Genomic DNA, 128,741 nt, shown 5'->3' on the forward strand with positions numbered 1-128,741 from the left:
GAGATAGACTACCCTAAGGTAGAGCTGGAGATGTAGTCTTAAGGAATAACCCTAAGACTCGGAGATTGACAAGAGATCAGACTCAAGTCCAGAGGAGCAGGAATGAGCAGGAACTAAGATGATATTTGAACTGAGGAGGTACCAGAGTTTTACAGGAGTTTATATACTGTAGGTATCATGTAAGTAATCAGTCAGCAAAGTAAAAGCTATGCCCAAAGCATATGGAAAGTCTATCAGTAAGAGTATAACAGATCAAAGAAATGAAGTTGGAAATGAAGTACAGACAGATGGATCAGTAAGCAAAGCAGAAAGGTATACAACCGGTAGCTGGAGAACAGTTATTCTAAAAGGAGATAGGAGTGAGTCCGGAGATGAAAGCAGAGCGCCGGATGGAGAATAGGATGGAGACCCAGGACTTTCATAGGGGAGCATCCGGAATTCCAGGTCCAGAGGTATGGGATATGACAGAGCAGAGAAGCATATTCCACTCAAATCACACCTCAAGAGCAAGTCACAGCACCTTGAGCTGCTCAGGAAGCTTTTGGCTCGTCACTCAGCACATTTATGAGGTGAATTGGTGACTCATGACAATGATCTTGACAACACAAATGATGACACTTAGGTGTAATATTAATATGCTCCCTTGCAAATATTGCACATAACCTATATTTACTTGATCACATAATTCAGTACTGCACATAGGATACTTTAGTGTAATCTACACTAGTTTTTACCACAATACAATGTACAATAACTGCTTTGCCATTGAGTATCGCACTCAGTTTCAAGAAAATGGACCATTTAGGGGTTTTTAAGTGTCACGCTTTGCTGGCGGGCATTGCCCACCACCACTACTACAAGCCAGGACTCCAGCCACTGTGCCAGGACCTCTGACACCCATTCTAGATCTCCCTGCCACACCGGATGCTTGCCCTTTCTTTCTGTGATCCCTCATCTCAACCACACCTTGCATGTATCATCAGTAAATTCACACATTCCTTAGCATGACTTTTTTGGAAAATTAAAACTTATTTTTTGACTTATCTATATTTATTCACTTGGCTTTTACTTTGATAAATCGAATAAGGAGGCATGTGGTATGCAAGTGGCAAAAAGCAGCACAAGTAAGATCAGATACTCAAAGCCCAAACAAGCACAGCAAGCAACATATTGTTACTGATCTACTAACTGCTAAAACTCTAAATGCATCTACACTAACATCTTGAATGCAATCTGGTACATTCTTTGGCTCATTGGTTGTTCATTGATTGACGCTGGAACCTTGACAGACGATCATACAATACATGGCGGCCTCCAACTTGAAACCAAGATCAATGGGCTTGGAGGTGCATTGCGCGTGGGAGCAACAAACCAGGCTTAATGCACAAATGAAGGCTAGATTTGGAGGTTCTTTAAGAAATGCCCAAATCACATAGGCTCATTGATGTTTGAGCCACACTGGAAAGGTGTCCAATACAGTGAACTCTAGGTTCACAGCACCCAAAGAATGCGGAAAGTGTTGCCTCCTTGCCTGCTTGCTAGAAAGGTTTTGGTAAACATTGATGTTCAAACTGCTTGCCGAGAAGGGCTTGGTGAATATTGATGCCTTGCAGCAAAACTATTGGTCAAAATTGATATTCAGGCTACTGGGGCCAGCGAAAAAGTACTGGTAGACCAATATTTGGGAGCAGCAGGTGCGAAAGGATCATGGTAAACTAGTAGGTATGTCAGCTTGGTAAGGGTCAATGTAGATATTTATTCAGAGTCAGCTTAGACTACAATTTTTGAAGGATGGTGATGAAACATACCTTGTTGTGAACTACCATTGCCCTCAAATTTTTTAGCCTCCCAAATCCTCCATTGATACCATGCCTGCCAGCGCAGTTCAAAAATGCATGACAACTCAAGCTAAGAATGCAACTCATCATCCAGGACATATTGTGACCAGTGTGGGGAACGTCCCCACTGTAGGCCCGTATCCTGTATAATTCCCATGCCTTCCCACCATTTTCCCATGCATTCCGCTACCATTCTGCTACCCATCCAGCATCTTCCCCAAGCCATCCACTACATGGAACCAAGCGGAACCCAGCGGAACAATCGTGTACCACACTGCATCATATCCTTTTAGCCTTTGGAACGTCCTCCATCCTGTCCCTGTCCTTCCATCCTCACTGGTGAGTACTAGCTACATTCCCTGTGTTACTAACATGTTCCTATCTCATTTCATAAGTGTTACGATACTTATGCAGATCCTTCTGCTACTCGGAACCGGTTCCTTATCTCACAGCCTCCCCGGTTGTAGCATAGCACTTTCCAGGAACCTCTTCCTATATAGATAGCAATAGATGGGATCTTAGTTTTTTACCTTCTGATAGACTCGACTCCACTTCCACTTACAGAGTACTTCCCAGTACTCCACTCACTGTTTAAAATATCTTCCTGAATCTATTCCTGATCTCATCACAATGTTCCCGCCTCCGTGAGTTCTGCTTGAAATGCCTGACATTGGATCCGACGACTTGGAGCAAGTACCAGACACAAGCCTGGTCCGACTTTGCCCAATCATTCTCCTGCAGGCTCGTAGTTTCCTTTTCCTCTATTAGTTCTGTTTGTTCCCCGTTTGTTCTGTTTGTTCCCTGTTTGTTCTGTTTGTTCCCCATTTGTTCTGTTAGTTCTGTTAGTTCTGCGTAGTTCTGCGTAGTTCCGCTCGTTGCGTGTTAGTTCTGCTCATTGCGTGCTGTGTTCCGCTCATTGTGTACCTTCTGCATCTTTGCATTCCCAGTCCTAGTAAGGACCAGAACCCTTCAGGTCGCTAGACAGAGTCTAGTCTTTGCTTTCCTCACACTTACTTGAGGACCTGCTACCCAGTAGCAATCCCCTCGGGATGAGTATAAGTCTCGCACCCTTGTTAGACATCTGAATCACCCCAGAGTCTATTTTCCTCACCCACAATGTGTCGGATCAGTGATTGAGCGGTAAGAGGAGTTACCGGTGATCCAGGAAGTAAGTACTATGTGCAAATGGGGAAAGTATATACCTAAATGGGGCAAGGGGATTTACAGTAGAATGGATAGTGCAGAAGGCAACCGACGAGGCGGTCGAGCAGAGCCATAGGAGCAGATGCAGAAGCTGGCTGGGTCATGCAGAGGGCGGATGGAGCGGAGATGGTAGGATAATGGGGGTGATGCAGAATTGGGCAGAGCAGATATTAATACTGACAGAGTGGTCAGATCAGGTATATGACATGTACCAAAGCTCAAAAGGCCACTGACAACCAACATGAAGAAGAGGAGAAGGAGGCAAGTAAAGCAACTATACAGGAAGTCCATAAGCGCATTGCAGCATTTCAAAAACAGATGCAGACAGACCAAGCTGCTGTGTGTGCTGATGCACCTAAGCCTAGCTGTCCTCGTCCTCATCCTGTGAAAAAGGCTGCAAAAGCCCTAGAGACCACCGACTTGACTATGGCTGCCAATAAGGCTGTTGGCACCATAGGCAATGGTGGCAGGGCTCTGTGACACCTCAGGCTGGTCCCACGAATCCCTTAGAGGTGACTGTGGAGATCCTCCCCCATTCTTTGTATAGGATCAAGCACCTTCCTGGAGGACCTCGGGCAGTGGCTAGGTGGAGTTCCATTTTCATCCCTACTCTCATTTCCACTATTGAATATCAGGATGAAGTCTGGGGTCGTATTGAGTCGGAAGCAATGTTCCACATTACTATACAGGACACCTGGGATGTGGCCTATGAAGATATCCCTCATACCGTCACGAATGATGGACCTGTTATGGCTAATTTTTGACACTATTCATATCTGACAATTCTTTTTCTTAGGCTCTCCAATGGTTATCAGAGTGGCACAATGGCATTGGCTCCACTGGCTGTCACAGTATTCATGAACTTCCTGTCATTACAAGATGATGTCAAGACCGACGCAGATTGCAAAGAATTTGCAAAGAGCTTACTCATCAAGCTAGTGTTCCTGCATGGGAACATCACAGAGGATGGGGAATTCAAGAAACCATTTCAATCTGAGCTTATCATTCAGGTTCTTGTCCAACACATGTGCCACATGTGCCACTTGGGGTGCTATTGTCAGCCATCGCACATTAACGCATGTGAAAGGTGCTCTCAGTCTTTCCAAGGTGAACAGCAAAGGCAAGGCTGTCAAGATCCCTCACTCTCATAGCAATTCCTCAGGCAAGATCAGCAGCTCTCAAAAGGCCTTTTCAGACACCAACTTCAGTGTCATGACCAGGTGCTACATGATGTCCAATCGCTCCTTGGTCTGTTACCAAGTGGCACCCCGACTAGGACCCAGAAACTTTGGAATCCAGTACTGCACCCATCAGCACACCAGGCGTCACTGACACCTTTCAGGCCCCTTGTAACCTTACAAAAAACCCTCCGGACAAGTCCCAACAGCCCCTACTGTCGACTCCAATGACTCTAGCCTCTGCTGAAGACGTGTCCAACACATACGGGAACCAGTGCATCAAACGCTCAGGCCCCTACTCCAACCAACAAAATTAGAATGTCCCACCATAACACAGTCTCTCTGATGCTGCCAAAAGACGAAATATTGTAACAGGACTACGAAGTCAGAGATAAAGAAAGCAGCATCGCTTTTCTAGAGAAGTCCCCATTCCGCCAATCAAGCGAACCTATGTCAAATGAAAGCTTAGTACTCACAATCCTCCATATCACCCAATACACAGGTATCCCCCGCACCGCCATAGAAGGACTTAGGGCAGTAGCTCTGATATTGGAAGACAGCATCAAAACCAGACCAGAAGAGGCACTGTCTGTCCAGCAATTAATGGACTCCCTCTCGACCTCCCTCTCAGCCCAACTAGTGGCAGACCTCTCGAACACGCTATCATCCCATGTCATAGCAGCTATCTCACCCCAAGTCGTGAATATCTTAACAGCCTCAGAGACACTCAAATCAAATGTTGATGCAATTGCGAAATTTAAGGCAGTCATAGAAGAAAATTCGAAGGAAGACAACTCATCTGCATCTGCAGCTGCCACATGTGCTGAGCTTGCAGCTGATGCCGTATTAAGCAGTATCACCGATGTTAAAAATGCTATAGATTCACTAACCCCTCCCCCCAGTGCAGTTCAACCGGCAACTTCGAAGTCATACAGCGCGGTCACCCAACAAAGCGCACAGACCCTGGCCCCAATCTCGGCAGCACTTATTCGTGTGTCCACAAGAGACCAGCAAATTCTATTCGACCCAGCTCTGGGCCAAGCCCTATTCGTGCCTGACATAACTTCAGTAGACATAGCGACCAGAATGAAACTAGCATTCACAGCAACTGAATTGGACGACATGCCAATTATTCAAATCAAGGCAATCACACACCTTTGCAATGGAGGTCTAATAGTGGAACTTACCTCCACAGAAGCCGCTACATGGATTAGAGTACCAGAAAACTGACTCAAGGTAACCTCTGCTCTCGGAATACCTGCCACCATCAAAGGGAGGCATTTCTCTATTATTGTCCCATTCTTACCTATCACTTCTAGCGTCAAAGACTCAGCTTGGTTATGTATGGTTGAGGAAGAGAATAGTATGACCACAGGCACTATTGAATCGGCTAACTGGATCAAGCCTCAACTCCGCAGATCGCCACAGCAATGAGTCACACATGTGATTTTCCACTTTGCGGACCCCCACTCAGCCAACAACACTCTCTGGGACGGCATCTACATTGGTCAAGAGAAGTTGCATCCTCAAAAGACAAACGGGAGCCAGTACAATGCATACACTGCCAACTTTGGGGACATATCGCACGAGACTGCCAAGCCCCACACAACGTCTGTGGCACATGCGGGAAAAGTCACCACACAAATGACTGCAATGCATATCGCACCTTCTACTGTGTAAGCTGTGACTCTCAAGAGCATGCCAGTTGGGACAGGAAATGCCCCGAATTTGAATCTAAATGCGTGGGCATAGACTCTAAGCACCCTGAAAACTCTGATGCCATTCTTCCCCACTGACGACTCATGGACCCAGGTAATGCTCCCCCCACAACCAGCCCCTTATCGCAAGCCAGCACCACCACCACCAATGGACTACCCCCGTCCCAACCTCCACCAGACGAACATCCCGTTTGAACCTTGGCACCCAATAGGAGGATATCATGCTCGGGGAGCACCATTCCGTCCTGGTCACCGAGGATTCCGAAGCACCTACTTTGACAGACTCAAACTCAATCCCCATTGCACCACCGCCAGCACTTGGGACCCCAATGCAGAACCCCAAGCATCCATAAATGCCCCGCCACCTTCGACCCCTACTCCTTCACTCGCAGCATCCCCCTGGTCCCCCCTCCCTCTAATGTCTGAACACCAGAATAATACACCGACTTGAATACGTGTATGGCAACAAAACCTCAACACCTCACTTACAGTGCAGCACTCCCTCATTAATAGCCCAATAGCCTGTGATTGGGACATAGTAGCTTTACTGAGAGCCCCATATTAATTTGCTGAAGAACACCGTCTCATCCCCATACTTCCATGCTGTATACCCCACGATGCGATTCTCTGCACCCAACCTCACCTCACACACCATCACCCTAATCTCCAAATCCTTCAACACCAACTCCTGGCAACAAATCGCATTCCCCTGTCCAGACATCGTGGTGATCCAATTCAGAGGTCCCTTCGGGCATTGCACTCTATTTAACATCTATAATGACTACCTATTAACTTCAACTCAAGATGCCCTAGCCGCATTCCTAGAACATGAAATAGTAAACCTGCGTCCATCAGCCAATGATCATATGATTTGGCTGGGTGACTTTAATAGACACTACCCCCTCTGGGATGAGGACCGCAACATGCAGCTCTTCACTAATCGCTACCTTGATGCAGCCCAACCACTTCTAGACCTACTAGCAGACTACAGTATGGTAATGGCCTTACCAAAAGGACTCCCCACTCTGCAATCAACGAGCTCGAAGAACTGGACACGCCCTGATAATGTATTCTGTACCAATCATACCAGCAATTCTTTCATCAGTTGTTACACCAATCCGGCTCTGCGCAGTCCCACCACTGACCATGTTCCCATACTTAGTGTCCTAGATCTAGAAATCCCTTGTGCCACTATTGAAGAAAAGCACAACTTCCGGGAGACGGACTGGGACAAGTTCAACGAACACCTGGCCACCAAATTGGACAAACTACCCCCGGCTCAACCGCTCGTTACCGACAAAGAATTCCAAAGGGCAGCCCACGCTCTCACTGACCTCAATCCAGAATACCATAGCACGACATGTCCCAAAATCGAAGCCAAACCCCCATTCCAAGCGTTGGTGGACCAACGACCTGACCATCTTATGTTGGGAAGTCACTGAAACTAAGTCACCTATCCTACAAGTCAAGATTTGATGCTGACCATCCTAGCCACAAGGAACAGTGCGTCAAGAGGAACCAATACTCAGAAACCATCAAGCAAGTCAAGAAAGAACACTGGATCAACTGGCTCAAAGAGATCGAAGGCAACAAAATCTGGATGGCCAACAAGTACCTCACAGCAGTGGCGGGCGATGGAGGCCTCTTGAGGATCCCTACACTGCTGACTGCCCGGACAACACTACAGCTGATACCAATGAAGAAAAAAGTGCAGCACTGGCGCAGGCTTTCTTCCCACCACCTCCAGCTACTTCTTCTGTTCCGCATGACGCAATATATCCAGACCCGGTCCCTTCACCCTCTCCCATCACCGAGCCCCAGTTATCCAGAAGCATTGCAAAACTAAGCCCCTATAAGGCACCCGGCCCAGATGGGATTTGTAACATCGTTTTCATTCATAGTGCTGCCTTACTCAACCCCTTTCTACTCCATCTCTTCAGGGCCACCTTCACACTCAAGACCTACTATCCTCCGTGGCGCGACTTTACAACAGTTGTTTTATGGAAACCTGGCAAGCCTGACTATACTGTCACCAAGGCATACCGCCCCATCGCCCTCCTAAACACGACATGCAAGCTCTTAACGGCGGTGGTCACTGATCAAATGACCTTCCTGTTAGAACACCATAACCTGCTCCCCAGCACTCATTTCGGAGGCCACCCCGGAAGGTCTACGACTGACTTGCTACATCTACTCAAAGTGACTATCAAGGATGCGTGGCAACAAGGGAAAGTAGTCTCAGCTCTGTTTTTAGACATCAAGGGTGCCTTCCCGAACGCAGTAACTGACCAGCTTTGCACAACATGAGATCACGGCATCTACCCGAGTCTTTAGTAGGTTTCACTGAGCGTTTATTGATAGGAAGATGCACTCAGCTCAAATTTGACGGCCACCTCTCAGAATGGATGCCAATACAGAACGGTATCGGGCAAGGGGACCCGTTGTCCATGATCCTCTATATCATTTATGACTCTGACCTGGTAGACATTGCAGTGGGCCACAGCAAGGAAGAACGGACACTGGCCTTCGTCGATGACATGGCATTCATTGCAATAGGGTCATCATTTCGGGAAACACATGCCATCCTTAAATGCATGTTGGAAAGGCTGGGAGGAGGATATGAATGGGCTAGGGACCATAACTCGAAGTTTGAGACCTCCAAATTCGCATTAGTAGACTTCTCCATGAACGCTGCCAAAGAACGCCCTCCTCTTGTGACTCACAGCACCACGATCACTCCCACCACCACTCACAGATTCCTGGGGGTCATACTAGACCAGGTGCTCCAGTGGCAAGAGCACATCACGTATGCGATCATGAAAGGAACTGCCTATGTCTTTCAGCTGCACCACCTTTCGTCTACCTCGACTGGGGTACCACTCTCACTCATGCATCAACTGTATTTAGCCGTAGCTCTCCTGAAAATGCCTTATGCCATGGATTTGTGGTTTCGCCCTCTGTTTGTCGGAACTCAAGATAAACCTCAATGTGGATCAATTGGTGTGGTCACCCGCCTGCATAGAGTTCAGCGCATAGCAGCCCTAAGCATTACAGGAGCCATGCGTACCATGGCCACCAATATGCTGGAGGCTCATGTGAAACTACTCCCCCTAGAACACTACGCACAGAACCTCTGCTACCAGGCTGCCATTCGCTTGGTCGCACATCCCCCATCTCATCCCCTACACGGACCAGTATGCAGGGCAGCCAAATGTTTCATCAAACATCATTGATCTTCGCTCCATCACCTATACCACGCCACCGAGCTCAACATCAACTCAATAGAGACTATCACGCATAGTAGACACGCACCCAGCTCATCAATCCCATATTGAACCGCCATTGCCACTTCATGAGAGCAAGCTGTTCAGGACCACGACGAGATCAAGATCTATTGTGATGGTTCCAGAATTAATGACAACATTGGGGAGGCCACAGTGCTCTATAGAAACGGACATCCCCAGCCGAAGACCTTGAGATACCACCTAGGGAAGGCTGACAAACACACAGTATACGAAGCTGAAGCTGTTGGTCTTACGTTAGCGGCACAGCTACCTTAAGAAGTGGACGTCAAGTACCCAGTATCAATATTTGTGGATAACCAGGCTACAATCAAATCCAGTGATGTATTCTCTACAAAACCGGGTCACTATCTGATAGATCATTTCTGCAGCCTAATAACAAATGTGAAGAAATCCAGTCACGACTGCAGATTTAAGGTCATAGTTCGATGGATATCAGGGCACGATGGAGTTCAGGGTAATGAAAAGGCGGACAAGGAGGCTAAGAGAGCAGCATCAACCAGAGATGAATCCAGCCCTAGACACCACCTTCCCCCATACCTCCGCAAAGGTGTCCTTCCCTGCAGCATGTCCGCGCTGAAACAAAAGCAGAAAAAGGAATCGTCAGAATGCTGGACGAGATTTTGGCAAAAGTCCCCACGTTATGAACGCACCATCAATATAGACCCTAATGTACTCAAGGGCGCATTCATTTCCTTAGCCCAACCGCTCCCCAAACGTCATATCAGCATGCTCTTATGGTTCCGCACCAGACACATCTCGCTCAATCAGCACCTGTATCACATCAGGAAGAGCCTCACACCCGACTGTCCACACTGCGAAGGAACAGAGGAAAACGTGCTTCACTACCTGCTCTCTTGCCCGCACTATGTTTGAGCCCGACACATTCTCACAACGACTCTTGGCCGCCATGCCTCCTCGATCCCCTATCTACTCTCAAATCCCAAAGCAATCACTCCACTCATCTGTTTTGTGAACAGCACGGGCCGGCTACGAGCTACATTCGGTGATGTCCCCCCTCACTCTTGTAATGATAAATGATGAATAGTACATGTACAGCCGGATTCCATGTAGAGTTGATCCAGTCGACCAAAGGCACAGGCCACCACCCCCTGTTATCATGCTCGTCAATGAAGGGAAGCAGGACCCAAGTAGAGGTTCAGATGGTAGTTCAGAATGACTTAGAGGTTGTAGAAGGGATTTTTTCGCGACGCCCACTCACCCACTCAGTCTATTTATACATGCTCACAAAACACCCCTCCTATTCTTTTTCAGCACCACACTCCATTATTCCCATTGTACACAGTCACACGGCGACTCGAGTACTTGTATCATCCCCAACACACACCAGGGACCTTCACAACACGAAATGCACAGTAATGGTCCCACAGATTGGAAGTCTTGTGCATCTAAAACGGCCAGCAGGAATGGCGGACTGGTGGAGGTCACCCCTCCACCAGGGCATTTGCGAAGTTGGAGACACGGTGGGGGACACAGGTGTCCCCCTTTTCCCCTAGTTAGTAATGTCTTACATAGGGTACTACACCCCAGATAGACAGAAATTGGATTAAAAAAAAAAACATGATGTCTATCAACCACCTCCAAGAGGAACAGGCAAAGGAGATTGCCCTTAAGAGGCATGGTGCGCCCTCTGCTCTAGATGAAAACTCTGAGGATGAGCACACACTCATCTTCTAGTACTACTAGTCAGTACTGTCTTTCTTGTTGCCCACATGCATCTCACTGAACTTGTGTCTTCAAGTAGACTGCTACTACTCTTCACTTCATTGAAAATTGGCTGCTGCTACTATTGCGTCTGAAATTCCTTTTTAATGTCTTTTTTCCATACTTAATCTACTTGTCACTTGAAATACAATCATGTTTTGCAGTCATTTTTCCCTCAAAAAGTGTGATTAAGTCAGAAACATGTAGAAAATAAATGAAATAAGTGTTATCACTTGCTGCTATTTGCTAGTACTTGCACTACTTGCAAAGGCAAAGTCATTGAAAAAAGGCCAAAATAAGGGTGGAAAAGGTCAAGTCGAGGCATCTGCTTTTTCGACTTATAATTGCTTGTGGCAAGTTGGTGTCACCAGTTCTTGTGAGTGACTTGTCTGCTCCTTTTTTGGAAGTTAACCAGCAGGCAAGTTACCAAAAAGGAAGTTCAAGAAATATGTGAATTTACTGATGCATTCTATTGCATACCACAAATATTTTATGGGTCGATTCATGCAACACCATGGTACTGTATCCCAGGACACCCTTCCCTGCCGAATATCGTGAAGCAGCTATTGAACTCCTACTAATCGAACTACTACTATTGAAGATCGTGCTACGATGACATGACGTGAGGGCAAAGACATACATTTCATTCCACATACTCTGCCGAATACCTCGTTCTAAATTGGTGCGTACTTGGCAAGTTACTCGACATACAGAACCCACTATGACATAAAGCATGTACACGGTTTTCATCGCAGATAAGCCTGTGGTCCGACCACATAGCCTATGGCAACTCATAATTAAGAACGACTGTCTTCCTTCTACTGGTCTGGCTAAGGGAGACTAGATCGAGAGTGGGCGGCTCGCCGTCTTACTGTCATTAACATTACTTAATGCCTGCCATCCCGCCGCCTTTGTCGTTGCCCACCACCTTCGTTTACCCTCACCTTTCTCACCATGATGCGTCACAAAGCAGTGAGGGAATGCGAAGAGTCACATTGATCAAGACTATGCCACTGCGCGGTTGAGATTCCTTCAGGTGGAGGGTCATAGCCATGCACGAATAGATTGTGGAACATGAACCCTGACGTACAGCTCGACAGACAGGCTATCTGTGCATCCGTGCCTGTAATGGATCTGGAGGTGGGAGTGGGTAGATAGGTGGAAGAAGAAACCCATTCGTTGCCATGTCGAATTCAGCTGATTCCCGGTTGTCTTTTGTACCTTCTCATTTATAAATGACAACAGTTAAGTAAGTACTGCTCTTCTCCATTGCTGACGGCCGGATTATCAGTCTTCCCTGTCGTAGTTCGGAAAAATATTGATGTCCTCTCCCCAGCTCTAAGGATATATCCTTCATCAGGAAAATGCCGGCTCACTACATAGTATTATATAGTCAGGGTAGTCCGTGTAGCTCTGTTGCCACCTGCCCTGTATGTAGCAAGTGAGGCAACTATGTTGTACTATGTAGCGCTACCAGGTACTACTGTAGTTCGTAGGAGTACTACTACAGGCAACTATTGCAAAAGGTATATGCATGAAAATAATTAATTAATCAAGGGGATTCGAACTCTCGAACTGACCATTAACTTTCTCACCCAACATTGATGCAACGGCGCACATACCATTAGGCTATCAGGCTGTTAAAATATATCATATATAATAGTATTTAACAAGCTACCGCGGACTTGGGAGAAATTTCGTTGAATTACTCTGCTCACAACACAACAGCTACTATGTAGTAATGTTGTTATTCTAAAGCTTGCTACATTGTTTCATGTATTATATGTTTGTCTTAGTGAAGATTACTGCTGGTGAAGCTGTATGCAGTGGTATGAAGACCTTGAAAGCCGGTAGCTCCTGTAGCTACCTGTAGCACGGTGAACTACAGCTTACTACAGCACTCTTGCATGCTACAGGAACAAATATTTGCTACATATTTGCTACCATCACTCCAGGTCACTCCTGGAGCCTCCTGTAGCTCTACATAGCCCTAGTGACAGCTACATAGCGCTACTGTACCTTTATAGTGCTATATAGCTGTCACTGGAACTCCCACGATTTTGGTTTTTTACTGATGTTTGATTTCATAGGACGCTTCTTGACGTCTATGTGTGGATCCATGGCAGGTGGGGTTCAATAGTGACTCCACAGAGGGTCTACGTTGCCAGACACGTCCGGTGACCTCTCCGTCGCCAGAACTATATGCCACGAAAGCGCCAGGTCTCAGATCCTACCTTTGCCTTCTGTACGTATGTACATTCAACTTCAACAGCGATTAACATGTGGACGGTATTCTCGACATTGCCTACAATGTGCATCTCCATCCCTACTTACTAGGTACTAGGTTGTGTTAAAGCTCACATATTTACAGTCCACATGCTCTGGATTGTTTATCCGCCGACCCTACAGTGATTCTGCCTATACTCTCTGCCTGAAGTCGGCTAGGCGCAACCATCCTGATAGAACTGCCGAGTACTTCGCAAAAATACTATTCTCTAGGACATAAAAGCAAGCCATCTTCCTACTGCCAGCATCAGAGCTATTATTCGAGATCCCCTTGACGCGTTTCACTCTACCTAGCACAAGTCATGCGTTTCTCATTCCTCCTCGCTGTTGCTACTGCTTTGACAACATCCATGTCTGTTAGTGCAGCGTCATGCATGGACAGAGGCCAGACTTGCCGCGGGCCCCAGGTGATGGAAGGTGAAAAATGCTGCGAAGGTACCACTTGTACGGCTGTGAGTCGATCGTTTTGATCCGGGATTCAACCCCACGACTCACCCTTTGTGCCTTGTACCAACAGCGTCAGGATGCCCAGGGAGTTTACTACTCCTGCGAGTAACTCTCTCCCGATAAGCTTGACAGATTGAGCATGTCGCAACAGTGAGTCGTGTTTCTGCTTTCGCCTTAGTACAGTTGTTGATCGCACGATATGCAGATCGTTGCGGAGTTCATCAATACGCTTACTTCTGTACAACTTCCCTGCTACTTCGACCACACTCTTGAATAACATTAAAAAATGTCCCACATGAATTCTACCAGAGCCAATTTGTCCGAGTCACTTCAGAATGATTGATATTGTGCCCGTCTGACCCGGATGCTTGCCCCCTTTCTTAAAGCCCCTAGCAAGAGAGGCTATCTCAGCCTCTGACAAATCATAGAGATGACCACTTTCTAGCATATATTTCGCGAACGAAGGGCCGATGTCCACATCGCTCTGATGCGGAAAAACTGAGACGTTATATATGAAGATTGGCAACCTAATGCATACCATTTGCTCTTTCACGCTTCTCTCAAACCCCGTCTTAAATCCCAGCCATACCTAAGGTATTTGAGCCAAGGGATCGAGTCCACCAGGCAGGCACCAGGGCGGAGGATTGCACCAATTCTCCTGTTGAGTTGACTATCCTCGATAACTTCGAGATCAGTCGCAGACGTGGACGTGTTCTTCCCGTATGCAACTCGTCGCAGCATAAGTCCAAGACACCTGTAAGCAATGTACTATCATAACCGAAAACGCTGACGTTCTCACATGGTTCTGGAAGTTGTATGGGCCATCCAGGATGTCAAGGACAGTGTTCTTCGCGTGAGACATCTGCAGGGTCTGATAAGCCTCAGCGGCTCTAGGCTGGATGTGTGTATGAAGTGCTCTGTATTACGTTGAACAGTATGACAAGATAGGAGAAATGTCGCGGATTACTAACCTACGCATGCGACGAAACTTGTCCCCAAAAGGTGGAAATCTGATGCTCAATCCGCCGCTAAAAATCTCTCCGTGACCGTTCACGGTTCATGCTTCGTTTGTTGTTGTCGCAGACGAAGGAGTCCGTGCGGACGTTGTGGCTGCAGTGCGAATTGGATCGGGCTATGTCGGGTTCTTTCTCTCGAGACCTATTAGCATCACGAAGGCAGTTTGCCTGAACCGGGTGAGTTGCTTCCCTTTCTCGAGTGATATGTGTTCGCTTATCTATTTTATCCCCAAGGTGACGGCTTGCCGCTTGGCGCCTTGGCACCCAAACGGTCCTGTAATGATCATGTTAATGGTTTAAGTGTCTTGCACACTCATACTTCTCGGAGCTATTACGCAAAGGTGTCAAATGCATTGTTTGCGTTACCTGGTTCGGATATAGCCTGCTTTCATTGTTTTCTGGCGATGTGGTGCAGATAGTAACACTTTGTCACTCGCACGCAGTGGTGCCAGACAGTCAACTATTGACCATGCGACAGAGTGATCTATCATTTTTTGATAGGTGGTTGTGCAATCGTGAATGAGGGTTGTCGTGCTGTAGCGATTTTTGTTGTTTCGGGACTTCTACATAACAACGATTCGAATCCTGATTATCTCTTCCAGGCAGTTTACAGTGTTGGCTTCTTCAAACATCTTCCTCGTCAACGGGTAAGGAGAAGTCATAATTGGCGCTCTCTGTTCGAGCTTGAACAGGCCTATCCTTCTGAGGTGCAAGTACGAGTTGATCCTTTGACTCGGACACTCAACCACGCAATGTATTGGCTTCGGTGTGCACGAGCCACGAATTACCATGCACGGGCACACAGAGCACTTCATCTGTCTTTTTTCTCTCTCCTCTGTGTACAGGGCAGTGTGCACCGGAAATAAGCCACCTCGGTTGCTCAGCGGTCGTATCGTCAATCCGTGACCCTCAACGTAATTGGATCTCCGGTGATACTCACGACTTAGGCTTGACGTTCTTGAAACTTTGAGCAGCCAAACAAAGGCAGGCGCAATGTGCAGAATTTTGCATTCTATTGATGAGAGTTATGAAGACAATGCTTCTGCACTATCCTTGCGAAATCGATTGCACGATTTTACTTGCCGCCTTCGAGATGATATCTTCAGAACTGAGCCAGCCCAGGAGGGTTGGTCAGGAAACAATGTATATACTGCACATGTATTCTGGTTAAGTTTGATAAATAGAAAAGAGGGATCAAACAAGCCAGTGATATGTATTGCTCAACAGCGATAAACAGAACACGGCAGCGAGCTTTTCCACCGCACGCGTACGGGGCGCTACGGTTATGAGATTGCCAAGACAACTGAAAAGTTGTGAAAGTACTTCAAATAAAGGAACCGTGGGAATTTGGTGGGAGTCGACTCCGCAACGTCTACTCGTTCTAGAGTGATTGCACCTTTTTACCTTTCACTCTCTTTTATCCTCTCGCGAACGATTACAACTTATATTTAGACCCGCATGTATTCTCTCGTAGCCTTTTCGAATTGACTTGCAGTGTTGATCCAACGTGCACTCAAACTCTTTGCTTTGACTCTACCTCTCACGAGGTTCGCGCTGTACACACTACGTAGCAGCTCTACATGTTCAACAAACCTTTCAGAAGTTTACACAAAGACTTCAGGTGCTCGATCACTACTGTTCTCTCAGTTATTCTCTGACTTCATGGCTAATTTTGTTCATAGCCCTTGCTCATCCGCTCTGTTCTGTCATTAATGCCCGCCATCCAGCCGCCTTTTCCGTTCCCCCTCATCTTCTTATGATAGTCCATCACAAAGCAGTGAGAGGGTACGACGAGTCGCATTGATAAGACTATGTCACTGTGCGGTTGAGATTCCTTTGGTGGAGGGTCGTAGTCATGCACGAATAAGTTGTGTGTCGGAACCCTGGTGTACAGTCCGACAGACCACTTGCGTACCACCTTATTTCATAAAGACAACCGTCAAGTAAGTACTGCTCTCCTTCGTTGCCTACGACCGGATTCATCAGTACTCACGGTCGTGTCTCGTGCAAATATTGATACCCTCTTCCCCAACTTTAAGGGTATATCGGATGACATCAGAGGACGAGTCTTCTGCTTCTTGGCGTCTATGTGTAGGTCCGAGGTAGATGGGGTTCCATAATACTGGTTCCACGGAGGGCCTACGTTGCCCGACACGTGCGCTAGATCTCAGATCCTACCTTTGCCTTCTGCACACATGCATACTAAAATTCAATGCTTCAACCACGATTAACATGGGGACAGTATTCTCGACGTTGCCTACAAGGTGCATCTCCGTCTCTACTAGGTACTGGGTTGTGATAAAGCTCACACGCTTGCAGTTCACATGTTCTGGATTGTTTATCCGCCGACCCTACAGTGGTTCTGCCTATACTTTCTCCCTGAGGTCCAACCATAGAACCGTTTTGTCGAGTACTTCGCAAAAAAAAATTCTAGGGACATACAAGCAAGCCATCTTCCTACTGCCATTATCAGAGCTATTATTCGAGATCCCCATTGACGAATCCCGTATTACCTAGCACAAGCCATGCATTTCTCATTCATCCTCGTTCTTGTTGCTGCTTTGACAACATCTATATCTGTTGGTGCAGTCATACATAGATACAAACGGGGCTTGCCGCGGCGATGAGGCGCCTGTGGGGCATGGTATGCTGCAAAGGTCTCACTTGTAAGGCCGATGTAAATATGAGTCGTTCGCTTTGCATCCGGGGTTCAACCCCATGACTCACCCTTTGCGCCTTGTACCAACAGCCTCTCGATCTAAACGTGTCGCGATAGCGAGTCGTGTTTATGCTTTCGCGTCGGTACAGTTGTTGATGACACAATATGCAGTTCATTGCGGAGATCAATACGCCTACTTCTGTACAAATGCCCCTGTTACCCCGACCAGACTCTTGAATAACATTAGAAAACCTCCCGCATGAATTCTGTGGTATTGATAAAAGACACGACGTGCGTACGTTTTTGCATGAATACCGGTGTATTCAGCCCGACATCAAAGTACGTGTACGTACATGTCCTCGAAGATCGTTCAGAAGGAAGAAGGGGCTAATGTCGAAGACACTCGAACTTCGCCATTAGTCTTGTGCCGGATACTGCTCTGCTCCGGATCCTGAATCGCTTCATGGACATGAATAAATACATCTGGAACGGATATACACTGGCAATCTCCATTACTACTTACTAGGTTGTGTTCAAGTCCATACGTTTGTAGTCCACATGTTCTGGATTGTTTATCCGCCGACCCTGTGGTTCTGCCTATTCTCTCCCTGAAGTTCACTAGGCGCAACCATTCCGATAGAACTCCCGAGGAGTCAGGACTTCGCAAAAAAACTATTTCCTAGGACATAAAAGTACTTACTACAAGGTTGTGTTCGAGTCCATAAGTTTGCATGTTCTACGGGATTGTTTGTCCACCAACCCTTAGTGATTCTGCCTATACTCTCTCCCTCAAGTTCACCAGGCGCAACCGTTCTGATAGAACTGCCGTGTACTTCGCAAATAGACTGTTTCTAAGACATAAAAGCAAGTCGTCTTCATCGAGATCCCCATTGACGCATCCCAATTACCTAACACAAGTCATGCATTTCTCATTCCTCCTCGCTGTTGTTACTGCTTTGACAGCATCTATATCTGTCTATGCAAATGAATGCGTGTCTCATTATGAGCTTTGCCGCGGCCCCGTAGCCGTAACATGCTGCAAAGATGTGAGTACAAGTGCATCCGGCATTCACTGATCCCATGACTCACCCTTTGCGCCTTGTACTAACAGCCTGTGGATTCCTAACGTGACGAGCGCAAGTTCTGCATGTAATCCCCTCCCGATGACCTTGGCAGACTGAGCATGTCGCGACAGTCAGTCGTGTTTCTATTTTCGCATTGGTACAGTGGTTGATCGCACGATATGCAGTTCGTTGCGGAGTTAATAAATACGCTTACTTCTGTACAAATTTCCCTGCCGCCTCGACCAGACTCTTGAGTAACATTAGAAACCTCCCACATAAATTCTCTGGCATTGATACAAGACACTCGTGTTACTCGACTTGTGTACGTTTTTGCATGAATGCATTGGTGTATTCAGCCCGACATAGAAGTACATGTTGAACTCTGACGAATCGGGAGGAACGGAAGACGAACCGAAGAGGAAGTTGGCGATGTCAGAGTGAGACATAACGAGCGCAACCAAGCAGCTGTACGACGAGGTGACGCAATGACGTCGGCCGAGGCTCGTCATTATTGGACTACTTTATTTCTATGACATCCGTTATTTAGCGTATCCATACTAACTACGTATAAAGCTACGAGTCTGGCATTCGAGCATCTCAGTTTCTAACAGATACTGAGATGTAAGCCCTTATATTTTCCCTTATTATACAAAGCGCTAACGAGACGTAGAATACATTCTCTTCTCAGGTACTATAGCTGTGCTACGAGTTTCTAACAGATACTGAGATAATACATTCTCTTATCAGCTCTTACCCCGTTCCCGCTCGCCTGTGATCACCACAGTACATTGTGCGTACATGTCGTTGAATATCGTTCATAAGGAATAAGGGGCTAGTTACGGTTGAGGACACTCGAACTCCGCCATTCTGCTCCTCATGAGCCGCTTGATGAGCGCGAATATATTGATTTGGATATATGCATGCAACCTCATTACTGGTTTTTGGTGAGGCATTAGAGGAAGTCCTCCTCCTACCCTCGGCACTAATTTATTATCATTTTGTTCTCACTGGCATCCATTGTTCTCATAGACTCCGGTCTTGCGGCCCTCCGCGCTGTTTTGTTTCGTGATGGTAGGCCCAGAGGCTGGTGCGACTCAAGTTAATTGGACGAAGAGCTAGAGGCAGTCACAGGTCATCCTCACATGGATGCTCAAAAGCGATATGGTGTCAACACGAAATCTAGGATACAACTACTTATAGGCAGTATCGTGTACCATTGTACGTGTCTTGTTCGAACTTTTGCGGCACGATGTCGCACTGGACTCCATTTCTTACGAGTGGTTTATAGTGCAAGAATGGTACACTGCGTGTTACATGTAGCTATGTGGTACAACACATTTCATGATCCGTAGAAACAACACGAATAACAGCGGGAATGCGGTCAAATGTCAGGAAAGTGTGTTGAAAAATAGTGGGAAGGCAGTTGAGTGATACGCCTGCCGCCACGTGGGCTCAATACATCATACCATCAACAACATGCTGAAGCGTATTTCAGACTCAGATGTTCATCAGATACCGAGTGAATATTCGAATCAGTACCGGCCACAGTACTGCAAGCATGACAAATTCAGAACCTCATCGATTTTGTAGCTTCCGAGTCTCCGACTCGTAGAACTACCAAAAATATAAGCACAGCGTCATACAAAGAGAGAAGAGACTTACGTCTCGTTTGTACTAGCGCATCCAAGTAGACATGCTACTCGAATATAGAGCCCATGAGTCTGTCTTGACTGACGCGATCCATTATTAGTGTTCAAAGTAGTCGAAATCACGCATGTGCACCCCATAAATGCACGAGTGTATCAGCCGTGTATACTGACAAATGAAAATTACACCAGGAAGGACAGAAGTTCAAAGACTTACCTCGAAGGAATTGAGCAGCCCGCCGCCGCAGGGTCACTGAGGTATGGTGATAGTAACGGGACATGGTGGTAAGGGAACAAGAGGCACAACGAACATGAAGTATATGTGAATTTAAGGCTTTATGAGTGCACCCTGCGCGTACTGCGCGAAGTAAGATGCAGTTGCAGTAAAGCATTGCCGAAACGCAGGAGGAGTTGTGCAATTGAGATGTCAGTGCGAAAGAAGTGCCTGAAAATTGCTTGCAAAATACTTGTATCTGCATGGCGTTTGCATTCCTATCGACCATGTCTGCACGACGTTTTAACACGCTCTAGAAATGTTGTCACTGGGGTGGGTGCAACTTGGTCGCTGACTCGTTGGTGTTGGTGAGGCAAATGGTAGTGACGGGCGTGCCGTGGGTGACGTGTTGACACGCTGGTAGTGGTGGTGAGCCGGACGGTAAGAATAACGTAATTGCTGGCTGTCACTGGCGAGATTGACGGCTAGCAACCTCCGAAACATGTCCGATCTGCGGCAGCGTCGCGGACTGTCCAACTTGATTCCCCGACTAACTCTTGTTGATCTGGAATTTGGACTCAACCCGCCGAAGGCGGGGTTTGAAAACATATCTAGCTAGAGTTAGGGTGTTAGAGGCTTAGAGCTCGTTAGGAAGTTAGGTTGGCTTAGAGTCAGGACTTGGGATATATTCTGCCTCATTTCTTTTTACATAAGTGGTACTCAAAACAACTTTTGAAACTCTTGAAACTTCGCTTAAACACCGGCTAAACGCTTTCAACTCGCAGGCTAAACGGCTTCAAAAACTTCGGCCGATGCACAGCGATTGAAAGTCAGGCCGGCATCGCTCGGCGGAGTTTTAATAACTATGCCTCCTTCTCGTCAACGTGTCCGTCATTCTGCATGCCTCAAAACCAACCCTCTAGTGCGCTGCTCGACGGCGATGGGTGATGAAACTTCAAACTCTCGAGGATCGCTCAAAGCGCCTCCAGAGCAATCTGCACCCCGCCTAACTATTCAGTGGCAGAGCGACCACGCTCTCACTGATCTACTTGTTACTTATCTTACTACGCACCCCGCTGACTGCAGGATTCTATTCTACTCTGATGGGAAGAAAGCGATGTCTACTGCTGATGATGGTCCCTCAGGCTCGGACAAAGGACAGATTTACGGTACCCTGGCCAAACTAATCTTCACAAATCACCCCAAGTACGGTTACGCATACTCCGTCAATGCAAAAAAATTCCGTGATGCAGTCTGCAACTGCATTGGAATGTGAGTGCTTTCATTTTTTTTGTTCCGTTGATAAAAAATATTAAAATTCATCCAGTCTCAGGGGTAAATACAAGAAAATCAAGGGCATCTTTTGACAGCACAGGCGCTGGTGTGATACCAGCTGAGGGCATGCAAATGAGAAACTTATTGGGTGAGTCTTTGGTCCTGAGTTTCCGGTCCTCGGCTGATCAGTTGTTGTAGATGCGGCGCTGGCAGAGCTCCCATGGTACACGGAATTAGATGCCATTTGGCATGCTAATCTGTCCATGGCCACGAAAACCTACTCGTCAAAACCCGGCGTCGATCACGCTGGCGCCTTATATTCCCTGATTCAATCACGTGGTGGGGGCGGTCCCCCCATGCAGTTTGACGCGCCCCCAGATGCACAGCATGTATATCCTGGCGCCAACACTCAGCCACCTCCTCATGCATATCCCGAGCACAACACCTATCCTTCCAGCACTCTGCCCCCACATTACGGCCAACAATACTATCTGAGGTATCCGCTAGCAACACCATATGCTGGGGGTTCACATGGTGATCCCTTGATCAATCCGGCGCTGCAACAACCCGCACCTGCTCCCGCTCCCCCCTTACCCGCCCACCCCCCCCTACAATATGTCCCCTCAAATCCATCTTCCTGGCCTTCTGACGTCAGACGCTGACATCGACATTGCTGATGTGGACTCTCTCAACACCAGGTGACCCATTTGATGCCCCCCTCGGAGACGCCTTACATCACCTCGAAGGTGATGAGAGGGCCGATAGCTCTTCCAAAGTCGCAGGGAAGAAACGCCAGCTCCCTTCATCGCCGTCTCCCCCTCCCGATGCTCCCGAACCATTCAATGTGCCAGAAAAATCCCCAGCGTCTGCCTACAACAGCCGCTCGGCGTTTCGCATGCAGAAGCCACCAAGCCGTGGGAGGTGACGCAACCTACCATCGGAGGTCTCGGTCAGCACGTCAGTGCATTCATCCACAACACGCAACACTACCTCCTTGTCGGACTACCTTATGTCCTCGACCCCCCAGACTTCGCTTCCAAACAGCGGCGGCTCGAAGAAGAAGAAGGCGAAGCCGGATGTGATGCAGCAGGTAGACGAGGTTAAGGATGAGCTCGCGTCTATGCACTCTGATGCGATGTCGCGCCACGATCACAAACACCATCGCTTCCTCGCGAAGCTCGAGGTGAAGAGTGAGCACAATCGCGACATCAAGAAGTATGAATGGCTTCGTGCTACCCACGAGCATGAGACCTCCCAGGCCACTGTCAGCCATCAGCGTCTGCAGGAGTCTAAAGATGCCGAGATTTGTCTACGTGAGGCAGGACATTCGAGTCCACGAAGCACATTCATTGGTGCTCGACAAGGAAGCGGAGAATCTTCGACTCAAAATTCAGTTCCATCAAATGATGCAGGTGAACAAGGGCCCGAGATCAGATGGAGGAGTTGAGTGAGTTGTTGTGTTGCTTATTTTGTTCTCGTCGTCGTCGCATCGTCTCGTCATCCCCGTCCATTGCTGCTGTCATCATGTTTCAGTTTATTGTTGTCACCATGTTGTTTTCATTGGACATATGTTTGTTGTTTTGTCAGTACTTCTTTGATTGATGTTACATAGCTATATACATTTGTTGTACAAGTGTTTTAGTAGTAGTACATGTTCAAGAAAGTATTGTGTCAGTGATCATCCTTCCCTGTGTTGTGCATCTGAGTGAGGACTGTTAAAAAGCTCATCCATCAACTTTGCACGGGCAGCTTGACCTAGAGTGCCATCATATGTCCTGTCACCAACTACTTCTTCACCATCTGGACCCTCAAACTCTTGATCAACAAAATCTTCCCCCTCCGTACAAGCCCACTTGAGAGAACTCTCGTATGTTCCATCCTTCTTGCGATGCTCGATTTCAAAGCGAATGATCATGTTGTGCAGGATGATGCAACACTTGATCCACTGCACAGCAAACTCAAGGTCTTTCTCAGCCTGAATCCTGAACCGTAGCTCTCGAAGGGACTGGAACTGTCCCTTCAAAACAGCAAATGTGTGTTCAACACGAACACGAATCTAAATAAATGTAGATCAATGGAAAACCACTAAAAAAAAAAATACCTTAGAGAGGTGATAATTGAATGTCTTCTGGTTCTTCGTCAGCGGTCCATTGCGAGGCTTCCTGAAAGGGGCAATACACCATGGTTCCAATGGATAAGCACTGTCCGCCCAAACCCAATGACCATCTGGCAGAAGATCGGCATGCTCTTCATAGAGGCGAGTGGATCGAAAAGCAAATGCATCATGGACACTCCCAGGGTGACCGAGAGAATAATCAACAATCAGGAGATTGTGGGGCAAGATGACTGCCTAGAATTAAATTAATTTTTGCACATGAGGATGAAAAAAAATGTTACCTGACAGCCAAGGGAATACTTGGACTTCCTATCATAGAATGTCTCACCATAATAACCAGGTTTTGTGAACAGATTCATAGTCGAGCCATCGATGGCTAGAAAGCCACCTTTCCACTCTGGACAGGTATGTGACTCGGCAAATTTGCGAAGCCAGGTCAGCATCCTCAGAATTACCTGCTGGGAAGCAGATAAACTGATCATGGGCATTCAAGTACCGCAATCATCACACGATTAGTGCAATTAACCACGGACCCGACACTCACGCCTGCCCATTGAGCAACATCCTCAAGAGTAATGGCATTGCCATAGTGGCCTGCCCGATTCAGAAAGATGGCTGAGCTGGATGGAGACAGGGAGCTGAGGATTGTTGGACTGGTTTTGGAAGATAGGGTGATCAGAGATATAATCAAGGATGTCGTCAAAGATCTCGGGGTTGACACGAAGTTTCTGCCGAAACAAGTGAGGGCGGTGTTCTTCATGATGGACCAGCATGTGAAGCTGAGGTGCTCGTGGAGGAGGCTCGTCAGGCTTCTGGAGTATGCGGGCCCTCTTAACCTCATCACGAAGAGCATCAATGGTGTCTCGAAGCCTGTCGTAAGGCAAAGTGACATCATCAGAAGATACAGAACTAAAACTGGAAGAATCCAAAATCCCTGTCATAGGGGAAAGGGGGGATAGGGGGGAAGGAGGGCTAAAAGACAGACTGATTGTAACATCGTCTGAATCAGTAGTAGAAAGTGAGTCCTCGGAGCCGGAATCACTCTCAAAGTCCGACCAGTCATCTAGGATACCCTGATATTGCAACCTGGCCAAAGAAAGTGCAGCCTGATCCACGATATTCAGGAGCTCTTTACGTGTGGATTGACGAGGCATAGTTGTGGTGGGAGCTACAGTGGGTGTGGGATCAAAACTCCTATCTATTTGGTGCATATGTGACGCAGTTTTTTGGCGGAGTTTAAATTTTCGGAAAGTTCCGAAGTTTCGTTTCGCACTGAACACGCCGGTGTCATCGCTGACCTCACCCTCGAACCTCGATGCTCATCCACAGCGTCGAGCAGGACACCATCAAATTCCCAGGTGTCATCCACCCAAGGTAAGTATTCCTTGCACCTCTTGCAAGTTGCACTAACATTCACCCTTATCTTACAGAAAATCTATTCTAGTTCAGATCCCACGCGCACCCCACCTGACCAGCGCCCCATCTCCACTGGAAAGCATCGAAGATGGCCGTACTCTCGGCGCTTGATCTTGTGTCTCCGTGGAGGCATGCAGATCTTCCTCCCGACACTTTTCCTCCCCCCCCCCAGCTGCTCAGCATCCCCCCCTCTTCCCCTCGGCACTTATTTTGGTCCCTCCCACGCTCCCTACCTACAGCTGATTTCATTCCCACCTGGAGGCCTTGTTTTTTTACAATTTTTATTAATGCTTTCATTTGAAATACAAGTATGTTGGACCGCTACTCTACCACTTTCCCCTATGTACATAGCACGCTTTGAAAATCACAAGTGTTGTTTTAAAGTCCGACTACATGCCGATGTGTGCCGAGCATATTTCTCTCGGACTTGCGCGCGTTCATTCAAACTTTTAGCGGGGAGTTGAAGGGAGTTGAACGCAGTTTAGCGAGCTTTCAAGAATTTCAAAATTTGTTTTGAGTACCACTATAGGTTAGGTGTTTAGATCTTGGTTAGTGTGTGGTTGGTTTGAAACCCCGCTTTCAGCGGGGTCGGTTGAACCTCCTGTTTATCTCGCTCATTTCATGTCATTTACGCAACATGCATGCCGCGTGTTACTGCCCAGGAACTTGCTCGGCGGATCATCGTAAGCCCGGTTTACTGTTCGATCTGAACTTCATCATCGCGGCGACAATTTATTCTGCTTGGTCATTATTAGTGGAAGAAAGGCACTCGTTACTGATCACCCAATGGCGTTGGTCTCCCCTGGTCAGACCATATAGAAGGAAGACGGTCATTCCTTCTATTATGCGATGGCGTACGCTCTCAGATTTCATATTCCATCTTTGCTTTCCATGCACATATGCACATTTAACTGTGAGTAACATGTGGACGGTATTCTCGACATTGCCCACAATCGTTGCAAGGTGCATCTTCATTGCTATTTACTGCAAGGTAGTGTTCAAGTCCATACGTTTGCAGTCCACATGTTCTGGATAGTTTATCCGCTGACCATGTGGTTCTGCCTATACTCTCTCCCTGATGTCCATTCTGATATGTAGAACTGCCGAGGACTTCAACTATTTTCTAGGGCATAAAAGCAAGCCGTCTTCCTACTGCCAGTATCAGAGCTATTATCCGAGATCCCTCTTGACGCATCCCATATTACCGAGCAAAAATCATGCGTTTCTCATCCCTCCTCGCTGTTGTTGCTGCCTTGACAGTACATACATCTGTTAGTGCACAGTCATGCATAGATGACCAAGGGGTTTGCAGCGTGTTGAGAGGTGATCCGTCAGAGCACCGAGCCGGTTCCAGATAAATATATCTAACTGTTCCAGTTCTATGTACCTTAGCTGCCAGTGTCACTGGACGTCATCCACCCTAGTTACTGACCATTTTCTCTTTTCTATTTAAGGATGGCTAGACGCTATACTCGCACCTCAGTCTTTCTACCATTGACTGAGGTGCGCATACCATTCATATTATACTATACATGATACTTACTAGCGGTCCTACAGACTCACGCTACCTTAGGTTAGTTTACACGAATAGAGTCTTTCTACCATTGACTGAGACTCACGCTACCTTAGTTCTCGCTCTTTAACAGGTTATGAGCCCTGACTAAAGGGTAGCGACATCTTCTCCTCGAAATCTCTCATTCTCTCGCCGATAACCACTCGGCTCTGACACTACCATGTCGTCTCCTGACTCCCTTCCCAAAACTGAACGATATCCGCATGAGAAGCTCACCCTCGACGGATCCAACTACTCTCAATGGGCCACTGGCTTTAAGATGTGGTCCGGCGGCATTGGACTATGGCCATATATCAACGGCGACGAGATGGAACCATCACCTCCAGCCACACTCACGGACGTGGATCAAAACATTATTCGCGCAGAGAAACACGACGAGCGAGTACGAGTCTACAAGCAACGCCGACTCCTCGCTCTCAGCGCTCTGTCCACGGCAATTGATGCGCAGGACTTCATCCACCTCCGCGATATAGATGATCCACACGTGGCGTGGATTGCTCTAGAGAAGAAGTACCTTCCCCAAAAAGCTATTCGATTCAATCAATACCTGGACCGCCTATTCACCATTCCCAAGGCGCATGACAGTGCCTCCATCGCCCAAACCATGCAAACCCTTACCGTGCTGAAATCAGACCTTGCAGCTCTCTCTGTCACCACAGTCGCACCCTCCACCACCAGTGTCGTTACAACTGCGGCAAAGGACGAGTACAAGATCCCAGACGCAATCTTCGTGCATGTTCTATTGCGCACCCTACCTGACTATTACGACCCCCTTCGTCAAACCCTCGTCAACAGTGACACTTCGCTAGATTTCAGCGATGTTGTGAATCGCCTGAAGACTCAGGAATTGCACCGCGCTGGGACCAGTGGCAGTGACCACATGGCCATGCTCTCTGGACACCGAGGAGGAAACTCCTCCAACCCCAAGACCAGCGATCGTGTCCCACCGAAAGGATTTGATGAGACGAAAGGGGATGGCTGGATAGTAGGATGGCGACCTAAATGCGGCCACTGTCAAAAGGCCAGTCATGTCTGGGTACAGTGCCGTGCACGGCTCTCCAAGGACGACAAGACTCCAAAGTCAGCACCTAGTCCTTCCTCCCCTGCCGCTACCACCGCTGACACGGTGTCCTCCCTGCCAGACCCAACTGACGAGTCTATCACACCACTTCCATTCGTCCTTACGCTAAAGGATCACTCAGCCAATATCTCATCAGCCCTTACTTTACCGGCTGGATCCTTCCATGTAGACTCTGCCTCAACGGCTCATATGGAGCCCGAAATATCACGCTTTTCTCACTATGTGAAACTGCATGAACCTATCCGTGTGACGTTAGCTGATGAGCATGTGGTGTTAGCTCCAGGATGGGGTAAAGTGAAGCTTGTTCTCCGGTTTGGTGATTCGTTGACGGAACACGAGCTCGAGTTCCTACATGTCCCCGATCTACGTTGCACACTCATTTCGGTCTCCACCCTCGCCTCTGCTCGTATATCCTTCACGACAACCTCCAAAGGGGGAACACTGCGCTCTAACGATGGCAATGGGCTGTACATCGCCCACGTGCACCAGAAAGGCGGATTATATCTGCTAGATGCGACATACCACATGGCTTATTCCACCCCTGCACGCGCGATGCTCACAAAGGCTACGCCTCCATCTCTCAATACGTGGCATCGTCGTCTTGGGCATGCTGGTTTTTCGACCATTATGAAGGCCATGGGACATGTCAGTGGAATGAACATCGACAAGACCACGCTGCATCATCACGTCGACGGCGCCGACACGATACACTGTGTGTCCTGTGTTATGGGAAAACATAAACGACTTCCCTTTCCTGCCGTTGCACGCCGCGCTAAAGCGACAGCTGACCTCGTTCACTCCGACGTCTGGGGACCAGTCAACATCACTTCCTCTACCGGTGACCACTATTTTGTGGTATTCACTGATGACTACACGAGGTACTCAGTGGTCTATCTAATGCGTGCCAAATCCGAAGTCTTTGATCGTTTCCGGCACTTTATGCCCTGGATAGAGACGCAATCTGGGGGGCGTGTCAGGCGGCTTCGCAGTGACAACGGAGGCGAGTACATGTCGAGGGAATTTCTGACCTATCTTGGGGAACATGGTATTGAGCACGAAACCACCATGCCCTGGACTCCCCAGCAAAATGGTGTCGCGGAACGCGGGCACCAAACCATTGTCACTCGTGCACTCAGTTCACACCACCTGAGTGGCTTCCCGCGTTCGTTCTGGGGCTGGGCAATTCTGAACTCAGCCCACATCAAGAACATGCTCCCTTCCTCATCTCTCGCTGGTCGCACACCATTTGAGGTGTTCTATGGTCGCAAGCCGGACGTCGGCTACCTTCGCCCATTCGGTTGCCTTGCCTATGCGCACATACCAGAGGACACCCGCCGCAAGTACGACTTCGTCTCTCGTCGCTGCTTCCTACTTGGCCATGTACGGAATGCAGGCTACACTCTCTGGGATCCCTCTACCAAACGCGTCGTGCGTTCCCGTCATGTCCACTTCGACGAACACGTGTTCTATGGGGATCCTGCTTCCTCACCCCTCGCTCCTCTCCTTCGTGACTCGACGGATCTCCCTGCTGTCACTTCATCGGTGGGAGGTGTCTCTCAATCAGTGGGAGCACAGGCTGGTGAGCCACCTCTATCGACCCCTGCTGACTGCGTACCACAGGTGTCAGTGGGAGAGCATGACGACCCACCTGACCAGAACGATCTGCCAGTAACACCTGACCCAACTGAACAGGTAACACCGCCTATCCCACAGCAACCTCCAGTACCTCCTCCCCCTGCACCTCCATTGGATATTCCGCCTCGTCGCAGCACTCGTTCACGCCAACCGGTACAAGCAGGCCATATCGCACCCTCTGGCACCAGCGCAACGGCCATACCAACACGACGAGTTCCTGTTGCCGAACGCTGGACATATGTACCAGAGTCCTCAGCCAGTCAGCACGACAACGACAGTACCGAATCCGCAATGCACACAGCTACCGAACCTCCCAGACCTACCGAACCTCCCAAATGCTCAAACATAGTCATACCCGAAACCATCAACAAAGCTCGGTCATTACCAGAGTGGCCTCAATGGTCAGATGCCTGCAAATCCGAGCTACAGTCAATGCAGGACCTCAAAACACACAAACTCATGCCACTCCCAGAAGGACGCAAAGCGATTGGTTCGAGATGGGTGTTCACGGTAAAGACTGATGAAGAAGGCAACATCACCCGTCACAAGGCACGCTTCGTCGCGCAGGGATACACGCAAGTTGAGGGGATCGACTATACAGAAACGTTCGCGGCCGTCACCAAGTACGACACAGTTCGTATTCTCCTCGCCCTCGCGGCGAAATTCGACCTTGAACTGGACCAGATGGACGTACGTACCGCCTTCCTCAACGCTGACCTCAAGGAGGACATCTACCTCAAGCAACCGGCTGGTTTCGAAGACCCTGAACATCCGGACTGGGTGTGGAAGCTGGAGAAAGCGATTTATGGGTTGAAGCAGGCGGGGTATGAGTGGAACCAGACACTGGATGAGTACCTGCGGAAAGAGGGGTTCAGATTCGTAAGGAGCGAAGCTGATCACAGTCTGTATGTCCTCCACGAGGGAGACAAAGTCATATGGCTAGTCGTCTATGTCGACGACATGCTCGCAGCGTCGAACTCTCGCGATTACCTGGACAAGTTCAAGACACAGCTAAAACAACGCTTCGACTTATCGGATCTCGGTCCCACTCGCCACTTCCTTGGCATGCACATTATGCGCGACCGTGAGAAGAGGCTCCTCACCATTAGCCAGAAGGCTTACCTTGAGAAGATTCTCGAGAACGCCGGCATGACACTGTGCAATCCTGTCAGTACACCTATGACACCTGGAGTAACCTTGCAGAAGGCTACACGTCCCCCAACGAGTGAAGAAGCGGACGCCATTGTGTCGATCCCATATCGCCGAACTATCGGTGAACTCAACTATGCTATGCGAACCACTCGCCCCGACATCGCTTACCCAGTTTCATGCCTCTCCCGATACATGGAGAACCCCAGTATCGACCATCATCGTCAACTCAAACATCTTCTCCGGTACATTCGTGGAACTACGGATTTAGTACTCATCTTCGGCTCGTCGAACGAGGGACTCGTTGGACACTCGGATTCGGACTATGCTGCAGATCGAGACGATAGCAAGTCCACCAGCGCTTATGTCTATCAACTGTTCGGAGGGCCCATTAGTTGGAAGTCTCAGAAGCAATCTGTGGTCGCTACCTCGACCACGGAGGCCGAATATATAGGTCTATCGAACGCTTCACGCGAAGCATTATATCTAATCCAGCTTCTACACGACTTCCGCCTTGACCCCGAACTCTACGATCCCGCACTCCTATATGGAGACAACCAGTCCAGTATTGCGCTCTCGAAGAATCCAAGATTCCACGAAAGAGCCAAACATATTCGCGTCCACTACCATCTCATCCGCAACCTCGTCGACACGAACAAGATCGAACTCCAGTACAAATCCACCTCGGAGATGATTGCTGATAGTCTAACGAAGGCATTACCTCGCCCAGCTGGGATCCAGCATCGGGAAAACATGGGACTACGTCGTCAAGACCTGCCAGGCGCTCTGACGAGTGGGAGTGTTGAGAGGTGATCCGTCAGAGCACCGAGCCGGTTCCAGATAAATATATCTAACTGTTCCAGTTCTATGTACCTTAGCTGCCAGTGTCACTGGACGTCATCCACCCTAGTTACTGACCATTTTCTCTTTTCTATTTAAGGATGGCTAGACGCTATACTCGCACCTCAGTCTTTCTACCATTGACTGAGGTGCGCATACCATTCATATTATACTATACATGATACTTACTAGCGGTCCTACAGACTCACGCTACCTTAGGTTAGTTTACACGAATAGAGTCTTTCTACCATTGACTGAGACTCACGCTACCTTAGTTCTCGCTCTTTAACACAGCGGGCCCGGGGCGGTCGACGGCCTAGCATGCTGCAAAGGTCTCACTTGTAAGAAAGGTGTGAGTATGAGTCGTTCGCTTTGCTCCTGGATTCAAACCCATGACTCACCCTTTGTACTAATAGATGTACGGCGCCGACATCAAGTACTGTCATTAGCCCTCTCCCGACGAGCTTAGCAGACTGATCATGTCGCAAGAGTGAGTCGTGTTTCTACTTTCGCGTTGGTACAGTTGTTGATCACACGATTTGTAGTTCATTGCGGAGATCAATACGCTTACTTTTGTACAAATTTATCTGCCGTTTCGACCAGACTCTTGAATAACAGTAGAACACATCCCGCATGAATTCTGCGGCATTGATAAAAGACCCTCATATTACTCGGCTTGCGTACGTGTTTGCGTGAATGCACAAGAAAACTGGTGTATTCAGCCCGACATCGAACTACGCGTACGTACATGTCCTTGAACTAGATCGTTCAGAAGGAAGAAGGGGCTAGTGTTGAGGACACCCGAACTTTGTCATGAATATTCTGCCGGACACCAACCGGACACTGCTTCTGGAATCTGAACCACTTGTCGAACGCTAATAAATAGATCTGGAACGTTTCAAACACGATATACATGACATTTGTAGCCTCATTTTTCTCCTACCTTCAATACAAAAATTTGATGTTAAGGTCGTACTACGGTAAAGGTCGTGCAAGAAATGCAGACCAGCTCTGCGTGTACCGTGCGGGTACACAACGTAGTTGCTGGCAGTCACCAGGTCGACGCGTGTTTAGTTTCTACGAGTCTACGCCGTCATGTTCACAGAGCCAATTTGACTCGGAGACCGGACGCTTGCAACCCCCTTCCTTTCGTTGTCGTCTAGTGTATCGAATAGAAAGGTCTAGGAAAACGAATGTGCCCACCTACTACTTACGTCTTTTGCCGTAACGATTTACCTTCAGGTTTCCACGCTTTTGACATATTTGACATTTTACTATGTACTACCGTGACTACTACAGTATACTACTTCATTTGAAGTTGCTATTATGCCTCTCCCCTTTGACTCTTTCATTCTTTCTCAAACTATTACCATGACACTCGAGCCACTCGGACTTGTATTTAGATGCGCGTGTATGCTCTCGTACCCTCATCGAATTGACTGGTATTTTTTATCCAACGTGCACTCAGTATCGCTCTATTCGACTCTACTCAACTCTACCTCTCGCAATCTATTCCATCCCTATTCGCACTTGTTCGGTTCTTGTTACACTCAGTAGCAGCTCTACAATGTTCAACAAGCCTTTCGAAAGTTTGAAGGCGTCAGGTGCTCGATGACCACTGTTTACTGACGTGACATCCTGGCTAACCATGATTCATTGACTCACAAGCGCCCCTCCGTAGCTCTGACAGGCGCAAGCTTAAACAACGCGTCATTCGAGCCTTTTCTCTCGATCCAGATGTCGGCGAGGACCTTGTCCCGGACGGCTTGCTGTCTGTGAAATTCCGCACACATATTCATGAGCGAGGTGTAAGCGAATCGCATCACAGCCTTTCTCATATTCATGAGGCCCGTGGAATCTTTCACAACTTAGGTGGCTTATTTAGGACCTAACGGAGATCCTTTGTGGTTCACGCTTGGGAGAGACAGCGAAGACTTGATTCCGACTGGTGAGTCGTGCCTCCTACGATTCTGTCAGCCGTGGTTCACATGCGATAGTATATGCATTGTGGAAGAAGCCAGATCTCCTCCCGTGTTTGTCTACACCATCCGCAGTGATCCCTGATCTAGTTGGTACGGATCTCGTGATTCCTAGAGGTGCGTTGCCACTTGTCAATTACAATAAATCCCCCTCGCTCAGCAGACTCTTCTTCAAGCCGTACGTCACGCACAATCTCTTCAAGCTGCACAACTTGTCAGCATTACGGGACATATTCGCGATTCGACGCGTATTGGGCCGCCACATGCTGTTGGGCGCGTGGCGGTGAGTAGTGGAGCCTTGTCCGCGGCTGGCGCGAAGGGAAAGGCAGTGTTTATCCTACATGCCTGGAATGACCATCTATTTGGTATGGGACACAAGTGTAATCCACCGGATCCCGCAAAGAATGATGCATCGAAAGAACCATCGGTTGCTGCGCTGGGTTCTACGCAGTTATACAAACCTACTCCAACAATAAAACTCACGAAAGAAGGTGCGTTAAACCCCAGCAAACGTGCATTCGATCCCTAACTTCCGGCAGACGTTTCAACTATTCTGCATGCTGCCCTTCTTCAGGCAATCAAAAATATGTCCAGCAGCACCCAGACCTCCGTGTTCCCCATGTCCGCTAGCACACTTTACTCGACTTACATTCTACCCTCGCGGCCTGCCTCATCACCGTCACAGCCAACCATATCTACACCCATCGATATCAAGCATTCCTCCCACAAGTCTCTTGCGTATTTCCTCAAATCAGCAGAGAAACAAGGCCTCTTGAAGCTTAAAGAAATCAAATCTGAGCTGATGGTATTTTCCGTGACTACATCACACACAGATGTTATCGCACACAGACCATACATATCGCTCAAGGATGAGTTTCTCAGGAACAAGCAGCGTGAAGAAGAGAAACAGGCACAGGTCCAGAACCTTGAAATAACGAAGCTTCATAAACCTCACCTGCAATCATTGAAATTCTTTTCTGATGCTGGATTCGAGTAGGATTTGCGCCATTCCTGGTTTAATATCAAACGCTAACTACCTCCCTGCAGTACATCAACCCTATTCACCCACACGGATATCAAGGCCGTACTCGACAAGTACGTCCGCGATCGTAGATTGGTGAACGTGCGCGACCCATCGTATATCAACGTTGGCGCGGATGAGCTTCTGCGGACGACCATCTGGACGGGTGGTCCAGCGAAAATGGAGTTTCTCAAACGCGATAAAGTGATCGAGTACCTATCACACAAGATGCAGAATTGGTACAAGATACGTGCCGAAGGCAGGGATCCAGTGTTTAAGTGCGGCTGATCTCATTATGCGCGTTGGTTGTTGGTTGTTAACCTCTAGATGCAGGGAGGGGCAGCTCGAACCAATCCTGGTGGAAGTTAAAATCGTACGAGGTCGTAGGGCTTGCACGCTCATCACAGGCTTTGAGCCGTTTTTGTTTGAGGCGGTTGACCTTGCAAAGGAGTTGAGGACGAGATGCGCGTCTTCCACTTCAGGTGAGTAGAATTATTACGTGATGTTGCACTTAATGTGTGGCCGACACGGACTGGGAAGTTTCATCTGCACCAGGGAAGTCGCCGGGGATGAAAGTATTCGTGCAAGGCAAGCAGATCAAAGCGGTCACAGCCTTCCTTGCATCGCGAGGCGTGCCCCAACGGTGGGTGCGGACAGTGGGCGGAGGAAAGAAATAGACGGAGTAGGCGTGCTGGGCGAGTCTGAATGGAGGGCTTACACATGGCACGATCAACGGTGAGATAAATGTAAACTTGCTTACCCACTATCGCGTCACAATGATTAACGGACGTTGTTGAATGTGCTGATGTTGTGTTTGGTGTTGGATTGATCTGCATAAAAAGTGACATTCGCAATGAGGGGGACAGCACTGCAGGGCCGCTCTGGATTCTTTCACATTGTCCACTGTTCCATCTCACCGAATGGTCTAACAATGAGTGTAAAATCAAGTCATATGAGAGCAAACTTTACAGGGAGCAGACTCTCAGGCTTTGACACACCGAAGGGAAGTATTATTATCAATGAGGAGATCAAGTGCTGAGGAAGCCCTTGAAAATGAGGAACTACTAGTACTACCTATGTAGTACATAGACTATCGACAGATAAGGTCGGTGACTGGGGGGCGGGGTCTCGTGAGTCGTTACGTTCGTTACGTATACCCTAGTTGGCTGAGTTGTAATACCTTTCTTTCGTTTTCCACCAACTACCCAACCCCGAGCACCAACCACGCAATACACCAGCACCTGTCGTGCCTACGCGTAAACGTAGTCCACGGAACTTGCATTTGCTTATCACGACTTGCTCAGAACATGTACTTTCTCATCGTCACCGCACAATCAGGATGCTCCGAGTCCTGTGCATACTGTTGGTGTTGAAATAAAACTCCCAACGCTTGACGGATTTGGTAAATATAAGGACCTTGCTCGTGGAGTCTTTTCTCCATTTTTTGAGTATGATAACGAGTACCTGTCGGGGCAGTGTGCGGTGCAGGAGAGAAATGCATGGGACCAATGACTTACAATCCACTTCCCGCAGTGCTGAGGCAGTAGCATGGTGAGCCTATACCGAAGTATGGGACCGCCGGGGAAGCTACTTCAGCTAGCTCCCGATTCCGTATAGTCTAGAATGACTGTTATCCATCATATAGATCAATAGTAATCTCTACGTACTTGCTGTGGGCAATCATTCGAGGCTAATATTTATGAGCATTCGGTTCATAAAGAGACGCTCAAATCATACCTGGAAGTGTTAAAGGTAAATGATTCGAAATCTTGAGGAGTATTGGCATATACTTGAGGACCCCTCCCTTCTAAATAGGGTGACAACATTCCTCGCTTCTTTGAACCCATAGCGAAACTACCTAACCAGCCGCGCTGACTCCTCGATTCGTCCTTCCACATTTCTCCCATCCACAGTCATCAAACTGCTGTTTAATCAACCAGCCTAGCCTTTACAAAGGCTTTGAACATCACATCCTCAACCGTAGGAAGAGGCGTCGGACCGTTTTGATGTGCCAGCCCATTGTACTCCCACCCTGGGTAACAGAACTTGATCACGATCTTGGGCTTGGGTGGGATGAATTTTTTTTAGATGCCGGGGCTTGGTCACATCCTCGTTCGTCGTCTCCAGCTGTTTGAGATGAGCGACAAGTTCTTCCTTTGACCAGGATTCGTAGTTTGGGGTCATGACGCGGAGATGGTGTTGGACGGTTGGAAACGGTACGTGAATTCGAACCCTCCAAAGCGCATGGGTCTGCAGCAAGCTCTGCTGCGAGTTTTGACGCGATGCGAGTGGTGTTTGTGTCCAAAAGGATTCTACTACAACCGTCATGTTCGAGACAGCCAACTTGATGCCTGTCGGCCCCGTCCGGCCCTTCTTTCGGTTTCTGAATCCAACATTTCACCTTTCCACTGTCACATTTCACAATTTCACTACTAATCACAACACGCCCTAACTTAGCCCTGACTCTATATATTTAATAGTATGCCTCGTTGCACGCACCACACCTTCTTCCCATTATCTTTTCTTTCATCTCCTCGCGAACCATTACTACATACGACACTCGAACTTGTTTGAATGCGCATGTGCTGGTTCCTGCCTCATCGAATCGACTGACAATTTTGATCCAACGTTTCCCTTCCGACGTGCATTCAATATCTTCACTTTGACGCTCTATTCGACGTTACTCGACTCTACCTCTCGCGATCTGCTCTATCCCCGTTCGATTCGCGTTACACTCAATAGCAGCTTTACAATGTTCTTCGGATGTTTAAAGACTTCAGGTGCTCGATGACCGCTGTTTACCGACATTCTGGCTAACCATGGTCCGTTGGCTCACAAGCGCCCCTCTGTAGCTCCGACAGGTGCAAGCTCAAACAACGCGTCATTCAAACCTTTTCGCTTGATCAAGATGTTGGCGAGGACCTTGTCCCGGAGGGCTTGCTGTCCGTCAAATTCCGCACACATATTCATGAGCGAGGTGTAAGCAAAATCTCATTACAGCCTTGCTCGTATTGATCAGATGTCTCACAACTTAGGTGGCTTATTTGGGCCCTAGCGGAGACCCTTTGTGGTTCACGCTTGAGAGAGATAGCGAGGACTTAATTCCGACTGGTGAGTCGTACCTCCTATCAGTCTGACATACATAGCTCAGATGTGATAGTATATACCCTGTGGAAGAAGCCAGATCTCCTCCCGTCTCTGTCCACACCATCTTCAAAAATTCCTGATCTAGTTGGTGCGGATCTCATGATTCCTGAAGGTGCGTCGCCACTTGTCAATTACAATAGGTCCTCTTTGCTCAGCAGACTCTTCTTCAAGTCGTACGTCACGCACAATGTCTTCAAGCTGCGCAACTTGTCAGCATTACGAGACATATTCGCGATTTGACGCGTATTGGGCCGCCACTTGCTGTTGGGCGCTTGGCGGTGGGTAGTAGAGCCCTGTCTGCGGTTGGCGCGAAGGGAAAGGCAGTGTTTGTTCTGCATGCCTGGAATGACCATTTATTTGATATGGGACACAAAGGTAATCCGCCGGGTCTTGCGGGTAGTGATGTATCGAAAGAGCCATCGGTTGCTGCGCTGGGTTCTACGCAGTTAGACAAACCTACTCCAACAATAGAACTCACGAAAGAAGGTGCGTTAAACCACAGCAAATGTGCATTCGATCCCTAACTCCCGGCAGACGTTTCAACTATTCTGCATGCTGCCCTTCTTCAGGCAATCAAAAATATGTCCAGCAGCACCCAGACCTCCGTGTTCCCCATGACCGCTAGCACACTTTACTCGACTTACATTCTACCCTCGCAGCCTGCCTCATCACCGTCACAGCCAGACATATCTACACCCATCGATATCAAGCATTCCTCCCACAAGTCTCTTGCGCATTTTCTCAAATCAGCAGAGAAACAAGGCCTCTTGAAGCTTAAAGAGATCAAATATGAGTTGATGGTATTTTCCGTGACCACAGCACACGCAGATGTTGTCGCACACAGACCATATATATCTCTCAAGGATGAGTTTCTCAGGAAAAAGCAGCGGGAAGAAAAGGAACAGACACGTGTCCGGAACCGTAAAGTAACGAAGCTTCATAAACCCCATCTACAATCGCTGAAATTATTTGCTGATGCTGGATTCGAGTAGGGATCAGCGCAATTCCTTGTTTATGATCAAATACTGACGACATCCCTGCAGTACATCAACCCTATACACCCACATGGATATCAAGACCGTACTCGACAAGTACGTCACCGATCGTAAATTAGTGGACGTGCACGACCCATCATATGTCGACGTTGGCGCGGATAAGCTTCTTCGGACGACTATCTGGACTGGCGGTCCAGCGAAAATGGTGTTTTTCAAACGCGAGAAAGTGATCGAGTACCTATCTCACAAGATGCAGAATTGGTACAAGATACGGGTCGAAGGCAGGGATACGGTGCCCAAGTACGTCTAGTTTCGTTATGCACGTTGGTTCTTTGTTATTAACCTCTAGATGCAGGGAGGGGCGGCTCAAACCAATCCTGGTGGAAGCTAAAATCATACGAGGTCGTAGGGCGAGAACGACCATCACAGGCTTCGAGCCGTTTTTGTTGGGGGCGGTTGATCTTGCAAAGGAGTTGAGGACGAGATGCGCGTCTTCTACTTCAGGTGAGTAGAAATTTGCGATATGTAGTGTGTGGCTGATACGGACCGGTCAGTTTCACCTGTACCAGGGAAGTCGTCGGGGATGAAGGTATCCGTGCAAGGCAGGCAGATTAAGGCGGTCACAGCATTCCTTGCATCACGAGGCGTGCCGAAGCGATGGGTGCGGATCGTGGGCAGGGGAAAGAATGGGCGGAGTACAGGCGCCGGGTGAGGTGAGTCTGAATGGTTAAGGCGTATATATGTTACGATCAACGGTGGGATGGGCGCCGCAAACACCTTGCTTGCCGATTATCACGTTTCATACTGATTCATGGATGTTGTTGAATGTACTACTTCATGTTTTTTGGTGTCGGATCTATCTGTATAAAATGTAACATTTCTACGACCCGTATGACGCTCCGAACCCCACTGAAATAAAGTCGTGCGATACGTGTCGAGTATGCATGATCCGAGACGTATCTCTTGTCACTTGTGCGCGACATCAAGTCCATGAGCGTACTTCATGCCCGTCCAGCCGGGGGTCCGCTGTAACACCTTTTCCAGCTTGCCCCTTTCTTTGATTTCACCTGCAAACCCTCATCTCGGCTACAACTTGCCTTTATTCTATTGCAACCACACATTATGGCTGGAATGTGTCATCCCCGATTACATTCAGGCTTTACACTACTTCCTTCCCTGCTGAATATCATGACGATCAAGCATCTATTGAACTCTCTGACTTACCTCCTCATCCACTATTGAGGATCGTGTATACGACGTTGCCACTTCAAGCACCTAGGATTGATGCGGGAGAAAGAAAGACATTTCGTCAACTCTTCACACAACTCCGGTGGGTTAATACATCTTTCTACATTGGTGCGTGGTTTGCAAATTGCTTGGAAATCGACGTGCAAAACTGACCATGACATACAGCATGCAAGGATGTACTTCAAGCTGCGTACATACCCACATACACTTCGATGATCCGCCATCCCTACGCCTCTGATCCATGCCTGGCTTCTTGGGGCGAACCCCTGCAGCGCGAGGCCAGAGTCCTCAATCTCTTCATTGCACTCATGGTCCATGAAGAGGTTATGCTCGGTGAATCGTCGCTTCACGTCGAGCGAGAGAATTTGTTCAAAGACCTTTTCGACCTCCAACAACCACGCAGCCGGCTAGAGGACCTCGTCTGAGACCGTGCCGTCATTGAGAATTGTGCATAAATACTCTCCCGGATGGGCCGTCGATGACAAAAGTAAAATAGTGTCTGTGAACACTTGTAATTCTTCATCTTGGAGATTATCATCTAGGGCGTTGACTGTAAAATGGTTGAGCTGTATGCCAGTGACAGTCTAACTGGATATGTGAGCCCATGGATTTTACCGAGAAGAGTTTCTTTCAGCGAGCTGTGTATCTCGTTCACGCCGACGCGGGTCAAACTCGTGCCACCGACTTTCTATGGGCAGCAGTACGTTGTGGATGTGGAAAAAACTCACCAGGAAGTCACCGCAAAAGCAGTTGCAGCGTGGCTAAGGGCTTAGCACCGAAAAGGACAGATCCGTGTCTATACAAGACGCCAACAGGCTCCTTTCACTTGTAGATACTTGAATGAGTCACGCTAATGTTGTATCATCGCACTTGTTGGATACTTGAATTGTATTCATTTCATGAAGCGCTGATGAATACGAAATATAGTACCGGTCATGCTACTGAGGCGAGCGGTTTGGCGGTCAGACCCAGTTGCATGAATGTTAGAAGCAATGGTGCACTGGCTTCGACGATGGCAGCGTTTAGCTTGACATGCAGTCGAGAACGGCGATGTCATGTGTTCGGGAGGTAAATACTGTCCGACTTCCCAGAATGCGTCACCTGGACCATTAAAAAGAGCGGTCGAACGATCCCGACTGGGTGTAGATTACCTGCAAAAAATGCGATAATATGGCGATTGGGTCTCATACTAGACACCTATGTGAATGAACACGATCTGCTGCTCCAGTGGAATCTTGTTGCGTCGCATTTTCTTCATAGCCTTGTGCAATGCTACCGCAGCCCGTGTGCAGTCCAATCTCCCTGAAGCATCAAAAAGGTTGCCGTAAAAAGCAGACACGATCTGCCGTGCAACCTTGTCATCGACAGACCACATAGAACCAATCACACTGCGAAATCCGGAGAATTGCATTGCAGCAGCGAGATGGATTGACTCATCGTGGCTCGCCCTATCGCCTACAGTAGTGTGGCAGGCCGATAAGAATGCAAACTCCGGATTCTGCCAGTGAGATCGGATGATGTCCTTGATCATTAAAGGCCCGTCGCGCATCGAAAAGGAAGACTCAAATGGTCGTCGTCGATTTGGCATTCCGTGACAGGCCAGGTGAAGCCATTCATTCCGGTTCAATACATCCAATGATCCCTGTACCGTTGCATGGTCATCCACAAGCGATGTGAAGGACGCGACGGGCGTGACGTGTTGAGCGACGATGTCTAGCTCGGGATAGACACACTGGAGTTCCTTCCCTCTATCCGGTTTTGCTTGACCAATGGCAACAAAATGTTGCGGGAACGCATCTCGAGGAACCTGCTGTCTCGCACGAATGAGAGTCGCCAAAGTTGGGGTATAAGAGGAGATGTAAATGTGAGACAAATTGTCTCTCTTCTTCTCGTAGGGTCCTGCTGCATGTAGAGGAAGCAGCGTGAACTCAGCGGTGGGACACCACCAGATACGCGAGCCAGGGGGGACATTTGACTCCTGGAGAGCTTGGACCACAGGGTCAACAATATCATTCCAAAGCTTGCGGAGGATGCTGACAAGCGCATCTTGAAGATCAGAAGATCCAAATTGCTCTGCGATGGATTGAAACTCAGAGGACAACTCGAAGACTTCGATCCGCGTGATATCAAATGGAATGTGTACGGGATCTCGGGAGCTGAATATAATCAAGGCATCACAGCTGTACCGACTAGCATTGACGATGATGATTGGACCTTCTTCAGCTGCCTTCTGGAGGCCAGAAAACAATGGAGGCAGGAGAAACCGAGAAAAGTCAGGGAGCATGCGGATGCGTGAGACAACATCATCCCATTGCATACTCAGTTGCCGTATTTCCGGGGTCTGGTCTTTAGTAGACTGATCGAATGCGTTACGAATGCGGAAGCTCAGTCGCTTGAACTCTTCCGCCAAGGTTGCGCCGGTGTCACTTGCCCCGGAAAGTTCATCGAGTGGAGTGCGGAAGCGTGCCAACTGGGTCCAGAATACTGCACGACCTTGCTCTACTAGTTCTACAGCAGTCATCAACGCACCATGACGAACACTGCAAGAGAAAGCATCCGTGGCAAAGGAAGAAGTGGCCTCCCTGACGACATCGAAATGGCGTGAAGAAGATGACAAAAGAGCAACATGCTGATCCAGGAACTTCAATCCGGTTTGATAGGCAATCAACGCAGAGTCATGGTTCAGCTCCTCGGCGGACATTGCCCATGACTTGGCAGCATTAAGATCGATACGAGAGGCTGCATGTGATGGGTGGGAAAGTTGCAAATACAGGTGAAATGCCTCATCAAGGTCAGACTGGACGTGCTGGTGTTCGAATCTGGTTTGAAGGCTGGTGGCAAGATTGTTGAGAGACAGTGATCGATAAGAATGACCAGGGGGACGGAGCTCCAGTGCAGCTCGATTCAGCTCAATGACCTCATCAAGGTCAGACCGAACGCCCCGATGCTCGAATCTGGATTGAAGGCTGATGGCAAGGTTGTTGAGAGACACCGATCGATCGGAATGGCCGGGGGGACAGAGCTCCAATGCAGCCCGCTTAAGTTCAATAGCCTCATCAAGGTTAGACTGGACACCCAGATGTTCGAATCTGGATTGAAGGCTGGTGGCAAGATTGTTGAGAGACAGATATCGATCAGAATGACCGGTGGGACAGAGCTCCAGTGCAGCCCGATACAGCTTAATGGCCTCATCAAGGTCAGACCGAACGCCCCGGTGCTTGAATCTGGATTGAAGGCTGATGGCAAGGTTATTGAGAGATAGTGCTCGATCAGAATGACCAGGGGGGCAGAGCTCCAGTGCAGCCCGATCGAGCTCAATGGCCTCATCGAGGTCAGACAGGACGCCCCAATGCTCGAATCTGGATTGAAGGCTGGTGGCAAGGTTGTTGAGAAATAGTGATCGATCAAAATGACCAGGGGGACGGAGCTCCAGTGCAGTTCGATTCAGCTCAATGACCTCATCAAGGTCAGACCGAACGCCCCGATGCTCGAATCTGGATTGAAGACTGACGGCAAGGTTGTTGAGAGACAGTGATCGATCAGAATGACCGGGGGGACAAAGCTGGATGGCAGCCAGATGTAGCTCAATGGCCTCATCGAGGTCAGACTGAACGCCCCGCTGCTCGAATCTAGTTTGAAGGCTCATGGCAAGGTTGCTCAGAGACGTGGAGCGATCAGGATGACCGAGGGGACGGAGCTCCAGCGCAGCCCGAAAAAGCTCGCTGGCTTCATCAAGGTCAGACTGGACGCCCCGCTGTTTGAATCTGGTTTGAAGGCTGCCCGCAAGGTTGTTTAGAGACGTGGATCGAGCAGAATGACCGGGGGGACGGAGATCCAGTGCAGCCCGATGAAGTTCGATGGCCTCATCAAGGTCAGAATGGACACCCCGATGCTCGAATCTGGTGCTAAGGCTGCGAGCAAGGCTGTTGAGAGACGTGGATCGAGTAGAATGACCGGGGGGACGGAGCTTCAGTACACCCCGATGAAGCTCAATGGTGTCATCGAGGTCAGACAGGACGCCCCGATGGTCGAATCTGTCGTGAAGGCCGGTGGCAAGAAGGTCGGTGGCAAGGTTGTTGAGAAATAGTGATCGATAAGAATGATCGGGGGAACAGAGCTGCAGTGCAGCCCGATACAGCTCAATGGCCTCATCGAGGTCAGACAGGACGCCCAGCTGTTGGGATCTGTTGTGAAGGCTGGTGGCAAGGTTGTAGAGACACAATGATCGACGAGAATGGCCAGGAGGACAGTGATGCAGGGCCTCTCTGGATTCCTCCACATCGTCCACTATGTTATTAGCGCAACATAACAACTGCCCCATCTCACTGTAAAGGGTTTCGCAATCAGTGCAAAATCAAGTGATATCAGAATGAGAACGCACGCAGAGAACAGCAACTCAAGCTTTGGGTGCACACCGAACCCCTACAAGGGAAATAATGAGGTGAGTGCTGAGGCCTAGGACCGAATAGTGCCTCCCTTCTATTTGCGAATTGGTCCGTCTATAGAGACTATCACACAGATCCAGTCCTCGTGACTTTTTGTAGCATGGCGACTCGGCGGCCGCGTGCTTACTAGAGGTTTCGTTCAACTAAAAATAAAGGAAGGAGCACAAAACGACCGTAGTCACGTGCTAGCGTCAAGCATCGTTTTGTGCGTGATGCACGCTTATTTGCAGTGATCGAATCTAACAGTGGGTCATACACGCGAAATGACACAAGCACACGTATGTTTCGTCTGTGTCATTTCGCGTGCGACGCATTTAGTGAACCCTATGCTCAGGCCTGGACTTAGTAAGATCTGAAATAACAGACGGGGGAGGACGTAAACGCGCGTGCTTCGAGGGAAACTCGCAAATGAAGGTTGAAAGGTTAGACAGGTATGCACGACCGTGAGGGATGACGAAAGCCACGTGGGACAGAGTGCCGTTTATACTCATGGCATCCTTGCCCGAGATGCGAGCACGACCTTCTAGTAAGACAAGCAACTCGACTATCTTCCGAAGGTACTTCTGCCGCTTCTCAGTAGGCAGGTCCACGGTGTGGTCGATGAGGTCCCATAAGAATCCGAGGTAAGTGAAAACCTCAGAGAAGTCGTGCCACTTCGTAGGGTGCCACGGGACGCCCAGTAGCCTAGAATGGGAATAAATGTCCTCGAGACCGTGGGCGTAGTGAAATGGGGTAGTAGAGCCGTCGGGTAACAACTCGCCTCCGCCGAGCGCGAAGCGAAAGATGGTGTGGTCAGTCCACCCACTTCTTGAATAAGCCTAAGTCCAGATTGTGAAGGATGTCGACCGTGGCGTCAGCAACATGGCCTTGAACCCCCCTGGCCTGTCGTCAAGCTGAACGGAAAAATGTGATCTATAAAAAAGCGACCGTCTACAGAGACAACGAGGAATTGCTTGTGCGGGGGCCACACGGGCACGGTTCTATATGCAGCCTCAATATCCAATGTTGCAGCTTGTGTCCCTAGTGGTGCTGTGGCCACTTGCATGCGAACGATAAGCTTCGACGCTCTCGACGAGCACTTCAAGCAAAAAGACTTGCCTGCACCCTCGTGCAGCCTAGCGCCCTCGTGCGCACACCCTCATGTGTAGACTAACCCCTTAAGGGATGCACCAATGTGCAAGCACCCTAGCGCGTAACACCTGCCCTAGCAGGTGATAAAAGACACACCCTCGTGTGTATGTGGGAGTGCGAGGGAAAGGTGGAGGTGTATGTGATCAAGAAATGAAAAACTCATAATATCTGCCACTTGGGCTGCGGTTCCCCATTCGGTTGGGAAGTCGTCAGAGTCCAAGCTGTCGTTCACTGTGTACCTGTCTGCATTATGATATGATAGGTCCCGAACGATCCTGAACTTCCCAGGTTCGCCAGACTTCTCAACCAAGCCCAGTGGGGAAGATACAAAGTGCCCTCCAAGAATGCGATGGACCTCGTCCATTGAAAAAGGGCCAGACATGCGCCCGAGGTTGACTTCGTCAGTGCAGTAAGCGTGTAGGATTTCGGGGTGCTCCAACGCAGATTTGTGATTATCAGGTGTATAGGTGTGCGTGAGAGGTGCCATGTCGCCAATGGGAAAACCGTGCTCCAAATTAAAAACAAGATTAGGGTACCAATCCGTGAGATTAAACCTCTCCAAGAAGGAACCGTATACGCTGGTGTTGTACAGAGTGATGATGCGACCACATATGTCCTCAACAGGACTTCGAAGTGGCGGAGTGGGACTTGCTACTGCACAGGGAGCAGATGTGCAGGACGTCTGAATTGTGTCTTGGGGAAGGACATCCGCTGAGGTTGAAGGAGATACAAACGGCTGCCATAGTGGATTTGAGGACGACCTTCCCGTCGAGCCACATGCAGATTGGTGAGTCGCCCTTGACAGTGTGTGTGTGCGTGCAATTACTGGACTTGTGTCCTTTCCGACCACAGACGATGCAAAGGAGTTGGTCGGTAGGTCGCTCTCCTTTGCCCCTGCGAAAGGACTTCCCGTCTGTATTAGCACTCGAAGACACAGTAGATTCTGGCTTTCTCAGAGGGTACGGTGCGAAGCGGTTGTTTCCACCATCCTGGTGGTGGTGTAGAGAGGAACGAGCGAGCTTCATGTCAATCCGGATCTCATTCCAGCGAACCGCATATGCGACCGAGTCTGGGAAAGTCTGTGTGTTGAAGAACTTCCTGTGTATTTCGATGTCAAAGTTCAAAATGGCGTCGTACTGATCGTTGAAGTCATCCCATTCGACGCAAAAGTTCCGGTGTTGAGTGAAAATGGTAACGACGTCGTCATCAGCCACCTTGGCTAGTAGCTTCAGGAAGTTAGCGGAGGCTTCGTAAAAGCTTCCCACCAGGAGGCTCGTCTCGACGGGGAATCTGGACGATGTGTCCATAACGCAAAGCTTCGGATCGTCCAATACTAAACCCTTCTTCATCTTCACGCAGGAGGGATCGGCGTGGATCCTGCGAAGCGCGGCTGTGGTGAGCAGGGTAAGTGGCACGTGGATTTTGGCCTTCGCCAAATTGATCAGAGGACGGGGAATCTCGAACGCGGAAGATGTAGTGGTTGTACGTATGGTATTTGCTAAGGTAAAAACGGGGACGTCAGGGGTGGTACCCATAGAAGACAAAGGTTCTGCAACGGTAGGTACAACGGACGAAGCTCCAGAAAGGGAGAGAAGAATCTTCTTGGAAATCGGTGTGAGACCATTAAGTATATCAGCAGCCCTGAGTAATCTATCGTTCCCGCAAGGTGTAGTAGTAGGGGAACATTCTCTACGTGGAGTGGAAGGAGGAGAAGCGTCTTCATCAAGAAGTTCCTCATCATCGATAATGCACTCGATCCAGTCGGGATCTGCCCGACGTCTGGCACGCAACGCGTTTCTTTCCTTGCAGAGAAGATTTTCCGCGACGCGCACCTCGCGTCCGACGAACCTCAAGCTGTTACGGGCCATGACGCTAGCGAAACTATCCATCTCACCATCCGACAGGCATCTGTCACTATCGCAGTTAAATGTGTTCGTGTCCTTTCCTGCAGCCCCCGCTAGGGCAGGATTCGTTGTTTCGGTCATCGTAAGGTATAAGAATAAGTATAACATCGAATAAGTGGATGTATGCGTACGAATCCTCAAATAAGAATGAAGAGCGAGTGAGCGTAGGAAAGGAAAGAAGATAAGACGCGCATACACGCGCGCGTCTCTATTTAGGACGCTCTCTCGCTTAGTAAGCACTTGTTTGAGCCATCTACTCGCAAGCTCGCATGCTGGCTCAAACGACACCGTTACGTATGATACCGTGTACCTCATCCGACCGCTTTGCATAAGTTTGCACACCCTTGTGCTTCACTACTGATTGCGCAAGGGACCTCGTCCAACGCTTTCTGAGCGTCAACCCAGGCCGACGATCAACAATATTATCGGGTGCTACCAGCAGGGCGGATCTAGAGTTAAGCTCGTTTGGTCCAAGTACTCCGTCAAGCGGATGACCGCCGTGCCATGCTCAAATTACCGCTCGACGATTTAGAAGATAGCTACATAGGGCCCGGCGTCGTATTCCTCGCACTAGGCTCGTACAGTAACAAACGCTTCTTCCAAACGACCATCACGTCCTAGTGTAGGACCATGGTTGGCGGAGTGTAACACCTTTTCCAGCCTCCTTTCTTTCATTTTCCACCAACTACCTGAACCCGACCCCGAGCACCAACTACACAATGCACCAGCACCCATCGTACCTACGCGCAAACCGGTCTTCGAATATTTTAGATACTCTGCCATGAATGCATTTTCGTCGGGTTTGGTTACGGGATCATCGACAGTTCCGGATTTCGATTTGCTGATTACGACTTGTTCAAAATCGGCACTGCGCAACCTCGGCCACAGGATGCTTCTATTCTCTAAAGAGTGTCGTTCTACTGGTATGTTGCACTGATTGTCGAGTTCGTGGACAACACCAGTATATATATATAACAACCGGTTGGTAACACTACGCAGTCTGTTCGTAGGTGATTCAGATATTCCGACGCGTATGTGGCAGTTCAAGAAAATTATAGTTGCTTTCGCAGGCCAGTATGTTGCCAGGAAATTCAAGAATGTGCGCGGACATATTTGTCGAGCCTTGTAAGTATCTCGTTCTGCTCCTCACTTGACTTACGAGCACTAGCAGTAGATTAGCCGAGGTATCTGCGACTGTGGCAACGTTTACTCACAAAGACTGCGCGAAAACAGGCAGATCGGCTGGGCTGTTGATCATGCCTAGTTCGATCAGTGCCATTTGACGTGAGGTCAACCTATGTCAGAAATAAGTTCCAACACCTCAACCACTTGTTTTAGAACCCACTTTGATTGCGGAGATAGAGGTGGTTTATGATGTTTCCGTTGCGGCGGCCATTGTGGTTCAGGTGTTTTGGATTGCTGAGGAGTGTCTCGCTCTGACTTGAGTTTACTGGCGGCTGCTCTTTTCCTCCTCGCCTCCTACCATTATATTTGCTCAATAAGCATGTTGGAGAATACAAGGAAAGTTAACCTTGAGTGCATTTCGGGAGCGTTCTTCTTCTATACGACTTGGTAATAGCACATCGTCATTGCGATGGCTGTACTTAACGCCTATTGCGCTGAGTGTCTTGTGGATGTCATTGTCGTCTGCAACCTCCGGGGGTTCTTTAAAACCGCGAGAGTTAGCCTTATCTCAAACTAGCGACGGCTGAAACCAACCATCATCAAAAAGAAGAGCGCCCAGCCCTCGCAAGTCGGCCTGACCCATGATTAGATTGCATGGAAGAAGTAGACAGAATACTTACTTCTTCCTTTCCACTCTTAGTATCAGCCTCATATACCCAGCCTTCGGCCTTAGACTTTGCTGCCTTCCTCGACTTTGAGTTCAGATGAGCAAGAGCCCAGTCTAGTTCCATGATCGTTGCTTTCTCGATCTGCGGCAGGTTTGCATCAACGTGTTCTGCTCAAAACATATCAACGTACAGCCATCTTTGTCGCCAGGGTATCCTCATGTAACTTGAAAATATTCTTGATACCAAACAATTCTCCTTGCCTAGAAGTGTCCCCTTGAACGCCGGAAAAATATCTAGGGAGAAAAGTTCACATTAAATCGCTTGAATCTTGGTCCTTCTGAAATACCTCGTCTGCACGCTTGCCTGATACGCAATGGCCATCTGTTGTTGCTTGTATAACTGTCTCGCGTAAATCAACTCTTCGATTGAGCCGGCTCCGAGCAGGCGGTAAACAAAAACGTCGCGTGTCTGCCCGAAGCGATATGCTCTGTCCATAGCTTGCAGATCGTGGGCGGGATCTACGGCAGACATGAGTCGATGTCAAACAGAAATAACGGAAACCCATACTCCAGTTAGGATCTACATAAACATAACATTCATCTTTGAGTCTGCACGAGTAAAGCAGGATGTTTGAACTCACCGAAAATGACCACCTTGTTTGCACCAGTCAAGTTAAGACCAGTTCCTCCGGCAAGAGTAGATATGAGAAATATAAAGATGTCAGAGTCACTGTGAAATCTATCTATCATAGGCATCCCTGAAACGCGTCTTAGCAACAACGACAAAAAGAGGGATTGTCTCTTACTGTCACTCTGCTTCGTGGATCCATCCAGTTTGAGATAGCCATAACCTGCTGACTTATTAGGACACGACATGCGGAATAAGTCTCGTACATACTGTTGGTGTTTAGATGAAACTCCAACATATCTAGCAGCTTGACAGATTTAGTGAATATAAGGACCTTGCTCGTGGAGTCTTTTCTCCATTCTCTTAGTAGGGTATCAAGTACCTGTCGGGGCAGTGTGCAGTGCAGAAGAGAAAGTTGATTGAAGCGATGACTTACAACCCACTTCCCGCAGTACTGAGGCAGTAGCATGGCTGTTCCATATTTCGGTATAGGTTCGTCTGGGAAGGCTACTTCAGCGAGCTCCCGATTCCGTAGAGTCTAGAAGACTGTTATGCATCATATAGATCAATAGTAACCAGCACGTACTTGCTCCGGGCTATCATTCGGGGCTAATATGTATTAGCATTTGTTTGATAACGGGAGCCTCAAACCATACCTGGAAGGATTAAAGCCAAATGATTCGAGATCTTAATGAGTATTGACATGTACTTGAGGACACCTCCCTTCTCGATGAGGTGACAACATTCCTTGCGTCTGTACAAAAAGCGATTCTCAGCATGCTCAGGAGATGAAAAGGAGAACCAACTTTGCACCAGATCCGCAATCACAATTTTCGTCTTTTCTGACGAGATTCTGCACGGGATTCATGTTCAGGATGCGTTTGTACACGGCAACCTGCATAGGCGTAAGCGGACAAAAGACCACTTCGTCAGTTTTTGTGGGTAACTAATCATTATATCAGCACATAAGATCGTGTACCAGGTTGATGGGTCGTACTTGGTGCTTAATGATATCCTTTGTCCTGGCGGAATGCGTTAGGAAGCATCTACAGAAAGCACGCTAACCATACCTCCTTTTGAAGAACTGGGGTAGTACTTTGTCTCTGACTGTAATAGCAACCGTCTACTGGACATCAGTATTGGCCGCGGGATATAACATCCGCCCTCACCAAAGCCTTTGTTCTCTCCTCTTCCGTCGCGCTCGTAGATTGACCTATCGTCAATGGCTTCACAACGTAACCTTTCCATTGTTTGCTTGTTCCCAGCCGGCCAGGGTTGGTCCAGTCAAGTATCGTCCATGCTTCCATGTAGCTGTTTTGAATGGTTGTGCCTAAATTCCCCGTTGCGTCAGATAGTCCTCCAACAGAGTAGAGCAGTCTTACCTGTCAGACCAAAGCGGCGAAGACATGCAAATTGATTATATGCCAAGGTGATCTTCGACTTTGGATTCTTTACTCTATGCGCCTCGTCGACGAAGACAGCAGACCAAGGGAGGTCGTCCAATTGCGCAATGTCTCGTCGGGCAAGGTCAAACGTAGTGAGCACTGTTTAGCAAGATGTAAACTGGACAGAAGAGATGCGCTCATGGACGTACCAACATCGAGCCTCCCCATTTTGAAGTCAGTCAAGACCTCATCTCGCTCTTTCTTCGAACCTGTGTAGGACCCGACTTCAAAATAACCCCACTGAGGCGAGACAGCAGTGAGACCGTCGTGGCGTTATGTTGATAGTTAGCACTCACCGTCTGAAACTCACGCTCCCAGTTTGGCACAACGGATGTAGGGGCGATGATGAGGCATGTAGGCCATGTCTTGTTCGCTGGTGGCAAGCGGCGACGTTTTCTCCACTCCGGTCCATCCTGAAGATTCGACACATTATTTCGACGCCTATCGACATCGCGTTCGTCCCCGTGTTTCTTCATGATTGCGGAGAGAAATGATATCACTTGGATCGTTTTACCCTATGCGCGTGGAGGATCAGTTGAGAACAACAGAAGAACGTGTTTGGACTAACAAGACCCATATCATCACCCAGCAAACCGCCACGTCCTTGCTTATACAGATCCCAGAAAAAACTGACACCTTCCCTCTGATATTCTCGCAGATAGGTATTGATCGACGCGGGCACCGTAACACCCTCGTCTTTGTCCAGTATCAGAGGTCCGAGAGGACTCTGACCGGGAGCAAGCGGGAAACCGGGTCTTGGATGAAAACTCTGTATCTCTGTCAGTAACTGAAGATCGGGGTACTGAATTATACTTTACTAGATTAGGGTACGTCTCTGTTTCGTCTTCGTCCTCGGGCTCCGTCTCAGAGTCGGATTCTGGCAGCTTTCCAGCATTGGGACGTAAAACTTTTGAAGCCACAGGTACTTCCACGTCCGACTCGGGTTCGGTTTCAGATTCGTCTGTAATGAGCGTCATTATGGCTGTTTTGTGTCATCAAAAGTTGAAGCGTACCATCTGGATAAGGCGCCTTTATCCGCTTAGAAGCTGGCATAATCTGGTCTGATGCAGGTGACTTCCGCTTCATCGAAACTGGAGCAACTTCGGGCTCCGACTCAGGTTCTGAAACAAAGCGTGCATGTTTGCAGTCGTAATAAATGCGTCTAAGATAGACTTACCAGTGACAGAATCATCATCAACCGGAGTTTGCGAGTGACGTGGCTGTGTAATAGGAGTACCCTCCTTCGATTTAATAAATGCAGTTATGGTCCTGAGCAATATTGGTTGCTCAGGTTCAGACTCATGCTCTTCTGCTGAGTCGCCTACTTCTGGATATTCTTCATTTACTTCGTCATCATCAGACGCAGACTGCAGTCCAAGGTCATCATCTGTTCACAGTAAGCTTCAGCACTACCCATCACGCAAGTCGCTCGACAAACCAAAGTATTGTTTCAATGGATTATGCTGTCGAGACGCTTCTGGGTCCATTGGCCGACACCTCCCTAAAATCATCCTCATGTTGTACAACACGTATTTATCAGTGCAAAAAAAGCTCACGGATTCTGGGCGACGACTCGAAATCGCCGAGGACGTCGCTTCGTCTCTTGCGTGACTTTCGGGGGGAAGATGAAGACGCATCTACAGTAGGAGTTGCTTTGCGCTTCCCACGTTTCTTAGTCTCATAGACGAAGGTTCCAGGGTTAAATTCCGGATCCGAATCAGGCTCTGTACGGGGGGGAAAAATCAGTATGAGATCGTCAGTCCTACTTTCATGTGGATTACGCGGACCTAGGGGTACGGGGACTGATTCGAGCTTGCCTGCTTATGGTCACCTCACGAACTAGTCCCAAGAAACACAGACTTACTCTGCCCATACGCAGGGGTTTTCACTTTCTGAATTCGCGGGGGCATCTTCAGCAGACCCAATCAAAAGTCGTTGGACGTGGTGTTGGTGAGAGAAAAGGAGAACACCGATTTTGGGCGCGTCGTTCTATTATGCATCACATGATTATTTGTGACACAATCACGTGCATTCAGTCACAACTCACAGTGGGTGTGGCACTTGCAATCCTCCATTGTGGATCAGATTCACAAGTTCAGAAGTTCGAACACTCCAAGATTGATCGTACAAAAACACAATCTTTTCTGGGGTAGCGAGGGACAACATGCAGAACATAAATGTGTAACAAAACACACGACATGAACAGCAACACGAATGAAAGAGAAGGCAAACAATAGGAGGGACGTGGGGGTGCGTTACAAGTGTCGCATGTCTCGCATAGGAAGTTAATATACTCAACGACATCAAAACTGCTTATGACGATTATGTTAGAAGAAAGCGGGAGTGCCTTCGTATGTACAAAGAGACAGGGGGACGTGGAATTAATCTTCCTCTTCATCAGCTGGTTCTTCCCCGTCGCTTTTCTCCTTTGCTGCAGATTTGGTCTGCGAAGATATGATCAATGTGTGTCATGACAGAGGGAACAAACGTATACATACTGTAGCCATTGATGCCTTCTCCTCCTCTGCCCTTGTCTTATCCTTGGCGGCCAACTCGATATAAGGCTGTTAAGTTATGTCAGGACCGACAACAGTTTGGTCAGATTGGCTTGAACGAACCTGCTTGTCCTCCTCATCAAGCTCTTTCCACTTGGCACCTAGTAGTTTGCCGACCTCGCCTATAATGGGGATCAGAAATCAAGAAGAGTTGGAAAAAAAAACACCGCAGGCCTACCGAAACCAGCATCTGGGTTCTCAGTCTTGATTCTCTCCCTCCAATCTTGACTGAAGAACATGTACGCGGAGAGCGCACGTTTAGGACCGCCCTTGGCCTTGGTAGCCTTGGCTTTAGTGGCCTTTCCTCCCTCCGATTTGCTTGCAGCCTTGCGCTGTTGACTGAATCAGCATCATGGCTGATAAAGACAACCAAATAACGTAATGAAAGTTGAACAACACAAAAATAATGGAAGATGTATGATGCATAGGGAGAGGAGTGGAATTGAGGTTAAAGTAAATGCATAGGAGACGAACCTTGGTTTTCGTAGCTTCTTTGGGCATCTAGAGCGTGGAAAACGCATGAGTGATCGATTCAACACGTCGTTGACATGAGAGATATTGAGGAAATCGAGTGCGACACAGGGAGACGCGGTGCGCGTCAACGCGTCGGTGGCCAAACAAATACGGCCGGCGCCCGTCTTTAGTTCTGCACCAGCTCAACGACGGAAAAACGACGTAGAGAGCGATGGTGAATACCGTAGGGCATCCATGAAGAGGATGGAAGATAATATAAAATATAAAAAAAGATGTGACTGACCTTTGGTGTATACTACGGTGAGTTTTGCAGGGTTTGATTTTGGCGGGTGAGGACCACAGTACAGTTATACAGGCAAAGGTTTGGCTGAGGAGGCCTTTGGCGGGTGGGAGCCTTGTATAAGGCCAGCCACCTAACAACCGTGGGAATAGGGCACGGACTCTTGCTGACATAACCACATCATTCAACAAACCCACGATATAACGGTCCTGCATTATTATCTTACACACCAAATGGTCTCTTTAGCGACGCCCATCCATTGGCCAGTATTGACCATTAAAGTAGTTTAATGACGTTGAGTCTTGACACACATAAATAGTACGCAGGCCCGTGATCCAGTAGCATGAACGATGTGAATATGATATGCACGACAACAACACAACAACACTGAAGACAATAACTTAGCGTCCATCAGGTCTTCCCAAGCTCGTTACTCACCTTCGGAAACAAATAAATAGCTAATAAGAAAACTTGTCACGCTCATAATTTTGCTCGCTGTAGATTCGATCCTCAGGCTCCACATCGAAGTCAATGTCAGGTAGACAGAGCTGTCCCAGGCCAAGGTCAGGCAATCGCGCCATTTTGAGTAAGAGACCGAGTTCCTTGTCGCCCTGTCCATCCCCAGGACCATTGAGAAGGTCCCATGTAAAGTCATCTATTTCATCTGCTGTTCGGCCCCAAGTCGTTTTAATTGCACCTGGGTACTCGAACGATGCAAGGATGAAGCAGACGGGAGAACCTACACCAGTCAGGCCCGTTTCGGTCATATTTTAAACGCGAGGACATACAAAGACCCGATATCTCCTGTTCCCGGGCAAGTAGAGGTGAACGAGATTCGCCGGTGTGTTTTTTGCCATCCTCAGTTAAGTCCGGTAGAATATCACCAAGACGATAAAGACGTCGGCATGATGGACATATGCGACTAGTAGCACGGCTCTTATTATACCATAGGATCTGCGGGAATTACTTTGTGAGCTCGCTAGCCACACCACAGTGCACTCACTCACTCACTATAGCAGTTTCCTTCGGCAGCGCGGTGCAGAGCATCTGGAGGACTTCCTCCTGTGAAAACTCTGCACATAAAGGGTCATCTAGTGAGGGAGGCTGGGCAAAGAATGAAGATAGGAACCCCCGGATGTCGCGAACTCGCGGACCGTTTCCGGGATCATGGATGATAGGGAGTACTTCCACATGGAAGTCCTGGACATGCGGAGTAGGTATTTTAGGTGGGGGCTCATAGACGGGACAGGAAATGTCGCTTGGAGGTGGCTCGAGTTCGTGATCAGGGGGAGGAGGTTCCGGAGGAGCCGTAGCTTGTACAGCTAATGTGCTCTTAGGCTTGTTCTTCTTCACAAGTTTCTTGCGCTTTTTCGAGTTGCATGGACCTGGCATTATAGACAAGCTCAAAATACCTGATAGCCTGATGGAGAGGATCAGTGATTGAGTGCCACAAAGACCACGAAGTTTAAGTGGTAAAATAAGTCTTGAAAGAAACCGCCCGTCACGGTGTTCATTGATCATTAGCGCTCGATCACGGTGTCACGCGTTACATGACGCGTTCGTGACACTGCGGCCGGTCTCTCCAACCGCTTTAAACTTTTCACCCTGAGATAATGCCTAGCTGGGTTGTGTACCTCTTTGAAACATCACTATATAGAGGACTTGGTTACCGGCAATAAAAACATGGCTTTTGGCAAATGACACCGGCAAGCCTTGTGCGGGTACGCCTCCATGGAAGGGAAGGGAACACAGAAAGCAGGCAAAACAAGAGTTCCAAGCCAAAGGATGCAGCATGGAGACTGCAAGATGCGTAGAGTAAAGTATTTAGTTTTATATTTATCTCACCATCGATCGTAACATATACACGCCTTCGTGTTGAAGAATAACTCCCAACCTAACCATCAGACTCACCCTGTGCCTGTACTCCATCTATTTCTTTCCCCCACCCTCTGTCACCACCCATCGCTTCGGCACGCCTCGCGAGGCAAAAAATTCTGTGACCGCTTTGATCTGCTTGCCTTGCACGAGTACTTCCATGCCTGATGACTTTCCTGATGCAGGTGAAGCTGAAAAGCCCGTGTCAGTCACACTACACATCACGCAGTGATTCTCCTCACCTGAAGTTGAAGAAGCGCATATCGTCTTCAGCTCCTCCGCAAGATTAACTGCCTCCAAGAAAAATGGCTCGAAGCCAGTGATGAGTGTGCAGGCTTTACGACCTTGTCTGATCTTAACCACCACCGATATTGGTTTGAGCTGGCCCTTCCTGCATCTGGTGATTAACATCCAACGCACATGAGAAGAGACCAGTCGCACTTGAGCACAGGATCCCTGCCGACCGCACGTATCTTGTACCAATTCTGCATCTTATCTGCTAGGCGCTCGATCACCTTCTCGCGTTTGAAGAACTCCATATCGGCTGGATTGTCAGACTTCCAGATGGTGGTCTGCAGAAGCTCGTCTGCGCCAACGTTGATATACGATTGGTCGTGTGCGTTCACCAATTGGCGATCGGTGACGAATCTGTCGATGACAGTCTTTATATCTGCGTAGGTGTATAGGGTTGATGTACTACAGGGCGGGTTAGCGTTTGATCATGAACCAGGAATGGCGTAGATCCCTACTCAAATCCAGCATCATCAAAGAATTTCAACGATTGTTGATGGGGTTTCCAAAGTTCCGTCACTTCAAGCTCTCTGACTCGTGTGCGCTCTTCTTCTTCTCGTTGTCCACGCTTCTCGTTCCTGAGAGACACTTCCTTGAGAGATAGATATGGTCTGTGTGCGACAACATCTGCATGTGCTGAGGCCACGGAAAATACCATCAGCTCAGATTTGATCTCTTTAAGTTTCAAGAGGCCTTGTTTCTCTGCTGATTTGAGAAAATACGCAAGGGACTTGTGGGAGGAATGCTTAATATCGATGGGTGTAGATATAGTTGGTTGTGATGGTGATTGCGCAGGTCGCGAGGGTAGAATGTAAGTCGAGTAAAACGTGCTAGCGGACATAGGGAGCGAAGAGGTCTGGGTACTGCTTGATAGGCTCGTTTTTATTGCCTGAAGAAGGGCATCATGCAGAATACTTGAAATGTCTGCCAGGACTAAGGGATTGAAGGCACATTTACTGTGGTTTGACGCACCTTCTTTCCCCAATTCTGTGGCTGGAGCAGGATCATACAACTGCGTTTGTTCCAAGTGAGAGCCTAGCGCATCAACTGATGGTTCTTTCGATGGATCATTCTCTGCATCATCATCGTCTTCTATGGCCAGTTGTTCGGTTGCCACTGACTGGCTCATCTCCCATGGGTCCGGTGGACTACCCTTGTGTCCCATATCAAATAGATGATCTTTCCAAGCATGCAGGACAAACACCGCCTTTCCCTTCGCGCCAACCTCAGATAAGATTTCACTATCAACTGCCATGCGCCCAACAGCAAGTGGCGGGCCAATGCGCGTCGAATCGCGAGCATGCTCTGTAATGCTCACAAGATGTGAAGCTTTAAGTGATGGTGCGTATCGTACAACTTGAAGGGTCTACTGAGCGAGGAGAACGTGTGGTAATTGACAAGTGGCAACACACCTCCAGGAATCATGAGATCAGCACCACCCACGAGAACAGGAATCACTGCAGATGGTGTGGACAAAAACGGCAGAAGATCAGGCTTCTTCCACAGGGTATATACTATGGCATCTGAGCTATGGATGACAGACTCATAGGAGGCACAACTCACCAGTCGGAATCAGGTCCTCGCTGCCTCTCCCAAGCGTGAACCACAATGGGTCTCCGCCAGGTCCCAGATATGCCACCTAAGTTTCGTGTCATTGTGAAGCATTCCGTATGTCTTATCAATATGTGATCAGGAGAAAGGCGGTAATGAGATCCGCTTACACCGGGATCATCGATATGTGTGTTGAACTTCGCGGACATCAAACCTTCCGGTACAAGGTCCTCACCGACATCTGGATCAAGAGAAAAAGTTTGAATAACGCGTTGTTTGAGCTTGCGCCTGTCAGAGCTGCGCAGGGGCGCTTGTGAGCCAATGGTTAGTCAGGATGTCAGTGAACAGCAGACATCACGCACCCGAAGTTTTTAAATTTCCTAAAGGTTTTTTGAACATGGTGTTCTTGATTCAACTCGATCGTGGACCTAGTGGTTAAACTGGCGACTTGGGCCGTCGACCTCCAAGAGTCAGATGGCCCTTTCCATTCAATGAAAGGGCTTATAGGTCACGTGTTTTGACTTCTACCTGCAGGCACTTTGTTACTGTATTTTCCAAGCCATCTCCAACAACCGTGACAATCCAAAATGCCTCGTGCGACGTCAGAGCGTTTCTCGCGCACTCATAAGGCATCAATAAAATCAGCCGCTGCATCATCTTCATCCAAAAACCACAGCGCAAATGAAGGGACGTCAGCCGGCGTCCGCAACCCAATATTCAATACAGAAAGATTTGGACAACATATCTTGAAGAATCCGCAGATTGCTCAAACGTACGCTTGCATCTCTCGCAGCATATCACTCAGGCTTATTCTACATCAGTATCGTGGATAAGGTTCGGCTTAGGCCATATGTGCTGAATGAAACTCAGATGATAACCGTGACATATAGGCGAACCTTCGCCCCACGGATAAAGTCCTCGAAGTTGGTCCTGGTACAGGTAACCTTACTGTCAGGATTCTTGAAAAAGCCAAAAATGTCACCGCTGTTGAGATGGACCCACGGATGGCAGCTGAGCTGACGAAGCGAGTCCAGGGGAAGTGCGTGTACCTTTGGGTGTCTTAATATCATCTGCTGACAGGCCACTTGTTGAAAGACCAGAACAACGAAAACTCGACATAATTATCGGAGACTTTGTAAAAGCCGATCTCCCATATTTCGACGTATGCATATCCAACACGCCCTATCAAATATCATCACCCCTCGTCTTCCGCCTTCTATCTCACCGACCCATCTTTCGCGTCGCAATCCTCATGTTCCAAAAAGAATTTGCCATGCGGCTTGTTGCTCGACCCGGAACAGAGCTCTGGTCACGGCTATCCGCGAATGTACAGCTCTATTCGAAGGTGGATCTGGTGATGCATGTCGGAAAAAATAACTTCCGGCCGGCACCGCAGGTCGAATCGTCAGTGGTTCGACTGGTACCTCTTGATCCACCTCCCCCTATCAAGTTCGAAGAATTTGATGGGCTGGGTAGAATCATCTTTGCGAGACGAAATAAAATGGTGCACGCCACGTTCATGGCAAAAGGTGTCATTGAGATGCTGGAACAAAACTGGAGAACGTGGTGCTCGACACAAAATAAGGTAAGGCCTACTTTTGTGCAGTGAAAATGGGGGCTTGAAATTTCCACAAATCAGATGATCGACGATGACACCAACATGAAAACTAAAGTAGAAGAAGTTCTCAGCTCATCAGGCTACTCAGAACAACGGGCAGCCAAGATGAACCTTGACGATCTTCTAAAGTAAGTGGACTTTCTTTTGTGTCCTATGTGTTTTCTCATGGTCTTGACAGACTATTATCCGCATTCCATGACGAGGGCATACACTTTGCTTGATGATTTACAGCGGATGTATTCTATTCAGGTTGATCAACGAATGCCCCGTTGTTACGCCCACATGTGCATCGATTTATTGTGATGTAAAATGCGCACTTCTAGGAAGCAACGTGCACGGTCGGTCATGAAACATACGTTCCACGTCGCACAATGACTAAGAGCAAATAAACCTCATTGATTACGCTGTTAGAACCGTAAATAAAATACAATCTGTAGGGTGCAATGATAGTATCCCTGGAATAAATGGGCACGAATGGACTATACGTTGCGGTACTCGAATGCAGGGCTTCCAGGTTCAGAGGACTCTATAATAGTGCGCGTGAAACCAGGGCCTTCTCTTTGCAACGCCTCCTCGACAGAGAAGACTTCCACGTCTTCCAAGCCCAAAGACTTCTTTAAATACGGCATCAACTCCCTCAAGATCTCGGACTCGGAGAACAACAAGGTTCTCCGGAATGCAGCATTGGCACCAATCTCGGTCATTCGTTTCTGGATTTGAGATAAGATGAGCAAGTGCAGACTGTAGTGGCATTAAAATGCCATTACCTTAAATGCCTGGATGAACGGCATAGCGTGCTTGTCCTTGATCAACGCTTTCTCCGTTAGGATATCTCGCACTTTTGCGTCGTCTACCTTATCGTCCGATGTCGAGTACGAGTCCTTGACAGCCTGCACGCACGTCTCCTGCCACTCGGGGAACTTGGTCGCCACATAAATCCGGACGGCCTTGGGTTTCTTGGGGTCAAACACTGCAGCTTCCCCGCCCTTGCCTTTCTTGCCTTTCTGCATCCTTTTCAACAACGCGATCTCCGCGTCACGGATCGTCTTCAGCGTTCCACGCATGTAAACCCCTGTCTCGATGATCGCCCTGTCCGCGGTGCGCCCTGGGTCTGGCCACGAAGCCAACTGGATGGAACGAGGCTCCTTCAACAGCTCCGTCCAGACATGCTCCGCGAAGTGAGGAGCGAAAGGCGTGATCATCAGGGTGGCAACACGGATCCAGTATTTCACCAAGTCTGCATGCATCCCGATGTCGGCGGTCACTTCTCGGTACCAGTCACGGGCGCTCTGCAACTCGTAGAAACCAAACTTCAGAGCGTCCTTGAAAGCGGTCCTAACGCATACAACTGAGACATGATAAAGAGTTATGGTCGAGGAGAACTCACGCCTCATAATGACTTTTGGTGATGTTTATCAGGTCGACAATCTCCTCCTCGAATACACGGTCATGGTAGGAGTTCTTGGGGCCAGTACGCAGGTTGGACTCATCCTTGAACATTTCCTAAAGGTGTGGTTAGTACGGCGTCTCGCGGAGAGCAAAATTCGCATACCTCACACCAGGTCATCAACGTATGCAAGCGCAGGATATTTGCGTTGGCAGTCTTCTCGTCAAAGTTGGCATCCTCTACGCCATCACCAGCATCCGCCAACGACAATCGCATCGCATCAGCGCCGAACTTCTGCACACCCTCCTTCAGCGTCAGTGAGTTGCCCGTGCTCTTCGACATCTTCTTGCCATTTAGCATCAAATGCCCGTTCGTGCGGATGCCCAGGGGCCACTTGTCTTCAGGGAAGATTGCCGCGTGGTTGTATAGCAAAAACGTCAAGTTGTTCTGGACCAAGTCTTTGCCGGAGGAACGCATGTCGAAAGGGTAGAAGTAGTTAAATTCGTGCTTCAGTGCGTCAGCTTTTTCCTTCGGGAACGGCTCCGGATTTGGCCATGGTCCGTTGCAAAAGATGTATTCCCAGGCTTCATCCGTCATCTGATCGACGGTGACGCCCAAAGGACCAGGTGTCCGACCGAAGATGTCGCCGCCTAGATAAATATGATAAGTGAGATGTTGACAACCGATCGCGACACCTACCGTGCAATAAATGTGCAACAGTATAGTATGCCATGTAGATAGTCGAGTCACTCAAACTTTCAACCATAAATTGCGGATCCCAAGGAAGCTTGGATCCCAGGCCGTAGGTCCGAGCACACGCCCACTGGTTCAGCCATGCCAAGGTCGCTTCAAACAAGTTCCGAGTCTCGACCGTCCATGTCTCCATCTTCGCCAGCAACCTGAACCCAACCTTGGGTTAGCCCAAGAAAAGGAACACAAAGGAACTACGAACATTTCGGCTTGGGATCTCCACTCAGGTTCTCCATAGTCCATGTACCACTGGTCCATCAGAGCAACGACGCACTCATCCGCGCTGCGCGAGATGACCAAGTTCTCTGGCTCGGCATATGCGAAAGCCAATCCTTGTTCGATCATGCTTGCGCGCACTTTGGGCTTCGCCTCTTGAACGGACAGACCCTTGAACTCGCCCACTAACATCGATCCACTGTAGAAGCCCTCCTTGTACGCGATCTCCTTCGCCTCCGCCAGCTGCTTGACATCCTTCTGTGACTGAATCTTCAGTTTCTCGACCAAGCGGGGCGCAGTCAGCTCGCCATAGGTCGGAGTCGTTAATACGGGGATCGGATCAATGGATACCCATTCGCGATCGATCTTGTAGAATTCGGGCTTCTTGCGCAGATCGGTGAGGGTTGCAAAGTCATCCGGGGAATCTGAAGGCACAGATGTGACGACACCGGTACCCTAAGAGGATGTCAAAACGGTCTACTACGAAGCTATAAAGACTGACCTTCGTGGCCAAAACATTGTCCATGGGTAGTACGTACACCTCGGGAACCAGTCCGAATGGCGCTTTAATCTTTGTGCCGACCAGGGCCGCCCCGTCTATCTCCAGCAGCTGTTGAGTCTGGCCGCGTTCAGGTGACAGACCTTGGAAAGCCATGTTACGTGCTGCACGATACGTGCACACAAATGCATCCGTGTCGTTGATCGCAAAGACACCATATTTTATGGAGGTCCCGACGAAGCAATTGGTTTGGCCATACCTGTGGACGAACTAATAAATTATGTGGAGATGAAAATAAGAAAACTAACATGGTCTCGGGACGTAACGTAGCAGCCACCAAAAATACTTTCCGCCCACCGACTTGGCCTTCGATGGCCTTCGCAGCTGGACTCCATTGTACGACCTCCATCTTTACGCCAGTGTACTCTTGGGGATTGACACCTTCACCATCGGACCGATCATGGTCCATACATGGTTGTCCGTCTTTGGGGCTGTAGATGGTGTAGCGTTCCCCGAATTTCACTTTTCCCAGTGCATGCAACTTGTTCATTTGCCATCGAACGAAGGAATCGTAGTAAGGGTTCAAGTCGGTCGTCACAAACGAACGTCTCCAATCAATGCGATTTCCCATGGCGTTGTTGTCCTCCTGTAGCATACAATTGAGAAAGGTAACAAATGAAATGGAGATCAGTCTGCACACCATGCAAATTGGTGGAAAGTGTTCCAGCCAGTGATGGGGATCGGCGAACTTCTTGACTTCTGTGCGCGGGACGCCGATTGACAACATGATCTGGAACTGGTACGTCAGTCCCGTGGATTTGGCAGCAATTTTGCCCTTGGTGGCTTTCCCGACCGCCGCTGTAGGTGCAGCTGGGCCGTTTGGTGCCACTTTTGTAGGTTTGTCCTCTTGTGCCTCTTCATCAAATCGTTCGAAATCTTGGCCGAACATCTCCATCTCGCGAATGATTTTGTCAGCGGCCGCCTGTACACAAAAGAAATCAGATCGGAAACACTCAGATGTTTAGGAGTACTCGCCTTGATCGGCATGCCAGTCGCATGCAAACCATGAGGGAACAAAACACGCTTGCCCAACAGTCTCTGATATCCAGCAGCAAATTCGATTTTGGAGATGGTGAACGCGTGTCCCAGATGCAAAGAGCCGTTCATGTACGGGTAAGGGAAGTTGCCAAACCACTTGGGGTATCTCTCCCGCACTTCAGCAGGTGACAAGCCCTTCAGCTCATCGGGTGATGGAGCATTAACTTCGAACAGGCATTCCTCCTGCCATTTCTTTTGATATTTCTTCTCCAGCTCTATTAGCTGATCTCGTTTGCCCGTCTGTGATCATCCGCCTTGTTAGCCGGGGTAGTCGAACAGAACGAATGATCAACAACACACCTGGGCCAACTCTATGGTATTCGCCATGTTTGAGTTGTACGATATTCCTCGCGAATATACAGATATGATACAACGCCTGAGTGGGCGAGGGTACGCGAGAAGTCGTAGAATTGTTGCAACAGATAAGTGTGATCAGTCCTGCAGGTTATAATTACTTTTTAGGCTCTGGAATCAATTCGATCGAGTCAAGTCACTTGAATAGTCCCGGGCGGGAAATGCCGACTGCGTTGCAAGTTGTTTGCTTGGCAGCCTTACATCGTTGTTTCTGCAGCGAGTCCGAGTATCTTCGTCTTCATCGATGTCATCTCCTGAGTCCTCAAACATATTGTTGTTGATTCTCGCGTTAACAAACAACATACAGGGAACGTTATCAAGGGCCAATTGTACGGGAAACAGATGCCGACTCTGAGAGGACAAATGAGCTTGAGCGCTTCAGCTGCACAGCCTATGCTGCAAGCAGTGAAGTAAACGCGAGCATCACGCATGTAAAACGTACCTACCACGTAAAAAAACTCGAACGGATAAAACTCTGGATTGGCGGAAACGCTCATCGCTCTTGTGTCTGCGTGTTGGGTCGGGCTGACGAACACCTCCTCGTAAGTGATATCATGGATTTTGATTGTGGATAAATTTAGTTGAAACTGCACTTTGCTCGCTAGTTGAATTTCTGGGGTACATATGTCTTCCCCGATCACAAGGACGCAGGGCGCATCATCGATAACACCCCGCCAAATATTTGGGGGTCACACTGACTTGGTCTTGGGCATCTTACACCTCCCAGGTGGACAGCGAATCATCACTTGTTCGAACGACTGCTCGCTCCGAGTATGGAACTTGGAGAGCGGGGAACAGATAGGGAACGACTGGCGGGACGGAGAAACTGTAATGACCACGATAGCGTTGTCTCCGGACGGGAAGAAAGTGGCTAGTGGGAGTGGAGACGGTGCTGTGAGGTTGTGGGACACAGACACCGGCAAGGTCATCGCTAAATGGACGAGGCACACAGAAAAGGTGTTGCATGTTTGCTGGAGCCGGGATGGCGAGTGAGTGGTGTCTGGATCTTCCGATGGGACGGCAAGACAGTGGAACGTGGAGAATGGAGAATGGAGAATGGAGAATGGAGAGACCATCCTCGAACCGATCAAGACCGGGTACGAACATGTGTGTGCAGTTGTCTACTCGCCAGACACGACCCTGATTGCAACTGCTGGAGACCCCTCAGTCAAAATTTGGGATGCGAAGACAGGCGAGCTGGTGACGAGTCTCAAAGGACACAGAGATATAGTGCTCTGCTTTGCTTGGACTGCGGACGGAAAAACACTTATTTCAGGATCATTTGATCGATCCATTAGGACATGGAATACTACCACCTGGCAGCAGGGCGCAGTGCTGCATGAGCACACTGACTATGTTGATGCCATTGCACTATCTCTGAATGACCGTATCCTCGTAAGCGCAACGCATGACTCGGCAGTGCGATTGTGGAACCTCGACAATTTCCAGCCCGTCAGTTCGACCCTCCAGCACCCACGCCCGCTGAGGTGTGTATCGTTTTCGGCTGCGGAAAGCTACTAGTCACTGGCTGTGACGACTACAACTTATACACATGGGATGTTTTTGCGATTGTAAAAGAAGCCGGCCTCGACAACCTGCTGTCATATCCAAAGGTGAGCCGAAGGTTTCTCATTTTAGTTCTCTTTGACTAAACGCACTCTCCAAGCCGTTACTTGATGTACGTAACATGTTCATACAGCGAACTCATTTGATTGAAAACATATGGATTGTAGGCTGATGCTACACGACGTCTAGTTCAGCGACGCCAGGATGCCCATAGGCTACCCCGAGGTTTCTTCGATGACCCACGAAATCGTGCTCATGTATGTTGTTCGTATCTCGCTGACTTGTCTCTGACTTCCGAATTCTCAGTCTTCCGCAAGGCGCCATATGTCCCCATCCTTTGCAGGTCGGCACCGTGCTGCCGGGGATTCGTCTTCAGAACCGGATGGAAGCACGCTATGCAACGCTAAGACAGCCTGGACGATGGACTCGTTTCTGGCTCTTTGTTTGTTGTGCATCTCCCGAATATATCGATGATCGTCATTATTGCGATTTTCATAAACAATGACACTCTTCGAATGTGTAAAAATATATATTTTCGGAATTGGTCACCTGTTGCGTGTGGCATACAGCAGCGTACAGCCTCAGCCAGCATCTCGTGAGTCACACATTACTCTTCTCCACGATGGGCAATAGACGGATCAGCGACGACCTCAAAGATGCTGCATTGCGAATGGCGAACAAAGGATATGCAACCAAAGAAATCCTCTCCATCACACAGATCTCAAAGTCAACCATCTACCGCACACAACGTCGTAAACGAGCCACTGGCAGTGTAGCCAAAATTCAGGCAATTGGCAGGGGCAGGCCTCGTACTTTCACCCAGCATGATATCCAGTTCCTCATTCGGCTTGCTCGCCATAACCCCACCCTATTCCTCGATGAATACCAGCTGAGACTTCAGGATGGCCGGTTTCTACAGACATCACTATCCACCATTCACCGATCTTTTGAGCGTGCTGGCATCAATCTCAAGCACATTGAGAAGATTGCAGCTGAACGTGACTCTCTATGTCGTGCAGACTTCGTTCGTCGTGTCTCGCAATACTCGCCAGCTTCATTACTCTGTTTGGATGAAGTTTCAAAAGATGACCGTACATACTCGCGTCGCTGGGGACGTGCTCCACGAGGTGCACGTGCTGAGCAGCATCAACCATTTGTTCGGAAACGTCGGTTTTCAATGGTAGCAGGATTGGCTCTCAATGAGGGCATCATTGCTGCAAAAGTTGTTGAAGGATCATTCAATCGCAAGACTTTCATCGATTTTTTGCAAAATGATGTGGTTCGTTTTCAAACTGTCAGTGTCGTTGTGATGTATCAGTAACCTGTTATTATTAGCTTCCTATCACGACTCCATTTCCAGGGCCACAGAGTGTGTTGGTTATGGACAATGCTCGTATTCACCATGCGGAGGAAATCGAAGAGCTTGTTCATGCTTATGGTCAGTATAATAAAGCTTGTGATACGGAGTTGTCTCACTATTTTGTCAGGGTGCCGCATTGAATACTTACCACCATATTCCCCGGATCTCAATCCTATTGAGCAAGCATTCTCCGCAATCAAGTCACATCTCCGTCGCCAAGGGTTAGGGTTCTATGGGCCTAAGGCTCCTTACTATGAGCTGTACACTGCATGTTCTGTCATAACACCCGAGATGACTTGGGGCTTCTTTCGTCACTCGGGTTATCTTGCTTGACCATAGCATTGTTACAATACAGTAGCATAATATTATGAATGGGTGTCTGTGAATACTGCAGCCGAAAAATACACTTTGAAAGCTCGGAGCCATACAAACTAAGCATCAAGCATCCACCGTTCCTCGGCATCGCGAATATCTGCAAGCTCACCAAGAGACAGTCCAGCACCAAGCAAGTCAGCATTCTGAAGGAACCGAAGACAGTGTGGGCCTGTCACGTCAATGTTGTCCAACTTCTCACGTAGCCATAGCGATAGGTTGAAGCGTTCACAAAAATCAATCAAACTCAACTTCGGACGAAGAGCAGCAGGCTGTGGGATGTTGGCAGCGTGATCGGGTCCACGTTTGCCATGCAGGAGGCCCACAATATCCTTGAAGTCATTGTTGATGACAATACTTGGTGCGGAGGATTGGGTTTGGGTAACTGTATTGAGACGTCGACGTGAGAGAGTAGCAATATCAGTCGGGTCTGCGTATGTAACATCGAAAATCTTCGTGTTTGGCGGATTGTCTAAGTCGACACCTGGCTGCTTGTTCGGACCAACCTATTGTGTAATAACCCTGTTAGTGACACATGCAGATTACATACTTCAGAACATCACGCAGACCATCGCAGCAGCCCACGTGTTGAGATGTAATGGTGTCAGGTTGACGTGTTTGGCGTCTGGTGGAGCTGGCCAGCAGATACGGAAACCACATGCTCGGTCTTCGCAGGTATACTGACGAGTCAGATTTGCAATTGCCTCGTTTTGCTCTATCTCCTCGTCAGTTGGACCTGTTGCAGCCTTCGCAACATGAGTGACAAGAAGACAATCGAAACACATATATCTCACCCTCTTACCCGCAGGTTCGGCTTCAGCTTCTTCATCTTCTTCAGCTTCTTCGCCATCATCATACTACCATGTATTTAGCTTACTGCAAATCACATACAAACACCCAAAATACATACCTTGGTCTCGATGATAGTCAATTTGAAGGCTGGTGACCGGTGTTCTTTGACTTCCTCCATGATTGTGTCGAAATCACTGAGGTTTGCGAGAACAATATTCTTATAGTTCGTGCGAAGGATTGTGTACGTGATCGTGAAGTTGGTAGCCGAGAGAAGACCTGATCGATTCCCAATACCGTACATCATTTTCTCGGAGACGTCATAGTGTTCGAATGTTGTATCGAGAAGGTCGCGGAGGGTTGAATCTTCGTGGATGAAGAAGGCACGGTTTATGGGTGGTGATTTAGCATTCTTGCGGCGTTTTTCTCCAGTTGCTGGAGGTGGTAGAAGTGGGGTAAATGTCACGGAGACTGCGATACCCTTGCCATTGTTATATGCGCTCTCCAAAGGTTCTATAATGACAACATAAGGTCCCTGGTGTTCACTGTTCAGTACTGCGATAAAAACATACCATTTTCATTGAAACCATTGCCATGGACTCTAGCGTCGTCGCGAGTATCATCGTCGGACCCGAGTTGACTCATAGTCGCGCATATACTCAGTTGAATGTTGTTGTGTAACGCGCGTCGGGTACTACTTAGAGTACTACTCAGCCACACTCGTTTGAAACTTTTTTCTTTTTAGGTGAGTTTCATTATATTTGTAAATTGCAATAATTTGCGAGTTGTCCGTTCCTCAAATGAGGACTCGTCACATGAGGACTCGTCACATGCCTTTACCAGTCTGTGTGCCTTGAAGGTATGCTCATGTACTCTGTGCTACTCGCTCTTAGTCCTTTTTGTTACTTGTACGACACGACACCACATAGTACTCGCTCTCACCTGCATTTGGCACACATTTATCACATAACATTTCAGTGATGTATATCATATTTGTGGCATTTTCGTTTGCACTGCTCTATCAGTTTTTACATACCGCTGGCCCTCTTCACTGTCTTGCGGGTCATGTTATCCACCGGAGAGCCTGTACTGGTACTACTCATTCTGCTACATCACAGATTATGACATCTTCCCTGTTATGCTCTTCAACCAGTACTTTGAATCATATGAATTGTTATTTAAGTGACACATTGTAATTACAATACAAAGTTGACCACAAGTTCTGTTTTCCCAGCACCATACATAGTCAAGAGACTATGGAGTAGTCACCGAGAAAAGAGAAAATGAGATCCAAAAGAGATCCCCCGACGACACAAGCCAGTAGTGCAGTAGCAAGGTCATCATGTCCCTCAAGTTGCAAGCAGAGCTCGAAGGAACAAGGGCGACAAAAATTTGATAACCAAAGAATGAGGGCGGTGCCCTCATAATAGTGGTTAAACTATTAAGAACAGATACTACACTTGATCTAAGCCAAAAGGCCAGAGTGGTAAGGATTCAAGTTGTTGAGAGAGCCCTTTTATATGTACAAGAACCCGCGCACGGACCACCATTTTGATTCGGACCACGAAACCAAATGAGACCTGGGCGCTTCAGTTGCACAGCCCATGCTGTAAGCTCTGCAATGTGCATGGCGCAACCATGTAGAAAACCCAAACTTCCAGCACTGAGCAGACTCGACTCTGAATTGACTGAAACGTCCATTGTTCCTTGTGTCCGTGCAGTGCACATCATATTCTCTGCTAAGAAACATCTTGTAAGTAATTACTTGGACTTTGATAGATTAAAGCTGAGATTGTACTGTGCTTGACAGTTGAACTTTGGAATGTTTTCATCCATCGCGAGGATACAGGGAACATCAGCGATCGCGCCCCGCCACCAATTTGGGGGTCGCACAGCTTCAGTCTGGGGCATCATACACCTCCCAGGTGGACAGCGGATCATCACTTGTTCAAACGACGGCTCACTCTGAGTATGGAACTTGAAGAGCGGGGAACAGATAGGGAACGACTGGCGGGACGGAGAAAATACAGTTTGCACCATGGATTTGTCACCCGACGGGAAGAACGTGGTTAGCGGGAGTGGGGACGGCGCAGTGAGGTTGTGGGATATCGACACAGGTGAGGTCGTTGCCAAATGGACCGGGCACGCAAAGATCTAGACAGTGTGGTCTGTCTGCTGGAGTCGAGATGGTCGGCGAGTTGTAAGCGGATCCTACGATGGGACCGTAAGACAATGGGATGTGGAGAGCGAAACGACCATCCTCGGACCAATCGAGACCGGGCATGAGCACGTGTACACAATCATCTACTCGCCAGACGCAGCCCTTATTGCGACTGCCAGACATGACACTCAGTCCTCAGTCAAGATATGGGATGCCGAGACGGGCGACCTGGTCTCGATTCTCAAAGGACACGGGTGCAGCATTTTGTCTAGCTTGGACCTCGGACCAAAAGACGCTAATGTTCGGGTCACTCGATCACTCAATCATGACATGGAATACTGAGACTTGGGAGAAGATTACAGTGCTGAATGAGCACACTGCAACTATATATGCCATTGCAGTATCTCCGACCAGTCGTATCCTCGCAAGCGCATCGCTTGATAATACAGCGCGATTGTGGAGCCTCGATAACGGCCAGTCGATCAGCTTGCCCCTCCAGCACGCACATCCTGTAACCTGCGTATCGTTTTCGGCAGATGGGCAACTATAAGCCACGGCCCGCAGTGATAACAACACATACATAAGGGATATTTCATCAATTGTTAGAGACTCTGGCCTTGACGACTTTCCGTGGAAACCAAATGTCAGTTCATTTCTAGTATTTCATTTCTCTCTAGCAACTGAACCGTGCCGTGCTCTTCTAGGTTGGTGACAAGGTGTTACTCGATGTACGTGGCCCGTGAATAAAAACTATTTTATTGCGTTTGAGTAGATGTATTCTAGAATGCTACGCGACGTCCCGCACAGGTACCCCGAGGTTTTTTCGACAACTCACGAGATCGTCCTGACATACTAGACTCGTGACCAGTCCGTCTATGAGGCAAACCGTCGATAGTAGACGGACTGGTCACGAGTCTACTGACGTACGTAGTTAGTGTCATTTTGACCTTTTTCTGACCTCAACCTCAGTTATCTGCACGATTCCGCCTCCCCTCATCCTCTTCTGCACACCATCACATTGCTGATCTATTTCCAGCACTGCATGGACGCACACCTCCTCACCGCTTTTTCTCATTCCTCCGCCGCGTCAACTCTGATGCACACGATACGCCATCCAGAACCGGCCCTCTCGACTGGAATCGATTGTTTTTCTCTGGGACATGACACAGACAAAATGGTGAAGGCATCGAGTTGCGCGATCATCGCCTAACAGTAGCCGAGGTCCCGTATGCACGAGGCAAACGCGTGTGTTTTCCCCGTTTTCGGACGTTAAACTCCACCTCATATCATATAGAGGAATGCTTCAGCGAGAGAAAAAACGGAAGAAGAACTCGAACAATGCTGCTGCAAGCAGCTCACGGCCTCCCAAGAGCAATATCCCGCAGCAACCTAGCGGAACGGCTGAGGCACAGACATCTTTGGAGCCGCAGGTTGTAGTCTCCACGTCATCTACATCCTCGGTACTTCCGCAGCTCCAAAATCGACAACCTCGCGCCCTGATGCAACGATAAGACATCCTGGACAGTGGACTCGTTTTTGGCTTTTGATCTGTTGTACGTCGCCTGAATACACCGAGGATCATCATTGATCTGGAATTTATTGTCCTTCAAACGACTCATACTTTCGCCACTTGGGTGTACATCTCGTCATTGATGCGCTCTGCACTGTAATTCCTATAGGCTTTTTGCACTATTCTCCCTGTCGCGGCGCCCTCCTTAAACCGACAATTTCTTGTGACGCGAACTTTTTCATCTACATTTACTGATATGCTGCGCTATAATTTGCACAAAGCAGATTTGTAGTTCCAGGTTGCAGCTGAAGCCCGTCATTCCGTCCTCATCGAGTTACAACCTCTAGGGTCTGCGGCGAAGCAGTCATTCTGCTATTTTATCAGCTGAATTGTCCATCAGTAAGTATCCTGGTTTGCGTTCGAGAGCCCGTGCAATTCGGAAGGCAAGTACTAATGGGCCACTCGAGCAACAACTTCGATGCTGGAATATGCTCTCCATTATGGCTAAAAAGTGCCAAACGCTAGGTACGGGTAGAGAGATGATGGCATAGTGAGATGGAGAACATACTTATAAGTCAGTGGAACTGGATAGTGTAAGTAATCATCTTGGCGTTTATCCTTGAAGTTCACCTTCGATCGGACACGCCCACGCCATCACATTGGCAGTACTTAGCTATGGCAGTGGCAGGTAAGTAAGTACATGTGACTATCTTCGGAAACGATTAACGTGCAACACCGGAATGGAACAACCATCCATGATTGGAATGCACCGTGACATACGATGGATCCCTTCCAATCCCTCTTTGCGCTCCTTCCGTCAGCTATGTTTTGGCCTAAGTTCTAACCAGTGCATTTCTGACAACACTCTCGGTGGCGACACGGCTTGTCCTTGTATGGCAGGAGTAAATGCTGGGGTTTAGCTTGCGAAATCAGGGAAGGGCCTTCCTACAGCCGAGTGGCCGAGTGGTTATTCCGAGTCATTGCCAGCAGAACCGTCTTCCAATAATTCTTCGGCAACACCATGGGCTGTCGAGACTTGGATTAATGTAATGGAATGAGCGATTTGAAGTATTCTTGGCAACTGGATTTCAAGCAGTTGTGGTTACTTATTCTCTGCCAGCAAGATTGCCCTCCAATAATTCTCCGACACTACGGGCCGTCGAGACGTGGCACTAATCGTATAGAATAAACAATTTGAAGTATGCTTGCCAACTGGATTTCAAGCGGGTTTCCATCCAGGCGTCTGTCAGTGTCATTGTATTGCTCACCCTTACAACGATGCTTAAAAAGCCAGTCATGACTTGAATAAAATTACGACGAGTTCCTTCCTTGCGCTTTTGCCACCTGAGTTATGTTACAGCTGCCTGATCTGTTCAATTCTGGCAACACGCAGCTCGTCCTCGGTGCTGCCGCTTGTCTTGGTTTAATAGTATTTGCTCAGGCGTACCTTCCTCAGTCAAAGAGTCGCCTTCCTCTCCCACCTTCCCCTCCTACCTGGAGGCTTCGGGGGCACCTCCTGCCGCACCACAGGTACATTTTCGCTTTCGACACATTCTTTTTTTAATGCTGATTGTGTCTTATTGTCGATCAGGTCATTTCTCACTATAACAGGATGGATTAACGAGTACGGGCCTCTGATCACTGTTCGCTCAGGATTTGGGAAAATGATCATTATCGGCCGTTACAAAGTCGGTCTCTCCACGCCAAGTTATCGTATCCAGGCTCAACATTATGTTGTAGGCTGCCGTGGATATTATGGAGGGCCAAGGCGGAGTGCTAGCTGATCGTCCTCGCATGATTGCTGCAGAAATATTTGGCGGCGGGCTAGGCATCACCCTTACACCCTTCGGGGACAAGTTCCGTCGGATGCGTAGGTAAGTAGTCCGCAATCCTTTACTATCCTATCTTACTTTTCAGCGTGATGCAGAGCACTTCATACGCATCTCCAACCTAAAGCAGCGGCAGCTTATGAGCCCCTGCAGATGTCACACGCAAAGAAAACCGTCCTTGACATCCTTGATGATCCAGAAAACTTCAAGAACCATGCGACAACGTGAGGGCTTTCGACTGTGACAATACATCACTGACAAGTATTTTGAAGTTATGCTGCGACAACAATTACGAAAGTTGCATATGGGAGTACCACGCCCTTCTCTGCGACCGATCCCCGAGTCATTGAGATGCACGAACTCATGAAATTGGTTGTCAAATTAGTGCGCCCTGACGCTTACTACCTTGTGGAGTTTATCCCGTGGCTCAAACACCTTCCTTGGTATGGCCGAGAATTGAAACAGGGGTTTGAGAGGAGCAAGCGACTCCACATGGGTCAGCTGAACCGCGTAAAAGAGCAAATGGTATGCATTGCCTTGTCAATCTTCACATTATGTCTGAGTCGTTCCGCAGCAGAGCAATGTAGAAATCGGCCCTTCATTCATGAAATATATGCTAGAAAATAGGGACGTTCATGGCTTGACAGATCCCGAGACTGCATTTCTTGCTGGGGCCTTTTTTGGAGCTGGATCCGATACGGTGAGGTTTTCCTCGTTGTGTCACAAGGTATGTGGCTGAAATTAGGTTCCAGACTGCTTCAGCAATGTGCATAGTGCTCTTGGCAGCGGCATGTTTCCCCGAGGAACAAGCTAAAGTCCAGGCAGAGCTCGATGTGGTCATAGGAAGGCACCGAGGTAACTCAATTCTCTATTGCAGTTCTGTAAATCCAATGATCTCCGCACTCAAGCGCCAACCTTCGCTGATCAAAAGTCACTTACTCGTCTGCGTGCCTTCATATCTGAGGCCTTGAGGTGGAGACCTATTACTCCCAATGGTGCGTATCGTCGTTGAGGTTTTGTGCCTAGAGTTTACTACATCCACACTGCAGGATTGGCCCACCGAACAACTAAAGACGTGATCTGGGCAAGTATTCTCTGAACAATTTATTGTGCAAATAATGATCTGGCCCACCAGGAAAACTATTGTATTCCAGCTGGGACTACAGTATTCGGCAACCATTGGTGAGCATCGTCCTACAAATTTCAAGATACGAAGGATCCGGACCTGACAGTCACTGCCTTAGGGCCATCTGTCGAGATCCAGAAGTCTTTCCCGAGCCTGACGCGTTCAAGCTTGAACGCTGGATTGACGACCAAGGTCGCCTGAGAGATGATTTGAATAATTTCGTCTATGGGTTTGGTCGGCGGTAAGCACCGACTGTCAGCAATCCGTTCTTTGAATGACATTCGTTCCAGTGCGTGCCCCGGTCAATATGTCGCGAACAGGTAAAAACTACTCTTTACGCACAGGGTCCACCGGGCTCACTTCGACTGCTGCAGATCTGTGTTCATAAACACCCTGCTTATTCTTTGGGCCTTCCGGATCACTCTGGATCCTACGAAGCCATTGGATGACATGGGGTTCATGAATGGGGAGAAAACAAACCGGCCATGTACTATTCAGACTGAGATGAGGATTCCAGAAACGGAGCTCAGGCGCATGATGCAGAATTATCCTGAGGCCGCGTGATTGAATGTGGATGAACTGACACCAGAGAAAGAACAAATTGCCAATTTTCCGAAGCATCCCTCTAGTACGCGCAGTAACTCACCTTGTAACCTGTTCGATCGTGAATTGTATATTATAGCTCTGTCGCATTCCGTCAGCATTCTTAATGAGGCCTAGACACTTTAGCTGCACAACCTATGTGCTGTAAATAAGCGGTGATATCAAGACGAGGATAATACGTACCTGGAAGACAACTCAAACTTCCGCTGGACTCAACTTTGCCTTGAGACTGAAGTGTTTATTGTCTCCTTGTATCCGCGGGTCGCCGGTTCTCGTAAGTGACAAATTTGAACTGTGATGGATGCTAATCTTAGACTACGTCGTGCTGAGAACATCCAGGAATTGGACACTGCGGGCAAAACTGGGGAAATCTCTGGGTCCCATCTTGGTCCGATGTCAGCCACTTGGCTCATTTTGGTCGGAATTTGATTACATCACTTGGGCTCCTCGTCTACTAAGCAATATGAGGGCCGAGCCATACATGCAATCCACCACTGCGATTTGCATTCTACTTATGATGGTCGCAGCGCTACAACCCAAATTTACGTGTACATCACCCCAACGGTGGGGAGTGTATATATTAGAATGCTGACGGAATGCGACAAGACCGTGCAGTAAGACCTGATCATGTCGACAGATATAGTTACAGTGCACGATGCACAATCGAACAAGTTACAAGGTGAATTACAGCGCATACTAGGTAGTCCTAGGGCGATGCTTCAGAACATTGGTTCTTCATTCCAGACTGGTTCTTCGCTCCCTCTCTAGTGGCGATCCATCCACAGTCAATACGCGGCCTCAGGATAATTCTGCATCATGCGCCTGAGCTCCGTTTCCGAAATCCTAGTTTCAATCTTAATGGGGCACGGCCGATCTGATCTCTCCCCAGTCATGAATTCCATGTCATCCAACGGCTTTGTAGGATCCACAGTGAGTCGGAAGGCCCAAAAAATAAGCAGGGCGTTTATGAACACCGCTCTGTGCCAATCGAAGTGAGCTCAGAGAACCGTGTGCTTGAAAAGTAGTTTTTACCTGTTCGCGACATGTTCACCGGGGCATATACTGGGAGGAATGTCATTCAAAGGACGGATAGCTGACACTTGGTGCTTACCGCCGACCAAACCCATAGACGAAATTATTCAAATCATCTCTCAGGCGACCTTGGTCGTCAATCCAGCGTTCAAGCTTGAACGCGTCAGGCTCGGGAAAGACTTCTGGATCTCGACAGATGGCCCTAAGGCAGTGACTGTCAGGTCCTTCGTATTTTGACAAGTTGAAGGATGCTCACCAATTGTTGCCGTATACTGTGGTCCCAGCTGGAATACAATAGTTTTCCTGATGGGCTAGATCATTATTTGCACAATAAATCGTTCAGAGATTACTTGCCCAGATCACGTCTTTAGTTGTTCGGTGAGCTATTCCTACAATGTGAATGTAGTAAATTCTAGGGAAACTAAAACGACGATACCTACCATTGGGAGTAATGGGTCTCCATCTCAAAGCTTCATAGATGAAGGCGCGCAGGTGAACCAGTGACTGTTGATCAGCGAAGGTTGGCGCTTGAGTGCGGAGATCATTGAATTTACAGAACTACGATAGAGAATCGAGTTACCTCGGTGCCTTCCTATGACCGCATCGAAGCTCAGCCTGAACTTTAGCTTGTTCCTCAGGGAAACATGCCGCTGCTAGGAGCACTATGCATATTGCCACACCAATCTAATACCTAATTTCAGTCACATATGTTGGGATACAACAAGAAAACCTCACCGTATCGGATCCAGCTCCAAAAAAGGCCCCAGCAAGAAATGCAGTCTCGGGATCTGTCAAGCGATGGACGTCCTTATTTTCTAGCATATATTTCATGAATGATGGGCCGATGTCCTCATTTCTCTGCTGTGGAAGGACTTGAATATTACGGAAAGGTTGGCAAGGCAATGCATACCATTTGCTCTCTTACGCGGTTCAGCTGACCAACATGGAGTTTTTTGCTCTTCTCAAACCCTTGCTTCAATTCTCGGCCATACCAAGGAATGTGTTTGAGCCACGGGATCGACTCCACCAAGTAGTAAGCATCAGGGCGCAGGATCTTACTAACCAACTTCATGATTTCGTGCATCTCGATGACTTGTGGATCAGTCGCAGAGAAGGGCGTGGTACTCCCATATGCAACTTTCGTGATTGTTGTCGCAGCATAACTTTAAAATACATGTAAGTAATGTATTATCATAAGCGAAGGCACTCACGTTACCACATGGTTCTGGACATTGTATGGATCATCAAGAATGTTGAGGACAGTGTTCTTCACGTGTGACATCTGCAAGCCCTCATAAGTCGCAGCTGCTTTAGGCTGGAGATGCGTATGAAGTGCTCTGCGTCACGTTAAAAATAAGATAGGATAGGAGAAGTATCTACTCACCTACGCATCCGACGGAACCTGTCCCCAAAGGGTGCAGAGGCGATGCCCAGTCCGCCGCTGAAAATTTCTCCAGCGGCAACCTTGCGAGGACGGTCAGCTAGCGATCCGCCCTGGCTCTCCATAATATCCACGACGGCCTGCAACAAAAAGTTGAGCACGGATATGACATCCATGGAGGGGCTGACTTTGTAACGGCCAATAATAACTATTTTCTGAAATCCCGACCGAAGGGTGATTAGAGGACCGTGCTCGTCAATCCATCCAGCTATTGTGAGAAATGAACTTGTCAGCGATAAAACACAATCAGCATTGAAGACAATCAATCAAAGGCGACAATTTACTTGCGACGCGGTAGGAAGTGCCCCAGAAGCCTCCAAGTGGGAGGGGAAGGTGGGCGAGGAAGGCGATCCTTTGACTGAGAAAGATAAACCCAAGACAATACTCCTACTACTAGCCCAAGGCAAGCGGCAGCACTGAGAGTGAGCTGCGTGTTGTCAAAGATGTACAGGTCAGGCAGCTGTAACATGACTAATCGGAGGAGCGCAAGAAAAGAACTCGTCGCAAGTGTATTCAGTTATGACTGGCTTTTTAAGCCCCGTTATAAGGGTAAGCAAGGTGACCGTGGACGCTGACAGATACCTGTATGGACCTGCTTTAAATCCAGTTGGCAGACATACTTCAAATTCTTCATAGCCACGTCTCAACGACCCCCGTAGTGTCGGAGAATTTGAGGGCAATTCAGCTGGCAAACAATCACCACAGCTGCTTGAAATATATACTTCAAATTGCTCATTCTCATCAGTGAACTGACGAGCCGCAGATAAAGTCTTATATGACGATATATCCTCATATATAGAACTTCTTTCCTTTATAAAGTCATGTAAAACGCCGTAATCCACGTAGAGTACCATGGGTAGACTCACGAGTTCTCTGATGATATTCCCTCGGTGACACGCCTCGACAGCTCGTAGTGTTGGAATGGACAGCGCTGCTGGGCCAGCTGGCAGAGAACTAGTGCTGCCGTGGTCCGGTCCCGAACCATGGTTCGAACCTGACCAATGGTCAGGTTCGTCCTTGGTTCGGTCCATGGTTCCACGTTTTGGACGGACCGGACCAGAATGAGGTCCGCGGTCCACCATCACCCGAACGGTTCGGGCATAGGTTCAGACCTTCCCGAACCGTTCCGAACCCCGAACCGAAGTGTCCTCGCGATATCGGCGAGGCACACGCTGATGGTCACTTCGACTTCGACTTCAACTTCTGCCCTCATGGTCACTTTAACTTCTGAGATCCTCAAGATTTGCACCGACTTTGAATTCTGTCCGGAGGCTCGCATCCCGCACCCCCGGCTCTCAAATAAGGCTCAAGGTACGAATCAACTGTCAAATCAAGCACATTTTTATTTATTTTAACATTGATATATTTTCAGGATCCTCCGATGCATATCACTTTGGAGATCGGTTGTTTACTTTGTTTGCAGTTAAAAGGAGCAAGCCCCACCAGGTGAGTGATATTTCCACTCAACATCATGTCTGAATCTGACGCATGCGCCCTCAATGCTGATGGATCTCTTAAGGACGCCAAGGATATCGTCTTTTATCATGATCCTGATGATACTGTCCCGCTCTCTACTCCTTCCTCTGCGCCTACTCTCACAGGTTGCAAACCAGTGCCAGTTACAGCTGGTTCTCGACGATCCATTCGCAAGTCCAAGCCATCTGCTCGCCTGCGGGATACCGAGAATGTTTATTCCTCAATGAGCCGAAAACGTGCTTTATCCAGCGCTAACGAAATTCAACCGGCCCGCAAGAAAGTTCTATCGTCTTTATTATCTGATGATAGCCTTGACGACAGCGATACTGATCCTTTGGAGCCTGGCGCTGACCAGCCCGAAGCCGAAGATGAATCCGAACCTGACGATGACACCGAACCGGATGACAGCGCTGAACCCGAGGCTGTCCAAGCTACTTTGGCAAAGAGCGAACGTACCGCTGACATTCACACCACCTTCACTCGCCATGAAACGCACTGGGTCTGCAACCCTTGCAAGTACGTAGTTATCACTGCATGCATTGTTTTCTGCTAACAGTGTTTGGTAGGGATGCTGGTGAACCCAAGAGCAGGCACATCTTTCGAGGAGGTATCTCTACGCTGTACACTCACATTAGTCGGTACGTTCATGTTCTCTCAGTGAGATCTCTTGACTTTTACTAACATATTCTATCAGGAAAAAAAACCACTTTCAGTTCTACAAGGCTTGCTGCCAAGCTGCAGGAATTGTAATGCACCCTCGCACTATTCCAGCTGACGAGGATCGGGCCCTGTGAGCTTTAACTAACATTTCGTATATTGTGAAACTGAATAATTGACAGGTCAAGGCAATCTACCCTCGATGCTATACTCGTCACCAAAGTGCCTACGTTCACCAAGGCAGGGCTCCTGGAGTATATAATGGAGTTTATTGTGACTGAAGATGAGGCGCTGCAGCTGGTTGACAAACCAGCTTTCCGAAACTTACTTCGCTATGTTCGCACTGGCCTTACTGAACGTGACATCCCTCACCGCACGAAGCTCACTGAAACCATCAAGGCACGTATGGAAGCTGTAGTCAATGTTATACGCGAACATCTTGCAAAGGTTGATAGTAAAGTCTCCATGATGTTCGACTCCTGGACTTCAATCATCGGCGACCCGTTTTTCTCCGTCACTGGCCATTATATTTGGAATCCAGATGACAAACCCCAACAATGGGAGTTACATTGCGAGCAGCTTAGTTTCGAACACATCGAGGGCAATCACAGTGGGCAAAACATTGCTCGTTTGCTTATCGACTCAATTGACACATACAACCTCCGAGAAAAGGTAAAGTCTGGCCTACTATCCTACTGCCTACAGCGAAGCTAATGGTTCATATAGCTCGGGTGGATGACCTCCAATAACACGAGCAACAACGATACTGCAATGAAGGAAGTCGCTCGTCAAATTGATCCAGAGGGTGTCCAGTGGATACCAGCCACACACCGCATCAGATGCCAGGAGCATATACTAAACCTTGCAGCAAGACACTTCGTAGATGCGGTTGCACCTACTCCTCAAGCTGCGCTTATGAAGAAGATCCGTCAGGCGCTCGATACAGGGAACAATGATGATCTCGACATTTTGAATAAGGAGCTCGCAGCCATGGAAGTTAATGGTGATTGTGAGAAAGATGACGTGTTCAACACTGGTGATTCGCTCGGTAAAGCCCTCGCACTCATTGAGCAGGTACGTACTACATTATTATTCTATGCTCTTGCTGATTGGTATTATTAGATTTGAAAATCGCCTCAAGCTCGTGCCTTCTTCAAGAAGGCCTGCAAAGAAGAGAACGTCCCCGAGCTTGAGTTATTGCAGTGGATTAGGACTCGTTGGGCTTCGCTATATAAATGTATCGATCGCATGATACTCTTACGTCGGGTAAGCCTTTTTTTTTTTATCGGTGTTCATCAGTCTGATATATATTTATAATTGAATAGGCTGTGAACCACTTCACAAACCTCGCTGACGAAAGTAAAGAAGTGCTGAATCTTCGCAACAAGTCTTATGATGATTTCAAGCTCGATCGGAACGATTGGAAACACCTCACACTCATTCATCAAGTCCTGAAGGAACCAGCGACTGCCCAACAATCCTTCTCATCTGCGAAACACCCAACTGCATCACAAACGATCCCTACGTTGGAATGCCTTGCTGACCGGTGGCAAGAGATGACAAACGACGCGCAGTACGCACCAATCGCAGACGCAATCAAGCATGGACTCAAGAACGTTGATAAGTACTACAAGAAAACGAGTGACTCTGACGTATATTTCATTTGTCTCGGTGAGCATTAATATTATTTTCACGCGCACCCTCATATAAATTACATTTACAGTCCTCGACCCCAACTACAAGCTTGCCTATGTCGAAGATCGATGGGACACTCGAGACGTTGCGGATGGTAGGGCTCATCTTGAGGCTGTGGTAAGTAATATTATTTCTGTCTGCTCACTATCCTTCCTGAATTTACGTTTACAGTTTGACGAGTATTATAAACCGCCAGCTCGGGCACCTGCCAAAGAACCCACTCTGCCAACAAGACCCTTGCATGAAAATCGGTACGGTGATGCATGGATGCGCGAGGCCATCAAAACACGTCAAGCCGCGGACCAACGTGCTCATAATCCTCGTCAAGAACTCACAATGTATCTGTCTTCGCTGCTAGAGGAAGTTGACAACATTGTTGCCTGGTGGGGAGTAAGTAATCTCATTGACCTGTTCATTCAATGTGTAGCTATGAGTACAAGTACTATCTACGTTTTTGTTGTGCACTGTAAAATATCGATGTTTTTTTTTGGCTCGCTGTTAAAAAAATTAGGTTCGGTTCACGTTCGAACCTGAAAATAACCGGACCTGACCATTCCGAACCGTTTGCAAAGGTCCAGTTCGGGGTTCGTTGAGTCTGGTAGAACCGGACCTAGGTCCAGTTCTTGGTTTTCGCTCATCCCTCTGTGAACCTGACCAAACCGGACCACGGCAGCACTACAGAGAACAGACACTTTCTCGCTTGGCTGGAAGAAGGCCCTTCACTGATTCGGGAATTGCATTCCAGACGTATTTAGTGTAAGTGCTGCATGCCAATCCACTTGCCGTTGATTTAGCAAGGATAATTCAAATGTCTCATTCCATCCCATTGATGTCACGTCCCGACTAGGAAAAATACTACTGCAAAACTGGCGTAATGGCAGAATGACCACTAGCTTTAGCTCACGGTTATTGAAATCGATAGGAAATATGAACGCGGTGACGTGGCTTACAGACAAGAATCTACCTCGGTCTGACTCAGACTCGGAGTTGAGCAGCTACTAGCACTAGAAGTATGCTCTCGTCATCACAACGTCATCACTGGTCACCGGTCACCCACGTAGCCTTGAACTCACCAGAAGTGTCGTTACTCCACCATACGTCTTCTAAAGAAATATTTCGTGTTCGTGAGGATCGATATAGCACATGGCGTGACGGCCCAAAATATCCAATCACTCGATCATTAGGACGTGTGATACTATGCCCATTGCCTTGTCTCCAAATGACTGCATCCTCGCAAGCGCATTGGTCCATGGCAATACAGCGCGATTGTGACTGGATTGTGGAACGTGGAACCTCGAGAACGGCCAGTCTATCAGTTCGATGCTGATAACTGTGGATCATTTTCGGCAGATGGAAAGCTACTAGCTGCTGCCTGCTATAACAACAATGCCTAGTACACATAGGACGTTACTGCCATTGTTAGAAACGTTGGACTCGACGACCCCAAAGGTGAGTTTCTCATTTCATGGATGTCTAGTACTTAGTAGGAACTGAGTGCGCCCTCTCAGAACAATGAGAAGTTGTCGCTCGGTGGGTGTGGCATGGTTTATCAAATAATATTGGCATTGCATACAAACATATCTGTTCTAGGACGATGTTGCACGACTTCCGGTTCAGCGCCGTCGGGGTGCCCATCTAGTACCCCCAGGTTTTTTCGACGACCGTTTTAATGTAGTACGCCGTCGTACCAGTTTATCTCCAGTCCCGCATGGACGCGCCCTTCTTGACCGCTTTTCCTCGATATTATACCACACTTGCCGTTGGCGATACTGCCCCAGCTATGACATCGACGACCTGATGTAACAATAGGACACGCTGGCCTCTGCACTCGCCTTTGGCTCTTTATCTGTTGTACGTCTCCCGAATATATCCGATGGTCATCGTCAATCTACGATTTCCTGTCCTTCACTTCGCGAGGATTTCTTGCTTTTACTAGATTACCTTGGATTCACATATCATCATTAATACGTTCTGCCCACTTACTTGCTCTGCTGCATGACTGACGTTTTCGAACCGCTCTTTTTGTACGATAGCACGCACTTCTTCGTCTTGTGGGCAAGTACGCTCAGGGTAACCGAACCATGGGAAGTGTACACGTTTTGGGGGACGATGGGTTTCTGTTCACATATTAGATGCGATTGTGGTGCTGAGAGGAGAACTCAAATATTCTGATGTGACGTATGATAGTATTGTTGTGCACAAGATATTGAACTTCTCGGGTGAATCAATATGGGTCGCATACATTATCCCATACGTCGAATATGGCGTCCGTTTTGAGCTGTCAGGTCTGGGTATATACTGGGATAAAATGATGACACATTACATCAGCAAAAGACCCATAATTTTCGCTTACGACTTCAGTAGCGCACTCATGCGATTGGTGGAGATGCTGAACACATAACCAAAAATGTATGCTTACGAACGCAAACCCGAACTAAACCAAAAGCACTTATGAGCAAAGTCGCATTTGCTGATGGGCCTATATCCACAATGGACCTCTCGTAAACCCATGAAAGCCTCCGCTGGTTCACACGTTGGCTAACCTCCTTCAACTGACGAGATGCGTCGTCCTTCAACGTCGCAAGAACCTCGTGGAGTTAGGGTTCCGCACGGGTAACACCGCGGGTCGGAAACTCAACACCGTACCCGGTGGAGTTGGAAGCCTGCACATGCGGACGTGATGGGGGTATCGTTATATGTCGAGGTCGCCGAGAAAGAACAAGTGACACATGGCAGTTGAGGAAGAGGAAGGAGATGATGGGTGTACAGGGCAGAGAAGAGTGCTAACAATATTGTGATGATAATCCACCATTGGTTGAGCGAGCTTGGGTTCGTGCGCGGTGAGGTGAGTAACACACTGGAAAAGCGTTTGTTCGGGACACAAGCCATGATGAAGACTGAGACATACGTGAAAACCTCTCTAGCTTTGCACCCTCTATTTGAGACGGGGAAACATATGCCAACAGCACCTTTGTTACCCATGTAAGCTAGACCTGACCCGGCACATTAGAAAATCGACGCGCAACGTGACTATCTCACGCGTTCACGAGAAGCGCCGACGTCCACAGCCCTCGCGACAAGTGTGTAGGACTCCCTACCCAGTTGCTTCTCAATCTGACTGCAAACATGCGCGTCTCTATCATCGATCACAGCTCCCACCTTGCTGGACGTATTATCATGTCAGAGTAATGGTGCACGAACATGACGTACGGCCAAGGTGAAGGGGCAGAAGTTCCTAGAAGCAAATTGCAACCATATCTGTTGCGTGTGGCTCCTTGGAGAGGTTTAAAGAAGCCTAAAGTCAGCACCTTGTACAGACCCTTGCCCTTAGGTTTGTGTTATAACCGACTTGACATTGGCCAATGGCTAGACATCGCAGAAGTCCGGGGTCCTTGATGGACTTGGTATAGCACTTGACTCTGACTCCCACGGTTATGTCCATACTGGATGTTTGCTCAGTACTTACTCTACTCTCGAATCCTGATGCTTGATCGAACAACTGCTCTGAGTCATGTCTTAGCAAGCTCAAACGTATCGCCGGCAGTCTCACATAATTTTCCTGATTGAACTTACAAACCTATTAGCCTCTCCCTAGCCAGATCGATTGAAGGAAGACACCTATGGCCTAATGCTAAAACAGTAGAGCAGGCTATCCTGCAATTTCCGCCGGTTCTGCCGAAGAAATTGCTATCCAAAAATGCTTCCGCGTACATTGTTCCAGAAGACGTGGCACCAGTGGAATAAAATGAAAAATTTGAAGTAAGTGGGATTGTAAAATGAATGGCAACCTGGTTCGCGTGCAAGTCTCGGACCGTTGGCATCATTGGGTGTGGTTTACCGTCAGGTGTTCGCCAATTTGGGCTTTTCTTGTCACTCTATTGGTCGAGCAGTCGAGCAGTGTCTTATCGTCCACACCCCGGGTAAAGATGACAATCTTGTCAGGGTACCAACTACGATTGGCATGTACTTACATAAAGAGCCATCCATCACTTGAATGCTCCGCAACTTATGATGAATTTCCTCCTTGAACCCTTCCTACCGCGTCTTCTACCAGCTACGCTGCAGCTGCACAACCTGTGCATTTCTGACAACCCGCAGCTTGTCCTTGGTGCTGCAGCTTGTCTTGGTGTAATAGTAGGTGCAATTGCGTGGGCTTACCTTCCGAAAAAGAAGAGTGGGCTGCCTCTCCCACCGTCCCCTCCCACTTGGAGACTTTTGGGGCACATGCTGCCGCATCGCAAGTCAGGTTTCACAGTTGACTCATCGCTTTTGGTGCTGATTGTGTCCTATCGTTGATAAGCACATTTCTCACTGTAGCGGGATGGATACACAAGTACGGTCCTGTGATCACTATTCGGTTGGGATATGTGAATATTGTTATTATCGGACGTTATAAAGTCAGTCCCTCCACGCAGAGTTGTCATATACAGGGTCAACAGAAGTTTTCTTGCAGGCCGCGATAGATATCATGGAGAACCAGGGAAAATCACTAGCTGATCGTCCCCGCATGGTTGCTGCTGGAGAAATTTTTAGCGGCGGTCTCAGCATCGCCTTTGCACCCTTTGGGGAAAGGTTTCGTTGCATGCGTAGGTTAGTAATCCACGATACTGTTCCCTATCTTATCTTACCGTTCAATGTGATGCAGAGCACTTCATACGCACCTCCAGCCTAAAGCAGCTGAGGCTTATCAGCCCCTGCAGATGTCACACGCGAAGAATACTGTCCTTGACATCCTTGATGATCCGCACAACTTCGAGAACCACGTGAAAACGTAAGTGTTTTCGCATATAATAATGCATTGCTCACAGATGTTTTGAAGTTATGCCGCGGCGATAATCATGAAAATTGCATACGGGAAGAATACGCCCACGTCTGCGACTGATCCCGAAGTCATTGAGACTAATGAACTCTTCAGGATGGTTGGTGCAATTGCTCGCCCTGGTGCTTACCTGGTGGACTCGATCCCTTGGCTCAAATACCTTCCTTGGTATGGCCGAGACTTAAGACGGGGGTTTGAGAGGAACATGAAACTCAACGCTGGTCACATGAACCGCGTGAAAGAACAAATGGTAGGTGTTGCATTACCAATCTTCGTATAAAATGTCTGAGTTGTTCCGCAGCAGAGCAATGTAGACATCGGCCCTTCGTTCGCAAAATATATGCTAGAAAGTGGTCATCTCTATGGTTTGTCAGAGGCTGAGACGGCCTTTCTTGCTGGTGCCTTGTTTAGAGCTGGATCCAATACGGTGAGGTGTTGTTCTGTTGTCTCCCAAGATATATGGCTCAAATAAGGTAAAAGACTTCTGTCGCACTATGTACGGTGTTCATGGCTGCTGCATGTTTCCCCGAGGAGCAAGCAAAAGTTCAGGCCGAGCTCGATGCGGTCATCGGAAGCCACCGAGGTAGCTCGATTCCCTAAGGCAATTCTATGGATTCAATTTTTTCTTCACTAAAGCGCCGACCTTCGCCGACCAAAGTTCCCTTCCTCGCCTGCAAGCCTTCATTTCTGAAGCCTTGAGATGGAGACCCATGGCTCCCGGTGGTGGGTATTTTCGTTGTGGTTTTTTATCTGAAGTTTACAACGTTCACAATGCAGGTTTGGCTCACCAAACGAACAAAGAAGTGATTTGGGCAAGTAATATCACCGAAAAACATATCGTACACATGATGATTTGGCATCAGGAGAACTATTGTATTCCAGCTGGGACTATTGTATTCGGCAACCATTGGTAAGCATCGTGCTTCAAGTCACGATGTACAGGATGGTTATTTCCTTAGGTCCATCTCTCGAGATCCAGAAGTCTACCCTGAGCCTTATGCGTTCAAGCCTCAACGTTGGATTGACGACCAAGGTCGCCTGAGAGACGATTTAAAATTCTTTGTCTACGGGTTTGGTCGGCGGTAAGCCCTCTCTTTCAGCTATTGGTTCTTTAAATGACATTATTTCCAGTGTATGCCCCGGTCAACATGTAGCGGACAGGTAAAATAATCCTTCCACGCGCGTCGTCTTCCAAGCGTCTTCCGAGCTCACTTCGACCAATACAGATCGGTATTCATCAACTCGCTCCTTATTCTCTGGTCGTTCCGGCTCGCCTTGGATCCTACGCAGCCGTTGGATGACATGGGGTACATAAACGATGACATACCAGAGCGGCCGTGCGCAATTGAGTTTGAGGCGAGGATTCCCGAAACGGAGCTCAGGCGCATGATGCAGGACCATCCTGAGGTTGCATTGCATGAAAAGTCTTGATGCTTATGGAATCACCTCTTGTCACGATTTTGAATTATGGTGTATTATAGTCAACTATGCATTGTTGCTCATCTCTTCCATGCAGCTGGTCCACTGATCCAATACCGGACTGACATTCGTTTCTGCATCCGACTCTGCGATGATAGTTAACCTTCGAAGACTAGCTTACTCCCTCTTCAAATCTACTGGCAAAACCCATCTGAGCAACGGTCGGCCTGGTATTCTTCATCGCTGCCAGCTATGGACTCACGATGTCGCTGATGGTGTGGCTTGACTACATTACATCTCCAATTAAGTACTGCAGAAAGAAAGTGGCAGACTGTCAGGATGGCGCAGTACCAAACGGATAGAGGGCGTGCGGTCAGTTTTTTTCAATCGAATATTGTGACACGGAATTCGATGGGAAGGAAGAAACTCACAAACAACTTGGGCTTGGGCGCTTCCACTGGACAGCTTATGTTGTATGTAAGCTGTGAAGTGAACAGACAACCGTGTGAAACATACCTGGAAGATAACTCGAACTTCCAGCGGACTCGATACCGAAACACCAGTCCTCCCCAGTGGTGTGTGCGCGTCGGGTGTTACTGAGAAATGTCTCCTCGTAAGTGACGCCTGTGAGTTTTAATAGATGGACGCTGAGATGGAAGTATGCTGGGTAGTTGAAATTATGTCTCCACCAATCGCTAGGATACAGGCGACATCAAAGATCACCCTTGACCAGAATTTTGAAGGACACACTGATACTGTCTGGGGCGTTATACACCTGCATGACGGACAGCGGATGATCACTTGTTCAGGGGACGGCTCGCTGCGGGTATGGAGCTTGAAGAGCGGGAAACAGGTAGGAAAAGACTGGCGGGACGGAGAAAGTGGTTAGCGGGAGTCGAGACAGTGCAGTGAGGTTATAGAACATCGACACAGGCAAGGTCACTGCTAGATGGACGGGGCACACAAGCATCGTAAATTCTGTCTGCTGGAGTCAAGATGGTCGGCAAGTGGTGAGCGGATCCATGGACATGGGACGTAGAGAGCGGAGAGCGGAGAGACCATCCTCGCACCAATCGAAATTGGGCACGAATACATGAACGCCGCGGCAGTTGTGCACTCACCAGACATAACCATGTTTGCGATTGCTGGAGTGGACGAGCCCATCAGAATCTGGGATAAGAAGACAGGCGAACTGGTCACTACTCTCAAAGGGCACACAAGTAGAGTACCTCGATGTACTTGTCTAGTTCAAGTTGGACTGCGGACGGGAAAAACGCTTATCTCCTCGTCAACATTGACGTGCTTTGGAAAAGCGAGTCTATTATATAGCAACCGACACCGTCTGGCCCTATATAAACGCTTATAGCGACGCCTAGGCGTCGTCCGAGGAAAAATGCAACTTAAGCACACTCTACTTGCGTAGAGTAGTGTGGGACTCCGTATACTACCTGGTTACCTCGGTCTGCGGGGGCCTGGGTAGCTTTATACCCACTAAAACCTCAAGGGTGGTCACCCAGTCTTTGTGGAGAAGTGTGTCTATAGTTATTACGTCAGCCCACGTGTTTTGGACTTGCGCGATTGCTTTCTGGTTTCGTTTGTGTTTTGTTGCTATTACTCTGTCTATCTGCAGTCGTTTATCTATTGCGTGTATCCATCTTTTTATGATGTTGTTTTCTGTGGTGGTGGCTTCCCTTATGACTCTCTCACATCTTAAGGTCCAGATCAGATATGCTGACTCTGATATGAGAATTCGGAGTAGTCTTGCTGCTCCCTTTTTGGCTGCGGCATGTGCTTTGTTTTTTGGGTCGATGTCTGTTGGATCATGGGGGAATGTGAGTGCCCCGCAGCCCAGAATGAGGCCTATTGTGATGTTTGGCCACTGTTCATATTTATCAGGCCATACATTTTTCGCTAGCTCCCAGATGGTAGTTCTTGTGGGGTTATTGCATTGAGTGAGGATGTGGTCCATCGACTCTGAGTCCTCGTCACATATCCTGCATCGTGCTCGCTGTTCGAAGGTTGGTATCTGCAGCCAGAAATCCCCTACTTTGTATGCATTTTGAAGTGTTTTATATAGGAACATTTGTACCTTTTTGGAGATGTCTTTGTTTCTGCAACTCGTCCATATAGTTTTATCTGATTCGATTGTTTTAGAGACGGTTTCAATGGCGTAGCGCGTGATATCCAGCAGGCTAAGGGTCGTCTTCTTGTAGTCCAGGTGGGTCTTCGCTAAGATCCCTCTGTATGCTAATTGTTGTGTCATAGACATTAGTTTTGCGCCTTGGAGGTCGAATTCCAGAGGTACAGACATGTTGATAGTGTCTGGGTCGTTTTTTTGTGTTCTGGCATTGGCCAGTTGGTCTGCTCCCTCGTTACTGTGGTTCCCGTTGTGTCCTTTGATCCATTGAAAGGTGGTCGAGGCTGATCTTCGCCTTAGGTGATATGCCATAGCTTGAAATAGTTTGCTATTTGTGATCCCGATCCATCCTTGGTCTTCCCATTCTTTCAGGTGTGTAGTCAGACCGTTGATGACGTATTGTGAGTCCGTTATTATTGTTAGTGGAGTTAGGGGGTCTACTGATTGTAATGCCACTAGTATGGCTGCTAATTTGCCCGCCTGGTTTGATTGGTCTGGGCCTGGGATTCTTATTGCTCGGTTTAGGGGATGGTCTTCTCCCACCCAGATTCCGCCACCACACTTTGCGTTTTCTTTTCCGTTGTTGGTGCAGGAGCCGTCTGTGTATATCGTGAGTTTTCTGTCATTTGTCGGTCTACCCCTTGTTGGAGTCTGAAGTCTATGCGCTGGCATTTGGGTTAGCTGCTCTGGGTCTACAAAGATTCTGAAGCACTCTGATAGGTCACTTTGGCGGTTATAGATGGGTCAAACAGTATCTCTCCTTGCTGTTGTTGTTTTGCACGCGAGTTTTTCTCGAGTTGTCTATGCGTCAGAGTTAGATCGTCCTTTTTCAGGGGGGTAATTGTGTTGAACTTTGGTAAGAGTCTTTTGAGTATATCTCTCACTGTTTTGGTGCATTTATGCGGGTTTGTACATCCAGTTAATCTGTCTGTGTTGCACTCTTGACATGTGCAGTCTTTTTTTGCATAGTGGGTCCTTCTTTTGGACAGCCTCGAGATGAGTGACTTCATGTCCTTTACTGATTCAATTTTGTGGGTTTGGTGAAGGCATGCATCTTTCATTTTGTGGTATGTTTTTGGGGGGGCTCCAAGGTGTAGCCACGCCGGTAGTTGGCTTTTAAGGTTTTTGGATAACTTCAGGGGTGCGAAGCTTATTTTGTGTTTTTGCGCCATTTTTAACATGTTGGTTATCTGTTTTGGCAGTCGGTTTGCTCTGGGGCCCTGTGTCGGCGGGTTCCATGAGGTTAGGAAGCTCCTCATGTCCGAGTTATTTTTGATTCCGTCGGGTTTTAGGGTGTTGATGATTGCATCGGTCACGAACGCCCAGGCTGGGCGGGAATTTGAGGTGTTCATGTATGTGCTCATCCATATTATCTCAATTGCGTCGTTTCTTGCATTAATGTCTAGGAGGATAATACCTCCTTCAGGTACCGGGCGTTGGAGTCTTTCTAAGCTTATTGGTGAGGTTCGCTTGCTGTCCCATATGAAGTTTTTCATTAGTGTTGTTAGTGCCTTCTCTATGGATTTTGGCATTCCTTGTGCCTTGGTCAGGAACTGTGTCATGCCCCCAACTATCATTTGTGTTACTAGGCGTTTTCCATCTAGGGAGGGGTGGCACATGTTCCACCTTTTTAGGTTTTTCTCGATTTTTTTTGAGTACTGGTTCCCAGGAGACTACATGTTCTATTTTGTTTCCTATCCAGGCACCCAAGGTTCTAACTGGGTTCCCGTCGCTTGCTACTCTTACTTTCTCATGCCATGGTGTGTCTGTGTCATTTAGTCTGCAGGTTTGGACTACCTTTGCTCTATGGTCCTTAGATCCAATCGGTAGGATTTCTGTTTTCTCCATGTTGAATTTCGTGCCGGATGCTAGGCACCATTTTTGTAATATTTCTTTGAGGTCAGCATATCGGTCCTCTTGCAAGAGGTATATGGTGGTATCGTTGGTGTACATGTTTACTATGATCCTTTCTGGTAGCCCAGGGATGTGGTATCCTTGGATGTTGGGTGAGTTGCGTAGTGTACACACCAGTGGTTCTATTGCTAAGTCGAATAGGAGGCATGATAGGGGGTCACCCTGTCGTACTCCTCTCATGACTCGAAACAGAGAGCTCAGGAAGCCGTTTACTGCTACTTTTGTGTATGCTGATTCATATAGGTTTTTAATGGTGTTTATGAATCACGGTGGTATCTTGAAGGTTTCTAGTGTGTCAAAAAGGTAATCGTGTCTTATTCTGTCATACACCTTTTCTTGGTCAAGGGTGATGATTGCTCCGTTTTCTTCCATTAGATCGGCATACGTGGTCATGGTCTGTGCTAATCTTATTGGGTTGAAGATAGACCTTTGGGGGATGAACCCGCTTTGGTTTGGGTGGATTAAGGTGCGTATCTCTTTCGCTATTTGCATTGCAAGGGCTTTCATGAGGATCTTATAGTCTGTATTTAACAGGGTGATTGGGCGGTAGTTCTCAATTAGCAATCGTTCTTTCTTTTTGTATAGGGGGCACATCCATCCCAACGTGAAGGACAAGTTGGGTGACATGCCATGGAGTTGTATGTCATTTATAACTTGTGTCATAGTTTTAATAATATTGAAGCTAGGTTTCTCATTTTTGCTAGCGGTTTTATGTTTGTCGTGTAGGAGTTTCCATACTTCGTAGGGGATGCCGTCTATCCCTGTGGCGCTTCCTGATTTCGATGAGGTCAGGGCATCAAGCACATGTTCTTCTAGTAGGAGGTCGTGCATAGGGCTGGTAGGTGCATTTAGTTTCTGTGAGTCTGGTATTGCACTCATTGTGTCTTTTAGCTTTTGGTCTATTGCTTCCTTCTTGTTCTTCTGTGTCCGACATTTGAGTGGCTTCGTGATAGTTCCGGGCGATTTCGGCCATCTCCTCCGATTTTGTCGTGTAAGTGTTGGTGTTTGGTATGCGTAGTTTGTGTATGATGTCTCTCGGGGCTTTTTTGCTGTTTATTTTGGACCAGTATTTGCTTATTGTTTCCCCTTTACACGCCCATTGTGCTTGGGATCTGAGGCTGGTGTTTTTGTGTTGTTTCTTTTGCAGGTGCTCTATTTCTTTTTCGAGTAAAATTCTGTTTAGACGTGTGTTCTCTGAGGTGTCGATGTCTCCGGAGTTTGTTGTTTTCCGTAGGTCATTGTGTAGTTTCCTGATGCGTTGGTTTATTTTTGCCAGGTGAGTCTTTGTCGTGTCTTTCATAAGTTTATTCATTCTTTTCTTGAGGGATTCCCATATCATTTGGGCGTTTATCTCGTCATCTCTCTGTTGTAGGTTTTCTAGTTGCATCTGTGTCTCTATGCCCATTTTGATGATGTTTTCTATTAGTGACTTGTCCGACAGTAGTCCTGCCAGCCAAGACCATCTTCTGTTACCGATGTGCGGGAGGCCTGGTGGTGCGTATCATACTGATACCATATGGTGGTCTGTTGGAATTGGGCTTATATGTGCGTTCCAGTCCAGCAGGCTTTCATTATGTCGTTCTGCCGCGTATATCCAGTCTAGACGGGAGAGGGAGTGGTGGTTACTGCTGAATGTGAACATCCTTTGGAATGGGTATGTGTTTCACCATACGTCTTGTACTTGTAATGCTGATTTAAAGTCTCTTAAAGCCTCAATTGCTTGTTCATTATCGAGTCGGGCTGGCGCACGGTCAATGGGGTTTTCTGTGAGGTTGAAGTCACCGAGCATGAAGTCTAGGACATCCTAGGTTGTGTTTTTGCCATTCTGCTTTGATTTTCTCCCAGAAGGCTGGGTGTTCGTTAGCGTTGTTAGGTGCATATATGTTTAGTATTTTAATTGTCTCATTATTGTGCCATTTTATTGAGAGAGCGGCGGTGCGCCCTGGTATCAGTGTGGTCATCTTAGCGTCCATTGTATTGGCAGCTTTCTTTGTTTATTATAAAGGCAATTCCTGCCGAGTTACCAGGGTGGGATGGGTCGCTGGTGTTGAAGATTACCAGACGTCTGGAGAACAAATTGTCTAATTGTTTTAGGTGTTCTGGTGTAAGGTGCGTTTCTTGTACGCGTAGCACACCAATTCGGTTTTCTCTCATTGTTTTATTTATAATGGGCCATTTAAATAATGGACCAGGTCCCGCTGTTGGGGAGGCTCATCCCTTTATGTTTAGGGTTGCTATGGTGATGTTAGCCCTTGTTTTTTTATCTGGGTTTATAACAGCTTGGTGTGCTAGAGCCTGATGGGGCTGGAGGGGACAAACTACGCCACCGAACTCTCCTGGTGTGTCATTAGGGGGCACTCCGGTGATGGAAGAGGGCCCCCCTCTGCATCTGGGGAGGCATGAACCAAAACCATGAATGTGACCGGGGGAAGAAGGGGAGGGGTTGTTGTTGTTTTCAGTAGTCGATGTACTTTACCTGTCATTCGACTAGTAGACAGGTCAGGGGTGTCATTTTCCGGCTTCTCGGATGGACTATGTCAGTGGTTTCGGTATGGTCTGAGCCCAAGCTCATAACCATTCGTACTAGCAGGGACTTGAGCCTCTCAGCACGGCTCGTCTTGTTACGCTGAAGTATAACGCAGGCAAACAATAATCAATAAGACCAAAGGTCTGTCGATACGTTCAAGACAACAGTCTTAAGAACGCCCAAAGTGAAGTCAAGGCTAAGTACTGAAGAGGTAACTTAGAATCAAGTCAGATGTTCAGAGGAAAACCAGCGTAGGTTAAGCTGAAGAATCAGCGTCACCTAGCCAGGGTTTATATAGGATACTGGGTACAGGGTGTGACGTAATAATAGGTATGTATCAGTAAGCACATGCGTAAGCAATGAGGCGTCTGAGTAATACCGAACTAAATATAGCATGATAAGAGACATGCTTGAAAAGCGTGGATCAAGGGAAAAAGAAGTAAAGTAAACACAGCCGTAACATCACCCCCTTCTTACGTGGAAAGTCCCAGACTTTCATTCAAGAGCATGACGCCGATCGTCCTCAGTGCCACCGAGCCCATCTAGGGCTTCAAAGAAACCTCTTTCCTCCATAAGAATCAACGTCAATTGTTGAAGCTTTTCTTTGATGTCTCGGATGCTATAATCAAGGGAGAAGAGCTCGTCCTCTCTGTACTCGGCATTGTGCCTTTCTAAGGTGTTTTCGAGACGATCTCCGAGGCGGTAGAGGTCGTAAAGGGCATTGAGAGCGGGGTCGGTATCAATGGCGTCTTTGATAGGGTTTTTGAAGAGTTTGGACGACAACATGATTCTACGACGAAGTCGACGATCTTCAAGATCGGACAGGTAGGGGTCAGTCGCTACTCTCCAAGGAGCTGCTCGTCTACGAGCTGCAACACGCTCATGAGTGCGGATGGTAGTGGGACTAGCTGGAGTATCGATGAACGTCAGGAATGACAGGTTCGTTAAATATTTGGTAAGGGGACGATTGTCCCGACGGAGGTAAAGGAGACGTAGGACGAGGAGGTTCTGGAGAGTTCCTCTGACTGATAGTCATGTAGTGAGGACGAGGAGAGAAGACGGGGAATCTGAGATTTGGGATAGGAACATTTGGGGCGCTGTTGTGTGTGATGACGAGATTTATATCCTCGTCATTGGAGGAGATGTAGTTACGTCCACCGGTAGAGGGCATGGTCTGAATGGTTTGGTGATGATAGTTCGAGTTGAGAGGGGAATGAGTCGATGTGCCTGCCTATATCTGTTCAAGATTTCAGTGGAGTTGGCTAAATCAGACTCCGACAACCATTCATTATCGGCCGATGGGTAACCTTTCCATTTGACAAGGAAGCAGTCGTCGTGAGAGAGTTCCTTTATGTCCGAGGATGGCTTCTACCTCGTGTTCTTCTTCTCCATCAATTAGGTCAGGAGGTGGCGACGGGAAATTAGGACCGTGTTCTTCATTTTCGCGATAAGGGGTAAGAAGCGCTGCGTGGAATACCAGATGAACACGCCATTGGTTCGGAAGTTTTAGGCGGTATGTGACTGGTCCGAGGACTTCTGAGATAGTGAAAGGTCCTTCTCTCTTGGGTGCTAATTTCTTATTGGGGTAATTGAGATGAAGGTTCTTTGCTTCTAGCCAAACCTTGTCGCCTTTCTTAAAGGGTGTGAATGATCGGGTGATTCTTTGCCTCATGGTCTGTCTAGCGAGTTCATGTGATGATAGGGCTTCTTCTCAAGCCTTCTGGAGTTCTGATATTCTTGCTTCGACGGCTGGGAGATCCGATTTCTCGGTAGCCAATGGTAATGCTTGTGGGTGATATCCCATCATGAGATAGAAGGGAGAAGCATTTCGTGCGGAATGATGTCGGGAGTTGTGTACGAATTCTGCCATGGGAAGTTTCTCTGACCACGAGGTCTGATCATTCGCACAGAAGATATGAAGATACACTTCTAGTTCCTGGTTTACTCGTTCAGTTTCTCCATCTGTTTGTGGGTGGAATGCGGTAGAGAGCGCGATCTTATATCCCAGGAGTCGTCCTAGTTCTTGTGCGAACTTAGCTGCGAATTGGGGTCCTCTATCAGAGATGATCTTGTCATAGAGTCCGAAGCGTGTGTAAACACGATTGAAAAATACGTCGGCGACTCCTTCTGCATCGATCGTCTTGTTGCAAGGCGTGAGTACCACCCCCTTCGTAAGCCCATGGTCTACCACGACCATGATAGAATCGAAGCCATTTGATGGGGGAAGGTCCACAATGAGGTCAACGGAGCATTGGGCAAAGGGGCGGGAAGAAGTAGGGGCGGGAATGGGACACAGCGGTGGTTTTGTAGGGTGGGTGTTGACCTTATTCTGTTGACAAACAGCACAACCTTCGACATATTTGCGAACGAAGGTGGGAAGGCCTGGCCACCAGTAGTCACGAGAGAGGATTTCTTGAGTTTTAAAACGACCAGGATGGCCGGCAGTCGGGGAATCATGATGTAGAGAGATCAATTCCTTCCGTAAAGGACCTGGGGGAACATAGTTTTGACCCTTGAAGGTAAGAATTGCATCGGAAAATGTCCAATCAGAGAGTGCTGATTTCATAGGGAGGGGTAGGGTGGGGTTGGAAAGGGCGTCTATGGTCTGTTGGACTACAGGGTCCACTGCAGATGAGATTCGAAGTTTCTCCTGCATGGAAACATCGATAAGGGAAATGAATAGCCCATTGGGGAGGACAGTGACATCGGAATTGTCCTTCGCGTCAATGGGAATATGATCAGGTCTACGGGAGAGGGAGTCAGGAATGGAAAGATCTTTGCCGGGTACATGTTGGAGTTGAAGGTCAAATTGAGAAAGGAATAAAAGCCAACGAGCTTGTCGACGATTAAGTTGTTGGGCTTGGCAGAAATAAGTCAAGTTCTTATGGTCTGTCATAATGAGGACAGGGAAAGGGGAACCTTCGAGGTAATGACGCCAGGCTTCTAACGCTCGTATGATGGCTAATAATTCTCGATCGAAGATTTGATAGTTCCGTTCTGCCAGGGAAAAGGTTTGTGAGAGATAGGAACAAGGATGCCAGTCACCGTTGGAGTCTTTTTGAAGGAGTACTCCACCGGTAGCATAGAGAGATGCGTCAACAGCAATTGCGAAAGGTGCGTCTTTGTCAGGGATGGATAGTACGGGGGTGGAGAGGAATCGATTCTTCAAGTCATTAAACGCTTTATCGCATTCTGGCGACCAATCAAAGATGACGTCTTTCTTTGTAAGGTCAATGAGTGGTCGTGCGATGGTGGAATAATTGGCAATGAATCGACGGTAGAAGTTGGTGAATCCTAAGAACGATCGAACATGTTTAACGGTCGTTGGTTGTTCCCATTTGACGACTCCATCTAATTTGATTTTGTCCATACAGATTTGTCCGGGGCGGATGAGGAGGCCAAGATATTCAACTTCGGTGGTGTCAAAGACACATTTTTCAGGTTTGAGAGAGAGTTGGTGATCACGAAGTCGTTGTAGTACTCGCGTTGTTCGTTTGTGATGGGATTCGAGGTCTTTAGAGAAGATTAAGATGTCGTCCATATAAATGACCATCCAACCTTCGTCTATCATGTCGGAGAAGATGTCGTTCATCATTGCTTGGAACTGTCGCAGGGGCATTGCATAGACCGAAGAACATAACCGTTGGCTCGAAGAGTCCTCTTGACGTTTTGAATGCGGCTTTCCATCTATCTGGTCCATGGATTCGAACGTTATTGTATCCTGCGCGTACATCCATCTTCAGTGAAGATTGTTGCGCCTTTTAGTTTGTCGATGAGGTCGGGAATACGGGGCAGGGGATAGGCATCTTTCACGGTTGCATCATTGAGTCTTCTATAGTCTTGACACGGTCTAAGAGATCCGTCTTTCTTTCCTACGAAGAAGAAAGGAGATGCTTGTGGAGATTGAGATGGCACGATAGTTCCTTTTGCCAGATGTTCGTCTATGAATTCGTTCATTGCCTTTTCTTCTGGTGCTGATAATGGATAGATTTTGCAGGAACGCGGTTCGAAATCAGGTTTCAGTTTTATCTTGTGGTCAAAGGGTCGAGACGGTGGTAAGGTATCCATGGCTGCCTTGTCGAAGACGTCTTTGTACATATGAAAGACCTCGGGCACGAGTTCTTCGAACGTCTTTGGCTTTTCTTTTGCATATGCTTCTTGTGCCAATTGTTGAGTGACATTAGCAGCCTTTCGTACAGGGATAGGGGAGAACATGAATCGAGCAGAGTTGGGGACTTTAGAGATTCTGTTCGTTCGGGACACAAAAGAGAAGGTAGTGGGGATATGTTCTTGCGTTAATGGTGAGTCGAAATCGATTTTTTCATACATTCCCATGAATGCTTCTCCTTTAACGTAAGCGATAAGAACTTCGTCATCTTGTAGTTCTTCTATTATTTCTTGTTGCTCTTCTTCTTCCTCTTCTTCAGGGTAGAAGTTCCGGTTGATCCTCGGGAATATCTTCCGAGGGTATGTATGCTTCTTCGTCTTCGATTTCTTCTATTCTTGGTTGCATAGAAGCATGTTTGTTTCTGTCAGAGATAAGGGTTTGAATCATGATTGGGTCTTCTTCTAGCGAGATTTCGCTTTTAGCCCAGTCTATTGTTGGATTTTCATTCTTGAGCCATGGAAGTCCGAGGATGATGTCTTCTCCTCCGAGAGAGGTGATAAGGAAGGTGGCGAACATAGTTCGGCCTCCTGCTGAGAAGAATAGATTGCAGGCTTTATTAATAGTTCCTGCCTTGTTCTTCGTTCCATCCACGTTCCGGACTTCGATTTGTGAAGAGAGATTATGAGTTGAGAAATTGTTCTTTTGTACGTATTTCCAGTCAATGAATGTTCCAGCGGCGCCCGAAGTCAATTAGGGCGGCTGCTTCGGCGGTTTTATCGGACTTGCAGGATTCGATCGAAATAGGAATGCGCATGGAATTCGAAATCGCCTACAGAAGATACAATGAGTCCGATAGATGTACTAGGGGTTTCCGACGCCGGTCCGGTCTCCCCATTTAGAAATCCTTCTTAGAAGAAGAAGGTACTTTCGACGCCTTCCAAGCTTTCCAAGCAAGGAATTCCTGATACTCTGCGTCTTGATCGTCTTGTTCGATCTTGGTCTCACGGACTGGTCGTCCGGCCGGCTTCTGCCAACCGGGGGCGGATTCTCTGTGGTTAGGGCAATCTTTCATAAGCCCTTTCTTTCCACATTTGAAGCAGAGTCCTAATTTGCGACGTCTGTCTTGTTCAGATCTAGAGAGTCGCGCGTTGCGGACTGTAGTCGTTTCTTCTTCTTCGTCAATGTCGATCTTGTCTATGTCCATTGCGTACGGGTCATTTTTCTTCGAGAAGCCTCCTGCAGAACTCATAAGAAGCCTTCTGGATTCGTATTCTCTAGCGGCGTCAATCCAGTCTTTGATGGTGCTCGGCATTTTCTCTCTCATGAGAATTGCTTCTTGGACTTCTTTTCTAAGTCCTTGTCTGAAACATGTTGTTTCAACGTCAGAGTCCGTGCATCGGGCTTCTGCCGAGATTCGCTTGAAGTAAGTGATGTATGCCGAGATAGTGGAGGTTTGCTTTGCTTTCATCATCACGTTGACAGCGGTAAGCGTGTCGTTCTTAGGGAAGAATACCGATTTGAACTCAGTAATGAATTCATCCCATTTCCCCATTGGGGTAGCAGTGTCGTGTTTCCTATTAATCCATCCGGTGGCCCATTGTTGGGCGTGTCCCTTGGTCATAAAAGACTTTGCGAATGCAATACATTTCTCGTGGTTGTCGTATACGTCTTTATTGATGGTAATGTAGGTGGAGACAGTCGTCCACCAGGCTTTCGCCTGTTTCTGCGATCCGTCAAAGTTCGCCGGTCTGTTCAAGTTAAGTTCTCCCATTTTCTTTCTAGGTATGGGTTCTGATGGAGTCTGAGGTGGTGGTGGTGGTGGTGGGTTCGATGGACCTGGTTGATCTGGTCCGTATCTGTCTATGTATTCGTTGTTATCCTGTTGGATAGGTGAACCTGGTTCAGAGAAGTGTTCGTCTTCGTGTTCAGACTCCGAGGAGTACTGTCGTTGTTCGCGATAAGCCACGATGTGTCTCAGGCGACTACTAGGGTAGCGCTGTCTTGTGATAGAGCTTAACCTTTTGTTACGCCGAAGTATAACGCAGGCAAACAATAATCAATAAGACCAAAGGTCTGTCGATACGTTCAAGACAACAGTCTTAAGAACGCCCAAAGTGAAGTCAAGGCTAAGTACCGAAGAGGTAACTTAGAATCAAGTCAGATGTTCAGAGGAAAACCAGCGTAGGTTAAGCTGAAGAATCAGTGTCACCTAGCCAGGGTTTATATAGGATACTGGGTACAGGGTGTGACGTAATAATAGGTATGTATCAGTAAGCACATGCGTAAAGCAATGAGGCGTCTGAGTAATACCGAACTAAATATAGCATGATAAGAGACATGCTTGAAAAGCGTGAATCAAGGGAAAAAGAAGTAAAGTAAACACAGCTGTAACACGTCTGGGCCTAAATAGGCCTCTGTGGTCTGGTATGCACCATGCGGTTGTGAGACATCATCACTTTCCTGTCCCGCTTGCACAGTCAGTAAATGTGGGCAGATGACTTAGAGGTGGTAGTTCGTGTCTCCCATGAGCTACCGATTCCTTATCGTCGTACACATTGTATTCAGGTCTTGGGCCTGAGCCGGTTTGATGAGGGAGTGTGTTGTTTGTTGGGGGTCTCATTAATTTTTGCATGCACAAGGATTGTATTTGCACGGGTGGCGAGGCTAGTAGTACGGATGAAGCGACGGGTGGATATATTTTATGTATTAATTTTTGGGAGTGGGGGGGTGTACTATGTGTGGAAGATTGTGTGTAGGGCATGATATTATCTGCTTACTGGTAAGTTGGGCGTTTCCCTTTTGATCTCTGGTTTCTTGCTGTTTGGATTGTGGACTTCGTCCCAATTCTGGGGCCATTCCACGATGGTACTTTGGGGAATGGGCATAAACCCCTTGGGTGGGCGATGGAGTGGCATATGGGGCACGCAGATAGGGCTACTGCTGACCTGCAGCCGTCGAGGCTGGTTGGGTAGTCAAGGATGCGTAGGAGGGCCTGGAGGTCTGTCCAGGATTTGGCGGTACGTATAGGGCTGACCGTGAAGACGTTGAAACGGGGAATGGATAGCCCACCCGTTACTTTGAAGTCAAGATGCTCTATCCTAATGGACCGGATGAATTTCCAGGTAGCTTGGTATACTTTTTCTTCGTCATCGATCTCGCTCATGGAGATAATATCATTAATCTCAGCTCTAGTCTCGTCAGAGGCCCATATATCTGCGACCGCTTTGTGGACAAGTTGGGTTGAGGAGGTTGTGAAGCCGGTTAGGCAGAAGAGTAGTTCAGGGGGGTTCATAGCAGCTGAAGCTGTGAGCTTCGAATGTGATGTCACTGGCTGACCATATGCGCTTCTCGAGGAGGAGGTCCTTCATCTCTTCTGATATGTTGTGGACTAGGAATCCAATGGGTAGTTCCTTGCTCTCTTTCCCGCCTTGGGGTTGTGGCGGGGAGACGCGTACTGGTTGAGCGTCTTGGTGTACGAAGTTCATGACGATGCCCACTTTTGTGCAGATGCGTTCAGCTAGAATCACCGCTTTTTCGACTACGTCTTTACCAGTGTGGTCAAAGACTTGTACTACAAGTTTGGGGTGGGGGACTTGGAACCAAGCGAGCAGTACTTGATTGTCTAGATGGTCGAAGATCTGGGCTGAGTGCGACATGTGGGTGTGTGGGAAGCTGCCTATTGGCATTGGCATGAACTGAGGGAGTGTGGTGCACTGGTGGGGGCCATCATGCCGGACCGTTGAGCGGTTCTTTTCGGCGAAGGCCAAGTGGTCTAGAATGGCTCTTTCCTCCTCGTTTGGGGTGTATGTAGGGGAGGGGGATGGTGGGGCGCTCATTTGGTGGTCGTCAGGCAGGCTTTTTGGGGCATGTATCGACTGTGCAAGGTCACTATGGGGGGACGTGATAGTGTGCGAGGCAGGTTCAGGGGGTGGGGGTGGTACTGGGAGTACGTCAGGGGAGAGGTTAATGCCTCTTGTGGTTCTACCGGCCGGGGTTGGGGTAACCGTATTGGAAGGGGATGTGACCATGGGCGGTGAGGTAGCTGTAGGTGGGGTCTTATCGTTTCCTAGCAGCAGGGAGTCCATTTGGTCGTCTTCCGGTAGGATGTTAGGGGGGAAGAATTTTGGCCCAGCACAGGGGGGTATTTGGGGGGAGTCAGGGAAGTGAGGGGTAAGGGCAAGTGGCTTGGGTGGTGGATTTGATAGAGGTTTGTTCCTTTTCTCTCATGTTCCGAGTGGGCAATGTTTTTGGGTGTAGAGTGCAGGTTTATATCTGTGTAGTTTAGTCGGCGCATGTGAAGCTATGTGGTGCTTGTCGTTATACTCGTCGGGGTGTGTCAGATTCTTATTAGTGGTGGTTTCTCAGGAGTGACTCGTTTATTTAATGGTTAGCATATATGTGTTCATTATCTTACATCGTGTTTCTGGTGGGGCTCGTTTCAGTTTAGTTTGGTGGTATTCGCTGGTGTTATGTCTGTCTTGATGTAATTGGGTTTGTGGTTGTGCTGCGGATTGTTATACTTTGGTGCTCGTTTTTGTATGGTTTCGTCAGGATGATTCGTGTGTGGAGTCGGCTGTGTCGTACTTATGTGTACCATATGTTGTGATGAGGGAGATTGTTTTATATTGTATTATATTGTGTTGAGGCCAGTTGTTCACTGTGAGCAGTGCGTCGCTCTACCTTGCCTGCGAAAATGCGTGGGAAAAACTGTCCATGGTGGTGGTACGAGTTCAAGGGCCCCCCGTTGACGTTGACGTGCTTTGCCTACTCATGATGTTGCTTGCTCTTGTATTCAAACCATTACGTGGTGACTGTTGCGATGACGAGAGTAATGCTACTTACTAATTATAGGGTGCCTAATCTTTGCGAGTCGCTCGTTGTGCAGACTAATCGAGGAACTGATGAAGCACGATGTATAGATGTAACTATTACAATGCGGGGTTCTGACTATGAGTGACGGAGACGATGGTCTGAGTGATTTGGGCGAAGGTGCGAAGCACCTCCCAGTCCCGAGCTGCATCCTGTGCAAGAAAAGGTGAGCTGCAAATCCCATAATGGTAGGAGTCCTGACAACTGCATCAAGCGAACCGCGGATACCCAGGACAGTAGGAGAAGGGACGAGTACTCACGTGGTGCGTCAACGTTGGCAGTGGCATTGTGTACCGTAGAAATTCGTCTTGTAGGATTGGGGTGGCTTGAAGGTATGGTGCGAGTATCTGAGCGTGGTTGTGAAGGTAGAGCTGAAAAGTGTCGCTGGCCCAGCGACCCATTGTTTTCACAACATTGAATGGGATGTTTCGGAGGAGGTATTCCAGGGTAGCACCTATCCTGATGGCGTGGCCCTGTAGCAGCTCTAAGCTGGCGTCCTTGGCTGCTTCGGCGAGGCGAGATATGAATCTCGTTTTTGTCAGGGGGTGGTAAGAGTTTCCGAATTTGTATGCAAAGAGGGCTTTATCATGTGGGGGGTTATTGATGTGAAAGTGGTTGGCCAGTGCTGTGCTTGGGTCTGTAAGGCCGTGTTGCTTGGCCCAGAAGATGTCTTCAGCTGCCAATTTGTGATGACTTTGTGTGCGGGAGATGGAAAACGGTGGTTACAAGGCCATTTCGATCTGTTTCTGCGACGGATATCAGAGTGCTTCACATGGATTGCTGGGTCAAAGGATGATAGGTTGGGAACTGTGAATTCCCCCGCCCTAGCGATGGAATAAAAGGCTGTTGTGAGGCAACTGCCTACTGCTGGCGTCAAGAGGGTCCTTGGAATCCAGCTTTTGCAGAAGGTGGGTGATGAAATCTATCGTGTAAGGTTGATGCTTCTTCAGTTTTGATGTTTGAGGGGTGAGGTTCTTGGCGGCCTTCAGCATTGTGATTATCTGGTTGCCGGTCACTGAATCAGGCCACTCTTTTCCAGTGTAGGATGTGCCATGCGCAAATGCCGTGGACGTAGTTACCTATGGTGCTGCCCAAATAAGATCCTGCTAGGTCGGAAATGAAGGCCGAAATGAGGTCGGAAGATGCGGGGGCTCGTGATGCTTCATTGATGGATTTGCAAGTCGCAGTACACGTGAAATGCGAGGATGCCACTGCCGTAGATTTCTTGGGTACTGCTTGCCCATGCGTGGATCATGACGTCTTGTATGCGCTGTGTGTCAGCATGTGGGAGGGGTGATGATGCTGAGCGTGAATTTGCTGGGCACCAGAGGCAAAGCCGCTCTTTTGCTGTGCAATGAGGGCAGCAGTGTAGATTCTTGTGGCGTGAGTTTAGCGGGATAGATTGTGGCTAGATGCGCCAGATTGAGGAAGGGAGGCCTGAAACTCGAAATTTTGGACTTACTAAGTTTGCGTCGCTTTGAAGAGTTCTTCTCCCTGATGTCGGAGCTTGTCATTGATGTGGGTGCGATGGCGGTGCTCGTTATCAGGCATTTGATGGCGTTTTGATGACTGCACTGCAAGACCTGTGTTCAGAAGGGAGCGCAGGACTGTTAAAGTCGGTGATGAACTTCCGAAGGGGATGAGGGATGGGGATTGGGGGGAGAAGTTGGGATAGAGGTGGATAGATGCCTCTGGAGGGGCCATCTGCAGGGTTGTGTGCGCTGGGTACATAGTGGGTGAGGAAAGAGCATCGTGAAGATGCTGCGATCTCGTGGATTCGCTTGAATACTGTGTTGGTAGCCTTGTTGCAGCTCCATCCCTTCCACCAACCTTCAATGACGCCTCAATTATCGCCAAAAATTTTGATGCAATTGCCTTCTGGGCAGTGAGCAGTGAGTGCGAGGATGAGGAGCTCCATTCCAACTGCTTCCGCCCATCCGATGTCCCGGTCATCGGCTTTCCAGCCCGGGAGGAGACACCAGGCCCACCATCTGCCTTTGATCCATATCGCGATGCCAGTGCCTGAGCTAGCGTCAGAGTAAGCCGCGGGTTCAATGACTTCAATGGGTCTGGGGATGGGGCGGGAGACGTCGGATTGTGCGAGGTTGGCTTTCCACCATCAGAGGTCTTCGGCTGTGTGTTTGGGAGGGGTATGTGGCATGTGCGGATGGTCACAGAAGATGGAAAACATGGATTTGAAAGATACGAGGTAAGCTCACCCTGCTGGGAGAACCAAGGAGGCATGGAGTAGCTTTCCGTATAGTTGCTGGACTTCTTGTAGGGTGTGGGTGGGTTGGGTCTCCCATTCCCAGATGGCCACCAGGTATTTTTCCTTCTTCTTCTGTGGGATCGAGACGGTGCGGGTCGCCAGATCCCAGAGAAATCCGATGAAGGGTGCACATGACGAGAAGACAATGTCTTTTGCCAGCTCCCATGGAATTCTGAGGAGTTTGGACAGCCAGCCGATGTCGTCAAAGCAGTAGGTGAACAAGGCATCTTCAGGGGAATGTGGTGAGGTAGATGATAGATCTTGGATGGGGAAAGCTTGGTCTTCGTCGTACTCTTCGACTCGGCCATTTGGCATGGTGGATCCCCGATACCATTTTCAACCCCCGTCCACCAGGAGCCCTCCGTTCTGTGCGATGATGGCAGCGCGAGATTTTCGGAGGCTATTATAACTGTCCAGATGTTCGCGACGAATGTGTATGAAGAAGTGGTCATCTGACCCATTTGGACACGGGACCCATTCCCTGGGACCTAAAGATATCTGCACCTGCATCTGCCACTTCACCATAGGTGCCTGCAGATGGGGAGAAACCAAAGCAAAAACTTGAGTCGATTGCAAAGCTGTCGGTTCCCGTTCTGACCACGAGTCCCGGCCATTGAGATGGGTGGAGTGGGATTGTGCGATATGCTTCGGCGACGTCACGTACAGCAGCTTGCGAACCTGGTGGAAGGGACCAGACGAGGAGGCAGATGGTTGCTGCTGTGCCCCATGTACAGGGATATAGGTTTGAATCAACTGAGGAATTAATAGAAGATACTGTAGGGGAAGGATGGAGGGGAAATGAAAGGTTCTGTACCAGCCGAAATTTCCCTGGTTTCCCTGGTTTTGGGACCATGGAAAGGGGGGCTGTCTGGAAATGACCAATGAGTGTCTCAGTTTCGGATCTTGATAGCGGTCCGATATATCGTCCCATGAGATATTCGTGATTAAGTATGGTAGTGAAAGCGCTATGGTGTTCGAGGAGGGAAGTGCTATTAGGTGGGGTGTAGGTGTGAGATATATCGGGGATGCTACCCATGAAGCCAATACGTAAACCGTTTGGTATATGTGCATATTTATGGATAAGGTTTGTGGAATTAAGGAAGTGCAACCAGACTTCGGGGTGATAGGGAGTGATAGCATTAGACATTCTCGCTTTGAGGACATTCTTGAGCTCCGTGGCTCTTCGCTCCGCATCCTGAACATTCGTGTACTGTGAGAACGAGAGGTGCTTGAGCACCCCTTCGGTCTTTGCCAGTTGTAGCAGAGTTTGCATCCGTCTGGATTGACGAGATGCCCCTCTGCGTTTCGGTGGCACCGAGTTTTGGTCTGTTTGTCCCAAAGGAACTCGGATTCGCACTTGTGGATGTTGTGATGGAATCGGCCAAGACAGAGGGCGCAGGCTGATGGCCCGGATTGACCTGCGCCCATTGGAAAAGACTGCTGGCTTTTCTGGGGCTTCTTTCCGGGCTGGTTGGCGCTTGGAATGCGGTAAGGATGATAGCAGTCATTGCTTGACGGAGAGGGTGCTTCGGCCCCTGATTGTTTGCTGCGGTTTGCCCCCGCCTCGCGGCCTCAGGAACACGAGGACACGTTGGGCATTGCGTTCTGTAGCTGGTTTGGTGAAGCGAGGCAAGAGCGGGGGGGGGGGAAGGGTGGGAGCATGATGTGGTTGGGTAGTGGGTAGCAAGAGCAGGAAGCAGCAAGAGATAGCGGGAGCCGAAGATAGCGGGAGCGGGAGATAGTGGGAGTGAAAGATAGCAGGAGCAGGAGATAGCAGGAGTGAGAGATAGCGGGAGCGGGAGATAGTGAGTGCCAGATGTGGTGTGCAGGGTGTAGCGCAAGTGAAGCGAGCAAGGTGTGGTACGAGCGCGGCGAGCAGGGCAGGAGTTAAGCAAGCGGGAGCAGGACGTCAGGGTCAGCAGGTCATGTGAAAGGGAAGGAAGAGTTGTGTTAGTTACGAGTTTGGATGTTGGGAGTGATGGGCATACCATTTTAATGCCTTTGTCTCACTCCGCCTCCCAGACATCATCTGATAGGGTGTTGTAAAGAACGTTGTTGAAAATACTGATATTGAATCCCTGGTTTTGGGTGAGGCGGTCGTGCCATTCGCAACATATGAATCCTGCATAACGAAGCAGGGTCTTCTCCCCGCGTGAGCGCGTTCGATGTTCGTGGTTGGTAATGAGCATGAAAAACATGGCTAGAGCCTGCTGGTGCTTCTCCGGCCAGTTGCACTTCTCGAGATGGATGAGGAAGCTGGTTTTCGCCAGGTCGAATTGCCACCAGGAGAGGTCGTGGTCTTGCGGAGCTTTTTGCGAAGCATTGAATGATGCAACTGGTTTGAGGGCAACCATGCCCTCGACTTTTGCAAAGCCATAGGCATCTTCAGAAGAGGACCTGGAGTTGTCAGAGGCATCGCAACAGCCGTCCGGACTAAAATACCATAATTCTACATACTCCATGTTTTTTATTTTCTGTAGGGCGAACTGGGAAGGACGTGGGATGAGAACGTCTGCAACGGTTGTGTTGGTGTCGAAGTCATTAATCTTGGGTTTCTTCTTCTCGGCTTCACGCCGTTCTTCTTGCTCTTTGGCTTCCTTCTCGGCTCGATTGAGCTCTTCCCGATCCCACTGTGCACGGGCATCTGCTTCACTTTGTTGTTGCCAGAGGTCAATGCACTCCTGGCGCTCGATCCTCCAACCTTCTGCCATCTGCACGAGAGCATCCTCTCTGGTTGTTCCTCCTATAGTGAGTGTGTTAAGCCACCCTGCATATGCAGCGGACTCGAAATTGGGTTGCGCCTCAAGCGCTGGGTCGGCGAGAATGCGGTCCATGTGGAGCCGGGAGAAAACGGAAGTTCGTTCAATGTTGTTCCGGGAGAGAGAATAGAAAAGGAAATGCAATGCGAAGGATACGTAGCTGTGGAGAAAGAAAAGAAAAGAAAAGAGACGAAGTCGTTGAGGACGACTGAGCTGAGAGGAGGGACCGTTGCAGTACGAAGGCAAAGGGTTCGTACTGCACCCGTTGCTTCGCGCAAAGACTAAACTCTAGTTCTTCGCTCGTGCCTCGTTACGTAATAGAGTCACAAGTTTGGCCGAGGTGGATTCTTGCTTAGGAACCACGTGCAGAGCCGCTCACAGCGCTCACCCATCAACATACGCGCAACATCGGCGACAATACGAGGCAGATTGCAGTGCAGTGCATGCGGTGTATCTGTGGATCAGCTCGTGTCACGAAGATATTCGCATGTAGGTGTTCATGTTTTTCCTATTGATTTCATTGACTTACAATAATACAAACCCTAGTCGGGCCTAGTACAGACTACAATCAACCGGCATTTTGCCATTCTGCCACACGGCGCTGCAGTAGTAATTGCCCTCCAAAAGTGCTTCTGCTTATACGATGGGTCGCAGAGTCCCAGGAAACGTGGTACCGAACGAGAAGCATGCGTGCCAAAAAAATTGCAAGTCGGTCCCTGTCTACTGACGGTCTAGTTAGTAGGGTTTGGATCATGGGTCGTGAAGTCGAGACGTGACACCAATGAGATATAATGAGAGATTTGAATTATGCTTGCCAAATGAATTGCAAGCGGGTTCCCCGTGCAGGTACTATCCGTTGCTGTCGTTGCCCAATCATTGCCTTACTAATCCTCCTACTAGCTGAGCGTAATGTGGGGTATGTCCGTCGGAGGTAGTACACTCTCCAATGGTTTCTCTTAATGGTCAAGTGCCACCAGGTATGAGCGAAACGTCAACAGGCCAGCAGTGACCTATCCACATGACAAGTACTGGCAGGTACAGGTAGCCATCTTCGGGGTACGCAAATGCTCGAATCTCCCTTCCTAAATCAGGGAAGGGCCTTCTTCCAGCATAGCGGCGGAGTAGTTATTCTCTGCCAGCAGAACCGTCCTCCAATAGTTCTTCAAGACTTCGACACTACGGGCTGTCGAGACGTGTCACTAATGGAATAGAATGAGCAATTTGAAGTACGCTTGGCAGCTAGATTTCAGGCAGGTGTGATGATTTTCTGCCAGCAGAACTGCTCTCCGATAATTCTCTGACACTACGGGCCGTCGGGCCGTGGCTAATGAATTGGAATGAGGCAATTGCCAAAGTGCTACGCTTGCCAACTAGATTTCAAGCGGGTCCATACAGGCGTCTGTCAGCGTCGTTGCCTTGCTAAACCTCACAACAGGCTTAAAGAGGCAGCTATAACTTGAATGCCGTTACACGAGTTCTTTTCTTGCGCTCCTCCCATCAATCATGCTAAAACTGCTTGACCTGTGCATTTTTGACAACGCGCAGCTCGTTCTCGGTGCTGCCGCTTGCCTTGGGGTAGTAGGAGTATTTTTTCGGGTGTTCCCTCCTCAGTCAAAGAGTCGCCTTCCTCTTCCACCTTCCCCTCCCACTTGGAGGCTTTTGGGACACGTCTTACCGCCTCGCAAGTAAATTTTCGCGTTTCTGATTGTCATTCAATGCTGATCGTGTCTTATCATTGACAAGTTCCTTTCTCACAATAGCGGGATGGATTAACGAATACGGCCCTCTAATCACCGTTCGGTCGGGATTTGAGAAAATCGTTATCATCGGCCGTTACAAAGTCAGTCCATGCACGAGATGTCATAGCGAGCCTCAACATTCTGTTGCAGGCCGCAATGGATATTATGGAGAGCCAGGGCGGAACGCTAGCTGATCGCCCTCGCAAGATCGCTGCTGGAGAAATCTTTAGCGGCGGACTGGGCATCGCCTCTACACCCTTTGGAGACAGGTTTCGTCGGATGCGTAGGTCAGTAGATGCTTCTCCTATCTTATCTTACTTTTTAACGTGATGCAGAGCACTTCATACGCATCTCCAACCTAAAGCGGCTGAGGCTTATCAACCCCTACAGATGTCACACGTGAAGAACACTGTCCTCGACATTCTTGATGATCCATACAATTTCCAGAACCATGTGATAACGTGAGTGCCTACGCTTATGATACTACATTGCTTACATGTATTTTGAAGTTATGCTGCGACAACAATTATGAAAGTTGCCTATGGGAATAACACGCCCTTCTCTGCGACCGATCCCCGAGTCATTGAGATGCACGAAATCATGAAATTGGTTGGTAAAATCCTGCGCCCTGATGCGTACTACCTGGTGGAGTCGATCCCGTGGCTCAAACACATTCCTTGGTATGGCCGAGAATTGAAACAGGGGTTCGAGAGGACCAAGCAACTCCACGTCGGTCAGCTGAACCGCGTGAAAGAGCAAATGGTATGCATTGCCTTGCCAATCTTCACATAATATCTGAGTCGTTCCGCAGCAGAGCAATGTAGAAATCGGCCCTTCATTCATGAAATATATGCTAGAAAATAGGGACGTTCATGGCTTGACAGATCCCGAGACTGCTTTTCTTGCTGGGGCCTTTTTTGGAGCTGGATCCGATACGGTGAGGTTTTTCTCGTCGTGTCCCAAGATATGTGACTGAAATTAGGTGTCAGATTGCTGCGGGCATATGCATAGTGCTCCTGGCGGCGGTATGTTTCCCCGAGGAACAAACTCAAGTCCAAGCCGAGCTCGATGCGGTCATAGGAAGGCACCGAGGTAACTCGATTCTCTATTGCAGTTCTGTAAATCCAATGATCTCCGCACTCAAGCACCAACCTTCGCTGATCAACAGTCACTGATCCGCCTGCCCGCCTTCATCTCTGAGGCTTTGAGATGGAGACCTGTTACTCCCAATGGTGGGTATCGTCATCATGGTGTTGCACTGACAATTTACTACATTCACACTGTAGGAATGGCTCACCGAACAACTAAAGACGTGATTTGGGTAAGTAATCTCTGAACAGTTTATCGTGCAAATAATGATCTGGCTCGTCAGGAAAACTATTGTATTCCAGCTGGGACTACAGTATTCGGCAACCATTGGTGAGCATCGTGCTTCGACTTGTCAAGATACGACGGACCTAACAGTCACTGCCTTAGGGCTATCTGTAGAGATCCAGAAGTCTTTCCCGAGCCTGACGCGTTCATACCTGAACGCTGGATTAACGACCAAGGCCGCCTGAGAGATGATTTGACTAATTTTGTCTTTGGGTTTGGTCGACGGTAAGCATCGTTTTTGAGCAATTCATTCTTTTAATGCCATTCCTTCTAGTGTATGTCCCGGACAACATGTCGCAACCAGGTAAAGCTAGTTTCCACGCATGTGGCTTTCCGGGCTCAGTTCGATTGGCACAGATCGGTGTTCATAAACGCCCTGCTTATTCTTTGGGCCTTCCGGCTCACTCTGGATCCTGCCAAGCCGTTGAACGACATGGGATTCATGACTGGGGAGAGGTCAAATCGGCCGTGCACCATCAAGACTGAGACGAGGATTCCGGAAATGGAGCTCAAACGCATGATGCAGAATTATCCTGAGGCTGCGTGATTGACGGTGGATGAATCGCCAATGTTCCGAAGCATCACCCTAGGATTAGTACGCGCTGTAATTCACCTTGTAACTCATTCGATTGTGGGTTGTGTACTGTATAACTATAGCCATCGTCATCGTTTCACTGCAGTTTTGTCACATTCCGTCAGCATTCTAGTTCTAGGAAATATGCTCCCCATCGTTGAGGTAATTTTCACGTAAATCTGAATCATCGCAAATGCAGATCGCAGTGGTGGATTGTATGCATGCCTTGGACCTCGTATTATCTGTAAATATTGAATTCGGTGGTATCGTCCTTCGGGGCAGGTACGTATGTGAGCTAAGCAGTAGTATCTCTCCATAGCCGAAAAAATACCTATTCCACCGATGTCCATGGTCCAGGCGTTGCAGGCTCGTTGTTGCGACAGCAATGTCAGTGGAATGACAGTTCAACGTTTCAACGTTGAACGAAGTAGAAGTAGAGCTGATCACGAGCAAATTGACGGTCCAGCTTACCCAAACGGCAAGTCGCGCGGTAACTTACTAAGTTCCGTTCCTGTCGCGTAAGCAACAGCTTCCGGAAGCATCCCACTGTGGTATGCACGATTACGTGTGGCAGCAATTGTCTACTGATTCGTTCACGAGCCTGCTCTATGATTTGTTGCACGAAGATACGTTCTCACGAATCTCAGTGTACCCATCGGATATCCACCTGTGCCTATCTTTTACTTATCAGCGGGTGGTAGTTTACTTATCAGGCAGTTCTGTCAGGGTTTCTGTTCGTATGGCACGGGCTTACTCTATAGTAGGCGCTTTCGTAGATAACGCGATGCAGTGCCAGTGGGACCGGCTTTCTTCGCGCCCTATCCCTTCTTCATTTCATCCCACTAGGTGCGTGCAATATGGAATCTCAGCAGCACGCCATTGCAAAGGCAGACGAGGCATTGCTCGCCGAGCTCGGGTACAAGCAGGAGTTCAAGCGTGCATTCACACCTCTAGAGGTATCTGCGTTGGTACTAGCTATAGTTATCGGAGAACTGATGGCGAAGACGACTACAGGTATTTGGTATAGCTTTCAGTATCATCGGCTTACTCCCTTCCATTGCGTACGTTGTCCTCTCTTCCTTACTGCCCTTCTTTACCCCTAAGGGTGCTATTTGTCTCACCCGTTCTGCATAGTTCTGTTCTGTTTTACGCCGTGCCTAATGGAGGATCAGCCTCAATGGTGTGGGGTGTACGTGCTTCCTTTACTAACTTCATGCGCGAATGATGCCGATCGGAAGGCTGACACATCCGCTTGCCGGTATCCCATACCTATTTGCCTATAGTGGGCAGTCGCGAGTCTGTTTATTCTCTGCGTAGGAATGTCGATGGCAGAATTGGCTTCTGCAGCGCCAACATCCGGTGGCGTGAGTCTCTTTGGTCTTCGTGACGTGGTATCCCCGAATGACGTGGATGAACTAAAGTTATACTTCTGGACACACTCCTTGTCATCTCCGCGGTGTAGGAATTTACTTGCCTGGATTGTTGGGTGTAAGTCTTTCACGTTGATTTTGACTAGCAGAGATATAATGTCCGGATAACAGACTCAAACACCATTGGGACCATAGCGTCGGTCGGTGAGACGCTCATTACGTTGTGATGCTTTAATTTGCTTAGCATGAGCGTCTGGATAGCATCTATCGATTGGGGATGTGCAGTGCAAATCATGGCTGCAGTATCCATTGGCTCGGGTCAGACCTTTACCGCCACAAGTGCGCAAACATTGTGCGTCATTCAAGACATCGATCCACTCAACGCAACCTACTCATGATGTTGAACACCTAGCGGAGTCTATGTTGCAATAGTCCTATCTCACGCAGTGATATGCTGCTTGGGAACTGCTGTGCTGGCCAGACTGCAAACAGTTTATGTCGTACTCAATGTGGGGTTCGTGCTGCAGTTATATAGGCACTCAAAAATACGGGCAGCTGAAATACTCCGGCCAGTTTATGTCTCGCCGTTATTATTGGCCTTCCTGCTGCCACCCCGAAGGAGAAAATGAACAATGCAAGCTATGCGCTTGGTAATTTCACAAACTGTTAGTGGATGCATTCCGCTGATGAACACCACTGATCTCAGAATGATATATACAGTGAACGGCTGGGTAGATGGTTACGCATTTATTCTGAGCTTCCTTGCACCATCCTGGACAATTGGTATGTTCTTACAGATATTTGTACATTCCATTAGTGTTGATATCATGCTCAGGCTCCTTTGACTCGAGTGTGCATATCAGCGAGGAATCGTCGAATGCTGCTACTGCTGTTCCATGGGCCATTGTAAGCCTCTATTTTCGCATTTGTAGTGCAAATGCTAAACGCATTCCAGGTCAGCGCCATTGGGATTGCAGGAATCCTCGGCTGGGGTGCGTATTTGTTCATGTAAACATCTCAAAAGCTACTAACCACCTTGCAGCAATCAACGTATCTCTTGCATTCTGCATGGGCACCGACGTGAACTCCCTTCTCAACAGCCCGATTGGACAGCCCATGGCTCAAATATTTTTCAACAGCTTCGGCCAGAAAGGGACGCTTGCATTATGGTCCATCGTCGTCCTTGTTCAGTAAGTGGACAGTTGTGTCATTGGAACTATGATTGACTGGGCGCAGATATATGATGGGCTCGAGCATGGTCCTTGCTTCATCCCGCCAAACATTCGCATTTTCTCGTGATGGCGCACTGCCGTTCTCATCCTGGCTGTATCGCATGAACAGTTTCACCAAGACACCCGTCAACACCGTTTGGTTTGTCGCCGCCATCTCGATTATCCTCGGCTTGTTGTCCTTCGCGGGCCCGCAAGCTATCAATGCTATCTTCTCTCTTTCCGTGACAGCGCTGTACATCGCATATGCGATCCCAGTCGTGGCGCGGTTTGCGTTCAAGAACAATTTCAAGCCTGGTCCATTCAATTTGGGCATATTTGTGAGTGGGAGGCTCGGTGCTTACCAGATATACGTTGACCATTGATCCGTAAATTGAAGAGCTTTCCGGTCGCTGTCATTGCGGTGTCCTACATGTTCATTATGGACATTGTATTTTTCTTCCCGACGATGCCACAAACCGGCGTTGCGAACATGAACTACACCGTGGTTGTTCTAGGTGGTATACTCATCTTGTCTATCCTGTGGTACTATTGCCCTGTGTATGGCGGCGTGCATTGGTTCACGGGCCCAGTGTCGAATATCGAGAAGCCGAGTGAGGAGGGTGCGTCGAGTATTCGGGGGTCGGTGGAGAAGAATGTTGGTGTAGACATCGGGGAGTTATCTGTTGGGCCTTGATAATAGAAAGGTGCCGATATTAGGTCCATGGTAGATTTAATTTGCTCACCCCGTGTGCTGTTATATATCAACCGTCCAGGTAATACAATTTTCCACATGCATTTCTTTTCGTAGGTTCCAATTTTGGGAACTTCTCCAGGTGTGCATTATCGTTCTTATTTCCTGATGCGCCTGGACCGAGGAAAAGTAAAGTTCGTTTGCTAGCCCGAAGGATTGAATGGTGAAAATGTGAGAGCCGAGGTGCTGCACGTATGCCATTACTTACCCCTTAATCTTATGGACATTGCCAATGTGAACATTGAGGTTCCTTGCACTGCGAGCCAGATTCATAGTCGACAGCTATGATATACAATCCGAAATAGGAACAAGTTACAGGTAGAGTTACTGCGAGTACTCAGGCTTACACGAAGGGTGTTCTACTCGGAGGGATGCTTCACAACTTGAATATTGGACATTCTGGTTCTTCGTTCTCTCGCTACTGGCGATCGATCTCATCCAAAGACGTGACCTCAGGATAATTCTGCATCATGTGCCTCAGCTCCGTTTCGGGAATCTTTGTCTCAATCTTAATGGTGCAGGGCCGGTTTGATTTTGGTTTCTCCCCATTCATGAATCCCATGTCATCCGACGGCTTGGTAGGATCCAGAGTGAGCCGGAAAGCCCAAAGAATAAGCAGGGCGTTTATGAACACCGATCTGTATCAACCGAAGTGAGCCCAGAAGGCCATGTGCGTGGAAACTAGTCTTACCTGGTTGCGACATGTTGTCCGGGGCATACGCTGGAAGGAATGTCATTTAAAGAACGAATGACTGAAAGAGGGTACTTACCGCCGACCGAATCCAAAGACAAAATTGGTTAAATCATCTCTCAGGTGGCCTTGGTCGTCGATCCAGCGTTCAGGCTTGAACACGTCAGGCTCGGGAAAGACTTCTGGATCTCGACAGATGGCCCTGAGGCAGTGACTGTTAGGTCCTTCGTGTCTTGACAAGTTGAAGCACGATGCTCACCAATGGTTGCCGAATACCGTCGTCCCAGCTGGAATACAATATTTTCCCTGATAGGCTGGATCATCATTCGCACAAAAGTTGTTCAGAGATCACTTGCCCAGATCACGTCTTTAGTTGTTCGGTGGGCCAATCCTGCAATGTGGATGTAGTAAACTGTAGGTCCAAAACTACAATGACACCCACCATTTGGAGTAACAGGTCTCCACCTCAAAGCCTCAGAGATGAAGGTGGGCAGGCGAATAAGTGATTGTTGGTCGGCGAAGGTGGGCACTTGAGTGCAGAGACCATTGAATTTACAGAACTGTAATAGGGAATTGAGTTACCTCGGTGCCTTCCGATGACCGCATCGAGCTCGGCCTGAACTTTAGCTTGTTCCTCGGGGAAACATGCCGCTGCCAGGAGCACGATGGATATTCCCGAAGCAATCTGACACCTAATTTCAGTCACATATCTAGGACATGGCAATAAATACTTACTGTATCGGATCCAGCTCCATAAAAGGCCCCAGCAAGAAAAGCAGTCTCGTCCTCTGTCAAGCCATGGACATCGCCATTTTCCAGCATATATTTCATGAATGATGGGCCGATGTCCTCATTTCTCTGCTGTGGAAGGACTTGGAGATTATGTGAAGGTTGGAAAGGTAATGCATACCATTTGCTCTTTCACGCGGTTCAGCTGACCGACGTTGAGTTGCTTGGTCTTCTCAAAACCCCGTTTCAATTCTCGGCCGTACCAAGGAATGTGTCTGAGCCACGGGATCGACTCCACCAGGTAGTAAGCATCAGGGCGCAGGACTCTACGAACCAACTCCATAATTTGGCGCAACTCGATGACTTGGGGATCGGTCGCAGACGTGGGCGTGGTATCTCCATATGCAAGTTTCATAATTGTCGTCGCAGCAAAACTTCAGAATACCTGTAAGCAAAGTATTATCATAACCAAAGGCACTCACGTCATCACATGGTTCTGGAAATTATATGGGTCATCAAGAATGTCGAGGACAGTGTTTTTCACGTGTGACATCTGTAGGGGTTGATAAGCCTCAGCTGCTTTAGGTTGGAGGTGCGTATGAAGTGATCTGCATCACGTTAAAAAGTCAGATAAGATAGGAGAAGTATTACTGACTATTAACCTACGCATCCGACGGAACCTGTCCCCAAAGGGTGTAAGGACAATGCCCAGTCCGCCACCAAGAATTTCTCCAGCAGCAATCTTGCGAGGACGATCAGCTAGTGTTCCGCCCTGGCTCTCCATAATATCCATCGCGGCCTGCAACAGAATGTTGAGCCTGGGTATGACATCTTGTGCAGGGACTGACTTTGTAACGGCCAATAACAACGATTTTCTCAAATCCCGATCGAACGGTGATTAAAGGACCGTACTCGTTAATCCATCCCGCTATTGTGAGAAATGAACTTGCCGGCGATAGGACACAAAGTCAGCATTACAGAACAAGCAGTTAAACACGAAACTTTACTTGCGACGCGGTAGGAAGTGCCCCCAAAGCCTCCAAGTGGGAGGGGAAGGTGGAAGAGGAAGGCGACTCTTTGACTGAGGAAAGTACACCCGAAAAAAAACTCCTACTACCCCAAGGCAAGCGGCAGCCCCGAGAACGAGTTGTGTGTTGTCAAAAATGCGCAGGTCATGCAGTTGTAGCATGACTGATCGGAGGAGCGCAAGAAAAGAACTCATCGCAAGTGCATTCAAGGTACAACTGGCTCTTTAAGTCCCGTTGTAAAGGTTAGCAAAGCAATGCCACTGACAGACGCCTGGATGGTCTCGCTTGCAATCTAGTTGGCAAGCATACTTCAAATTCCTTATTCTATTCCATTAGCCACGTTCCGACTGCCCATAGTGTTGGAGACTCGATTGTTGGAGGGCAGTTCTGCTGGCAGAGAATAAACATAGGTATTTGAAATCTAGTCGACAGACATACTTCAAATTCTATCCATCAATGCCAAGTCTCGACAATATGTAGTGTTGAAGAATTATTGGAAGACAATTCTGCTGGCAGGAAATAACCACTCCGCCGTTTGGCTGGAAGAAGTCGCTTCCCTAATCTAGGAAGGCAGACTCGAGCAGTTGCTCCTGCCATACAAAGACAAACCGCTCCGAAGGCAAGCTGCGTGTTGTCAGAACTTGAAATGCAGTGGTTAGGCAGCTGTAAGTTCGTAACATGGCTGTTAGGAGGAGCGCAAACAGGGAATGAAGGAGCTCATCGTATCTCATGGTGTAATTCAGTTATGAATGGCTGTTTTAAGTACTACATGCGGCATGCCAATCGTGCTCCGAAGACGGTCACTCGTACCTACCTGTGTCATAGTGTGGATGTCGCTGCTGGCCTGCGACGTTTCGCTCACACTCCACATTACCAACCTAGAAGGAATTAGCAACTCATTTGGCAAAAATGAGTAATTCAAATTTCTCGTATTGGTCTTGACTCGTCACTCCGCGACCTGCAGTGTAAGCAGAAGTACTTTTGGAGGGAAAATTTTGCCGCAGCACCGGCGGAATGACAGATTCAATAACCACTTCTGCCACTTGGCTGTAGTGAAGGTCCTAAGGTTTATAAGTCGATGAAATCAATCATGAGAAACACGAACATCCAAATGTCTTCTTCGTCATACGGGTTGGTTAATAGATATCTTTGGTGACGGTTCGATTTGCCGCCATTATTTATCGTTGTATATGGAGGTGGGCATCCCGGCTATGAGAATGATGCGTCACGGGCTCACCTGTCTTCGCATCCCAGATTTTGACTGAGGGCGCCAACTCTGAGTCATTGTGTCCACCAGTAGATGACTGCACAAGCGTCACGATTCGTATCCAGTCTTGATTGGCTAGAGGATGATATCCAATTTGAAGTCTCAATTCTCCACGTTCCACATTATTCATCTCGCTTTTCTTGGCGACAAAATCAAAGTCTATCCCACCATCATGTATGATAAGTGTTGTCTTTCCAAGGAGGAGTTGAGCACATTATGAATCATGATGGTCTCGTGAGGCCAGGCATAAATTACGTGAGCCGAACCGTTCGCTTCAGATGACAAAGCCACAAGTTGCCAACCAGAGCTCATCAGACTCCCAGAAGAGTCTCTCAACGCTTTTTGAAGATGACCGACCAAAAACTCACGTGTGCAATGACATTTATACCCTCTCCGTTCTCCACGTCCCACCGCATCGCAGTTCTATCGGGCCCCCAGATCTGCTCACATTTGACTCCACAACGCGTCTGGTGTCCTTCCACAACCTCGTTAACCACTTTCTTCCCGTCAAGAGATAACGCTGTGATCCACGTTGCACTTTCTCCGACCGACCGGGCTCTAGGCGTCCCATATCAGAATTCGCTCCGCTCTCCAAGTCCCATACTTGCATGGTGGTCCTTCAAATAAATTTCTGGCGCGGCGTTATCGCTGATGTTTCCTATGTCCCAGCGATTGGTGACGACATACTATAATTTCAACTGCGGAGCGCAGGCTGTTTCAGTCAAAGTCAACAGTCTACTTACGAGCGCATGTTTCCCAAAAAGTCCAGACCCGTAGACAAGTCTCCCTCAGTTCAGATTCAGTGCGCTGTGCAGTTGAAGCGTCGGACCCAAGCGCCCAAGCCGCTTTTGGTGAGTGTGATCACAAATTCCTGTTCTTAGAGTCATTCCATCACTCTATCACATAGGTAGGTCGTGGCACGCACCATCTGTCTTGATCACACCTAAAATCCGGTATCTGTTTGCAATTTCGCCTATATTTTCCACACCATCAAGTACCCGTCTCGCTACGCTCCCCCTTCGTGTTATGATTGGTATATCCTTGTAGCACCAGCCTAGAATGCATGTGTCTAACAGCGATGGGAAACCTGTCACGTACAACCGTTGTGGAAGGGCGTGTTTAGTTGCTATCACCAAGATATGTTCTCGATGTCCAACTGAGGCGTCAGGCAGTAAAGGTCCCTGGTCAATATCCAATTGCTACACAGCCCAATGGCTATCTTACGTATCAGCGCGTGGTGGTTTACTTATCAGGCAGTTCTATCATGGTATCAATGTCGTGTTCTGATGGCTTGCTCCATTGAATAAGCGCTATTCCTTGTATATAACTTACACAATGGAGTAGGACCGGCTTTCTTCGGCACCCTGTTCCTTCATTTTTATCCCGCTGGGTGCGCGCAATATGGAATCTCCGCAGCACTCCATTGCAAAGGCAGACGAGGCATTGCTCGCTGAGCTCGGGTACAAGCAGGAGTTCAAGCGTGCATTCACACCCCTAGAGGTATCTGCGTTGCTACGTGCAGTGATTGAGGAACTGATGGCGAAGCTGACCACAGGTATTTGGTATAGCTTTCAGCATTATTGGCTTACTGCCCTCGATCGCGTACGTTGTCCTCTCTTCTTTACCTGCAACTTTTTCTCCCCCCAAGGGTGCCATTTGTCTCACCCGTTCTGCACAGTTCTGTTCTGTTTTACGCCGTGCCTAATGGAGGACCAGCCTCAATGGTGTGGGGTGTACGTGATTCCTGTGGTAACTCCATGCGCGAATTATGCTGATAGATGGCATATTTACTTGCCGGTATCCCACACCCATTCACCAATAGTGGGCAGTTGCCAGTTTGTTTATCCTCTGCATAGGGATGTCGATGGCAGAATTGGGTTCTGCAGCGCCAACATCAGGAGGCGTAAGTCGGTCTGGTCTTCCCGACGTAGTATCCTCGAATGACGTGGATGAACTACAGTTATACTTCTGGACATCACTCCTTGTCATCTCTACGGTGTAGGAATTTGCTTTCCTGGATTGTTGGGTGTAAGTCTTTCACGTCCATTGTGACGAGCAGAAGTATGATGACCCGATATCAGACTCAAACACCATTGGGTCCTATAGCATCTGTCGGTAAGACGCTCATTGTCGCCTTGTGATGCTTTATTTTGCTTAGCATGAGCTTCTGGATAGCGTCTATCGATTGGGGATGTGCAGTGCAAATAATGGCAGCAGCATCCATTGGCTCGGGTCAGACCTTTACCGCCACAAGTGCGCAGACATTGTGCGTCATTCAAGTCACCGATCCACTCAATGCAGCCTACTCATGATGTAAACACCCAGCGGAGTCTATGTTGCAATAGTCCTATCTCACGCGGTGATATGCTGCTTGGGAACTGCTGTGCTGGCCAGACTGCAAACAGTTTATGTCGTGCTCAATGTGGGGTTCGTGCTGCAGTCATGTAGAACACACCAGAATACATGGGAATCTGAAATACTCTGGACAGTTTGTGTCTCGCCGTTATGATTGGCCTTCCCGCTGCCACCCCGAAGGAGAACATGAACAGTGCAAGCTATGCGCTCGCCAATTTCACAAACTGTGAGTGAACACATTCCGCTAGTGAAGTATGAACCTGACTGATATCATAATGATATGTACAGTGAACGGCTGGCCAGATGGCTACGCATTCATTCTGAGCTTCCTTGCGCCGTCCTGGACAATTGGTATGTTCTCACAGCTCTTTGCATATGACATTGTTGTCGATATCGGGTTCAGGCGCCTTTGATTCGAGTGTACATATTAGTGAGGAATCGTCGAATGCTGCTACTGCTGTCCCATGGGCCATTGTAAGCCTCGAATTTCACATTTGTGGTACAAAAACTGAATGCATTCCAGGTCAGCGCCATTGGGATCGCAGGAATCCTCGGCTGGGGTGCGTATTTGTTCATGAAAAATTCTCGAAAGTTGCTGAGCATCTTGCAGCAATCAACGTCTCTCTTGCATTCTGCATGGGCACCGACGTGGACTCCCTTCTCAACAGCCCGATTGGACAGCCCCTAGCTCAAATCTTCTTCGACAGATTCGGCCAGAACGCGACGCTTGCATTATGGTCCATCGTCGTCCTCGCTCAGTAAGTAGGACAATTGTGCCCTCTGAACTATGATTGACTGGATGCAGATATATGATGGGCTCGAGCATGGTCCTTGCTTCATCCCGCCAAACATTCGCATTTGCTCGTGATGGCGCACTACCGTTCTCATCCTGGCTGTATCGTATGAACGGCTTCACCAAGACGCCCGTCAACACCGTTTGGTTCGTCGCCGCCATCTCGATCATCTTCGGCTTGTTGTCCTTCGCGGGCCCGCAAGCTATCAATGCTATCTTCTCTCTTTCCGTGACGGCACTATACATCGCATATATCATACCAATCGCAGCGCGCTTCGCGTTCAAAAACGATTTCAAGCCCGGTCCATTCAATTTGGGCATCTTCGTGAGTCGGAGGCTTGGTGCTTATCAGATGTGCGTTGACCATTGATCCGTGAATTGAAGAGCTTTCCGGTCGCTGTCATTGCGGTGTCCTACATGTTCATCATGGACATTGTATTTTTCTTCCCGACGACGCCACAAACCGATGTTGCGAACATGAACTACACCGTGGTCGTTCTAGGTGGTATACTCATGTTGTCTATCATGTGGTACTATTGCCCTGTGTATGGCGGCGTGCATTGGTTCACAGGTCCAGTGTCGAATATTGAGATGCTGGGCGAAGAGGGTGCGTCTAGTATTCGTGTGTCGGTGGAGAAGAATGTGCGTGAAGACATCGTGGAACCGTCTGTTGGGACTTGATAGTAGAGTCGGGTCCCTAGTAGATTTGATTCACTCACCCCGTGTACTGTTATTCGTCAACCGTTCATATTGATGCATTTTTAGATGTGCGAAGGATGTTCTACAGTGGGTAACTGTGAGGGTGTCACAGTAACAGCCAACACTGACAGTCGATCGGACAGAGGTAACGTGGATGAGCGTATGGATTTGGCGGTACAGTAAGAGATAAGATGTATGTACAGGGGCGACCGGTCTTATATATGAATGAGAACAAATAAGAGACAAACAACACGTGGTGTCCAATCATAATGTCGCTCGTCACGTGTAGTAAGCAATATGCTTACACCCTTCCCGAAAATATGGTCATGCGAAGGGGTCCTCGCGCCGCAGGCGCGCGGGAAGCTGCGAAGGGGTCGCTCTGTCGGAGATCGGAGGTCTCGCGAAGGGGTTGTTTGAACTTTGAAAGGAGCAGTCTCGAGGTACGTACCCTATTCTCATGTGCTGCTGCAACTTACTTCAAGGCAGCAGACATTTGCTTGCCGTCTCGACGGTACAGACCCTGAGAGGTCTTTATTGATGCAGTGATGCTCCAAAAGTACGTACTTCACACTGTCACACAGATTATTCATTTACAACTTCAAGGCAGCAGATATTTGCTCGCCGTCTCGACAGTACAGGCCCTGAGAGGTCTGTGATGCCCTAAGGTACGTACTTCACACACAGATTTATTTAACGGTGACAAACCTCATTTCCTGCGCCTCCCGAATCTGCAAGACACCGTCCAGTGCTTACGTTGACCTCTCCGAACTCTCCGACTCTGGAAATTTCGGTTCAATACAATTCAATAGTTAATACATTGTATGTATGTATCTCAAGTTCTGCTCAAGTTTACTCACCAAACTTTCGCTTCTTATCAGTGTCCTTTCCTCCGTCATTCTTGCCCCTGTCATCCTCCGAGTCAGACTCGCTGGCATACAAGTCCTCCATCTCCTGCGCTTCAATCTCGGCTTTAGCGCGCTCTATTGCAGAGGCACGCATGGCCCTGATAACTTTCTTCAACCGTTTGAAGTTGCTAACATGTTTGTAGATGTCTTGGACCATTGCTACTTGAAACCCCGAACGAGTCGCAAGGCTTTTGACTTGTTCATCAAATCCGAACCGCACAAACTGCTCGATATCCTCGGTGTGAATCTGTGAGTTCAGGTGAACTCTGACAGATACAGCATCTAAACCGTTGCCAGTGAACAATTGGACAGCTGTCTCAGTACTTTCGGATTTGATAGTTGCAGGTTGCACCCCAACCCCAGTTGTAGACTTTGACGGAGGGACGTGGTGGAGATGTGGAGCCATATAGTAGGTTTGAACTACGTAGTATGCAGTAGCACCAGTTGTCAGTTTTGAGCCTTTAATTGAATTCATTCAGCCCACCAATCACGCTTGAACAATAGAATTTATTTTGACGGTGACTTGGCACGGCAGTTATATGGAATATTCAGGTAGACTGATTCAACTCGAGTTCGGACACTAGTAGTGCGGTGAAGTAGTCAAGCGCAAAAAGCGGCCCCTAATTGCAAAAAAAATCGTTTTTCATTACCCTTACAATACTAGTTACATTTGCTATCCCTTCCACACACAGAGCCCTTGGAGACTCGGCAGAATCATGTCCGTCTATGAACCAGACATGGTGCGCAAACTGCTGTCAATGCTGGAGCCAAAGGACAGGCAGAAAAAATTCGAGGCAAACTGGAAAGACGCGGTAAGCAATAGGCATGCAGAACTTCACATCTTGACACTGACCTGTTAATGACCAGTTGCGCTAGGTGAAAAAACGCGTTGGGTCATGGACAGGACATACAGAGCGAATGGCCAATCCAAGACCCAAGCGCCAGTGTGAATGGGAGGCTGAAGTGATTGAGTACATCAACTATATCTCGGAGAAGACACGAATACGATCAGTGAAAACACTCACGCGACCATGCCTGGACAGCAGGATTCCAATACTTGGCCCTCATTTTCTGCCACCATCTTACCTCCATGCCCGAAAGCGCAATCAATCTGAGCCTGCAGTCAACCCAGAAGTCTTGTACTTGAAGCCTCTTCGCGTCATACATCCATTCTATCACCCTGAGCTTGCAAGATGTCCGCGATGCGATTCTAGGGATGGTGTTTCGTGGGATGGGTGGACTGGGACTGGTCCTCGGGATGTCCATGGAGTAATGCTTGATGAGGCAGCATTAGGCATGCAGCTCCGCTGTGAGAGTTGCAGAACTGATCCAACAAGTAAGAAGGGCCTAGAAAGCGACTGTGAGCATAATGGAAAGACGCACCTCAAAGGACACTGCTTCGCAACAACGAATCCGGACTTCTGGCGCAATTGGTCCCATTGGTCCATTCCAGGTGAGCTTGATCAATTTTGGCTGGTGATTGTTGATTAGCAGGCTAAGTCACATTCACCGGCAGCGGACGTACCAATCTTCTTCTACAGATGTGCTGTTAGTCGTGAGCTGTTTGATCTAGTTGTTGAGTTGCACCCATCATCTACTGCAGGAACTCTCGCTGAAAACATCCGACGTGAGTACCACTATTCTACTTTCTCAAACACTGCACTAACACACACCTTCTAAAGAACTTCATCTGCTTGAGTACAACAGGCGGAAGCTGGAATACCTTCAAGCTTGGAAGTCGCGTCGAACGACATGACACGGGATGGATTTCTTCAGCCCAAATCCACTTCGGGCATTTTCGGATCCTTACGACGTAAAAGAGTACAATGCGAGGCCGATCTCACATGACATGGTCAGCGAGATCTTCCAGGAGTTTGTGTCGGGAACGCGGGAAAGGGAGTCAGAGGAATATCTTCGCACTCTCTCTGGTAAGAAATTGCTCTACTATCAGTGCTTGACACTCACCAGCGCTTGAGTAGGTATAAGCATTTCATTTGACAACACATTCCGTGCTGCTACGAAAGCAACCATCACCAGCCGAGAGAAGCAGAAGCTGAAGGTCCTGAAGGGAGGGATTATAAGTCTGATGAACGAGAATGGTGAGATTGTGGGCTGGGTAGGTCAACTGAATGAGACTGGAGACGGCACCTACTGACTGATCTATATTAGCGCTTCTGTCACGGTCAGTCAAATGCCAAGATAAGCGAACTTCTCAAAGGCCTCAAGACGCGATGCGAGGCTCTGGATGTACCTCCACCTGAAGTATTTGTTGCCGACAACTGCTGCCATGTTCGCAATGCTGTGTCTGTCGTTTTCCCTGATGCCACAATGAAACTGGATGTCTGGCATTTCATTATGAGGCGAGTACATCTTTATTTGCATCTAATAGTCTACAAACTAATCCTAAGAGCAAGATATGCGACTGTTATCCTTAATCCCTCCAAGAATCCCCACCGGAAAGAGGTAGTCGTGGAGATCTCTGCCTGTATCTTGAAGAAACATGCTGAAGGCGGGAATCCCGCAAAGTACTGGGACCGAAATGAGCAGGAGACGAGACTTACCTCGACGTTCGACAAATGGGCATGTGAAGGCACAGTTTGGTCAGTGGGGGCACGCAAAGTGAGTAACTCGTCCCAGAAAAGTCTGTTTCACACTAACATCAATTTCAGGTTCACGAGGAACAGCTCAAACATGTACAGAAAGGCTGCCTCGAACGCCAGCGGCAGGACATACGAACAGATGGAAGCCGTGTGGAGGGGTCGCACAAAGGGTGGAACTCACTCCAGCGTGTGCACACCAGCGGGATTGTGACATTCACGGGCCTTTGCCACAACTTCATTCTTCGACGAAACATCCGCGTCTCCTTTTTGAGGGCGAGAAAATCAGACTTTGTCGCATCAACTCATGGTTCTCATCACATTCACCTCATCAACAGGATCGCAAAGCAATTCAACAACCTCCGACTCAAAGAGAAGACCACCAGCACATGTTGCCTGCCAGAGCTCATTCAGACCACGTCCGAGGAGCACTTCGGGCTCGTCAAATCGAGTTTTGCATCCACATTTGGTGGGCTACTGGATGTCAAGGCGGAAGAGTCACCAATCAAGCTCAATATGACTGGCCCAAAGTTTCTTGAGGCACTTAGTGGCGAAGGCAATGATGCAGTTGACCTTGCCCTGCAGTCTGCGAGGTCTGAAATACTTGAAGAGCTCAACATTGACCTGCAGCTTCTTTCCCAGCCTCAGGCCCCCTTCGATGCGCAGCTTTCACTAACCACCACAATTCCCACAGTCGCAGAAGTCACTGACACTAGCGAGGCCAACTCTCATTTGGCCGTCATGACAGCAAACACTCAACCGCAACCAACAACAAAGCGCAAGGCGGATGACAATGAACCTGAAGATTCTGGCCAGGCCAGGCCAGCAGCGTGCAGGCCACCCCGCAAGATCATGCGGCATATGACGGCCGCCGCTAGTGTTAATGTCCCAGAAGTTGCCGCATCACAGGTAAGCACACTCTTTCTCTCCCATTTCCCCCCCTCCACTCCCATTATACCCTCCTCTGATCCGCATTTACAGGGGATTTCTCCATCAATCACACTGGACCACTTCCTGAAACCAAGAAGCCGGCTGCCCTACTGCAAAGCTCCCTCACAATGGCCGACAGATGCTGGCGCCAGCACTCAGTGTCAGCTTCCCGCGCCGGTCACACCCAGTTCCACTCCCCCAAACCCAGTTGCTGGTACCACCGCTCTCACACCTATTCCGAGGCCCCCAGGAATGACCCGTTCTCAACACTTCTTCACCATTGCGACGAGAATCGATGCCTGTGCCATGCACATCTCCGGCGATGTCGAATTCCACCTGTTCATGGACATGAGAGCCGAGTTTGCGTGGATCTCCTTCAAGATGACACCCAAACAGTGGGCTGCAGCTACCGAGACCTACAACAACCATCTGAGGAGAAGAACCATGCCAATGGTTCCAAACGGTGAAGAAGAACCCCCAGGCCCTTCTGCGAAAGCTCGGCGAGATCGAGGTCGCCGTGATGAACCGTGTCGCAAAAAATGACTTCAAATGTGAGTTTCCAGTCGCTCACTGACATTTTTCATTGTGCTAACACTACAATACAGCTCATTCTGGCTCAGAGTCCTTCTGGAGAAGGCAACTGTCCCGCTATTGAGCTCATCAAGGCCGAGCCTGGGCTTGGGAAAGAAGGTGCGCAAGTCCTTTCTCATCTATTTCTTGCTTGCTCACAACTCTCTATCTACAGATTCGCAAGGCACAACATGCTCCCGCTGCAAGACCATCATGTACCCCGTCCCGAACTCGGGGTACAACCACAGACAGGGCTTTTGTGCCGACGGCGCCAAGCAGGTGTCCAAAACCGAGGCGCCTCCACCCTGGCCACAGCCACCAGGCATATTCTCTGAAGGCAAGCGCTTCCATCCGCGTGCCTTCCTCGAAACCGTCAAGTCAATATACGAGCAAGTGTTCCTCTGGCCTTCTGGTGAAAGTCCTGCCCTCGAGCAGGAGGCCTTTGCGATGATGCTGCTCGACTGGTCAACGACACTCGAATCAGGCACGGTGCTATTCAAGCTGTACGAGGAGCTTGAGATTGATGAATCAACGCCGGATGCGCTGCTGACTGTGCACAACGGCATCAAGCACCTTCGTGTTGAGTACCTCCAGGAGGCACTGGACTCATAGTAATTTTTTTAAAATCTTTCAATTCAAATCTCACTTTGGTTCCT

At 48.4% G+C, this 128,741-nt stretch overlaps 34 protein-coding genes across 34 annotated transcripts; 17 read left to right on the top strand and 17 right to left on the bottom strand.

The window, feature by feature from the left end:
• Positions 1-3,242: 3,242 nt before the first annotated feature.
• Positions 3,243-5,449, top strand: EDB91DRAFT_1312874 (uncharacterized protein; the record flags this gene model as incomplete). The annotated part of the gene is made up of 5 exons (XM_041325130.1): positions 3,243-3,517; positions 3,589-3,711; positions 3,838-4,051; positions 4,149-4,289; positions 4,595-5,449. The coding sequence occupies 5 exons, from the start codon at positions 3,243-3,245 to the stop codon at positions 5,447-5,449; spliced, it is 1,608 nt and encodes a 535-aa protein (XP_041172431.1).
• Positions 5,450-5,479: 30 nt separating this feature from the next.
• Positions 5,480-5,653, top strand: EDB91DRAFT_1060244 (uncharacterized protein; the record flags this gene model as incomplete). The annotated part of the gene is made up of 1 exon (XM_041314323.1): positions 5,480-5,653. A coding segment is annotated over one exon (174 nt), but the record flags the coding sequence as incomplete, so codon positions are not given.
• Positions 5,654-5,736: 83 nt separating this feature from the next.
• On the top strand, positions 5,737-5,994 carry EDB91DRAFT_1006498 (uncharacterized protein; the record flags this gene model as incomplete). The annotated part of the gene is made up of 1 exon (XM_041312323.1): positions 5,737-5,994. A coding segment is annotated over one exon (258 nt), but the record flags the coding sequence as incomplete, so codon positions are not given.
• An 8,082-nt stretch (positions 5,995-14,076) lies between these two features.
• On the bottom strand, positions 14,077-14,542 carry EDB91DRAFT_1160320 (uncharacterized protein; the record flags this gene model as incomplete). Its single annotated transcript, XM_041319784.1, has 3 exons — positions 14,497-14,542; positions 14,236-14,451; positions 14,077-14,181 (listed from the first exon to the last, which is right to left on the bottom strand). Coding segments are annotated over exons 1-2 (208 nt in total), but the record flags the coding sequence as incomplete, so codon positions are not given.
• Positions 14,543-21,064: 6,522 nt separating this feature from the next.
• Positions 21,065-23,018, top strand: EDB91DRAFT_1349938 (uncharacterized protein; the record flags this gene model as incomplete). The annotated part of the gene is made up of 6 exons (XM_041326043.1): positions 21,065-21,568; positions 21,624-21,631; positions 21,672-21,719; positions 21,770-22,105; positions 22,270-22,485; positions 22,534-23,018. The coding sequence occupies exons 1-6, from the start codon at positions 21,162-21,164 to the stop codon at positions 23,016-23,018; spliced, it is 1,500 nt and encodes a 499-aa protein (XP_041172435.1). The 5' UTR covers positions 21,065-21,161.
• A 2,902-nt stretch (positions 23,019-25,920) lies between these two features.
• On the top strand, positions 25,921-26,158 carry EDB91DRAFT_1160345 (uncharacterized protein). The gene has a single exon (XM_041319785.1). The coding sequence runs from the start codon at positions 25,948-25,950 to the stop codon at positions 26,137-26,139; it is 192 nt and encodes a 63-aa protein (XP_041172436.1). The 5' UTR covers positions 25,921-25,947; the 3' UTR covers positions 26,140-26,158.
• A 6,446-nt stretch (positions 26,159-32,604) lies between these two features.
• On the top strand, positions 32,605-35,185 carry EDB91DRAFT_840487 (uncharacterized protein). Its single transcript, XM_041328581.1, has 9 exons — positions 32,605-32,985; positions 33,050-33,189; positions 33,254-33,329; positions 33,379-33,477; positions 33,537-33,851; positions 33,900-34,353; positions 34,408-34,659; positions 34,715-34,863; positions 34,922-35,185. The coding sequence occupies exons 1-9, from the start codon at positions 32,949-32,951 to the stop codon at positions 35,056-35,058; spliced, it is 1,659 nt and encodes a 552-aa protein (XP_041172437.1). The 5' UTR covers positions 32,605-32,948; the 3' UTR covers positions 35,059-35,185.
• Positions 35,186-35,378: 193 nt separating this feature from the next.
• Positions 35,379-36,410, bottom strand: EDB91DRAFT_1160362 (uncharacterized protein). Its single transcript, XM_041319786.1, has 4 exons — positions 36,119-36,410; positions 36,049-36,071; positions 35,899-35,999; positions 35,379-35,845 (listed from the first exon to the last, which is right to left on the bottom strand). The coding sequence occupies exons 1-4, from the start codon at positions 36,165-36,167 to the stop codon at positions 35,716-35,718; spliced, it is 303 nt and encodes a 100-aa protein (XP_041172438.1). The 5' UTR covers positions 36,168-36,410; the 3' UTR covers positions 35,379-35,715.
• A 790-nt stretch (positions 36,411-37,200) lies between these two features.
• EDB91DRAFT_1085903 (uncharacterized protein) lies at positions 37,201-39,235 on the top strand (the record flags this gene model as incomplete). Its single annotated transcript, XM_041315965.1, has 10 exons — positions 37,201-37,203; positions 37,250-37,360; positions 37,417-37,492; positions 37,542-37,640; positions 37,669-37,701; positions 37,727-38,014; positions 38,063-38,516; positions 38,572-38,823; positions 38,873-39,027; positions 39,078-39,235. The coding sequence occupies 10 exons, from the start codon at positions 37,201-37,203 to the stop codon at positions 39,233-39,235; spliced, it is 1,629 nt and encodes a 542-aa protein (XP_041172439.1).
• A 460-nt stretch (positions 39,236-39,695) lies between these two features.
• On the top strand, positions 39,696-40,417 carry EDB91DRAFT_1312893 (uncharacterized protein; the record flags this gene model as incomplete). Its single annotated transcript, XM_041325131.1, has 2 exons — positions 39,696-39,879; positions 39,937-40,417. Coding segments are annotated over 2 exons (444 nt in total), but the record flags the coding sequence as incomplete, so codon positions are not given.
• Positions 40,418-40,651: 234 nt separating this feature from the next.
• On the bottom strand, positions 40,652-44,243 carry EDB91DRAFT_1228145 (TPR-like protein). The gene is made up of 2 exons (XM_041321014.1): positions 44,153-44,243; positions 40,652-44,096 (listed from the first exon to the last, which is right to left on the bottom strand). The coding sequence occupies exon 2, from the start codon at positions 44,090-44,092 to the stop codon at positions 40,961-40,963; it is 3,132 nt and encodes a 1,043-aa protein (XP_041172441.1). The 5' UTR covers positions 44,093-44,096; positions 44,153-44,243; the 3' UTR covers positions 40,652-40,960.
• Positions 44,244-48,342: 4,099 nt separating this feature from the next.
• On the bottom strand, positions 48,343-51,592 carry EDB91DRAFT_1060276 (P-loop containing nucleoside triphosphate hydrolase protein; the record flags this gene model as incomplete). The annotated part of the gene is made up of 22 exons (XM_041314328.1): positions 48,343-48,415; positions 48,466-48,546; positions 48,597-48,730; positions 48,783-48,916; positions 48,971-49,010; positions 49,057-49,185; positions 49,235-49,337; positions 49,391-49,562; positions 49,612-49,623; positions 49,685-49,801; positions 49,850-49,894; positions 49,942-50,053; positions 50,108-50,209; positions 50,258-50,280; positions 50,328-50,425; positions 50,478-50,617; positions 50,669-50,693; positions 50,742-50,794; positions 50,841-51,001; positions 51,054-51,215; positions 51,266-51,356; positions 51,413-51,592. The coding sequence occupies 22 exons, from the start codon at positions 51,590-51,592 to the stop codon at positions 48,343-48,345; spliced, it is 2,187 nt and encodes a 728-aa protein (XP_041172442.1).
• A 1,992-nt stretch (positions 51,593-53,584) lies between these two features.
• On the bottom strand, positions 53,585-53,934 carry EDB91DRAFT_1060258 (high mobility group box domain-containing protein; the record flags this gene model as incomplete). The annotated part of the gene is made up of 3 exons (XM_041314325.1): positions 53,585-53,680; positions 53,735-53,793; positions 53,850-53,934. Coding segments are annotated over 3 exons (240 nt in total), but the record flags the coding sequence as incomplete, so codon positions are not given.
• Positions 53,919-54,736, bottom strand: EDB91DRAFT_840780 (uncharacterized protein). The gene is made up of 2 exons (XM_041328582.1): positions 54,146-54,736; positions 53,919-54,003 (listed from the first exon to the last, which is right to left on the bottom strand). Exon 1 carries the CDS (start codon positions 54,638-54,640, stop codon positions 54,173-54,175), a length of 468 nt encoding a protein of 155 aa, XP_041172444.1. The 5' UTR covers positions 54,641-54,736; the 3' UTR covers positions 53,919-54,003; positions 54,146-54,172.
• A 147-nt stretch (positions 54,737-54,883) lies between these two features.
• EDB91DRAFT_1060230 (uncharacterized protein) lies at positions 54,884-55,817 on the bottom strand (the record flags this gene model as incomplete). Its single annotated transcript, XM_041314322.1, has 3 exons — positions 54,884-55,164; positions 55,214-55,379; positions 55,437-55,817. 3 exons carry the CDS (start codon positions 55,815-55,817, stop codon positions 54,884-54,886), a joined length of 828 nt encoding a protein of 275 aa, XP_041172445.1.
• A 123-nt stretch (positions 55,818-55,940) lies between these two features.
• On the bottom strand, positions 55,941-58,644 carry EDB91DRAFT_1160397 (uncharacterized protein). Its single transcript, XM_041319787.1, has 9 exons — positions 58,505-58,644; positions 58,313-58,452; positions 58,155-58,230; positions 58,004-58,105; positions 57,564-57,947; positions 57,050-57,515; positions 56,742-56,996; positions 56,543-56,691; positions 55,941-56,491 (listed from the first exon to the last, which is right to left on the bottom strand). The coding sequence occupies exons 1-9, from the start codon at positions 58,539-58,541 to the stop codon at positions 56,355-56,357; spliced, it is 1,746 nt and encodes a 581-aa protein (XP_041172446.1). The 5' UTR covers positions 58,542-58,644; the 3' UTR covers positions 55,941-56,354.
• EDB91DRAFT_1160400 (S-adenosyl-L-methionine-dependent methyltransferase) lies at positions 58,645-60,145 on the top strand. The gene is made up of 6 exons (XM_041319788.1): positions 58,645-58,914; positions 58,964-58,976; positions 59,033-59,181; positions 59,238-59,727; positions 59,782-59,888; positions 59,939-60,145. Exons 1-6 carry the CDS (start codon positions 58,730-58,732, stop codon positions 59,979-59,981), a joined length of 987 nt encoding a protein of 328 aa, XP_041172447.1. The 5' UTR covers positions 58,645-58,729; the 3' UTR covers positions 59,982-60,145.
• EDB91DRAFT_1207622 (uncharacterized protein) lies at positions 60,146-64,211 on the bottom strand. The gene is made up of 11 exons (XM_041320724.1): positions 64,011-64,211; positions 63,648-63,950; positions 63,313-63,594; positions 62,921-63,258; positions 62,616-62,871; positions 62,100-62,569; positions 61,847-62,046; positions 61,313-61,797; positions 61,148-61,263; positions 60,528-61,095; positions 60,146-60,470 (listed from the first exon to the last, which is right to left on the bottom strand). Exons 1-11 carry the CDS (start codon positions 64,035-64,037, stop codon positions 60,240-60,242), a joined length of 3,276 nt encoding a protein of 1,091 aa, XP_041172448.1. The 5' UTR covers positions 64,038-64,211; the 3' UTR covers positions 60,146-60,239.
• A 5,089-nt stretch (positions 64,212-69,300) lies between these two features.
• On the bottom strand, positions 69,301-69,629 carry EDB91DRAFT_840988 (uncharacterized protein). The gene has a single exon (XM_041328583.1). It carries the CDS (start codon positions 69,574-69,576, stop codon positions 69,406-69,408), a length of 171 nt encoding a protein of 56 aa, XP_041172449.1. The 5' UTR covers positions 69,577-69,629; the 3' UTR covers positions 69,301-69,405.
• Positions 69,630-73,165: 3,536 nt separating this feature from the next.
• Positions 73,166-75,341, top strand: EDB91DRAFT_1228163 (cytochrome P450; the record flags this gene model as incomplete). The annotated part of the gene is made up of 13 exons (XM_041321015.1): positions 73,166-73,352; positions 73,414-73,510; positions 73,563-73,696; positions 73,750-73,875; positions 73,924-74,176; positions 74,226-74,351; positions 74,404-74,506; positions 74,560-74,646; positions 74,701-74,735; positions 74,787-74,833; positions 74,896-75,018; positions 75,068-75,097; positions 75,152-75,341. Exons 1-13 carry the CDS (start codon positions 73,174-73,176, stop codon positions 75,339-75,341), a joined length of 1,530 nt encoding a protein of 509 aa, XP_041172450.1. The 5' UTR covers positions 73,166-73,173.
• A 629-nt stretch (positions 75,342-75,970) lies between these two features.
• Positions 75,971-78,669, bottom strand: EDB91DRAFT_1339126 (cytochrome P450). The gene is made up of 13 exons (XM_041325654.1): positions 78,138-78,669; positions 77,982-78,078; positions 77,797-77,933; positions 77,624-77,749; positions 77,323-77,575; positions 77,148-77,273; positions 77,034-77,096; positions 76,853-76,970; positions 76,767-76,801; positions 76,669-76,715; positions 76,492-76,614; positions 76,413-76,442; positions 75,971-76,358 (listed from the first exon to the last, which is right to left on the bottom strand). The coding sequence occupies exons 1-13, from the start codon at positions 78,320-78,322 to the stop codon at positions 76,166-76,168; spliced, it is 1,533 nt and encodes a 510-aa protein (XP_041172451.1). The 5' UTR covers positions 78,323-78,669; the 3' UTR covers positions 75,971-76,165.
• A 2,873-nt stretch (positions 78,670-81,542) lies between these two features.
• Positions 81,543-82,071, top strand: EDB91DRAFT_1007006 (uncharacterized protein; the record flags this gene model as incomplete). Its single annotated transcript, XM_041312334.1, has 3 exons — positions 81,543-81,657; positions 81,710-81,798; positions 81,853-82,071. Coding segments are annotated over 3 exons (423 nt in total), but the record flags the coding sequence as incomplete, so codon positions are not given.
• Positions 82,072-85,493: 3,422 nt separating this feature from the next.
• EDB91DRAFT_1228167 (cytochrome P450) lies at positions 85,494-87,931 on the top strand (the record flags this gene model as incomplete). The annotated part of the gene is made up of 13 exons (XM_041321016.1): positions 85,494-85,922; positions 85,982-86,078; positions 86,135-86,271; positions 86,327-86,452; positions 86,501-86,750; positions 86,802-86,927; positions 86,981-87,083; positions 87,137-87,223; positions 87,278-87,312; positions 87,364-87,410; positions 87,460-87,582; positions 87,632-87,661; positions 87,727-87,931. The coding sequence occupies exons 1-13, from the start codon at positions 85,690-85,692 to the stop codon at positions 87,929-87,931; spliced, it is 1,599 nt and encodes a 532-aa protein (XP_041172453.1). The 5' UTR covers positions 85,494-85,689.
• Positions 87,932-89,216: 1,285 nt separating this feature from the next.
• EDB91DRAFT_1228169 (ribonuclease H-like protein) lies at positions 89,217-90,728 on the bottom strand (the record flags this gene model as incomplete). Its single annotated transcript, XM_041321017.1, has 1 exon — positions 89,217-90,728. One exon carries the CDS (start codon positions 90,726-90,728, stop codon positions 89,364-89,366), a length of 1,365 nt encoding a protein of 454 aa, XP_041172454.1. The 3' UTR covers positions 89,217-89,363.
• Positions 90,729-90,748: 20 nt separating this feature from the next.
• On the bottom strand, positions 90,749-91,237 carry EDB91DRAFT_1060253 (uncharacterized protein; the record flags this gene model as incomplete). Its single annotated transcript, XM_041314324.1, has 1 exon — positions 90,749-91,237. The coding sequence occupies one exon, from the start codon at positions 91,235-91,237 to the stop codon at positions 90,749-90,751; it is 489 nt and encodes a 162-aa protein (XP_041172455.1).
• Positions 91,238-101,304: 10,067 nt separating this feature from the next.
• On the bottom strand, positions 101,305-102,690 carry EDB91DRAFT_1085915 (uncharacterized protein; the record flags this gene model as incomplete). The annotated part of the gene is made up of 4 exons (XM_041315966.1): positions 101,305-101,337; positions 101,383-101,473; positions 101,551-101,908; positions 101,934-102,690. The coding sequence occupies 4 exons, from the start codon at positions 102,688-102,690 to the stop codon at positions 101,305-101,307; spliced, it is 1,239 nt and encodes a 412-aa protein (XP_041172456.1).
• A 5,059-nt stretch (positions 102,691-107,749) lies between these two features.
• On the bottom strand, positions 107,750-108,577 carry EDB91DRAFT_1060262 (uncharacterized protein; the record flags this gene model as incomplete). Its single annotated transcript, XM_041314326.1, has 1 exon — positions 107,750-108,577. One exon carries the CDS (start codon positions 108,575-108,577, stop codon positions 107,750-107,752), a length of 828 nt encoding a protein of 275 aa, XP_041172457.1.
• Positions 108,578-109,766: 1,189 nt separating this feature from the next.
• EDB91DRAFT_841153 (cytochrome P450) lies at positions 109,767-112,243 on the top strand. The gene is made up of 12 exons (XM_041328584.1): positions 109,767-110,187; positions 110,246-110,342; positions 110,392-110,528; positions 110,577-110,702; positions 110,751-111,003; positions 111,056-111,178; positions 111,231-111,333; positions 111,387-111,562; positions 111,614-111,660; positions 111,718-111,840; positions 111,890-111,919; positions 111,973-112,243. Exons 1-12 carry the CDS (start codon positions 110,006-110,008, stop codon positions 112,160-112,162), a joined length of 1,587 nt encoding a protein of 528 aa, XP_041172458.1. The 5' UTR covers positions 109,767-110,005; the 3' UTR covers positions 112,163-112,243.
• Positions 112,244-112,964: 721 nt separating this feature from the next.
• EDB91DRAFT_1160450 (amino acid/polyamine transporter I) lies at positions 112,965-115,701 on the top strand. Its single transcript, XM_041319789.1, has 15 exons — positions 112,965-113,145; positions 113,204-113,250; positions 113,324-113,378; positions 113,473-113,553; positions 113,611-113,677; positions 113,731-113,763; positions 113,821-113,911; positions 113,972-114,073; positions 114,133-114,224; positions 114,280-114,342; positions 114,395-114,465; positions 114,515-114,551; positions 114,602-114,749; positions 114,796-115,108; positions 115,168-115,701. The coding sequence occupies exons 1-15, from the start codon at positions 113,047-113,049 to the stop codon at positions 115,462-115,464; spliced, it is 1,596 nt and encodes a 531-aa protein (XP_041172459.1). The 5' UTR covers positions 112,965-113,046; the 3' UTR covers positions 115,465-115,701.
• A 238-nt stretch (positions 115,702-115,939) lies between these two features.
• Positions 115,940-118,130, bottom strand: EDB91DRAFT_1060274 (cytochrome P450; the record flags this gene model as incomplete). Its single annotated transcript, XM_041314327.1, has 13 exons — positions 115,940-116,159; positions 116,213-116,242; positions 116,292-116,414; positions 116,472-116,526; positions 116,565-116,603; positions 116,655-116,741; positions 116,795-116,897; positions 116,948-117,073; positions 117,123-117,375; positions 117,424-117,549; positions 117,604-117,740; positions 117,790-117,886; positions 117,949-118,130. 13 exons carry the CDS (start codon positions 118,128-118,130, stop codon positions 115,940-115,942), a joined length of 1,578 nt encoding a protein of 525 aa, XP_041172460.1.
• Positions 118,131-120,575: 2,445 nt separating this feature from the next.
• Positions 120,576-123,072, top strand: EDB91DRAFT_1160473 (amino acid/polyamine transporter I). The gene is made up of 14 exons (XM_041319790.1): positions 120,576-120,736; positions 120,792-120,838; positions 120,915-120,969; positions 121,059-121,139; positions 121,168-121,297; positions 121,412-121,502; positions 121,562-121,663; positions 121,726-121,817; positions 121,880-121,942; positions 121,995-122,065; positions 122,115-122,151; positions 122,202-122,349; positions 122,397-122,709; positions 122,769-123,072. The coding sequence occupies exons 1-14, from the start codon at positions 120,638-120,640 to the stop codon at positions 123,063-123,065; spliced, it is 1,626 nt and encodes a 541-aa protein (XP_041172461.1). The 5' UTR covers positions 120,576-120,637; the 3' UTR covers positions 123,066-123,072.
• Positions 123,073-123,389: 317 nt separating this feature from the next.
• Positions 123,390-124,470, bottom strand: EDB91DRAFT_1160482 (uncharacterized protein). Its single transcript, XM_041319791.1, has 5 exons — positions 123,962-124,470; positions 123,819-123,902; positions 123,687-123,748; positions 123,573-123,639; positions 123,390-123,523 (listed from the first exon to the last, which is right to left on the bottom strand). Exons 1-2 carry the CDS (start codon positions 124,461-124,463, stop codon positions 123,886-123,888), a joined length of 519 nt encoding a protein of 172 aa, XP_041172462.1. The 5' UTR covers positions 124,464-124,470; the 3' UTR covers positions 123,390-123,523; positions 123,573-123,639; positions 123,687-123,748; positions 123,819-123,885.
• Positions 124,471-124,704: 234 nt separating this feature from the next.
• On the top strand, positions 124,705-126,250 carry EDB91DRAFT_1001427 (uncharacterized protein; the record flags this gene model as incomplete). The annotated part of the gene is made up of 7 exons (XM_041312241.1): positions 124,705-124,800; positions 124,865-125,441; positions 125,505-125,615; positions 125,671-125,730; positions 125,809-125,916; positions 125,965-126,104; positions 126,158-126,250. Coding segments are annotated over 7 exons (1,185 nt in total), but the record flags the coding sequence as incomplete, so codon positions are not given.
• Positions 126,251-128,274: 2,024 nt separating this feature from the next.
• On the top strand, positions 128,275-128,541 carry EDB91DRAFT_1005463 (uncharacterized protein; the record flags this gene model as incomplete). Its single annotated transcript, XM_041312310.1, has 1 exon — positions 128,275-128,541. A coding segment is annotated over one exon (267 nt), but the record flags the coding sequence as incomplete, so codon positions are not given.
• Between the last annotated feature and the right edge of the window lie 200 nt (positions 128,542-128,741).

The sequence above is a fragment of the Suillus paluster genome (assembly GCF_016628075.1).
Source record: "Suillus paluster strain FC165 chromosome Unknown EDB91scaffold_81, whole genome shotgun sequence".
Taxonomy (NCBI): Eukaryota; Fungi; Basidiomycota; class Agaricomycetes; order Boletales; family Suillaceae; genus Suillus; species Suillus paluster.

Excerpts from the sequence above, each read along its gene's own strand:
- EDB91DRAFT_1228145 (XM_041321014.1), bottom strand. The coding sequence starts at position 44,092 with ATGGGGCAGTTGTTATGTTGCGCTAATAACATAGTGGACGATGTGGAG.
- EDB91DRAFT_1207622 (XM_041320724.1), bottom strand. The coding sequence starts at position 64,037 with ATGGCGAATACCATAGAGTTGGCCCAG. Across the intron at positions 63,259-63,312 it reads ACTTTCCACCAATTTGCATG|GAGGACAACAACGCCATGGG; the intron begins GTGTGCAGACTG and ends TGTATGCTACAG. Across the intron at positions 62,570-62,615 it reads ACAATGTTTTGGCCACGAAG|GGTACCGGTGTCGTCACATC; the intron begins GTCAGTCTTTAT and ends ACATCCTCTTAG.
- EDB91DRAFT_841153 (XM_041328584.1), top strand. The coding sequence starts at position 110,006 with ATGCTAAAACTGCTTGACCTGTGCATTTTTGACAACGCGCAGCTCGTT. Across the intron at positions 111,004-111,055 it reads ACCGCGTGAAAGAGCAAATG|AGCAATGTAGAAATCGGCCC; the intron begins GTATGCATTGCC and ends GTTCCGCAGCAG. Across the intron at positions 111,563-111,613 it reads CAACTAAAGACGTGATTTGG|GAAAACTATTGTATTCCAGC; the intron begins GTAAGTAATCTC and ends CTGGCTCGTCAG.
- EDB91DRAFT_840780 (XM_041328582.1), bottom strand. The coding sequence starts at position 54,640 with ATGCAGGACCGTTATATCGTGGGTTTGTTGAATGATGTGGTTATGTCA.
- EDB91DRAFT_1160397 (XM_041319787.1), bottom strand. The coding sequence starts at position 58,541 with ATGTTCAAAAAACCTTTAGGAAATTTAAAAACTTCGG. Across the intron at positions 58,231-58,312 it reads CACATATCGATGATCCCGGT|GTGGCATATCTGGGACCTGG; the intron begins GTAAGCGGATCT and ends CACGAAACTTAG. Across the intron at positions 56,692-56,741 it reads GGCAGGGATCCTGTGCTCAA|GAAGGGCCAGCTCAAACCAA; the intron begins GTGCGACTGGTC and ends CACCAGATGCAG.
- EDB91DRAFT_1160345 (XM_041319785.1), top strand. The coding sequence starts at position 25,948 with ATGCGATGGCGTACGCTCTCAGATTTCATATTCCATCTTTGCTTTCCA.
- EDB91DRAFT_1339126 (XM_041325654.1), bottom strand. The coding sequence starts at position 78,322 with ATGTTACAGCTGCCTGACCTGTACATCTTTGACAACACGCAGCTCACT. Across the intron at positions 77,750-77,796 it reads AGGTTCCGTCGGATGCGTAG|AGCACTTCATACGCATCTCC; the intron begins GTGAGTAGATAC and ends AACGTGACGCAG. Across the intron at positions 76,443-76,491 it reads GTCTATGGGTTTGGTCGGCG|TATATGCCCCGGTGAACATG; the intron begins GTAAGCACCAAG and ends CATTCCTCCCAG.
- EDB91DRAFT_840988 (XM_041328583.1), bottom strand. The coding sequence starts at position 69,576 with ATGAGGGCACCGCCCTCATTCTTTGGTTATCAAATTTTTGTCGCCCTT.
- EDB91DRAFT_1160362 (XM_041319786.1), bottom strand. The coding sequence starts at position 36,167 with ATGCCAATACTCCTCAAGATTTCGAATCATTTACCTTTAACACTTCCA. Across the intron at positions 36,072-36,118 it reads TTTACCTTTAACACTTCCAG|CCTCGAATGATTGCCCACAG; the intron begins GTATGATTTGAG and ends CATAAATATTAG. Across the intron at positions 36,000-36,048 it reads CGAATGATTGCCCACAGCAA|ACTATACGGAATCGGGAGCT; the intron begins GTACGTAGAGAT and ends CAGTCATTCTAG.
- EDB91DRAFT_1160482 (XM_041319791.1), bottom strand. The coding sequence starts at position 124,463 with ATGAATTCAATTAAAGGCTCAAAACTGACAACTGGTGCTACTGCATAC.
- EDB91DRAFT_840487 (XM_041328581.1), top strand. The coding sequence starts at position 32,949 with ATGTTCAACAAGCCTTTCGAAAGTTTGAAGGCGTCAG. Across the intron at positions 33,330-33,378 it reads CGAAGACTTGATTCCGACTG|TATATGCATTGTGGAAGAAG; the intron begins GTGAGTCGTGCC and ends CACATGCGATAG. Across the intron at positions 33,852-33,899 it reads AATAAAACTCACGAAAGAAG|ACGTTTCAACTATTCTGCAT; the intron begins GTGCGTTAAACC and ends AACTTCCGGCAG.
- EDB91DRAFT_1160450 (XM_041319789.1), top strand. The coding sequence starts at position 113,047 with ATGGAATCTCAGCAGCACGCCATTGCAAAGGCAGACGAGGCATTGCTC. Across the intron at positions 113,764-113,820 it reads TGGGACCATAGCGTCGGTCG|CATCTATCGATTGGGGATGT; the intron begins GTGAGACGCTCA and ends GCGTCTGGATAG. Across the intron at positions 115,109-115,167 it reads CATTCAATTTGGGCATATTT|AGCTTTCCGGTCGCTGTCAT; the intron begins GTGAGTGGGAGG and ends CGTAAATTGAAG.
- EDB91DRAFT_1160473 (XM_041319790.1), top strand. The coding sequence starts at position 120,638 with ATGGAATCTCCGCAGCACTCCATTGCAAAGGCAGACGAGGCATTGCTC. Across the intron at positions 120,839-120,914 it reads GGCTTACTGCCCTCGATCGC|TTCTGTTCTGTTTTACGCCG; the intron begins GTACGTTGTCCT and ends CGTTCTGCACAG. Across the intron at positions 120,970-121,058 it reads CAGCCTCAATGGTGTGGGGT|TGGGCAGTTGCCAGTTTGTT; the intron begins GTACGTGATTCC and ends ATTCACCAATAG.
- EDB91DRAFT_1160400 (XM_041319788.1), top strand. The coding sequence starts at position 58,730 with ATGCCTCGTGCGACGTCAGAGCGTTTCTCGCGCACTCATAAGGCATCA. Across the intron at positions 59,182-59,237 it reads ACGAAGCGAGTCCAGGGGAA|ACCAGAACAACGAAAACTCG; the intron begins GTGCGTGTACCT and ends ACTTGTTGAAAG. Across the intron at positions 59,889-59,938 it reads AACCTTGACGATCTTCTAAA|ACTATTATCCGCATTCCATG; the intron begins GTAAGTGGACTT and ends TGGTCTTGACAG.